The sequence below is a fragment of the Castanea sativa genome, chromosome 3, assembly GCF_040712315.1.
Source record: "Castanea sativa cultivar Marrone di Chiusa Pesio chromosome 3, ASM4071231v1".
NCBI classification, from domain to species: domain Eukaryota; kingdom Viridiplantae; phylum Streptophyta; class Magnoliopsida; order Fagales; family Fagaceae; genus Castanea; species Castanea sativa.
This window is the reverse complement of record NC_134015.1, coordinates 20,523,140-20,667,318: the sequence shown is the minus strand read 5'-3', so window position 1 is coordinate 20,667,318 and position 144,179 is coordinate 20,523,140. Positions and strand designations below refer to the sequence as shown.

Below are 144,179 nucleotides of genomic sequence, written 5' to 3'. Positions count from 1 at the left end.
TCGGAGTATATGAGTTCAATTAATGTGAACTATTGACAATATGTACTTTATTGAAAATTTTTATTTGCGCTATTGACAATATGTACTCTATTAAAAAAAAGGTTTTTATGAAATGCATGATTTGGAAAAGAAAACATATTATTCATGTCTTTTTTTTGGATTTAAAATCATTTTCTTATTCAAAAAGTAAGGCTTTTGGATTTTTGGAGGAATGCCAATTTGTCCATTAGTAGATAAAATGATTCTTTAACTTCTAAATCTCAAACAACTCATGTCAATACACAAAGATTTTAACTGAATAACTAAATAAAATAAATAGACATTCCTCTTAGTTACTCGTTGACGAATCTTTTCAATTGAAATATCATCTATATGGATAATGCACATTCTAGTTGATTGCAAGCCTAATTATAATTTCTAAATATTTTGTTTTGACGGTGGTTTGTCCTATTAAGATATTCACGATCAAGAAGTACTGAATTCTCTTTCGGACGGGCCCTAAAAGGAGAAAGAAGTTTGGAATGCCAACATGCCCCTAATGGTTCATTCAGATATAATGCCTTCAAAAATGAAGATTCCCTAGGAATTTTACAAAAGATTTTTTTTTTTTTTTCTAAAAAAGAAGATTCCCTAGATATTTTACATAAGATATTTTCCGAAGGCTATGCAAATCTCATGAGATTTTGGAAAGATATTTTCAAATAATTCAAATACTCCATGAATATGTGAAAAAGTAATTTTTCAAAGGCAACTTGAAATCCTAGGGAATATTCTAGAAAATTAAAGGAAAAAAAAAATCCAAGAGTTTTGAAAAACATTTTTCAAAAATGGAAAATTCCATGTGTTTTGGAAAATCATTTTCAAGAGTAGTATTTCACATCTCATTTTGAAAAACTATTTTCAAGGGAAAATATTGTGATTGTTTAAAAAACAAAATTTCGGTGAAAACCCCATGATTCCTTGGAAAGCAATTTTTAGATGTGAATTCCCTGGTTTCATCAAAAAGAAAAATTTTATATGCAAATCTCAAGGTTGTTTGAAAAACAATTTTCCATGGGCTTTAAGAAATGTGATTTTAAAAAACACATGCACATTCCGTGGTTTTTGAGCAAAGTATTTTCAAGGAAATGAAATCCCATGAATTTAGGAAACATCTTTCAAGAGGGAATACTACCGGCCGGTTTCTTGTAAAACATCTTTCAAGAGAAAATCTCATCGGTTTTCTTAGAAAATATTTTTTTAATTGGGAATTTCATGTTTTCGAAAGGAAGCATTTTCAATGGTGAGAAATCTCATGATTTTGGTGAGATATTTTCAAGGAATGTAAAATATGATGTTCTTTGAAAACTACTTAAGAAATACGATTTTAGAAAACACATGGATCATTTGGAAAACAACTTATAAAATAAATTGCAAACAACTTTGAACAATATTTTTTGGAAAATATTAAGAAAACTCTAGTTGAAAACTATTAAGTTATGGTTTTTCACATAACATTTGTGTTGGCTTTATTCCATGATAAAAAGTGTTGTAATTTCATTAATTAATTTTTTTTTTTTTTTGGTATTTTGTGGGATTTATTTGTAATGGATTTAGTATTAGGTTGGTGAAGATTGCTCAAGAAGTTGATCTCGTGACTTGTCTCGGGAGTGGTGTAACCTACGAAAGTCACATGAGAAGCATGTGCTGGAATCTGAAGAGTCAAGTGTCAGACTGTATTTCGCGAGTCACTTCGCAACTCTAGCTAAGTCGAGAGTGACTGGCGAAACTCACTGGCCTGGGTGTTTTTAAGTGTAATTTTCATACCCTTCTCTCATACTATATATACCCTCATTACCCACGAAAGTGTAAAGATGTTATTTAGTAAAAACCCTAGAGAGGTTCCTACAACACACACACCATTTTAGAGAAAGTTACGCATCCTTAAGTGAAAATTCTTTTGTAGTCTCTTTTCCTTTCCCTCTCCCATTGTAATACCTTGAGAGAAGAGTTCTTAGCCCAAACACTTACCTCACTCATTCTGAATGTTGAGAGAATTTTTGGTGCTTTTGAGAAGTATTGGAAGAAGTCATTAAGTGGTGGATGTAATTAGGCAGAATTGCGAGATCCGGAAAACTAGTGAAGACAAAACTCCGAGAAGTCCGTTAGTAGCAGGATCTTGGGGGGCTCAAGTACATTGGATATATTAGACTTGGAGGGTCTTTTTGATATTCGTGTACTTCAACTTATTTACTAATGGATCGATTTCGACTTAGAAGGTGGCGAACAGGTTTTTCGTCAAGTTCTTTGATTTCCTCTTCGATAACACATCTCAGTGTTATCTTGTGATTGCATCTCTCTTCCCTTACTTGTAAAATTCATTTGTGAATTTAAATCGAGCCATTTTGATGTTTGATAGTTGGTATTTATAATATTAACTTCAAAATTAGAATGCAAATACACACATCTTACCCTAATACATGAGAAATATCATAAGGAAAGTAAAAACAACTTAAAGTAATCATAGAAACAAGATAAAACTCCTCACCTATTCATTCATTTGTACGATTTATCTCGGACCCATTAATTTCTATGCATGCCAACACATAATTTCAAATATACTAAAACAATACATGCATAGATTCATAAACAAAGCAACTAAGCATACACTTGAATCAAATAGATTGTTCTAAATTCATCTATAATAACTTAATCTTGTTATTCATTGAAGAATGATAGGATTTACTATAAAAATAAGTATAGTCATGAAATCTCAAATGAATCAACATAATCGAAGTATGCAAGGAGTTAAGCATGTGAGGTAGATAATTAGCATGTTAATCATGGAATTAAATAATGGATCTAAAAAAAGCATGTTAATAATCTAATTACACTCATCCAAACATGTTAATCACATCACATCAATCAAGCAATTAGACATGTTACTTCTTTAACAAAGAAAGTGTTAGAACTAGTAAATCAAGAAGGGATTAATTAATAAGGAACTTACTTAAGAAAAATTAAGACATTAAATAGAGGGGTAAAACAATCTGGCTTAGCTTCATCATAAGCCAAGCACATATATAAGCTTAATTAGAAGTCTATATTGTGTTATTTATTTTAGTGCCTTAAACTCGGGAACAAGGGATATGTGAGTGAAGTCGAAATTTTTTGACATATCTCTTGACTCAAGCATGTATGTTCAGTATGCTTTTGTTACATATCAGACCCTTAATAAGCCAGTATTTTATATTCTTTATTTAAAAAATAAAAATAAAAAATAAAAAATAAAAAATAAAAGAAGAAGAAGAAGAGAGCTTGCATACCATCCTGCTCAAGAGACTTTGATAGTTGGATAGGAGCATCTAAAATAAGGATTTCTTCACTTGTTCAAGTTGGAACCCGTGCTTCAATATCTCATTCATGCTTATCCTTGGAGTTCATAAAGGAATGAAAAATGTCACCCTTATCTCCATTTTTTCTTTCACATATTGTACCCTAAATGCGTACGCTGTAGTATAGATGTTTTCAAATTACTTGGTAATAATAATTTCAATACCATGGGTTTCCTACTGCTCAATCCCACAAAGGAATCCTTCAGAACTTGGATTTGATTGTATTGCTTGCTTGTGGAAGTAGGTAGCGTTTTCACAGCTTGGGCTCTTCTCCTCCTACTCAATCAAGCAGCATTGTGTTTCCTAAATCTGCCCCTATGGTTTTTAGCATGCGACGCAGCTCCAATATTTTAACTACTACAAACGGTTGCTTTTTTTTTTTTTTTTTTTTGAAAAGGTATGTACATGCTATAGCTATACCCTGAGATATCATTTCGCCACGCATTTGCAATCATTATTCGCTACCTGACACTTTGGTTACTCGACCATAGCTTTTCAAAGTTCAAACATAAATTTCTTACTTTCTCTGGCATTCATACACACTGTAGTGTAGGCTATCTTTTATTTCCCTCATATTGGATGTCAAAATGATTTCTTGAAAATACTACCGGCTCCTTCTCCAAAACAAAATACTACCCTCTGTTTGGTTTGTGTCGAGGATGTATGCATTTTCTATTTTCATTTTTTATACTTATTTTCTATATTCAAATTTTGCACTCATTTTTTGTTTCCATCTATTTTTTTTGTTTGGTATCATTTTTTGCTTTGTCTTCCCTTTCACTTTTTTTTCGACAACTACCAACGAACAAAGAGAAAGAGTGTTCTTTAATGTAACAAGTTAATGATATTGAGACCCACATATTTGATTTTTTTTATTTATGAAAATGTCATTGTATTCATTTTCAAGAAAATGAAGATACCAAAAAATTGTATTCAGTTTTTGTATTTAAATCTATTTTTATATACTAAAAATGAAATTTGAATACAAATACAAAGTCAAACAAGGTTTTTAGTGAGAGATCTCACAAAAAATTTAAAATGAATACAAAATACAACTTTTTTGCTCAAATCAAACAGGCCCTACATTGCTACCCCTTCTACACCTTCGTCCCCTGCTCCCCATATGTTTTATTACAATAATGAAAAATATAATTAAGGAGATGATGTGGAATTCAGATTTATTAACTATTAAGTAGACAAAAATTGTAGGTCCACAACTTAAATCACAACTTCTATCATAACTATCCACATGAAAAATTATAAATGATGGAGAAAAAGTAGTGATTTCATGTGAAAGTGGTGATTTCATGTGAAAGTGGTGATTTCATGTGCAAGTGACATACAGACAATCACAATCTGTCACGTAGAATAATTGTAGTAAAAGTTATGACATTTTATGTAGTATTAGAATTACTATTAAGTAGCTTACTTAATATAATCTAAGTGTGAGTTTGGTTTCAGATTAAAAAGTCAGCTTATTTTACTATTTAACTTATTTTTGCTACTATACATGGGCCTTATTGCACTTTTTGGTACTATTCATGAATCTCATTGTACTTTTATTCTTATTTACAGTACTTTCAGTAAAAAAATTTCAATTTCAACAAAATAAACGAATGTCAAACATATCCTAAATTTCTTTTTATGAGCATTTTTTTTTTAACTTTTACCTTTTGTTTTCCCTAACCTTTTCTAGGTATAATTATATTTGAATACACTTTCAACGAAAATCAACCAGTATAAAGCTAAGTAAGCCATCACGTTAGTTGATAACGATATTGATTAAAAAAAATATCCTTTCCGCTGGCTAGAATTGTGTTCCTAACGTTCAAAATTTGTCTAGCTTTTCTCATTAAAAAAACAATTTTTTTGTCGTTACTTCATCAGCACTTTTTTATAAACTAGCATCGGTATCAAATTGCCAGTCACTAGATAAACCCGCCCACTTGAAATTTTAGTTTTTGGTGTAAACTCTTCATAGTTCAGCGTGCAAACTTCATACAGATACGTGTTGATAAGTGGAAGTATTTGTCATTCAGATACGTGTTAATGTTCTGAGTGTTCTGGTGGCCAATGTTAAATTTGTGGTAAACGTTTACCAAAAAATAAAAAATTTGTGGTAAACAAAAATTATTTAGTCACATTATAGATATACATGACATGACTTTTTTTTTTTTTTTTAAGAAATAGATATACAGGACACTTTAGAGACTTGAAACTAGAGGTGGCTCAAACAGTAGACATTTAGATAATAATCTAAGGCCCTCAAATGAAATAGGCCCCCTAAAATAAAATATTAACAAAAATTTAGGGTAGCAAAAAAAAAAACCTTTTCTGTTGGTCAATAGAATATCTTATCTATTACTATTAATAATGTAAAATTTTTAATTAAGGTCCAAAAATATCATGAATACAAACTATGTTTAAAAATATTATATTCTTTTTTAATGTTGTTCATTAATTATTAATACGTTTACTATGTTTTTGTAGTTTAAGAGAGTAAAAGGTTTCAATTTTTCAAAAAATTTACTCTTCATTTTTCTCTCTATCAAAATTAAAATTAGAATAGATAGTTTTCTAGAAAAATTCATTATTGAAATTCATTGTTCAATACCTTAAATCCCAATAGTGTCAACTATCAAATTTTAGAAATAAAATTTTTGAAATACATTTCATTAATAGATGAAAATAGTAATGCATGTATCACTTGTAATATATTAAGGCTAAAATTTAAAACTCACATTTTAATTTTTACCATTTTTCATTTTAGTCTTCTAAGTTTGAGTTTTGTTATTTCAGTCCTCTAATTTTTACTTTTTTCTCAATTAAGTTTTTGTTAACAATCCATTAACTGCTGCCATTAAAATTAAAATTAAAATTTATTATTTATTTATTAATTTTAAGAAAACGTTAATTTTGAAATTGAAAAAAAAAAAACAGAAATTAGATGAAGAAAAGGCGTCTTATTTTAGGCGCAACAAGAGATGTATCTACGGATTCTACTTGTTGAGAAAAATATTGTTGTTCCTTGCTCCACTTGATCAATGTAACCACCGAGAAGGGTAATGTAGAGCTGGTAGTAAATGTCCGGCCCCTTGAGGTTTTTGTGGCTGAATCATACTACTCAAAGCAGTATCTAGATGGTTCCAAGTGGCTTTCTCAGTACATTTTGGTGGTAGCAGTAGTGGCAGTGCCTTAGGCATCAGATTCATGGAGCAATTTTCTCACGGTGAGGTGGTATCTATGTATCTTTTACGCATTAGAAGTGAAGATTTGACATTTTATTTCAAGTGGAGCTGTTGGGCACATTGTCAATTTTATTGTTGATTTTCCTCCTCCAATGTCCTGGTTAATGACTTCTGCAATATGATAAGTGTGATTGTAATATAAATTTCTTATTTACTCTCAAGAAAGCTTGCATGTTTTGTGGTTGCCCAGATCTAACTCTTGTTGTGTTAGACTAGGCTATTCTCTCTCTCTTTCCCCTCTTTCTTCCTCTCAATCTCTCAATATCGCGCAAGGGATTCAATTTTTTTCTACAAGGACCAAATACGACGTCACTTAATCTAATCTCTGGTTTGTTTAAATTAATGTTTTCTTAAAATTAATAAATAAATAAGAAAATAAAAATTAAATAATTGTCAAAAACAGTGTTGTTTGGGTAGGATAACAGCAACAACTAATGGATTGTTAACGGATGACTCAATTGAGAAAAAATGAAACTTAGAAGACTGAAATGACAAAACCCAAACATAGAGGACTAAAATGAAAAGTGATAAAACTTAAAGAATGAGTTTTGCATTTTAACCAAATATTAACTAACAATACATCTTACATTTGCAAATGCAAAAAGAAGTTATCTAAAATTAAAATGGATAAAACCTTATTTAAGATAGCATATGTAACAAGAAAGATTAACTGAATTAGTGATATTACCAATTGAAAATGAAATCTTAATTGAAGTTAAACACAAAAACATAAGTAGTACTAACTTGCAACTCAAAAGGCAAGAAAAATAAATTTTTAATTGAAAAAAAATCAAAACACAAATATTATTCAATTAATATTTAAAATAAGATAAGTCCCCACTAAAAATTGTCGCATTATACTCCAAAATGTGTTGAGCTGGTCTGAAATGAAGCTATTTAAAGTTGAATTGAGGTATTTGATAGAAACAAAACCATTTAGAGTTACAAAATTTTAAAATATATATTTTATATATAAAATACTTTATGCATATAAAAATTCTCATAGTAATGTGGCCATATTATATATGAAACACATTTAACATGTTTCATGATTTTGGCATGATTATCATGGTATTAGTACCAAAAGAAAATTTGGTTGAGGTTAAATTTTTAAAAAACAGAAATATCAAATTAATGGCTTTGCAAAGAAGTGTTCAACAAGAACCACTATTGGGATATTGGAAGAAACTAATAATTCTTCACAGAAAAAAATGTATAAAAAAAATGCTCGCCTTAGACCCCAGGATGAGTTTAGCCGGCTTTGCTTGAAACCTTTTAAGCACTATGAGATTTTCTGAGATGCAAGAAAAAGCTAAAGAACTAGAAGAAAATCTCAGAAAAGAGAGAGTTTGAGAAAGAGAGAATTGAATAATATCTTGCATAAATCACGTGAACCTTTGGCTCTAAAAGATTCCAATTTATATGGGTAACAAACTTTGGAATTCTAATAGAATTCTAAACTAATCGTAATAGACTTTGACGTCATTACTCTCAAGAGACTAGTGAAAAAACGATATCACTTGGTTTTTATTTGTCAACAAGATTGTTTCAAAGTCTAATTTGTACCTCTCATGGGTCCATGTTCTATATGGCTATATGGCTTTTGTTAGGGGAGCGCAAATGCACCAATTAAGGAGAAATTTGATAGGCCAGGTAACAAAATAAATAAACAAACGTTTTTATTATTGGGTGCATTCACACATCCCTTAAAACTCCATTGTGGCAAGAAAAAAACAAATAAATCACTTTTTTAATTGACTTATGTGCAACTCTCTAATAAAATTATAATAAAAAACTCAATGTTAACCACAACCTCTAAATGTTCGTTAGCTGCATCCATAAAGAAGTACTTCTTTAAATAAATGTTGTGTGAGTCCCCAAATAACTAAATGTTGTGCAACTCTAAAAAAAGGTTGATCAATGATAATAAAAAACTCAACATTATTAACCAAAGCATTAAAATTTAAAACACCTGTTTACCTAACCCTTATCATTGTTGATAGGTTTTGATTAGTGTATGATAAAAGTTATGTCAATTGTAATCCTATGTGAAAGTGATATTCGTTTTAATTTTTTTTAATTTTGAAATTTATTGTATATATAGTGTTGTTGTTTTTAAATATGAGAAGAAAATTTCACACTTTTTTTTAATAATGACTGGCCTCATTTCCACTTGTTATTATTATTGAAATCACTTTTATCTTACACTATTCACAACCTATCCCAAATTTAAAAATAGATATAATTCTAAAATTTATTTTGTAGTTAGATTCAATCACTTACTTACTTATTAATATTCGGTGTCTATTTCCACATGACTCATGTTTATGTTTTCATTTTTAAACACAAAGATGAAAAAAATAAATAAATAAGAGCAAGATAAGGATCAAATTTTGAAGAAATTATTCAGTCTCCTGGTGGACCACGTCACTTGTCTACCATTCCACTAAAAGACTTTCACTTATTTAAAATTGCTGAGTTAGTAATCAGTTTATGTTTAAAAAGAATTTCTAACTCAGAAATTTTAAAACAGGTGTGAGTCTCTTAGTGGAATGGTAAACCACATCACTTATCTATCATGTGGACCTTATAATTTCTTCAAATATTGACATTTATTGTTCCACTTCTAGAATTAATTATCTTTAATTTGTTGCACAAATATTTCACGGTCAAAGGTCACTTAATTCTTTTTGAAATTTTGATTTTTATATTTAATAAATTTTATAACAAGTATGTAGAGGATATTCGAATTCTAGTTCTACCCATAAAAGAAACCAAGCAATGCTACTAAAGTACATGACTATTGGCAAAATTTGAATTATAGATGTATATAGTTTTTTTTTCATATATAATTCAATTGTTATAACAAGGAGAAGAGGATTTGAACCTTAATTCATCTCATGAAGGTTATCAAATGATGTCCTAGATACATGACTCTTTCTTCGGGGGTAAAAAAGAAAACTAAGCTACATAACTCTTGGAATTGATATATCTATACTACATCAATGAAATAACAATATTTGACTTCAGAAATAATAATATAAAGTTTGAAGGTGAGAAATTGAATTTCATCTAGACAACAATGGCAAAAGTAAATCCATCTCCTCCCTTTATATTTCAATGACATTGTTTGGTCTATCCTTGCAGAGAATCAATGTTTAAATCCATCTCTCCCATTTATTATAACAAATAAAACAAAGGGAAAAAAAGTCAAGTAGAATAACAATCCCAAGACCGCCAATATTCTGCTCCTACAAATATATACTTAGAGCATTCCCATCAACCTAGCTGAAACAACATTTAGTTAGAAAATAATAATAATAACCTAAACACACTCAAAATTTCCAAGGATCAAACTCAATATTTTGTCCAAAAAAACATAACAATGAACAGTGTGCTCAATACACTTATTGAGTACTGTTCACTCATACATCTCTCTCTCTCTCTCTCTCTCTCTCTCTCTCTCTCCAATCCACATATAGATTGTACACATGGTGGTATGGTGGTGGGAAAATTACACCCGTAATAGGGTGTACTTCTTCCTGGTGGTAGTGCAAGATGCTTCGATCTAGTTCTTAGATAAGTGTAGGAGTACAGTATGTATGACTGTTGTATAGGTATATGTGCAATACAAGTAGCGTATAAGTGATAGATAAGCTACCGTGGACCTATAGTCCAAGGGGCTTGTGTACTAACATTTATGACCCATATGAAGCCATCATTTTTATTTCACAGCTCACAACTCATCAAGGACCACAATTATTTGCAAAATTTTTTTCATAACTCACCATGTGGTGAGTTGAGAATGATGGTGGTGTGGACTCACATGAAGCCACCACTTTTTCTCTACTACTCACAACTTATCACTTGGCGAATTATAGCAAAAATTATGTAAATAGTTGTGATTCTAACATTATTCAATCTGAAACAGGAAGTGGGATGATGATTAATTGCCTTTCATATATAGTATAAGTTTAGTGCCTTATTATTATTATTATTATTTTTTTTTTTTTTTGAGAAAGAGTTTAGTGCCTTATTTGAAAAACAATAGTAAAATACATCATAGGAAGAATAAGAACACGCGACAAGTAGAAAGAAAACAATGAGACCGTCACTCCCCATTATGAGAGGCGACAGTTACATAGCGAGGATCATCAACATTATAGAAGTGGGAACAGTATTACCACCATTTATATATGGCCCATTACAACTCCAACAAATACCAATTATAAAAAGAAAAAAAAAAAATGCCTCTGCAAGAAAATATATGTAAATTAAAGAAGAATCATGACCAAGCACATTACTTTATTTTATAATTCGATATAATGGGTGATGAATTTTGATCTTGAATAAGTTTTAAAAATATCATAAGATGTGATGATGCCTAGGTTATCACCAGTAAGCTGCTAGTACTCCACCGATTTGAAGCAACACCTGCGAAGAAAAAAGTAGGTGATCGACAGAGAGCACCTGTGTGGCGCCGGCCAAAGACCCTCCGACGATCAAGTTAGAAAGAATCTCTACAACTCTAGAGTGCCAGAGTTGAGGTAATTGTGCGTACCTTTGGGTCATGAGGGTCTTGGGGTATATATAGTGGTGTGTGGCCGAAATTTGCGCCCTGGTGAAGAATTACTTTCCTTTTCAAAAGAGTAATTCGCGGATCTTTGCCTATTATTTTGAGCCATTTCCTTATAGGAATCTTCTTAACTAAGTCGAACGCGTAGCGCAAGGACTTTCCTTATATTCACATAAACAGAGGTCCAGATAGGCTAAAAATGAAAGTTGGATTATTCCTTCAGCCTTCACCTGCCAAGGTCGTCAGCCCACGTGTAACTCATATACTGTCGTCAGCTTACGTACGCCAACGTGGTCCGTCAGCTAAGGACATCAGCCAAAGACCTCACAGCCAAGGTCGTCACCCCTAACTCGTCCACGTGATCCGTCAGCTTAACGTTGCTGCGTAAGGGGCATGGCTATGAATGCTAAAGAGGCGTCAATGACGGTAGTTGACGGATAGCATATTGTCGTCAGCTTCTTAACGTGCATTCAGTATCAAGTGAACTTCCGTCAGCTTCTTAATGTGTCGTCACCTTGTAATAACGTCACTATCAGCTGCCCCCCACTCCATTATCTCGTCAGCTATGGGCGACGGGTCATGGAGTTGGTGTTACTGGGGAAATGGTGTTTGCATGGTGATTTGTGCCATGTTCATTAAATGGTGGGACACATGTCATAAGCAGATTGGCTCCGCGTCTGGACGAGTATGTCGCTTCGTCTTTCGCGCCTCCTCTCTCCTATATATATCTCACTATTTACCTTTTTTCCACTTTTTTCGCCTTGTTCATCTTGAGAGAAAAAATTCGTCACTGCCAGTTTTACCACACCGTCGATCGTACAACCGTCACCTTCTTAAGACCGTCCTCCTACACGTAAGTTTTCTTTACTTTACCTTTTTACCTTTTCTAGTGACGCCCTTTAGTGAAGTCGTCTGCCTAGGATCTTAGAAAAACCCGTCATTTGTAGGTAGTCAGATGTATAGGGAGACGTCGAGTGATCCATCGTCAATCCGCGACGGAGCGGGTTACGACGAAGTTTTTCCATCAGGTCGTGAGCCCGCGGAGGGCCTATCCTGGTCGTCAGAAAGAGACTCGTCAACTCCTTCTGACGGTGAAGTAGAGAGTTCTAGAGGAAGTGAGGTGTACGGTGATGAAGAAGGGGTAGCCGACGAAGCCCAAGGGGTTCGTGGAAGGGAAAGTTGCAGTGACGGGGGTGAGAGTGACGGTGACGAGGAAGCCTCAGTGAGCACCTCGGGATCCTCTGGTGATGACCGTCCCTTCATCTTACCCTCCGAGTGGTCCGTCAACAATTTTCTCCCGACGATGTCGGAGAATGTTTTCAAAACTTTGCGGTCCCGTTACCAAATACCCGACGACATTCTCATCCGTCTACCTGAGGAGGGTGAGAGGTGCTACTCAGGACGAACCGCGGACGTCGGCATGTATGATGCCATGTTCGCGGCAGGACTGAGGTTGCCGCTGACGGCATTACACCGTCAGCTGGCTAACTTTCTAGGAATTTCTGTCAGCCAGATTGCCCCCAATGCTTGGCGAACCTTTATTGGTGCCGAGATCTTGTGGGGTAGTCTAAGTGGTGGGAACCGTCAGCTGACCTTGGACGAGTTCTTTTGGTGTTATCGTCCTCAGCACATTTCCTCGTCAAAAGGAGTGTATCATTTTGCAGTGAGGGATAAGGAGTTGAAGTTAGTGTCAGATATGCCCGACTCCAATAGGAAGTGGAAGGGCAGATACTTCTTTGTAGAAGGGACAAATTGGGTATGTCGTCAAGAGGAGTGGGAGTCAATGCCCAATGGTTTTGATAACACATGGGCTTACGTTAGAGATTCAGGTTAATCCCGTCGACTCTTCTCGCCTCGTCTACTTTTTTGCTATCCTAACCCGTCACTTTTCATTGCAGCTAATAATCGTCCACGTATTACCGAGGAGCAGGAGGATTTCATTCGTCGAGTGACGGCCATTCCATTGGACGAGAGGAAGTGTCGGGATCTAATCACGTTAGATACTCTTCACTTATATTGTGGAGGTCCTGAACCGACGGAGGAAGCTTGCAAACTGAACGCTTATTCACGTCGTCGTAAGTGCCTTTTACCTTCTTGCCTTTATCCTGACGTTGTCTCTTTCTAACCCTTATTCTTCGCAGAAATGGAGTCAGCTAAACAACGGATTCGAGCTGCTGCTGCGGCCAAGAAGAGACAGCAGGAGAAGGTTGGGGACGAGTCAACCCCACCGTCAACCCACAGGCCCGTCGGGAAGGTCACGGCCAAGAGGAAACCTGACGGTAGGGAAGACCGTCAAGGGAAGAAAGCTGCCCCAACCCCTGGGGACAAGTCTTCACGAAGGCCGTTGCCTCCCAGGCCCGTTCATGGGGCAGGTAAGGGGCCCATGACCTCGTCAGGCCCTATCTCCCAGGGGTCTGCTCGTCGCCTTCTGACCCACAAAGATTACGCTGTAGAGGTGACGGAGTCCATTTTGAAGGATGAGGAAATGGACCTTTGTGCCGTGCAGACCATTGACGAGATAAAGGCGTCAGGCCTTTTTGACCTTACCAGGGTGAGTCTCGCTTTTTATTTTGATGCCCGTCCAACTTTTTATGCCCTGACGTTGTCCTGCCCCCTTTTTCTTTCAGGCTATGGTTCGCATGAAGGCACTGTCAAGCAGGTGCTCTGCCAAGGAAGGGGTGATCACCCGTCTGAACGAGCGCGTCAAGTACCTAGCTGACGGTCAGGCGCAATTCAAGGAGGCGAACAAAATCTTGGGCACGGAGCTGAGGGACTATAAGGAAAAGCTGACGGAGGAGACCCGCCGACGGGAGATGGAAACGGAGGCCAAGGTGACGGCGGAGAAGGAGTTGAGATCCATCCTAGTCCAAGTGGAGACGGCTAGGAACGACGCTGTGACGGAGTTCAAAGATTCGTCGGCCTTTATAGACGCTTGTGCTGCCTACTACGGTGACGGGTTTGAGGATTGCTTGAAGCAAGTAAAATCCGTCTATCCGGACTTGGATTTGTCAAGGATTTCAATGGATGAGTCCATCCCGTCAACCCCTGCAGGCGACGTCGTCCATGAAGATGCTGACGACAATAATCAGAGAGACAACAGCGTTGTCCTTGCCCAGCCAGCTGCGGATCACTCCGTCACTCTGACTCCGAATCCTCACAATGGCGAACCAAATGCCGTTAGCCCTTCTCTCTCTTGTGCCCAGCCTGTCACTGCTGAAGATGATGGACAACACTGACGCCCTCTCATGAGATTAAAACCCCTTTTTTTTCTTTTTTTCTTTTTCTTTTTTTTTTTTTTTTGAAGAACTGTAGACGAAATTGTAGTACTTGGCGCCCATTTTTCTGGGCTTTTGTAAAGACATTTCCTATTTTAATTTTAATGTCATTTTATGCTTCAAGCATGTGTTTTTTTTTTATTAAGTTAAAATTGTCCGTGATGAACTCGTCAGCTTAAGGGTGACGGTATTTTTCTTCAATCCAATTTTTTGAATTGATGACGGCGTCAGCTTCTTTTCCATAAAAACAGGGTCGTTTTTATCATTCCGTCACTTACATGGGCGACGCCGTTGGGCAGAATTGCATGCTTGAGTTTCCTAACGGCGTCAGCTTCTCTTTCCGCGAATCTAGCTCGATGTATTTATTTGGCAATACGCCCATTTTTCTACGAACGATGCCGTCAGCTAACTTTGAACATAACACCGTTATTATGAACATAACGCCGTCACTATGAACATAACGCCGTCACTTTGAACATAACGCCGTCACCTTGTTGCATCATGGCAAGGTGACGAGCTCAAGAGGGAACATATCAGCATTTTATTGCCCTTGTACATCTTATGCGCTTGGTGGTAAGGCCTTATAGCAATGAGGTCGTCCACCTTGTTGTCCTTAGATTGGGATCGTCCACTTTGTGGATTTTAGGTGTAAGATTGTCCACTTTGTGGACTTATTTATGACGCCGTCCACTTTGTGGACTTAGATGTAGATCGTCCACTTTGTGGACTTAGAGGCAGACCGTCCACTTTGTGGACTTAGAGGCAGACCGTCCACTTTGTGGACTTATAAGCAGGTCGTCCACTTTGTGGACTTGGATGTAGGTCGTCCACTTTGTGGACTTATAAGCATGTCGTCCACTTTGTGGACTTAGATGTAGGCCGCCCACTTTGTGGACTTAGATGTAGGCCGTCCACTTTGTGGACTTATAAGCATGTCGTCCACTTTGTGGACTTATAAACATGTCGTCCACTTTGTGGACTTAGATGTAGGCCGTCCACTTTGTGGACTTATAAGCAGGTCGTCCACTTTGTGGACTTAGATGTAGGCCGTCCACTTTGTGGACTTAGATGTAGGCCGTCCACTTTGTGGACTTGGATGTAGGTCGTCCACTTTGTGGACTTATATGTAGGCCGTCCACTTTGTGGACTTATAAGCAGGTCGTCCACTTTGTGGACTTGGATGTAGGTCGTCCACTTTGTGGACTTATAAGCATGTCGTCCACTTTGTGGACTTAGATGTAGGCCGTCCACTTTGTGGACTTAGATGTAGGCCGTCCACTTTGTGGACTTAGAAGCAGGTCGTCCACTTTGTGGACTTGGATGTAGAGGACCTGTTGTTTTCTTCAAGACATAAAAAAAATTCACTAGTCGTTTCTGAATGAACCTCCTCTTATTATGATGAATGCATAAGTAAAATTTTGTTCAAAAATAGGAAAGATAAGTTTTCAGCCCTTTGGGCTTAAAATATACTGTAGACAAGAATAAGCTAAGACAAATAATTAAGGATCGTAAACTGGTTAGGAGGAGTAACGTTCTGCTTGCTATCTTCTACTGGTAGTACTTTCTGAGGTGCTCGGCGTTCCATAGGTGTCGCAGTTTCTGCCCGTCAAGAGTCTCTAGGTGATAGGTGCCCTTTCTTCGCCATGATACGATCTTGTAGGGTCCTTCCCAGTTCGGGCCGAGCTTTCCTTGTGTGGGATCTCTGGCTGCGCCCATTACTTTCCTTAAAACAAGATCTCCGACTTTGAAGTCTCGGTGCTTGACTCGGGAGTTGTAGTGCTTGCTTACGAGGTCCTGGTATCGTGCGAGTCTCTGCTCAGCCACCGCCCTTACTTCGTCAATTAGATCCAGTTGTAAACGAAGCTCTTGATCATTTCTTCCCTCGTCGTGATTGGCCACCCTATAACTTGTGAGTCCTATCTCGGCTGGAATGACCGCTTCATTTTCGTATGTCACCGGAAAAGGGTTTCTCCCGTAGGGGTTCGCACCGTCGTTCGTATGCCCATAACACGCCGGGTAGCATCTCGTGCCATACGCCCTTTGCCCCCTCGAGCCGAGTCTTGATGATTCGAAGCAAGGATCGGTTGGTGACTTCTACTTGTCCGTTTGCCTGAGGATGGGCTGGGGAGGAATAATGGTTCTTGATTCCTAACTTTGAACAGAAGGCTCGGAAGGAGTCGTTGTCAAATTGTTTACCGTTGTCCGAGATTAAGACTCTTGGAATTCCATACCTGCAAACAATGTTTCTCCATACAAAACCCCTTATGTTCTTTTCAGTAATTGTGGCTAGGGCTTCAGCTTCAACCCATTTGGTGAAGTAATCGATGCCGACGACGAGGAACTTCACCGCCTTGCCGCCATCGGGAATGGTCCCATGATGTCCAACCCCCATTGGGCGAATGGCCATGGGGCAGTTATGGGGGTCAATTCTTCCGCCGGTTGCCGAATGATGTTGCTGAACCTTTGACACTTGTCGCAAGCTCTCACATAAACCTGGGCGTCATTTTGCATTGTTGGCCAATAGTATCCGGCCCGAATCAACTTTTGTACCAATGACCGTGACCCGGAATGGTTGCCGCATATCCCCTCGTGTACTTCTCTCATAATATAGCTTGCTTCTTCGGGGTCCACGCACCTTAGGTATGGTCGAGAAAAGCCCATTTTGTAGAGGACGTCCTTTATCAAGACAAACCGTGCAGACCAGACCTTCAGCTTCCTGGCAGCCTCCTTTTCATCAGGCAACGTGCCATCTTTTAGGTAGGAGATCAAGGGCGTGGTCCAATTGTTTTCGGAACCAATTTCCTGTATGCAGACAACGTCAATTAACGGTGAGGACTGAATGAAAGAAAGTACCTTGTCGATGGGGGTCACAGTTTCCGCAGATGCGGCTTTGGAAAGTCGGTCGGCATGTTCGTTTTCTCCTCTTGGAATTTGGACTATTTTGGCTTGCAGCCTATCCATCCTCTTTTTTGCTTGCTCCCAGTACCTCTTCATTCTTTCACCCTTGCACTCGTACTCGCCGTTTACCTGGCTTGTGACGACTTGGGAGTCGCAATGTACAACCACATTCGTGGCCCCTACAACTTAAGCAAGGTCTAAACCTGCTATCAGGGCTTCATACTCAGCTTCATTGTTAGTTGTAGGAAAGTCGAGGCGAATCATGCATTTTAGCTCGTCGCCTTCCGGAGAGTTAAGCACGACCCCTACCCCGCCAGCCTTCTTGTTGGATGACCCGTCAGTGAAAATGTCCCATTGGGGATTCTTCTCCTCTTCGCCTTCCGGGCTGGTGAACTCAGCGATGAAGTCGGCTACTGCTTGTCCCTTGATGGCGACGCGGGGGCGGTATTGTATATCAAATTCACTTAGTTCTACAGACCATAACGCCATTCGTCCGGCAGCCGACGGGCTGCCCATTGCGCGCCGCAAAGGTTTGTCGGTTAGAACGACTATTGTATGGGCTTGAAAATATGGCTTGAGCTTACGGGCCGCTGTAACCAAAGCGAAGGCAAGTTTCTCCATGGGGGGATATCTCTCTTCTGCACCGTGCAATGCCTTGCTCGCGTAGTACACGGGTCGTTGGACCTTATCGTCTTCTCTAATTAAGGGCGCGCTGACGGCTGCTGGGGAAACGGCCAGATAGAGGAACAGTTCTTCTCCTGGTTGCGAGGGGCTTAGCAATGGCGGGGAAGAGAGGTAGATCTTTAAATCTTCGAACGCTTGTTGACACTCGGCAGTCCATTCAAAGGATCTTTTCAATGTTCGGAAAAAAGGTAGACATCTATCTGCGGCCTTCGACACAAATCTGCTAAGCGCGGCGACCCTACCATTGAGGCTTTGTACTTCCTTAATATTTTTAGGAGGGGCCATCCCCATAATGGCCTGAATCTTGTCCAGGTTGGCCTCGATCCCTCTTTGGGATACCATGTACCCCAAGAACTTTCCTGTCGTCACTCCAAAGGCACACTTGCTTGGGTTGAGCTTCATGTTGTAGGAGCGAAGAGTATCGAATGTTTCCTTAAGATCCTCCAGATGAGCTTCTTCTTCTTGGCTTTTGACTAGCATGTCGTCGACATACACCTGGACGTTCCTTCCAATCTGCCGTGCAAACATCTTGTTCATGAGCCTTTGATAGGTAGCGCCAGCGTTTTTCAGGCCGAAGGGCATGACCTTGTAGCAAAAAAGGCCTTGGCTTGTTACGAATGAAGTCTTCTCTTGATCAGCCTCATCCATTCGGATCTGGTTATACCCGGAGAACGCATCCATGAAGCTTAGCAACTGATGTTTGGCTGTAGAATCCACCAAGACGTCGACCCGCGGGAGGGGGTAGCTATCTTTGGGGCATGCTTTGTTCAAGTCTGTGAAGTCAACGCACATCCTCCATTTCCCGTTGTTCTTTTTGACCATTACGACGTTCGCCAACCAATCGGGGTAATACACTTCCCTGATAAATCCGGCTTCTTGCAGTTTGCGGACTTCTTCCGCTATTGCTTGGTCTCTTTCTTGGGCAAAGGTTCTTTTCTTCTGTCGGATGGGCGGAAAAGATGGTGATACGTTCAACCTGTGCACCATGACCGACGGGTCGATTCCCGGCATGTCTTCGTGGCTCCATGCAAACACATCTTTGTTTTCTTTCAGGAAAGTTATGATCTTCTGGCGTACCGCCGGGTCGGCCAGGGTTCCGATTTTTGTTGTTCGCTCCGAGTGGGCTTCGTCGAGATGTACGTCTTCGAGCCTCTCGAAGGGCTCTGTCGCCACCCGACGTTCTTCTATGTTCATGGCTTGAATGTGATTGTCCATCTCCATCATGGCCACGTAACATTCTTATGCGGATTCCTGATCTCCTCTTAATTCTCCAATTCCATGATCAGTAGGGAATTTTATCATCAAATGGTATGTCGAGGTTACGGCTTTCCATGAGTTAAGGGTTGGACGTCCTATGATGGCATTGTAGGCCGATGAGCAATCGACTACCAGGAATGTTATGTTCCGGGTGACCTGCTGTGGGTAGTCTCCAACGGTTACCGCTAAAGTGACAGTGCCAAGTGGATGTACCCTCGCCCCTCCAAAGCCAATGAGTGGGGCATTAACCGGAATTAGTCGCTCCCTTTCAATTCGCATCTGTTGAAAAGCAGGATAGTAAAGGATGTCTGCTGAACTACCGTTGTCTACGAGAACTCGGTGTATGTTGTAGTCTCCTGCCCGTATGGTGACGACCAAAGCGTCGTCGTGGGGATGGTGAAGGCGCTGGGCGTCTACTTCCGAGAATTCAATGGGGGGATTTCCAATCCATGACCTTCCAAGCGCAGGACTTGCCGACTGGACGTTCTGGATCGTTCTGATGTATGCCTTTCGGGCTTTCTTGGAAGATCCGGCCCTCGCGGTGCCTCCTACAATCATCCTTATGTCTCTTACGGGTTGCCTGGGGCGATCATTATCTTGCCGAGGGGCTTGATTTTGTGGCGGGTTCACCCTCTCTTTGTTGACGAACCTTTGTAACCTCCCTCGCCTAATGAGGGCTTCTATTTGCTGTTTCAGGTCGTAGCAATCGGCGGTGTCATGGCCGTGGTCTTGATGAAATCGGCAGTATTTATCCCTTGGTCTCCCGTTGGGATCTCCCTTCGCCTTTTCCGGGAAGGCCAAGTTTTCCTCGTCTTTAATCCGCATCAACACCTGGTCGATGGGCGTATTCGGGGAGTGAAGTTCGTGTACCTTCCCGTAGGCGGCTTGGGTCGTCGATCATCTCGTCCCTCTCTCGGTTCTCCCCTCTTTCGTCCATTATCGGGTTTCGTATCTTCCCGTCTCTCCCTTTTTCTCGGGTTTGTAGTCGTCCCCGGCCAGCAAGGCATCCTCCGCGTTCATATACTTCGTCGCCCCGTAGTATACGTCGGACATAGTCTTTGGGTCGTTCTTGCATAGAGAGAACAAGAACTTACCCTCTTGTAACCCGTTCATGAATGCCGCCACAAGTGTCTTGTCGTCCGCCTCGTCTATCGAGAGGGATTCCTTGTTAAAGCGGGCTATATAAGACCTTAATGTCTCACCTTCTCGTTGTTTAATTCCCGCATACATGCAATAGACCTCTTGTGTCGATGACTTCCAATGAAGTGTGATACAAACCGTGCACCTAATTCCTTAAAAGTGCCGATGGAATTAGGCGTCAACCCGTCGTACCAATCCCTCACAGCCCTTTCAAGGTGGTGAGGAAAGCCCCGCACATGATTTCGTCCGGTACACCCCGAAGATGCATTAGTGTTCGAAAGACTCCGTGTGATCCAGCGGGTCCTTGGATCCGTCATAGTTTTCCACATGGGGCATTTTAAACTTTGAAGGGACGGGGCATGAGTTCACCAACGCCGTGAATGGTGAATCCGTTCTATGGACTAGGTCGTCCCGCATTGCCGGATACCCGTCCCTTAAGGGCGTTCATCATTGCATCCATGCGCTCCCTCATCTCCTGCATCTCGGCTGTGATATTAGGTGGCAGGGAGTCCGAGGCGGATGGCGGGTTTGTCTCCGGCCGCTCCAGCCTAGTCGGTGCGGTACTACCTTCAGGCCTGACGGCATTCCTCCCCTCCGGGCTCGCTACTTCCTGGTCCTCCCCTGGCGCACTTTGGTGCGCCGTCATCTGCCGTAGTTGCTCTTCTAAGTCGTGATTCTGTTTAGTAAGGCGCTCGACAGCGGCAGCCAGCGTCTGAACTTGCCTTTCTAGCGCTGTAGCATGCGGTTCGTCGCCTTGGTTGTTGACTGTTGCCATCGATCGAGTGAGTACCATACAACTTTTTGTCTCAGGAATAGAGCAAGGCTAAATGCTTGTCGATTCCCACAGACGGCGCCAACTGATGATGCCTAGGTTATCACCAGTAAGCTGCTAGTACTCCACCGATTTGAAGCAACACCTGCGAAGAAAAAAGTAGGTGATCGACAGAGAGCACCGGTGTGGCGCCGGCCAAAGACCCTCCGACGATCAAGTTAGAAAGAGAATCTCTACAACTCTAGAGTGCCAGAGTTGAGGTAATTGTGCGTACCTTTGGGTCATGAGGGTCTTGGGGTATATATAGTGGTGTGTGGCCGAAATTTGCGCCCTGGTGAAGAATTACTTTCCTTTTCAAAAGAGTAATTCGCGGATCTTTGCCTATTGTATTGAGCCCTTTCCTTATAGGAATCTTCTTAACTAAGTCGAACGCGTAGCGCAAGGACTTTCCTTATATTCACATAAGCAGAGGTCCAGATAAGCTAAAAATGAAAGTTGGATTATTCCTTCAGCCTTCACCTGCCAAGGTCGTCAGCCCACATGTAACTCCTATACTGTCGTCAGCTTACGTACGCCAACGTGGTCCGTCAGCCAAGGACATCAGCCAAAGACCTCACAGCCAAGGTCGTCACCCCTGACTCGTCCACGTGATCCGTCAACTTAACGTTGCTGCGTAAGGGGCATGGCTACGAATGCTAAAGAGGCGTCAATGACAGTAGTTGACGGATAGCGTATTGTCGTCAGCTTCTTAACGTGCATTCAGTATCAAGTGAACTTCCGTCAGCTTCTTAATGTGCCGTCACCTTGTAATAACGTCACTATCAAGATGTCAATTGAAGTACAGTGAGACTCTTGGTATATTTGATATTAGTTTATTACTTTGATTTTCCACTCCTAGGCTAGTCCGCTTATATCACACTGGTGCCATTTCGAATCACTATTTTTGACAAATGTACACTAATTAATCGGTTTACCATATAATCAACTGTGCTTCATCAACACTGAACTCCACTTGCTTGACTTGAAGGTGGAGTTGCATATATCGAAAACAACATTAGAAGACAATCAATGCAGTTGGAGTCCTCATTCGAGAAAAGATCAAACTACTGGAAGCTGCAATGACTTCTTCAAAAGTAATTATGTAGAGTTAAATGGAATTTACGATGGGTTGGAATTGGCTTGGAGTCCAACCAGCTGACTCCATTTTTTTTCTTTTTCTTTTCTTCTATGATGTCTCGTATGACTTGACCTGGAGTCCACTACAAATTAAAAATTTTGGAAGATAACTTTTCTTGATTTTTTTTACCATTTCTATAGTTTAATGTTTTTCATAAAAACGCTATTTAACTACAGGATATGTAGTATATTAAATAATGTGATTTGAACTTTTATTTTCATTTAATTACAATGAGTGATTTTATTAACAACAAAATATGAAAATTAAGAAACGGGCTCTGGTATTCTTTCTACATGATAATTATGATTATATCTAGTGGGTCTTAATAATTATGATTAAAAAAATGGAGGACATGATATACTTTGTAATTAAAAAAATGGGTCTTAATAATTATGATTATATCTAGTGGTTATCTTCTCTTTTTATAAGTAGTTACATTCACCCATAAATTAAAAAAAAAAAAAAATAGTTACACTCTCCTTGTGACAACAAGTCGCTACCCTTATTTATGGACTTCGATAAGTTATATAATTTTGTTATATTTTGTGATAATTTCAAATTAAAAAACTAAATATTAATCATTTTTAATTAAAAGAATAAAATTTTAAATCAGTTCAAACTCACACCCTTAACGAGTAATTATTAAATAAAAATACCAGAAATTCATATAATTTGTGACTAAAACCTAACCTTTTTTTTTTCTTTTTTCCTTTTATAATGGATATGTGAGATTTAAATCTTATATGTCTCCATTAGAATTAGGAGGTATCAATCAATTGAATTACAAAACTCTTGACAAAACCAAAACCTATCTAAATACAATAACAACAAAAATTAAAAATTATAACATTCAAATAAAATCATTACACTGATTAAAATTTAATTTTCAAAAGTTTCAAGAAATTCAAAGGCAATTATTATTTATTGTTTTAAATTATTTTATAATCTATTAGAAACTTTGGGTTTTTTTTTTCATTTTACATATATATAAACTAAGTCCCAATTGATGTGCATTCTTCATGTAAACTTAAACTTTGTTCCATTCAAAAAAATAACTTTTTTTTGTTTTATTTTTATCATCTATTTTTATTATTCAAATGTATTTATATATGCGTGTATGTGTTTCTAATGAAAAGAATAACCAATTATAAAAGGCATTAGCATGCTGCTTGATTGATGTAATAAAAATTAATTTCATATAACCTCTTATAGTTTTTTTCCTTTTTTACTGCTTGTTCACTCAGAAAACAAATGCTTTTTAACAATATAGTATCCATTGATATAAGTAGAAGACTAATAATTTAGCAAATAAAACAGAAAAACAAATTAATTTATATTTATTTCTTAAACAAAACTATTCTATAATAAACAATATCCTGCAAATTCTAAGTACCAATAATTCAAGTGAAAAAAGAAAATTTAATAGACAATATTCCGCATGCTTATAAATAAGCATCTATAACAACGATCCTGCTTGTAAAGAGACAAGGGAAAATGGCCAACATGAATACCACCTTAATTTGTACTTCTTCTTACGCTCTGTTTGTTTTAGTATTAATGTTTTCTGGAAAATAGTTTATTTTCTAAAGAGCATTTTTTAGAAAACTATCTCATTTTTCAGTATTTGGTAACAATCTTGAAATTGAGCTTGAGAATGTTTTTCTGGTGTTTGGTATGAAATATTTTATAAGTATTTCTTGTATAATTTAAAACATGTGTATTATGTAAATCGACCAATCTAATCATTATAAATAAAAAACCAAGAATGAATTTGGTTTTCATACTAAAATTTTGACAATAGAAACAATAAAAATTAATTAGATGCCAAATTTTCATGATCTCTACCACTCATCTTGCTCATATATATAAACAGTAACGTATGTACGTACACACAAACACACACATATATCAATCATTTGTGTGTGTATATATATATATATATATATATATATATATATGATAGGGGAATACATTTTCAGTAAGTATAAATAACAATAACTTTTAATTGTCTAATCTTTTTGTTGGTATACTAAATTGTCTATTATGGTAAACCAGGTACAAGTCTTCAATATTACTCTAAATTATATATTTACATAATGTATTTGCACAATATATCATCACTGCATAGTATTTGCATAAAGTATTTGCCAGCAAAAAAAGTATATGCCAACAAATGTAATTCCCCTAAACAATTATCATTTATTATATAACAATGTTATTAGTCCACGGTAAAGATTGTCCTATGTAAAAGCAATTTAGAGCAATAGAGGTAATATGTTTAAAATTTTCGTATTTTACTTCTTCCTTTATTTTTTTGTACTTTATGTACGAAAAAGAAGTAACTTCTGCATGGAATCCATCAAACCAAAAATTTATTAGAGAAAAAAGAAAATCATGCTTGAAATTCAAAGCAAAGAACTGGGATTTTGGTAGAGATGAATGAAATAATTATCGCTGCAAATTTGTTTTCCTTCACAAGTCAGAACTATTGACTGATCAATGAAGGAAAAAAATCTAATCAAAGAATTGTGTTACAGAGGGGAAGAGAAACATGGAGAAAAGAGAGAAAAGAGACAATTAGAAAGAGAGAAATTAGTGGGAAAATGAGAGACCAGAGTTAATGACAGTGAGGGTGTGGGGAGAGAAAAAGTAAAGGGAAGAGAGAAAAAGTGAGAAAGCTTACCAAGAGAGAGAGAATGCACCAAAAAATGATGTTTTCCATAGCTACAGACGAAGATAATATTTATAGGAGATGAAACGCATGAGAGAGAGATTGTTTTCCAAAAAAAAAATTTGGAAAACGACCTATAGAAAATAAGCCTTATTTTTATTAGGATTTTATGTTGACCAAAGATAGTTTTTCATTGACCAGTTTTTTTTTATGCTACCAAACACTGAAAAATGTGGAAAACTATCTTTACAGAAGGTTTTCCAGCAGAACAAACAGAGCGTTAATCTTCTTTACTTTCTTTTGATAACCGAATCTATTTCACTTGAAGCTGTACCATCCAATTCTATTACTGTAAATGCCAACGTGCGTTGCATTGAGATAGAGAGAGTAGCCCTTCAAAAATTCAGAAAAGGTCTTAAGGATCCATTCAACAGGCTTTCTTCTTGGGTGGGTCAAGATTGTTGCAATTGGGAGGGCATAGTTTGTAACAATCAAACGAGCAACGTTGTAAAGCTTGATCTTGGAAGCTCAAATCTATGTGGTTTTGAAGGAGGAAGCCAATATACTCCTGATCAGACTAATTGTTTGAGTGGTAAGTTAGATCCTTCTTTACATAATCTGAAATATATGTGTTACTTAAACCTAAGCAACATCAATTTCCAAGGAGTATTATTCCCATATTTCCTTGGCTCTCTCAAGAAGTTGACATACCTTGACCTTTCCTTTACAATGTTTTCTCGAGTAGTGTCTCCCAGTCTTGGAAATTTAACAAATTTGAGCTATCTAAATCTCATTCCCTCCCAATTTTCTGACAACACTCTTTCGGTTTCAAATATATATTGGCTCACCAATCTCTCTTCCTTACAATACTTGAATTTGCAAAACATAGACCTTAGCAAAGCAGAAACTCATTGGCTGCAAGTTGTTAATATGCTTCCTTCACTATCAGAGTTGTATTTGTCAAGTTATGGTCTTCATCATCTCCCTCAAACTCTTCCATTTGTGAATTTTACGTCCCTTTCGGTCCTTGATCTCTCAAATAATGGCTTCAACTCTTCTTCTATTCCCCCATGGTTGTTTAATCTTACTGCCCTCATTAATCTCAAGATCAATTATTGTGACCTAAAAGGCCCCATCCCTAACATAGCAAGGTCTAGCCTATGCAATTTGAAGAATATATATATATGTCGTTCAATTTTATTATCAGTGGCCCAATAATTGAATTTATCCAAGCATTATCCGGATGTGGCAACCATAGACTAGAACAATTAAATTTGGGATCAAACCAACTTAGTGGTGTTTTGCCTCATTCCTTGGGGTATTTTACACATTTAAGAGAGCTCCATCTCACCAGCAACTCATTCTCAGGCCCAATTCCATCGAGTATACAACATTTATCACGTTTGGAGATACTAGGTCTCTCTTACAACGTGATGAATCGAACCATCCTAGAATTTATTGGACAACTTATTGAGTTGAGCACTTTGGATCTCTTCAGTAATTCTTGGGAAAGTACCATGACCATGGGCGGAGCTGTTATTGGATTGCCCCCCCTAATTTTTTTAATAAAAATATTATTATATTAATAGGTACTAAGTTTAACAATTTTGTTCAATAAAATTACACTTTGCCCCCTTAATAATGCCATTAATTCTTTTGAGAGTAATCTTATAGCCAAAAACGTTTTTACAATGTTTATACAAACTATTAAGGTAGCAAATTCTTATTAGTTCGTACACTTGCATAACTTTTTATATATCAATAATCACTTATCATATTAGCAATTTGTAAAAATTTTGTAGTTTTAGCATTTTTCACCTTTTAAAGGACATAAAAAATTAATAGATTAAATCTAAAACAAAATATAAAAACTCAAAAAAATTAGCTTAACAACAAAAATTACCAATATAATAAAACTAAAAAAATTAAGTCCAATCAATATATTTTACCCAGAACAAACTACTTGGCCATTTAAAAAAATTTTAACAAAAATCCTTAGTAGTAAAAAAATAGACTCAAGGGTCGGAGCCACCGCACACAATTAGCAGCAAAGTCACCCCCCTAACTCCAAATCCTGGCTCCGTCCCTGACCATGACTGAAACTCATTTCCTAAATCTCAAAAAACTAACTGTTTTCCTTGTCATCAACTAGGAAATCCTTAGTTCTTAGTGTGACACATGACTGGACTCCCCCTTTAAGTCTCCAAAATGTCAAAATCAGAAACTGCCAAATGGGTCCTGCATTTCCGGCATGGCTCAGAAGGATCTTCTTGAGATCTCCCTTGTAAACTCTTCAATTTCAGCTAAAATACCAAATTGGTTGTGGAATTTGCCTTCATTGCTTTGGAATTTAGATCTTTCTCATAACCAATTGAGGGGAGACCTTTCTAAGTCATTATCTTTTGTGTGGGTAGATCTAAGTAACAATAATTTAACCGATTCACTCCCACTGTGGCCTAGTGTGTCATATCTCTCACTAAGGAAAAATTTTCTTTCTGGACCATTACCAATAAACATCTTCCAACGTATGAAAAAATTGGTCACCCTAGATCTTGGAGGAAACTTTCTAAATGGTAGTATCCCCTCACTGACCATTGGGCCAACGGATTTGTGGTTTGTTGATTTATTAGACAATCTTTTATCTGGAAACATCCCCAGGCATTGGAAGAGTATGAAAAATTTAGAGGCCATTGATCTGTCACAAAACAATCTGTTGGGTAACATCCCAACCTCATTGTGCTCACTACCTACTCTTAATTGGCTGCAACTAAGCTACAACAATTTTTCTGGAGATCTCTTTTCCACCTTTCGAAACTGCTTGAGCTTATATGCACTTGATGTTGGAGGTAACAGATTCTCAGGAACTTTGCCAAAATGGATTGGAAAAAGGCTGCCTTCAATATCAGAATTGCGCCAACAAGGAAACGTGCTCTCAGGACCCATTTTGGAACAATTGTGTTCTCTCACTCATCTACATGTTTTGGAACTTGCACATAATAACTTTTCAGGATCTATCCCTACTTGTTTGGACAATTTGGTTGGTTTGAAATCTTTGGTCGAATATCCTACATCACCAATCCGAAGTTTCCTTTTTCCACTATCCTACTTGGAGCATATGGATTTGACTGCAAAGGGTACCCAACTTGAATATTACAGCTAAATTTTCTTGATGAATAGTATAGATCTTTCAAGAAACAATCTAACCAGAGAGATTCCAGAAGCACTAACAAATCTCGCATTACTATCTACCTTAAATTTGTCATGGAATCAATTGATCGGAAAGATACCAGAGAATATAGGAGCGTTGCATGGTTTAGAAACTCTTGACCTCTCATGCAACCATCTTTCAGGTCCCATTCCACCAAGTATGTCTTCTTTGACCTTATTAAGTCATTTGAACTTGTCATATAACAACTTGTGTGGACCTATTCCATCAGCCAACCAATTTCAAACCTTCATAGATTCGTCCGTTTATGAGGGTAACCCAAAACTTTGCGGGCCTCCATTGATAACAAATTGCTCATTAATGCCAAGTGATGGGGATACAGAAGCTGTAGATGAAGGCAATGAGGAATTCAGGTCTGTAAAGTTATGGTTCTATGTAAGTGTTGTATTGGGATTCATTGTGGGATTTTGGTTTGTTTGCGGTACTTTGGTGATAAAGAAGTCTTGGAGACATGCTTACTTCCATTTTGTTGATGAAAAGAAAGGCTTTTTGTGGCTATCAAAGTTAATATGGCTCGTTTGCAAGGGAAGATTGAAGCATAGAGACGCAAAGATTGAAGGTAATTAAAAAAAGAAATCACTTTGTTGCTTCTTTTTTGAGACTTCATTTCTTCTTTTTAATTTCTCTTTATTATTTATCGGTGTAGTTGTGCTTCATTATCATGTGGAAGTCCCAGTATTGGTAGATCCAATGATTTACAGTACGTGTTTTTTCACTTCATGCACGTGGAGAAGTACTCTGTTAGAGAGTAAGTTATGTTAGTTTTTGTTTGTTGTAACATAGATAGTTGTGTAGTTGTATCAATGGAAAAGCTCAGGCGTGGTATTTTGATTAGCATAAATAGATAGCTCACTATAATTAATGAAGAGTAATTAGTTGTATAATTTTTCTCGGTTTGATCCAATATTTTGAGTTTCTTCTCTTCTCTCTCTCTCTCTCTCTCACATAGATAAACATGAAAAATAAATAAATCTTTCAAACACAAGATGAATCTTACATGTTTGATCGTACTTCTATAAAATTTTCTGAGCATTCACTTGCGGCTAGTTATATTGTAATGGAAAATACTAAAGTTATAAATTATTTTATAAATCTTTTTTATGAATTGCTAATGTAATAAATGATTATTACTATATAAAAAAATGGTGTTGATAGTGTACACAAATAAAAACTATAAATAATTTATTATATCAATAAATTACAAAAATATTATAAAATAATTTGTGACAATGGTAACATTATTCTTTTGTAATGGAGTACACTACACATTAGGTGAACAGAGACAAAGCTAGGGCAGTTTGTAGCAACTGTACATACTACACAGTGAACAGGGACGAAGCTAGGGTAGGGCCCTGGCCCTCATTGAGATTTGAGTTTAGTAAATAAAAAAAATAAATAATAAATAAAAAAATAAAAAGTTTGTACATATTTATCTAAATTAAACTCGGCCCCGTCTTGCATAATCTAGGTGGCCGTTAAAATCCAAAAATGACCTAAAGAATAACGCTACACAGCCCATACGACTATACAAGACAGCCTAAACATCAACGAAATTCGTCCAAATAAAACAAAAAAAGTTAACAAAATCAAAAAGCCCTATTTTTTAGCCTTGCAAAATATCAAATAAAAAATAAAAACTCAAGACCTAGGACATAGTTGAGAGGACCTAGATCTTTAATCTCAAATCGTCAGCCAAGAAACTGCTTAAAATTGTGGATGCTCTGTACATCATTTCATTTAATGATCACTAGTTAGGACAGTATGTGTAAGGCATGTATTTGCTATGGAACAAAAGTAGTAATTAAGGTCAATTCTAGATTTTATTTATGTTACAAAACAAAGATATAAATCATTTTATTTTTTAAGTACATAGAGATTTACATTATCAAATGAGACATTAATTTTAAGAATTTTAATACTTATTTCATAAAAAATTAATTTTATATTTATAAGAATTTTGATCACACACAAAGTTAGGGTAGCTATTTAATATATAAATATCTATTTTACTATAATAGTTTTTTAATACCTATTTACAAAAGGAAAAATATCCACTCATTAAAAACTTCTAAAAATGATAACGAATATCACCATCTTGCAACAAGAAGAAACTGAGTTTTACTAAGAAAAGAAAAAAAAATAACAAAAGGCATGTCATCGAATTTTCCCATTAAATATATTATAAGTTTTGAAAATTTAAACGTATAAAATCAATATTCTTTATATAACAAATAAAACACTTTATATATCATTGTAAACACAAATTTTTCAATAGTAGAAAATCAAACAAATTGAAAAATGAGTCACAAGTATATTTTTGTATTAATCAAGTAGTGATTACAATCTCTGTTTTTTTACTCTTTCACAAAAAATGCTCCTCTGATTCTATCTTCATTGTGGTCTTGACTCGAACGCGAAATTTTCTTCAATTTGGTTGGAAGATGGATCGAATGCTCTTCACAATGAATCTCTAGCAATGTTCTTCAAAGATTCTTGAAACAGAATTTTTCCAAAGCTTAGTCTTCTTGAAAACTTCCCCTTCAAAATAAGAGGGGATGTCCTCTATTTATAGTGGTTTTAGAGGATAAACTCCACTTTGAATTGATATGCTTGAAGATATGTAGTAGACTCTTGATTAGTACAAATTTTATTTAGAGATAATTATCTCAATTTATCTACTTTTGATAGAGATCATATTTTGATAAAGATAATAAATAATTATCTCTATTTTATTTATTTATTTTAGTAAAGATAATTATCCATGAATCTTAAATAGTAAATTTATCTTTATCTTGTGGCCAAATGACACGTGGCAAATTTTAATATTCCAATGTGAGATGTCAATTTGGATGACATATGTCGTATTTTGAATAGAAAAATTTATCTTTATTTTATTTATTTATTTTAATAAAGATAATTATCCATGAATCTTAAATAGGAAATTTATCTTTATCTTGTGGCCAAATGACACGTGGCAAATTTTAATATTCCAATGTGAGATGTCAATTTGGATGACACATGTCATCATTTGATTTAATTAATTTAATGAAATATTAATTTAGAATTTGTCACATAATTTTGTTGTGAGATTTTATAATTGGCTTAAAAATTTGCCTCCTACAATCATCATTCCAACTTTCCAAGCATTACTACCATCTTAAACTCAAAATACGTGGGATGTTAAAATTTAATGGGAGTATTTTAGACATTACACAATAAAATATTTTAAGAAACATAAGCTTTTATTGAGGTTTAACTAAGAGAATAACATATGATATATCTGCTCTTTTCCAAATATTAAGGGAAAATTGCTTAAATTTAAAGTTTAAGGATAAATTGTAAACTAACCCAAACATAAAGGATGAAAAATGTTATTATCCTAAGTTTTTGTTTTTGTGTGTAAAACTATGTGGTTTTACTTAAAATGGTGCGTAAAGGGAAAAAAAAATCAATTCAAGAAAACTTTATGTGAAATAGTGAATTTTAACACAACAAAGTTGACTAAATGAAAAAAAATAATTATAAAAACACAACAGAATGGCATAACATTTTTATAATACAATTTGTGGGGAGTAAAGATACCTTGATGGGAATATGGGCCGTTGGGTCATGCTAAGGAAGGCCGACCTGCTCTTGGGCTTAGGGCTTGTTAGTACTACGGGTCGGCCCATAAGCCGAGGATCCGAAGATCCAGCCGAGGATGTTTTTCCCCTCGGATTGACACCAGAGAACCCAGGACTTCATGGTAAAGGTTAGGGAATGACACGGTCAAGACCAATGGTTAAAGGGGGTGAACCCTTGAATGTCCTAGAAGCACTGATGTTGGAAAAATGTCAAAGGTAAAGGCTACTACCTCCACATTAAAGACCCTGCACCTACCACCCTGGCCGCATTAATGGGGAAGTGACACTTGAACAGTGGAAGGGAAACTTCTAGTTACTGTTCAAAGGCATTAAGAAAATAAATATCTAGGCTAAGGGAGGAATTGGGGCAACACGTGTATAAAGTATTAAAAAGAGGAGTATTTAAGGAGGGACCTAGAACAGAAACGGGACGGACTTTTTGTAACCTAAAAAAGAAAAAAGACAAAGAGAAAGATATAATATAAGAACAGCTCTCGGCTTACGTCCGAGGAGGCCTATTTACAATATTCCTTGTTGTTTCCAAGTACTGGCAATCTTTGGTTTGTCATTTAATTCCCACACACTTCTAACCTAGGTTTCAAGCCCACACTTGTTTAAGGCTCATTGGGCCTGAGCCCATAACTGTTCTTGGGTCCAGGTGCAATTGTGCACTTACACAATTATAAATTTGTTATATTTTACTTTGACTTGTAAATAATTGACAGCTCAAGCAGTTTTGAAAATATTGTGACGACAAGATACCTTAACATTTTCACAACAAATTATAAGTAGAAGGTTGTTACAAGTTATTGTTGGTAGGCAAAGAAATAATTTTATTGGTAAGTTTAAATTAGAATCAATAACAATTTACCATCTATAATTTGTTATAAAAATGTTGTGAAAAATATTGTTGATATAGCATTTCTTTTTTCATAATACCTTTATGTTTAGTTGTGTTTAGTTCTAGGATGATATTTTATTATTTTATTTTGACCTAGAAGGACACCTAAACAATAGTGAAAATATTGTGCTAATTTGATGTGTTAATATATTTTATTATACTGTATAGTACGAAAATTGAACAAATCATAGCAAAGCTACTGTAACTTTACGCATTCACACAAAAATAAAATAAAATAAGTAAGAAGATGCTAGGGAAAAGAAGAAGCTGTCAACGAAACAGTGCAGATTGAACAAACCAAATACACTGTTAACTTTTTACTATTTCCTTGTGAGAGTAGCCTAAAGGATGAGAGAATCTTGGAGGGAGTTGCATGTAGCCTTCCTCTAAGAGTTATCAACTAAGGAAGGTGTTCTTCACTTCCACTTCCATATGAAATAGCAATAAGCAAGAGGAAGAAACTGCAATGAGTGTTCTGACAGAGGAAAGATGAGTAGCCGAGACAGAGGAGATTAACCAAATCTCAAGTCTTTATCTTATTGCTTTGCATCCAACTCTTCTTTCATACCTTGCTGTCATAATGGGTTAGATTCATGAAGATACGTAAGGGCAGAAAAGCAATGAAAGTCACAACGATGAAATGAAAGAGTACTTATCCAATAAGAGCAATGAGCTCACTAACATGATTGCGAGAAGGATATGTAGCCAAGGTAGAGGTAAAGAACTAAGAGACAAATCAGGAATTGGACCAACTTGAGGAGTGGTGGAAGTCTAATCCGTGAAATTAGGTAAGGAATGAAACATCTTGTGTTCCAAGAACACCATGACGATAGATCCTAAGGCTTTTTTGGCAATGGGATCATAACACCCTTTTGTTCAACATCGTACCCAAAAAGATACATAACTAGAAATTAATAATTCTATATTAATTGAAATTCTATATGTCTTATTAATTGTTAGTATAGTTTAATTTAGATAAAAGTTTATCGTCTCTCTACAACAAATGGCTACAATCTCAAACTAAACTCTAACACAGAGGCCAAAATGGGCAAATGCTCATTTTACACAAAAAATTCAGCATTTTGCCCCATTTTTGAAACTAATTAGGAAAATACCCCTGTTTTGAAATTCGATTTTCTAGAAATCGAGTTCCAAATGTAAAATTCAATTTTTGGAATATCGAGTTATAGCGAACGTGGATTTAGGAAAAAAAATTTTGAAACTCGAGTTCCATTTGAATTTTTTCAAGGAACTCGAGTACTTCACATGGTACTCGAGTTCATGGAACTTGAGTACTTTGCATGGAACTCAAGTTCTAAAAAATAAAAAATTAATTTTTTAGTTTGCTATAACTCGATTGTCCAATAATCGAGTTTTATATTAAAACTCGATTTTTAGAAAATCGAGTTTCGAAACAGGGACATTTCCCTAATTAGTTTGGAAAATGGGTCAAAATGCTGGATTTTTTGTGTGAAATGGGCATTTGCCCATTTTGGCCCTAATACGAAAGTCAAAAAATTAATTTGTTTTTTTCATGTTTGCACGTGCTATGCATAAGACTAGTTTCAAATAAAATTTAACATTTAGTTGCGACAAATGACTATAGTGAATATGGTGTGGCGAAATTTGAAATTCAGATCTCTTATTCGGTGCAATTTGTGCACAAAGTTTGGCAATACTCACTCGAAACATATGTCATGTAAGTATCTAATGTGGGTTGAAGCCAAAACCTAAGAAGCACAGACACAGACGACATGAACAATTTTTGAAAAATTATAAAATTTATAAACTTTAACAAATTAATAGTTTTAAATTTACTAAAACTTTAACAATAGAATTTATGTGTTTACTATGTTTCTAGTAGTTTAAGAGAGTAAAAGATTTCAAGTTTTCCAAAAAATTTACTCTTCATTTCTCTCTCTCTATACAAATTAAATAAAGAATTAATTCCCATTGAAAAAAATAGAATTGATAGTCTTTCAAATAAATTCATTATTGAAATTCATTACTCAATACCTAAAATCCAATAGTGTCAATTGTCAAGAGACACAATAGCTATCTCAACTTGATATTAATTATGATATGGATTATTAAGATTTATTTTTAAAATTAAAACTTTTAAAATATATTTTATTAGTAGATGAAAATAGTAATGCATGTATCACTCAAAACTTATTAACTAACAATACATCTTACATTTGCATAAGCAAAAAGAAGTTATCAAAAATTGAAAAGGATAAAATCCTATTTAAGATAGACTATGTATCAAAAAATATTAAGTGAATTAGCGATATTATCAATTGAAAATAAAATCTTAACCGAAGTTAAACACAAAAACATAGTACTAATTTTGCATCTCAAAAAGAAAGAAAATAGATTTTTAAATGAAAAATATCAAAACATAACTATTATTCAATAATATTTAAAATAAGAGAAGTTCATGTGAATTTGAAATATTTGAAATGAAGCTATTTGAAGTTGAATTGAGATATTTGATAGAAACAAAACCATTTAGAATTTACAAGTTTTAAAAAATTATATATTTTATATTTAAAATACTTTATGCACAATAGTAATGTGGCCATATTTTGTATGATATAGATTTTAACATGTTTCATGATTTTGGTATGATCATCATGGTATTAGTACCAAAAAAAAAAATCAATTCAATTGAGACTTGAGACTAAATTTGTTAAAATAACACAAATATCACATTAATGGTTTAGCAAATAAGAGTTCAACGCAAAATTCTATTGGGATATTGGGAGAAATTAATAATTCTTCACATAAAATAAAGTATAAAAAATGTCTCGCCTTAGGCCCTAGAATATCTTTAGCCGGCTTTACTTGAAACATAATAGTTAATGAGATTGTGTCAACCTCTCAATCATATTAAATACATCAAATATATGTTCGAACTTGATGCTGATCAAGTGCCCAAAGGTATGTTAACTTACATTGTGGGATTTTTTGGAGGTTTTTTTTTTTTTTTTTTCTTTTCTAAGATCTTTACAGATGACAAAGAATTTCAATATATGACATTGGTTCCAAGATAATGCCTCTTCATCGCCAGAACACCAAATTGATTTTTGGTGTGGGTGGAATTGGAATTTTAGATCTCTTATTTGATAATTTGTGTACAAAGTTTGGCAATACTCACTATATCATATGAAATAGAAAGCACAAACATAGACATCAGTAGAGGTAACAATACAGCACACAGCACCCGTGCTTCCTAGCCTAAAACTCCCAAAAAAAGAAAAGAAGAAGAAGAAGAAGCTGCCAGCGAAACAGTGCAAATTGAACAAACCAAAAATACTATTTCTTTGTGAGAGAAGCCTAAAGGATGAGAGAATCTTGGAGGGAGTTGCATGTAGCCTTCCTCTAAGAGTTATCAATTAAGGAAGGTGTTCTTCACTTCCACTTCGACATGAAATAGCAATAAGCAAGAGGAAGAAACCGTAATGAGTGTTCTGACAGAGGAAAGATGAGTAACCGAGACAAATGTCTCCTCGTAGTCAATCTCATACTCCTAAGCGAATCCTTTTTCCACCAGGAGAGTCTTGTAGTGATCTATAGTACCATCTGAGTGATTGTTGATCTTGTACACATATTTGCAACTTATGGTAGATTTTCCAGTTAAGAGATTAACCAAATCTCAAGTCTCTATTTTATTGCTTTGCATCCAACTCTTCTTTCATAGCTTGCTGCCATAATGGGTTAGATTCATAAAGATACTTAAGGGCAGAAAAGCAATGAAAGTCACAAAGATGAAATGAAAGAGTACTTACCCAATAAGAGCTATGACCTCACTAACAGGATTGCGAGAAGGATATGTAACCTGGGTAGAGGTAAAGAACTAAGAGACAAATCAGGAATTGGATCAACTTGAGGAGTGGTGGAAGTCTAATCCGTGAAATTAGATAAGGAATGAAACATCTTGTGTTCCAAGAACACCATGGCGATAGATCCTAAGGCTTTTGGCAATGGGATCATAACACCCTTTTGTTCAACATCGTACCCAAAAAGAAACATAACTAGAAATTAATAATTCTATATTAACTGAAATTCTATATATCTTATTAATTGTTAGTATAGTTTAATTTAGATAAAATTTTATCTTCTCTCTACAACAAATGGCTACAATCTCAAACTAAACTCTAATATGGAGGCCAAAATGGGCAAATGCTCATTTTACACACAAAAAATTCAGCATTTTGTCCCATTTCTGAAACTAATTAGGGAAATGCCCCTGTTTTGAAATTCAATTTTCTAAAAATCGAGTTCCAAATGTAAAACTCAATTTTTGGAACATCGAGTTATAGCGAACGTGGACTTGGAAAAAACAAAATTGGAACTCGAGTTCCATTTGAATTTTTTTAAGGAACTCAAGTTCCATGAACTCGAGTACTTCACATGGTACTTAAGTTCATGGAACTCGAGTACTAAAAAAAAAAATTCTTTAATTTTTCAATTTGCTATAACTCGATTGTCCAAAAATCAAGTTTTGAATTGAAACTCGAGATTTAGAAAATCAAGTTTCAAAACAGGGGCATTTCCCTAATTAGTATAGGAAAGTGGTCAAAATGCTGGATTTTTTGTGTGAAAGGGGCATTTGCCCATTTTGGCCCTAATACGGAAGTCAAAAAATTAATGTGTTTTTTTCATGTTTGCACGTGCTATGCATAAGAGTAGTTTCAAATAAAATTTAACATTTAGTTGCGACAAATGACTATAGTTAAAATGGTGTGGCAAAATTTGAAATTCAGATCTCTTATTTGGTGCAATTTGTGCACAAAGTTTGGCAATACTCACTATGACCATATGTCATGTAACTATCTAATGTGGGTTGAAGCCAAAACCTAAGCAGCATAGACACAGATGACATGAATAATTTTTGAAAAATTATAAAATTTATAAACTTTAACAAATTAATAGTTTTAAATTTACTAAAACTTTAACAATAGAATTTATGTGTTTACTATGTTTCTAGTAGTTTAAGAGAGTAAAAGATTTCAAGTTTTCCAAAAAAATTTACTCTTCATTTCTCTCTCTCTATACAAATTAAATAAAGAATTAATTCCCATTGAAAAAAAAAATAGAATTGATAGTTTTTCAAATAAATTCATTATTGAAATTCATTGCTACCTAAAATCCAATAGTGTCAACTGTCAAGAGACACAATAGCTATCTCAACATGATATTAATTATGATATTGATTATTTAGATTTATTTTTAAAATTAAAACTTTTAAAATATATTTTATTAGTAGATGAAAATAGTAATGCATGTATCACTCAAAACATATTAACTAACAATACATCTTACATTTGCATATGCTAAAAGAAGTTATCCAAAATTGAAAAGGATAAAATCCTATTTAAGATAGAATACGCATCAAAAAATATTAAGTGAATTAGCGATATTATCAATTGAAAATGAAATCTTAACCGAAGTTAAACACAAAAACATAATTAGTACTAATTTAAATTTTGCATCTCAAAAAGAAAGAAAAATAGATTTTTAAATGAAAAATATCAAAACATAACTATTATTCAATAATATTTAAAATAAGAGAAGTTCATGTGAATTTGAAATATTTGAAATGAAGCTTTATGAAGTTGAATTGAGACATTTGATAGAAACAAAACCATTTAGAATTTACAAGTTTTAAAAAAATATATATTTTATATTTAAAATACTTTATGCTTAATAGTAATGTGGCCATATTTTGTATGAAATAAATTTTAACATGTTTCATGATTTTGGTATGATCATCATGGTATTAGTACCCAAAAAAAAATGAATTCAATTGAGACTAAATTTGTTAAAATAACACAAATATCACATTGGTTTAGCAAATAAGAGTTCAACGAGAAATAATATTGAGATATTGAAAGAAATTAATAATTCTTCACATAAAATAAAGTATAAAAAATGTCTCCCCTTAAGTCCTAGAATATCTTTAGCCGGCTTTGTTTGAAACATAATAGTTAATGAGATTGTGTCAACCTAGAGTCCAATTCGTACACTTGTTATAGAGACTTGAAACATACTCATGAGTGAATCCCTTTTCCACCAGGCGAGTCTTGTAGCGATCTATAGTACCATCTGAATGATTGTTGATCTTGTACACATATTTGCAACTTATGGTAGATTTTCCAGTTAGGAGATTAACCAAAATGGTGAGTTGTAATTGGTAAGAATATGTCAGTAGGCTATGTGGCGAGTTGTAGCACAAAGTTATGTCAAAAGTTATGTCCCTAGCATAATTCAAAAACCAAAGCAGTTTAACTTTTAGTTGATCTTATAATATTATGTCATATAAGATTTTGAGGAAGTGTGCCTATATTTTTCTTTTTTCTTTTTTCTTTTGAATTTTAGAATATATAATTCCATATACAAACATACTCATAATAAATGCCTATTATCAATATACTTACCATAATTATAAAATTTTATATTTAGAGAAAAAAAATATATATATGTTATATTAAACTTTTATTTACATTGCCTAGAAAGTTATACATGGAGGAAATTACACTTTACTATCTTAAACTATACCTTAGATTACACTTTGCACCCTAAACTATTCGAATGCACAGTTTGCACCCTAAACTATAATGTTTATTACACTTTGCACCCCACGGTTAGTTTTACTGTTATCTTTGACGGAACTTTAAAGCACATGACACGCACATGTGTTTTGCTTAGGTGGATCAAAGTTAAACTACAAAAATACCCCTCTTCACAGTCAATTAAAACAAACTTTGTTTTAATAATCAACATAAAAACACAAAAACTTGTAAAAAGAACAAATAAGATATGATTTACAGATAAAGCTAGCATTCAATGACAAGAAAAAAGAAAACCCAGATACAATTATCCAAAAAGAAAGTGAGTTTGTGGGTAGATTTAGATTACCTTGATCCTTGACATACTCAGCGAGAGTGTTGCAATCAGAGCAGAGAGCGAATCCCGTGAAACCCAGATTCTCACATTCCCTAGAGCTCGATCAGTTGCTCTTTTGCAATACCCAAAGGCACTACAGCATACAGCAATACTATAGTATAGATATAGATCAACGAACCCATCTCTCTCTCTCTCTCTCTCTCTCTCTGTGTTTCTGCGTCGAAGACTCTCAGTTTTGTTTCCAGTTTACGATGTTATTGACTTGGTAGAACGGTGAAGAGGTAAACGGTAATGTTTTGAGAGCCCACAAGGTGTCGTTTTGAAGCCCAAGAGTTTGAAACGGCATTCGTTTGGTTTGTCATATGATAAGGCCGAATAAGTTTTAATTGAGAGAGCTGGAAAAAAATATAAGGAAAAAAATTTTGTTTTAATTGATTGTGAAGAGGGGTGTTTTTGTCGTTTAACTTTTTTCCACCTAAGCAAAACACATGTGCATGTCATGTGCATCAAAGTTCCGTCAAAGATAACAGTAAAACTAACAGTGGGGTGCAAAGCATAATAAGCATCATAATAAGCATCATAGTTTATGGTGTAAATTGTGCATTCGAATAGTTTAGAGTGCAAAGTGTAATCTGAGGTATGATTTAGGGTGGTAAAGTATAATTTCTCCTTATACATGCACTTCCTGTTCTGAATAAAAGTAGGCTTATTCAAATGAATACCACAATAAAATTCTAGAAGTAGGAAAACAAAAATGTCACTTTTTTATTATTATATTATTTACTAGTTGCAAACTTATATAATTCACGAGAAAGCTACTGAAAACAGTAGGATCCAAAGTAAGTTACAAACTGTGAAGATTTACAATTAGAATTATTTGCAAGTTAGACTACAAAACTGGGTAAAAAGAATTAAATGCATTTTACAAACTGTCTAGCCTTTTATTAGTAGCAGAATCACTTGCATGTTCGAATTTGATCTCAATGGATCAAGGGTAAATCCTTCATTTAGATACTCTAGAAATTTAATAAGTAAGAATTAAAGATAAAATACCAAAACAATCATTCTTGAAAGCTAACATACCTGTAATGATTTTGTTTAATACAGTGCACTTTGTTTTGCGGTTTCATAAACACAATTTTACACCCATCTCTCAAAACTGAATAATACCAAAAATTGGAACACATAGCACATTAAAAGACGCATACACAGAACCAAAAAAAAAACCATATATTGTTTACTTAAAGTACCTCAAAAATGTAAAATTTCCAAAAGAAACAGCACATATTAATGCATGCACATGTCTACATAACTTTTGATTAATCCAAATGCAGCACCATTGGAAGCAACTTTTAGGCTTCTTCCCCACTCTCAATGGCTCGGCTCCTAAATAGTGTCTTTTTTCCTTCTCAGTTCTATTCATCACAATCAACATGTATACATCTCATAAAATCCATAAGAAATTTTTTTGTTTTTTTCCTTTCACCCATCTCAGTTTGACTGTATAAGAAAAACCAAAGTGAATAAAAAAAACTTTTTAAAAAAAAATTTAAAACTTAAAACTGAAATCTCAAAGTTTACTTAGAGTAGAATCAAAAGATGCAAAACCATGTTTTTATGTCCAGTTTCAGATTCTTCGAGGAACCATATTACCAATATGAAGCAGCAAGTAGCAGTGAATAAGGGAGAAAGCTAGTTAATACCTGGTAGTCTGGCACTACTACACTTGAACTAATGAATATAAGCGTCAACCTGTTTAAAAAATCCACAATTTTCTGTTCACTACTCAAGTGAAAAAGAAATTAGTTAACATTTAACCTATTAGTGAAGTATTTCCTTCTATCCACAAACAAAAAATTAATCAATAAGCCCGTGTAATTTTGTAGAAGTTGGCAAAGGTGGACTGGTAAAACTGTAAGCTTAGCAAAGGTGGCAGATTGAGTGGTATCATTAGAAACTCAGAATCGGCAGAAATTTATTGGAAAATTAGAACTTAATTTAGAAAAATCACCTGAGAAGGAACCTGAAAAAAAAAATTCAAAACAAAACGAAACAACACAAAAAAAAAAAATTGACATCTCAGATTTAAAAAATTTCACACTAAACCCGTGTAATTTTGCACCAGCCAATTTTTGCAGAAGTTGCTATCAAATTCAATCTTCCATGGTGGAGTGAAAAGCAGAAGATCTTAACCAATCCACCCACAACACCCATAAGCTAATTGGGACTTTGGGACTGAAGAGGAATAGGGACTGTCTGGGTCTGAAGTGGAATTGTGAGAGAGAGAGAGAGAGAGAGAGAGAGTTATTTTATTTTATAATAATTTAGTATATTTTTAAATTAATGCTAAATAATATTCTAGAGGCCGCAGTAGGAAACAAACCGTCACTAATTTTATATATTATCTATAGAGAAATGATATGTCCACAATATTTTTACAATATTTTTACAACAAATCTTAAGTGGCAGGATGTTACTGGTTGTTATTGTTAGGGCAAAAAAGTAATCTTAGTGTTAGGTTCAAATTTGAACCAATAACAACTAACCACATATGATTTGCTGTAAAAATGTTGTGGACGTAGCACCTCTCTTATCTATACTACTATTTAAGGAGCTTCTCCTGTTTGGATTTCACATTTTAGATGCCTAAAATACCCTCATCATATCCACTTACAAGTTTTCAACTAACGAGGATAAATATGTAAATTAAAACTTCTACACTTTAAAACTCACAAACTCACGTACGTTTTGCAGTTTCTATCTCACTTTCTATCTCTCATTCTTCTTCAAATTGAAGATATTTAATTTAGCTCTACATCCTACTTTCTTTTTCTTCAGATTAAAGACATTTATTGTCAAAGACTCCAACAAATTTTCAGATTTTATCTTTTGCAAATTTCTCTTTGTTTTCTTTTCTTTGGTTTATGGTTGACTTTCTTTGAGCTCTACTTTATATATATATATATATATATATATATATATATATATGTATGTATGTATGTATGTATGTATGTATGTATGTATGTATGTATGTATGTATGTATGTATGTATGTATGTATGTATGTATGTATGTATCACGTTAACTCTTTTTTTTTTAAATGTAATTTTGAAATGAATGGTTCTTTCATATACTCTACCACTGTACTTCTTAATGAATTGTCATTTCATATTGTAGGTACGTATTATAATCCAAAGACATGGCTGTCTTATGCTACAAAAGAAGCATTCAACCAACAAATTTTCAGGTTCTATCTTTTGCAAGTTCCTCTTTGTTTTCTTTTCTTTGATTTATGAATGACTTTCTTTGAGTTCTACTTTTTATATATATATATATATATATATATATATATATATATATATATATATATATGTATCACGTTAACTCTTTTTTTTTTTCAATGTAATTTTGAAATTTTGATTAATGATCAATTACTATTTCCTTTTATTTCCTCACTTCTTCTTTTTTTTTCCTTCTTCGTATTTTTTTTGTTTTTAATAATTTTTTTTATTCTTAAAAAAACCTCACGTTGAGTAAAAAGAAAAACACAACTAAATAGTAAAGTTTCTAATATTTTATTCTTAGAAAAAACCTCACGTTCAGTAAATAAAAAATAAATAAATAACTAATGAAATACTCTTATTTTAATAAACTTATCTTTATCTCTAAATCAAAAGAAATTGTTTAAAATCTTAAATTGATAAAAATTGAAACAAAAAACCTAATAAAAAAAAGCCACGTTGTATAAAAAAAATTATTTATCACGTTTCTATTTTTTTTTTTAAATCCTACGTTTTGTAAAAAAAAAAAAAACCCGGCTGCTACTTTTTTTTTAATTCCAAAAAAAAAAAAAAAAGCCTTAACACGTTTCAATTCCACTTCCACATTTTACTCCTAACAAATTGCTTGAATGCCACGCTTCCATGTTTTACTCCTAAGAAACTGCTTTACTAACAAATTTAAAAATTTGAACTTCCCTTTAACTTCTTTTGCTTATTCAGTTTTTTTCTATCTATCTCCTCCCTCTCCTCCACGTATTGTAACATTCCCACCATTGAAAAAAAAAAAAAAAAACACTTGCCTCAAATCCACCACGTTCATTCGCATAACAACTTCTAAAAAAACTAAAGCAGTTATAAAAATTCATGTGGTCATTTTAATTTTTAACGCAAGGGGTGAAGGTCTTGCCACTATTTGTCATCAAATATGATGACTACCCATTAACCACATGTAGTGGATGGCATGTGTAGGTGAATCTCTTTTATAAACAAGATGATGGTGGCCCTTCATATCAAAGGTTAGAATTTTTATTTATTTATTTATTTTTCAAAAAAAAAATTCGTTAAATTATGTTTCTCTTTTTGATCTGTCTTTTACTAACACACCAAATTCTTATCCTCTTAACCTTTTTGTTTTTGACAGACTTATCCTTTGAACCTTAAAGGCTACAATTCCAATGAAAACTTTTCATGCAAATTTTAACATACCAGAAGGGAGGCAAACATGGCTCTGCACATTCTCTGGCACGTCCCAACCTCAAAGCCCAGTTTTTAGAAGCTCCTATGTATATGGCTTCAGGATATACCAACCTCCATTGCAAATGTTATTTTATTTTTTGATTGAGTCATTGTTATGTTGGTTTTTGATGCAGCAATTATTAGAAAAGTAGGCAAAAGAATAGAAATGAAGTTCCAAGAAGTGAAGAACATAGAAAAAAGGGAGGAATTTGTCTCTCTTTCAGAACCCACGCATCGTGTGGGATACTGAATATGTTATCAAAGACAATATTAGCCTAAATATTTAGGACTTTTTTAGATCTCCTTTAGGTTTTTTTTTTAATTTTATTTTAAATCTTTGTTGTATACCAGAGTTTGACTTACTTTCACTACTTTTTCAAATAGACATGTCCTTTTATTTTAAATATACAACAATAATGTGATACTCAGAGGCTCTTTAATTTTTTGGTAAAGGTTAATAATTTGCATCTATTATAAATTGAGATTACTACATTTTTCAATCATAAAAATACTTAGGAGTGTGATGAGTGTTATGCATGAAGAAATGTTAATAATTTTAATATTTGGTACAAATGCATAACACTCATCACACTCCTAAATATTTTTTTATTGAAAAATGTAATAATCTCAATTTATAATAAATGCAAATTATTAACCTTTACTAAAAAATTAAAGAGCACCTGAGCACGTGCGTGAACGCGTGCTTTGAGGCTAGTTTTATTTTAAATCTTTGTTGTATACCAGAGTTTGACTTACTTTCAGTACTTTTTCAAATAGACATGTCCTTTTATTTTAAACATACAACAATAATGTGATGCTCAGAGGCTCTTTAATTTTTATTTGCATCTATTATAAATTGAGATTACTACATTTTTCAATCATAAAAATACTTAGGAGTGTGATGAGTGTTATGCATGAAGAAATGTTAATAATTTTAATATTTGGTACAAATGCATAACACTCATCACACTCCTAAATATTTTTGTGATTGAAAAATGTAATAATCTCAATTTATAATAAATGCAAATTATTAACCTTTACTAAAAAATTAAAGAGCACCTGAGCACGCGCGTGAATGCGTGCTTTAAGGCTACTTATTTATTATGAGTGAGAAAGTCAAACTTTGTTTTCCGAGCATGAAAAGGAATAAAAACTTATCGTTCAAATTGTGAAGGAAATTGAGTCCGAATAGGAAAACCCCTATTTTTACTGAATTGTAGTCCTATATATATTCTCTGACCCTGGAATGAATATAAAGAACTTGTAACAACCTCTCTAAAAAAAGGTCTTAAACCGCCCTCAAAACACTGAGGCAGTAAGCAGTGCAGTCATTAGAGAGTTAAGTATTCTAGTTTGTGTTCTGTTCTTCATGGCATTGTTGAACAACATGAAGGACTCTTCTTCTTCTTCCTCCAACCCAGAACCAGATTTTTTGCCAATTGGGTGTAGGTTCAGTCCCTCTCCATCCCAATTTGTTAAATTGTTCTTGTGTAATTGGATACGGAGCCGTCAACTCCCTCTCAATCATATTAAGTACATCAATTATTTGTTCGAACTTGATGCTGATCAAGTGCCCAAAGGTATGTTAACTTACATTGTGAGATTTATAAAATTTTAACAAATTAATAATAGTTTTAAATTTGCGAAAACTTTAGCAATAGTATTTATTTAGAGCAAATTATATTAATAATTTTTAATATATTTATAGTTTTTTGCATAGGAAAAAAAATTAAAATTTAAAAGTATAAAAAGAAAAAAACGAAATACACATTGCAATACGTAGGATATAATTTTTATTATATAATATATGTTGTGAAAGAATTTTATTGTATTGTTATATTCAAAAAATTAAGTTTTTTTTATTATTTGGTTACTTTTGACCTACTTTTTTAAGGTTTTACATACTTCACTCTAAGGTATTGAAATTGACCAAAACAAGCTTGGGATGTGTTTGATAGAATTACTTATTGAAGTGTTATTACTTATTAGTTCGAACTTCGAATACAAATGTCTCTTCATATTTCATGTACATCTTCGTTGCTCCTCTGTCCAATTTTTTTTTTTTTTTTTTAATTTTAGAAACTTATAACAATTTAGAGCATTACTACTTTGAATAGGGTCGATTGAATTTGTCTTGAACAAAGAGAAATTTCAAAACCCATTCAATATTTTTCATATATGCTCATACTAATTATCTTGGAAATACTATCATTTTGTAATTGGAAGATTAATTTATTGCGATTGTATTGCTCTTTTATATATATATTGAATAAGCCTATTCTAAATTCAAATTACCATTTGTTTGTGAGACTGAAAGGTCAATCCAAGTATTTATGCGAAGATGAAGCATTTTATTTCACTGAGATCAATCCAAATGAAAAGCTATCAATTCGAACCACTAAGAATGGTTATTGGAAGACAAATGGTGAAGAGGAAGAAGTTATTCATGGCAATAACATTGTTGGGTTCAAGACAATTTGGAATTTCTTTTGGGGACGAGCACCAAATGGGGAAATTAGCCATTGGAGAATTGAAGAATACAGGCTCCATCCAAGTGTAATTCCAGCTGATGAACTTAGTAATAGCATGATGGAAAAGGCAAGAACCATATTTCTTTATTTTAGACCTACTTTTTACTTCTTTTTTATAAATATAAGTTTTAAATTACTACTTTAGAACTCACCATGGTTGTGCATTTTTTTTTTTTTTGGTCAGATTGGGAGATGTGTAGCATGCAAAATTAAAAATGTAGAGAAAGAAGAGGAAGCCTACAGGTTTTCAATGATGGAAACCCAAACAGAGTCAGATGAGATGCTAGAGTCATCGGAGTCAGACTATGATGAGAATATTGGAGGAAATTAAAAGACAGCATACTAGTGATCTTGGTTCTAGCCATTATCACGTTTATTGATTGATTGTTTTTCAAATATTATTTTTTTCAATAAGTAAACTTTTGTTGACAACGTTACAATTGTTATGGCATACGTATGAGAAGAATTTTATTTGAAATAATAATAATAATTAGTTTATTTGCATTCTTTGTTTTCCTCTCAGTTGACCTCTTTCTCCCTTTTATCTACTTGCTAATCAAGCTTTACATCACCTTCAAACTTGTTTTGTACCCTACGTATCATTTTATTCACTACTTTGAAATCTTGGATGGGATGGCACTTTTTTCATAAAGAAAATGGGATGGTTTTGGAATGAACTAAAAGCTCACTGTTTCAAACTCGATAGAGATAGGTATTTTTCTTTTTTAATAATTCGATATTTACAATTGAGGGATTTGAATCCTGGCATTTTTTGTTGAAAATATTAGGATATGTCAATTGAACTATAAGGCTATTGAGGCTATTGGCAAGGAATGATGTAAAACTCATAGTGGTTAAATTCTAAAAGAAATCTAAAACATGAAGATGAGTAATGTCCACCCCATTGGGGTATCAAGATAAGCTAGGGGATCTATGAGTTTATTGTGACAATAAAAACATCAAGATGGTTTGTAGTTCAACTAATTAATTAACATCACCTAGTGTTTGTGTGACTGGTCATTTTCGCGACAAATTTTATGGTTCGACAAAATAGTTAAAAGCTCAATTGATTAGCGGATCCGATCAATGTATTTTATCAGTTGTATTTTGTTTTGTTGCATGGCCCAAGCCCATGCAAACAACCAAAAAAATGAGTAAGAATGGTTCGATGGGTTTGGGTTAGTTCCTATCGAACCCTTTACATGAGCCTAGTCCATACATGCCATAAAGTAGGCTAGAGATGTTTAGGGCACTTAGGGCCCATAAAGGAGGTCCAATACCCGAAATTTCCACCCCAAAATTGGCTCCATGCTCTGGCTGACTATGCCCCTAATTTTTGGCCCAGCTCCATTTTCCACACCAAAGCATAACTCTAAAAAGTTGAATAGCCTAGCCCACTCAGCCACCCAAATGTAGTTTTTCAAGGCCTGCAAAGACTAGAAATAGTAGCCACGTAGAGGAAGCAACTTTGTTTCCAAAATCAAGTAAAAAGCAACCAAACCCTCCCTCAAGCATAAAACAGAATACATCAAATCATAGAAATAGCACCTGAAAGGTCCAAAGCCTTCCTCCCATCTAAAAACTAGTCACAAGCATCCCCCAAAACTTGTTATAAATATTCATCACCAGCCCACAAGATAAGTAGAACGTTTCCCTACAAACCCAAAAACTTTGATATAAAAGCCTGATCAGCTTGGGACAATTCGGAAGCTTAGGGGTGGAAATACTGGTACAAAAGAACTCTCCCTTTCTTACTCGAGACCTTTCTTAATTTCCCCCTCTTGCCGACTACGGGTTGCAATTTCAGACTCATATATATTTCTGCACTTTCTTCTATTTGTTTTGGTTTCTCTTTCCACAAAGCACCATTAGCCTTTATGTATTACGCATTGCAAATTTTGGGCTTGACTTTCCAATAATAGACAAATTTAACAGACCCAAAGGGGGTTTTGGGTTCATTCTACAATCTTGGCCCTTGTCACAAAACCTACCCCAACATTTTGGCGACTTCACTAGGGAGTCAAGCAGCTAAGGAAGGAGAAATCATGCCTCCCAAGTCAAAAACCAACGTACTCCTACACTACCACTCCACCTCAAGGAGCAGTTACAGATGCTTTTTCTTTGAGGGAATTACGACTAGATGAGGAGGTTGAACAAGCCTCTCTATGAATGAAGGAATTATTTGAAATGAAGCGAAGTATGCAGCAGAACTAGACCAAACCTCTCTCAAGCTATTCAGTGCATTGAAGAATCCAACAAGGCTCGCTATAAGGAGAATCCACGACAAGGGGAGCTCGCACCTGAAAAGGATCAAAATGAAAAAGGTGGTTGATAATGGCGAAAAGACTCAACAAGACAAAGCCAACGGGGTTCTTAATGCTAATAATGATCCAAAATATGTCACACTTGATGACGTGGCAAAGTTCATTGAAAGGGAACAAGTGAAAATCTCCAAGGTGCCAAGACAATTCGTTCGTCAACCTCCTTATCTGTCTGAGCTGTTGCACAAACCATACTCTCGAAATTATGAAGTTCTCACATTCTCACTCTATGATAGATGACAAGGAAATGCTCTTGAGCATGTAAGCAAGTTCGTAGATACTATAGGCCCACACACTAGTGATCAGGAGTTATGCCTTTGTGACTTTTCCAAGTCACTTTCTGACAAGGCTTATTCATAGTACATCACAATTCCAGCTAGATCAATCAAGTCATGGGAGGACATGGTGGAGTTCTTCTGTGGAAAGTACTACCAAGAGCAAGAAGATGTTACTTTGATTGGGCTACACAATATTAAGCAAAGGACCGACGAAGATTTACTTGATTACACACGATGATTTCGAGATACAGCCCTTGAATTCCATGTGAAGTATGAGGAGCATGAGTTGGTTGAAATTTGCATTGAAAAAATGTTTTCTGAGTACAAAATTCACCTTAAGAATTTAGAGATTAAGCAATTTGCTCCACTCCTCAAAAAGGCCTGCAAAATCGCAGCATCTTGGAAGATGAACGAGAGATCTTGGAAGACAAGTGAGCGGCCAAAGACTGACAAGAGGAATGAGGAATGCTCCCCAAGCACTCTTGGTGGCTGCCAATGAGCCCACTAGCAAGAAGAAGCGCGAGAAAGGCAAGGCAATCGAAGAATATCCACCCATATCTTGCACGTCAGAGGAGTTGAGTGTCATCCTTGATCGATGGATCACAAACAGAGTGATAAAACTCTACAAGATTGATAGAAAGCCAACTGAGGAAGACAAGAAACATTCGCGCTTCTGTTGCTACCACAGATATGTTCATTACCCAACTGCAGAATGTTGCTACATACGAAGGATGTTTAATGAGAAATTGGCATATGACACTCTCGAAGTAGGCCGTGGCACTCAAGGTGTACAAAGAAATCCTCTACCTCATCATGACAGGGAAAAAGGGATAGTCATCGCGGTCATACATGCTGGCAATGAGGAGGAAGATCCCATGATGTTCACTACGCTAACTCCAACAATTAAATAAATAAACAATTGAATTGGATTTGATTGGATGCTACCAACGAAATCTAGTGCATACCATTAAGACGTTGCAAAGGAGTCCCACGCTTCATTCACTATTCAACCAATTGGGACTAACTCCTGAGGCTAGAATAGCAGCAACAAAAGCCATGTTGGCATTGCGTCCTCATCCGGATCCCATTGTACCATTAAGTACTATTGTCACAGCAGGTATTTCCCAAAGAAAAATACAAGGATTGCCAATGGAGATTACTGGATTTAGGGGAGGATGTGAACATACCATTGGACACATTCAGCTAGTAATAAAAGTTGGACCACTCATTGGGCTCACTAGGTTCCACATCCTCAATTCTTCTGTGTCTTACCATGTGTTATTAAGAAGGCTATGACTATACAAGCACAAGCTTCAATCGTCTACCTACCATCAATGTGTGAAGGGACGCTTACACGGAAAATCAATTCGTATTCTAGCCAATCGCACTCCCTTCGACCAATCGAAGGCTCATTATCTAGAAGCGGCCTTCTATGATCAATTGACTATAAGTGGGGAGGACCCGATTGCAAAGCCCATAGGCACCGTTTTGCCTAGTTGGGAGGATATTAAAGGAGGGTCTGAAGTTGACTTGCGAGATCTCCTTGAAAAGAGGAAGAAACGCAAAGAGCGAAAGGAGACAATCCATAACGTTCCAAGGTGTGAGAAGGTTTAGCTACCTAATGGTCACACCAGTTATCACTTATGAAAGCACACTGGACCTGAATGTGCTAAGCAAGAGGGTCGTACACCAACATAAAGGGGTTGTTTGTCCTCTTGTTGGATGTTAGAAGAAACATTTGATCCAACTCAAAAAGAAGCGGTAACGCAGGAAGTGTTAACCACACCTAAGCTGTCAGTAGCCAATAATGAACTTGAAACTATCAATTTGAGTGATGATCATAATATATAGCTTCCTATCTCCATCAATCTCTTGCTCACACCATTAGAGAAAAAGGAATTAGTTTTTTTGCTAAAAGAGTATCGCGATGTGTTCGCATGGTAGTACAAAGAAAAACCGAGTCTAGATCCTAGAATGGTGGCTCATGCTCTTAACATTGAACTGGGGGTTAATCTAGTGGTGCAGCTAAGAAGGATTTTTCATCCCAACGTCGAAGTTCAAATAGTTCAAGAGGTTAAGAAATTGTTACCAGAAGGATTTATCAAGCCTATTGAACACCCGCAGTGGCTCTCAAACATAGTTCCCGGAAAGAAAAGGAATATAAAAATAAGATGTTGGGTCGACTTTCGAGACTTGAACAAGATTTGCCCAAAAGACGAGTTTCATCTCCCTAATATGGACTTGCTTATTGACTCAGTCGTGGGTCATGAGATGTTCTCCTTCATGGATAGTTTTAGCGCCTACTATCAAATCAAAATGGCACCAAGAGACATAGCAAAGACCACGTTCCGTACTCCTATCGGGAATTTCTATTATACCGTGATGCCATTTGGGCTTAAGAATGTGGGTGCCATGTATCAAAGAGCTATGGCCGCTATCTTCTACGACATGATGCTTTGGAAACTTGAGGACTATGTTGATGATGAAGTCGTAAAGTATAAAACTAGAAAGAGTCATGTGGAAACCCTTCAGAAAGTTTTTAAGAGGTGTTATCGTTATAAGCTGCACGTGAATCCCTTGAAGTGCGCATTTGGAGTGACAGCTGAAAAATTCCTAGGATTCCCTTTTTATCAAAGAGGAATTAATGTGGACCCATTAAAAGCAAAAGCCATAGTCACGATGAAACCCTCGACATCGATCAAAGAATTGAAGTCTTTCAATGGGTAGCTCTCTTACATTCGAAGGTTCATACTAGGGCTAGCAACAACAATTGCTTAATTAACTCCATTATTGAAGAAAGGCATGAAATTTTGATGGACCAATGAGCACCAGCTAGCTTTTCACAAATTACAAGAGATAATGACTAGCCTACCCACTGTTAAGGCGCCAACACCGAGCATACCACAGCGACTATATCTTGCCTCAAATGACAAGGCTGTTGGAGCTCTAATCTTATAGGAAGGTAAAGATGGTACCGAACAGCCCATATACTACATGAGTAGAGCCCTTAGAGATGTAGAAACTTATTATCCAAGAGCTAAACACACTTGTCTATCTTTGATATATGCAACGCAAAAATTGCGACATTATCTCTTAGCCCACATGGTGCACCTAATGACAAAGTCCAACCCAATAAAGACGCTCTTGCAAAGGCCCGTTCTATTGGGTAGGCTAGCTCAATGGTTACTCCAACTCTTCGAATATCATGTCCATCATACCAAGGGCAGTTAAGGGTCAAGCAATAATGAAACTTTTAGCCCAATTCTCCGGATAAGACATCTCAAAAATCATGAATGAAGTGCTTGGAGAAGTCGCAGAGGTGGCATGCCTAGAAGTGAATAAATGTCTATGAGAGAGGACATTTGACGGATCTTCCATTTCCACCAGTGGAGGGACTGGTATTATCTTAGCTAATAAGGAAAATGAAACCCTATCCATGTCTTTCAAGTTGGATTTCCTTTGTTCTAATAATGTAGTAGAATATGAAGCATATCTTATTGGCCTAGCAATAGCATGAGAAATGGGTATTAAGAGGCATAAGGTGCAGGGAGACTTGAATCTTGTAGTGAGTCAAGCGAGGGGTGATTTCTCTCTCAAAGAACCCTCCTTTTCCTCGTATCGAGCAATGGCTCAAAGATTGGAGGACCACTTCAACTAGCTAACCAAAGAACACACACAAAGATTGGACAACTGCCATGTCAATTCCTTAGCCGCGCTCGGGTCCAAGATCATGTTTGAAAGGGAAAGTACCAAAGTCACCATTCTCAAAAGAAGCATCCCCATTACGTAACTCTTGCAAGAGGAGTTTAAAAACATGACCACATGAGCTGAAGATTGGCGAGCACCTTTGAGAAATGCCTTATTGGAACCGGGGCTAGAAATTAATGCTAAACAGCTCTGAGACTATATGCTTATTGCTAGTGAGCTTTATCAGAGGCTACCTGGAAGAGTGTTAGCAAGGTGTGTAAACTTGGAAAAAGCAACGAAGAGGTTGAGTGACGTCCATGAGAGGACCTGCTAAGCCGAGAATGAAATCCCCCTTATTAACGCCTCCAATGCTTGGGTTATTTTTGGCCAAATATGAAATCCCAAGCAAGCGAAATGCAAAGTTATTGTCCAAAATGCCAACTTGTGTTCAATAAGGTAGAGCCATATGCTATGTTTTAAATAGCTGATTGAAGAACTCCATTTTTGGAATTCATCTTGGAAGGAATCCTACCTATTGACAGGAAACAAGTTTTTTATCTTAAGAAGTTGGCCGAGCGCTACTTTGTTGAATGAGGGATCTTGTTTCTTAAAGGATACAATGGTGAGCCACTAAGATATTTGGGCCTCGCAGAATCGCAAGCTATAATGAGAGAAGTACATGGTGGTAAGTATGGAGAGCATCAAGGAGGAAAGAAACTCCGCAAACGACTTTTATTAGTAGGGTATTATTGGCCTTCAATGAAGAAGGACACGACTGAGTTTGTTAAATGTTGCCACACCTGTCAAATGCATGTAGACCTTATACATACCCACCCCATGAGCTTACAAAACATAAGCACACTATGGCCTTTCCACACCTAGGGTCTTGATCTTATTGGCCCCGTCCATCTGCCATAAAATAGTTACATTTGGATCCTTGTTGCCATTGAATATTTTACAAAGTGGGTGGAAACTATTCCACTCAAGAGAGCAATAGGAGCGGCTAAGGCCAATTTTATCAAAGAACATATCCTCTACCATTTTGGAATTCCATACAAAATTATGAGCAAAAATGGTACTCCGTTTATAAACAAAGAAGTTCGAACAATCACTAAGTATTACAAAATCAAGCATCGAAGGTCTACCCCTTACAACCCTCAAGGGAACGGACAAGCAAAAGCAACCAATAAGGTCTTGTTGGGAATTCTTAGTAAAATGGTGTTTGACTACGTTGGAGGTTGGAATATGCATCTTCTTGATACACTTTGGGCTTATAGAAGCTCCACCAAAACGGCCACTGGCTTTTTGCCATTTTCTTCGGTATATGGAACTAAGATCATCTCACCAGTGGAATTAATGGTGCCAACAAGCCGCACATTGCAGGGCCAAGAACTTGAAATGGATGCATATATGTGCAATGAGGCACATAGGGTGGACTTAGAAACTATGGATGGAACACGTGACATCGCACATAAGAGGGTGCTATGATACTAACAGCGAATGAGCAACATGTATGAGTAGAATGTGCATGAAAGAATCTTTGTGGAAGGCCAACTCGTTCTTAGAGCAACCGATTATGTGAGAAGGAATATAGCAGCCCCTTCCAAGTTTGCACCATATTGGGAAAGCCCATACATTGTGAAAGAAGCTCATGGAAATGGGTATTATCTCCTTTACAGCATAGACGAGTCCGCCATGACAAATCCCATCAATGGCAGGTGGCTTAAGCTTTATCACTCTTAGTGAAGTCAAGAAGTTCCAATTTATTTTGGAAACGTAGGTATCACACGGCGTGTGTCTTTTTCTATTTCCTTTAAGGCAAGGAACACCATCTCACTTTTGTGGTTGGGCGTCATTCGCCATGTGATTTGCATTTTAGTTTGTTATCTTGCACTTTCTTTTGGGGGACATGATGTATGAGCATAACGAATTAATGAGAATGCCCACTTTTGCAGAAAAAAGAAGAAGGCATTATTACATTCTTGTTTTGCTTTCATCATTTTTCTAAAAGAAATTATATGTGTGTGTGTATGTGTGTGTGTGTGTGTGTGTGTGTGTGTGTGTGTGTGTGTGTGTGTGTAGACACATGCACATGCCTCTAGAGTGCATGAATCATTTTTGTTCAAACGAAAAACCTTACGAGACCATAAGGGAGCCCATGAAACACCATCAAGGTAAGACCCCTACATGTTAGACCACTATGCTCTCAAGAAGGTACGGAAAGTTAGATAGGTACCCCTTCAATGACAAGCCTTACAAAGCGATAAGAAAGTCAATGAAGTAATGCTAAGACAAAACCCTCATTTGCAAGAGGGAACCTGATATTTGCTCAAAGGTATGCCTTACAAAGTAGTAAGGGAACCAACCAAGAAAAAAAGAGTATGATGACGCACGTTAATACCTAAAGCCTAGCAAAATAGCAAGTGGGATTATGAGTGAAAAGCTCATGTCACGCACTTAGACACTACAAACTAACACACAACACATTTATTAAGTGATGGCTAGTTGATACTCCAATAAAGCTGTTATGTGTGAGGATATAGGTTATGCCACAGCCCACCACAAGTAAGGATGGTAGGTGTACTATCTAACTACAAATATAGGCAAAACAAAGTCATCCTCTTAGAAAATGGCAAACTGGCATGATCTGTGATGCACAAAAATACGATCCACACATCTAGGATATCAGAAAACGGTAGCGTGGTGGCCTTGCACACTGTATAAGGGAGCCAACTACCAAATGGCAAGCCAAACGTCACGATATATGAGCCACTATCTGTGGACGCAAATTATACTGCAAATTATACTCACAAATAGGATGCGAAAATAATGCACACAGATAATAAGGGTACGAGTCAAGCACCATGCTTATGGGCATTTCCTTGAAGGGTGGAACGAGGATAAGCCAACTACCCAACCAATCATGACTTACTTCTAAATAGCAATACATAACCTACCAACATACATGATCTCACAATCTAAGCACGCACGTGACTTAAAGGAAGGTACAAAACCTTTTTAAATTGGGTGTTAAAATAGATTTATACACACCCATCAAGCATGAACAACCTTTCAAAGCTAAGCGCGAAAATGCGTTTGATAATATGTTTTGCATATAATACGTTTAGATACAAAATTTGGATCTCATTAAACATGATAGGTCAATTTGGGTGAAATTCCAAATCCAAAACCAAAAAGGGTTGTCTAGTACATGTACACAACCTAAAACAAAAGAGGACATAGGGACATAAGAGCCAAACAATGTCCAGGCATTTTCCCTACAAGATACATCTACGCCATTAAAAATAAAATACATATAATAAGGGAACAAAGGAAGCTCATAGCAGGCCGTGAATGGCATTGTTACCCAAGATGATGACATCTAAAACACCTCTTTGCAACTAGATCATCTTTGACTTCAATATTGCAAGCTTCGCTTCCAATTCGGATATCCGACGTAAAACAGATGCTAATCGAGTCTTTATGTCTCTACGAAACCACAATGTGGCAACATCTTGAAGATAACGGAGAATAAAGGAAACTTCTAAACCAATCTTATGTAAGTCTCTCACAGCATCCCTCCACTCAAACAATCACTCTTCAATCAAGGCAGTCATCTGAGTTTCTTGTATATCCATAAGCACTGCAACCAAGATCCTTAATAAAGGGTTCCCGACAACTGAACCAACTGTCAACTGCACGATGAAATCATTGTGCCTGGTTCATAGATGTTCCAACAATGGAATGCTCTCTGAAGGGACTGAGAACCAATGGATGGGAGTGCTTCGGCCTACGAAGTTGTAAAAATGGGAAGCCTGACGCTTATTATTTCTGTCTTGTTCGAATCTGTCCAAGAAAGCTTCAATATTTTCCCTAATAGAATTGAGAATTAAGGAGTCAAGACATGTGGGCATGGGCTCAACTTGGGATTCTAGTACGATGGTCGATGGTGACATCAACTAGTGTCTCAATGTCCATTCCAAGGGTAACCTGAATCTGTAGGTAAACAGCAGAAAGATCGGTTAAAATGTATGTATGAGCTAAAAGAAATCCATACATACATACATACATACATACATATATATATATATATATATATATATATATATAGGAATGTTCACACCTCTTGAGGCATTAAAGCACTCACTGAGGTTTCCGCGATCACAAGTTCTGTATTAGTCATGGCCCAACAACGTCGACGCCTTCGCTCACATCCAAATTCCCCAACACGCAGAAGTCACATGGTACATTCTATAAGGTAGAAACATAAAGCTATAATTTTAAAGACATGAAAGAGAGGGAAGGGACGTTTTATTTTGAAGCTCACTATGGTTCCAGCTAAACTTTCACTTGTGCCATTGCAGCTTTCCTTAGTAGGTAGAGTGTCCTAAAATATGAGAGTGGTGATCCCTTTTCAAAAAAGAAAAGAAAAAGGGGTGGAATGGAAACAAGCGAAGGAAATAACTGATCGAGGGCATCTCACTGCCGATGTCAACTGAAGACCTTTGCTCTATGGTAATGAAGGGAGAGGCAGCAGTAATAGGTACCGCAACATTCTCACAATCATCGGACAAGTCATCTTCAAACGCATCTAGGATGTTCACTCTTCCTTTAGAGACCACAGGAGAATAAGGAACCTAAAAAAGAAAAAAGGGGGAAGCAAGGGAGGTAATGTTAGTGCAATTGAGTGACAGTTAAAAATAATAATAATAATAATAATAATAATAATAATAATGAAAAAGAAAAGACAAGGGGCGAACCTGGTTGTCAGAAACCTCAGGTCCAGGCATGGTGTGTGTTGTGAGAACAAAATTTAGGGGAGCAAGAGCATCATCCTTCATGGCATAAAAGGCCAACACTGTGCGTGGTAAAACCCTTGAGCCTATAGCTACTAAGGAGCGAAATTTTTAGGTAAGGGGGGGGGGGAAGGACAAAGGTGATGACAAGAGTTTCTGGTTTTTTCTTTTTGACTGGGGGCTTAGCATTCAAGGTCTCACCATGCACTGATGGGACAAGGACGTGAGCTTTAGCCATGGGGTCATCTTTTTTCCAAGATTCAAGAACTTCACCTGCGTATGCCATCTAAGGTCCTACCTCAGCATGCCAAGCCATAAAACTTGTTTTCTCTTTTGTAAAATAGGCAATCAAGCCACGGCTAAATTTCGAATGGCATGACCTATTAATTGGTACCAAAGGAGGGAGAGGAAAAATGCATTCATTCCCACCAACACTGCGTAATCATTGAACCTAACGGCTATTTCTTTCTAATATTGACAAGCCCTTTGTGTAAGAACCTCAACTCTCGGGTTGTCAAGAACCATTGCTAGTGGAGGTGTCTTGTTCAAACGAAAATACCCGGTTTGCAGAACGAATGGAGTCACAGAATGGTCATGATCAAGGACCACTGGGTTCTCGCTCTGCACACCCTAGTCATACCCAAACTGGCTTCTAACTTTGTGTGGGTTGTATTGTGCCAAAGAACTTGAAGGACCACAAGGAAATAACCAAAGTGTAGTACGAGCCAACAAAGAACTAAATGCACTCATATCACATTCAACATCTTCATCCAATGGCGCTAATGAAAAACCATCGGCAATGTTAACATATGGATGCCAGATAAAGTCAGCCTCCCTATCCATTAACTTAGCCCAAGATAATGAGGGAGATTTAACTCTTATTCACTTAAGAATGATGGGAGGAGCTTCATGGAATTTTTGTAAAAACTCAAGCTAGTTGTTCTTAGGACTTGGTGGATAGCACTTGCGAACAACTGTGATGGAATGAGCATATGCTACAAGAGGGAGGGCACATTCCCACACCCAAACTTGCAGTAATGCTGAGTTCAAATGGGTTACCACGGTGTAATAAGATGATCCCTTCATTTTGGAAGTATGAAGAGCATCCAAATGGCTATACAAGTTACTTAAACACATGGCACCCACAACGAAATACTCGCCACAAGCTAGTAGTACAGCCAAAGGAAACAAGTATGCTTTTACGTTATCAAGGGGTGACTTAGTTAACACATAATGACTTAACCAATAAACCAAAAAAGTAGCGCGGCGAACAAGGGTTCCCTCAAAATTTTCAAAATATCGTATCCATGCAGCAAATCGAGAATGTTTATTACATGGAGGAGCATCGCGGCCACCATAACCCTTGTACAGTTGTTCAATGATATCCTCACTTCCTTCAACTAACACAATTGGTCATGGCCGATTGCAAACCACCAATGGCAACAACAAAATTTCTCTACATCCTCTAAAGTGACAATAGCCTTACCACAAGCGAAAAAGAATGTGTGGGTTGCTGGGTTTCACCTACGAACTAAACGTTGCAACCCAGCAATATCTTTTTCATGTTCAGACCACGGGACACCAACACACTGCTGTAAATTTGAGACTGCATCAATAAATTCAAAAATTCGACATCTTGCAATTCCTTATCAATCCAATGGTCCCAATCAATAGAGTGACCACATGCCATACTAAAAATGATAGGAATTGGAAGTACCTCTTGGCGGCGAAGTCAGAGCTCTATCACACCATCCAGTGGCAGAAGATTAAACTCATCTAAATCCACAATGTCAGACTTAATTTCCATTTTTTCCTCATTTGGAGTCATGGGATCAAGTGGCAACAGGAATGGGAAGGGCGAAGTTGTCGTGACCCGTGGATTGTAAAGCGGTCTCAGCGACAAATCGTCAATCGCTGACCCATCAGACGACGGGGAAGAACCACCATTATCCTTGGTCCTTGATCATTTCAAACTCTTACTGCTGCCCTTGGAGTGTGACTGTTTTGAACCCATTTGGCTTTGATCGTATGGTAGAAGGAGAAGAGAATACTAGAAAAAAAAAATCAAATCATGGTGATGGAAAAATTGAATGGAAGTGTCCAAAACAGCGAAGTGGAGACACAGTTCAGTGGAAAAGAGAAATGAGTAAAGACAAGGAAGTGAGAAGTTTGTGTTTCTCTTTCTAATATGAGCCTAACCTTGGTAGGTACAAACAAGTGGTGTGGAAGACCCCTCTTTTATAAGGGTCTGACTTTGACACGTTCTTTATTTAAAGAAAATAAGTAAAGTGAAGACAAAAGGAAAAGGCGTGGACCAAAATTTAAAAGAAAGAGAGAGAGAGAGAGAGAGAGAGAGAGAGAGAGAGAGTGTGTGTGTGAGAGAAATGTATGTGTATAAGACAATAATAATGATGGTAGTAACAACAAAAGATGAAAAAGAAGAGTATAAGAAAAACACATAGTCAATGTACTAGTCCATGCAATATATGAAGATTTAATGGATCATGTTGTCAGCAAATGTGGGCCCATACTATGATCTAACAATTATTTAGAGCTTGCAAAAATTCTGTAAAGCTCACACACATGTGCAAGCGCTACTCGTGCGAGGGGGGCTAATGTTAATAGTTATTTTCGCACAAATTTTATGGTTCAACAAAACAGCTAAGCTCAATTGCTTAGCGGATCTAATCAATGTATCTTATCAGTTATATTTTGCTTTTTTGCATGGCCCAAGCCCATGCAAACAGCTAGGAAATTGAGTAAGAATGGTTCAGTAGGTTTGGGTTAGTTCCTATTGGACCCTTTACATGAGCCTTGTCCATACGTGCCATAAAGCGGGCTAGGGACGTTGGGGGCACTTAGGGCCCATGAAGGAGGTCTAGTACCCAAAATTTCCACCTTAGAATTAGTTCCATGCTCTGGTTGACTATGCCCCAAATTTTTTGTCCAACTCCATTTTCCACACCAAAGCATGACTGACTCTAAAAACCTAAATAGACTAGCCCACTCAGCCACCCAAATGTAGTTTTCCAAAGGCTTGCAAAGATCATAAATAATAGCCACGTAGAGGAAGCAACTTTTTTTCCAAAATCATGTAAAAAGCAACCAAACCCTCTCCTAAGCGTAAAACATAATACACCAAATCATAGATTTTGGGCTTGACTTTCCACAAAGCACCATTAGCATTTATGTATTACACATTGCAAATTTTGGGCTTGACTTTCCAATAAGAGATGAATTTAATGAACCCAAGGGGGGATTTGGGCTCATTCTACAATCTTGGCTTTTGTTGCAAAACCTAACCCGACAACTTGTAAGGCATGTAAGGTTCAAATCGCCCCTCCTTTTTAACCCCATTGGAACTAACAAATTATCACAAAATAAATATATATATATATATATATCATAAACGTTACTATCATAAACCTAATATAAGGAGTAAACTAATTTATATGAAACATGACACAAAATATATATGCTTTTTTATAAAAAAAAAAAATTCTTTTATTGCTACAAATAACCATTGAGACAAGATTCTAATTAACTTCCAACATAACCAAAAAAAATATATGGATATTTTTTTATGAGAACTTTAGGGGTTCTTTTAGTTTGAGTGGTGGAAAAGTGAAAAAATAGAAAATTGGGAGAGGATTGTGGACACAACGGAAAGTGTCGGAGTTGCCACCTAGTTATATGGTCTAAGAACCATGAATATAGCGCCCTTTCAAGGAAGGATCATTGATCTTACTACCAGAGTATGGGTTTGGAGTTTAAGCACGGTTTTGTGAAGGTGTTAGGCACCCAAAGTTGCATAACCCTAATGTTGGCCTCCTCTCATTGTGTCTTATATCTTAACCTTATTAAAAGCATGTTCAATTCTTATATTCTAACTCACACACATACTAGCATACATCTAAGCATACAACATGACATCATTCATCCCAAACCCTAACCATACATCTAATCATGCTCATCAAGCAAACCTAACATACATTTATCATGACAATCATCTCATCACAAACCCTAGCATACATCTATCATGACATCTTATCACAAACCCTAGCATACATCTATCATGACATCTCATCAACTTAGCATTCATCATGTCATTATATCACATCCAAGGCTTGTAAGCATTTATACATCATTTTAAGGCAGCAACATAAACATGGCAACATTAAAAGATTATATTGGAGCATCAAGAACATCAAGAACATATTATCCAACCAAACATATTCATACTCATCATCAAACCATGTTATCAAACAATGTGCATGTATATATGAATGCATGACTTACCTTCACTTACCTTACCGCATCAATGTATGAACAAGTGAATGCGTGCTCATGGTACTTAGACAAGAAAGAAAGAAAGAGAAAACCTTAATCTAACATGTTAGAACACCCCCCCTAACATTCATCTAGCATCATATCATATATCTTATCCAAGGCAGCAACATGTAAACATTAAATGATCACATTAGGAACAAGAAAATCATCAAACACATTCATGCTCATCATCAAAACATGTTATCAAACAAATATGCGTGCGCATATGAATGCATAAGTTACCTTTACTTACCTCCTTGCATCACAACACCTATGACATCAATGAATGGGCATGCGAATGAATGTACACGGCATTAAGACAAGAAAGGTAGAGAAAAACCTAATTTAAACATGTAAACAAACAATAAACATGTGAAACAGAGACTCAAGACTATAAACATGTGAAAAAGAATTTAAAACAAAAGCACATTTTATAAGATAAAGAACAAAACAGAAGAGCTAGGGTTTCTAGGCAGGATCATGCGTACGCATGAACAAGCCTATATACGCATAATCAAGCCTGAGTATGCAGAAAGGATTATGCGTACGTGGAAACCAGCCCAGAAACTTTAACAACATAGAAAAACAGAACAAATCACCAAACGATAAATCTAACATCCTAACATGCTAAAGAACATAAAGAAAGCCTAAAACTAACCTAAACAAACATATATAAACATAAACTAAACAAAAAAATCATATTAAAAATAGATAAAAGGCAGAAATGGAAAAATAAAATTTTAAAAGAATACCTCAAAAAAAGAAATTTTCAAGCTTGATTTTGACCGTTCCCCTCAGTCAATCTATTCAAAAATCAATAGATACATGATTAGTAATCTTAATCTCAAAAGATCAAGGCTAGAAAATGCCCCAATCAAATAAAATTGACTTTATGATGTTTTGTGAAGAACTCCCTCTTTGATTCACTATTTCTAGTAAATCTTATGTTTTCCCTTAGGACTTTCTGTGCCCTGAAAAGGTACCATGTAAGGCTTTATATAGTTGAAAAATAGGGGTTTGGAATGACTCTCAAATGATGTGGTATTCATTCCAAACCTCAGTTTTTAATGCAAAAAACTTGCATTTTTTATATCTATGAAACCCTAGCTGTGTACGCAGACTTGTGCTTGTGTGCAGTGTGTGGCCTGTGTACTCAGGTTTGTGCCTGCGTATGCAAATTGTGGGTTTTCTTTGGCTTTCATTTTCCAAAAATAGATTTTTGTTCATTAAAAGTTATATTTTCCATTTCAACACCTCCCAAGTCAATTTAACATCTGATTGGGCTCTAAACCAACCTTGGGCCTTGGAATTTGGACATCATTGGGGAACGGAGGCCCGAGTCGTAAGGGGTATAAATTGCGGTGTTTATAGGGATGTAAAAGTGGGGGATAGAAGATATTTTAATTTTCTCTTAGTGTGTTTGGTTGGAAGGGTAAAAAAGAGAAGAAAATACTCAAAATAGTAGAAGTGTGTTGTACTTGGTTAGTTGAAAGTGATAAAGAATTGGTTGGATGTGGTAGGCGAAAGTTATTAATTGAGGCTTAATTTCGTAAAAGCAATCGACTAAACCCAACAACCAAGTTTTCAATAGTTTTTTCTCTCAAATTTGGAGAGATTTGTTTTTGGTGGGCTTGGGGAGAAAATACATAGGCTCCATCAAAATCGCTCCTATTATCGACCCTTATCAAACAACTCCAAAAGTTATTTTCTCTTCTCTAGTTTCTATCCCTTCTATTTTTCCTCTAACCAAATAAGTCCTAAGGGTTAGTTTGATCGGAGGATAGAAAATATAAAGGTTATTAAAAAGTGGAGGGATATAAGAAATTTTAGTTTTGCTTTAGAGCCTGTCTATTTGGGGAGATGGAAAAGTAAGAGAATAGAAAATATGGGAGGGAATGGAAAAGTGGGAGGATAAAAGAGATTTTAGTTTTCCTCATTTGTGTTTGGTTGGAGAGTGAAAAAGTAGAGAGGTTAAAAATAGAGGTTGTATAAATTTACTCACTTACACTTATTACATAACTTTTTTTATTATAAATATTTTATTAAGGAAATAAAGTATTGTTGGAATAAATATAGAAAGTAACTCAAATGTTCAAAATGAAGGAGAAAAAAAAAAGCTTAAAAAAAAATCACATTAGTTTTATAAAGAAAGTAACCCAAAAACATCTAGCTTTATCAATTTTATCTTGAAGTTAATTTTTTTTAAAGATAACTAACCAGATGTTTTTGATTTTTAAAATTTCTAGGTTTGTGTTCTTGTCTGTTCTTCTTCAAGATAAAGCTAGATCTCAATTTATATGATTTTTGGTTTTTATTTTAGTTTTTGGTTAAAATTGATAAATTATTTTTTTTATATTTAAAAGATGACCTGGCATCTTTAAAATGATAAATAAAAAAATTTATTAGTATTACAATAGTCATGTTAACATTGTGTGCCAACAGTGTACTCCGTTTGTCACATAGACTATTTCCGTTAGTGAGATGATGACAGGGACCAAAACAAGTTTGCTTTTTTATTTTAGGGACTAAATATGATAAAATCAAAAAGTAGGGATTAAAATGGGAATAGGGTCAAAATGTAGCGATCAAAAAGGTATTTCCGCCTATAATATATATACCACATAACTTGTCAAATTATCGATTATCCAAAAAAATCAAGCTATTAGAAGATTGTGAATTTTTATTTTTTCTTCATGTGTGGATCACCTAAGTTGCCATTGAATGAAGGCCTAACACGTGAAAATTTAAACATGAGGTGAGGTAGTGACAAATGATTGAACCCATGACCTTTTGTTCAAAATCCCATGTAAAATTACTGATTCTTTCAAAATTTTAAATTATTAGGATATTATGAATTTATTCATTTAATCTAACACTAATGAAAAAAATTATAACATCAAAATTATGTCAAAATAGGATTTCTATTTGATAATTACAACAATAAGGTATAAGATATTTGAACTCTAGTTTCCCTAATAGATAAGAGTAGGCTATATCACTGAGTTATATGTCTCTTGGTATAAAAATAGGATTCTCAATACATTATATAACACTAAAATTTATAGACATGCATCAACATGATAACCTACAAATTAGATGGCAATGTGTTTGGTTGAGGTGGAAACATGGAAGATAGAAAATGAAGTAGAGAAAAGAGTTTGGTTGAGGTGGAAAATTGGAGAGATTTTGGTGACGTTTAGGTATTTTCTCCATAAGCTCGCTAGAATGCAACCTCTCCAATCAGAAAAATCCTTTTTGCACCTGGCGAATGAGACATTTGTCTCATTGATAAGCAGGACCCACAGGGCACATGAGATACCACCTCCTCCAAATCAAAGAGAAAACTCAGTGCATTTTTGGATAAAAATACCCTCTTGCAACGCTCTTTTCTTTCTTTTTTGCTTTTGCCATCTTCTTTCATTTTGTCTTTTTCTCTCGTCTCTTCTTATTTTTCATGTTCTTCAAATCCTTGTATTTTTTGTTATCTGTTTTGGTTTGTTGTTCTTTTTTTTTTCCTCATCAATTTTTTTGTCAAGCATTTCTTTATATATTTTATTTTTTTGTCAAGCATTTCTTTATATATTTTGGGCTTTTGTACCTTTTTTTTAATGAAGTTTCTATCCATACACAATTTTTAATAAAAATATAACATGATACTTTTTTTTAATCTAATAAGGGTGTGAGATTAAGTGTTCGTTTGGAATGTATTATTTTTGCCAACTTATTTTATTATTCAGCTTATTTTTACTACTATTTATGGTTCTTATTGCATTTTTTGATACTATTCATGGGCCCCATTGTACTATTTTAGCTAACTTTTACCTTTATCTACATACTTTCAACAAAAAATTTTCAGTTTTAACAAAATAAACGGATCCCAATCAGACCCTAAATTATATATAAAATACATTTTCCTTCATCTCATTTTTCTTCTTAACTAAATAATTTTTTTTGTCTCTCCACTTTTTTACCTCCAACCAAATATTATGAGAGAAAACTAAAATCTTTTCTGTTATTCTATTCTTTTTTTCTCATTTTTCACTCCCAATCAAACTGACCCTTAAAGAGAGACCTGCAAGGAGTTAAGCGGTCATGTAGATAGCTTTGGACGGCAAAAAAGAAAAGGAGAATGTATTTATTTTGAAATTGGCTAGAGCAACATATTGATAATGCATTGTGAAATATAATGCAGTGTGAAATATAAATAACTGTCTAAATTGAAAGTGAGATGACAAAATATAAGGAATTCTAACAATCATTAATAATTCAATATAAATTAGCAAAATCAAGCTTCGGGGCTAGCTCAAAAAATTGCGGGGACTACGGAAAAAAATGAAATATTTTTTTAATATTTAAATATTAATTAAATTATCTTTACTTAATTTTTTTTATTTAAAATACATTTTTACTTACTTGATTAGTACAAAATTATTAATTAATTTTTTCACACAGATATTTAGATTTGATTAAGATATTTATCATTAGACAAAAAACTTATGAGAACATAGGCAAAAAAATATACAAATTAAATAGCTTAGAGCATCCACACCAGCTCATGTAAAAACTTGTAAAACAGAAAAAACTATCAATTTTACACATTTTGAGCAAAAAAACACCCACATCAGTGGGTGTAAAAATGTTTAAAAATTTGGAAATCCATCCATGAGCTACAGTAACCGTGTAAATAAACACGGTTATTGTAGCTCGTTTATCCAATTTTTAAATAATTTTCAGTTCGCTCGTTTTTTTCTCTCTCTTCTCCCAGTTAACTGCTCATCTTCTTCTTTTTCCTCATATGCATAAAAACACACCCACGCACAAACACATCCACACAGATACACTTGCTCAAAAAAAAAAAAAAGACAGAGATACATAAACACGGAGCTCGTGGATCGTGGATGGTGGATCGGAGCTCGGATCGGAGTGTTGATGGTGGATTGGAGTGTGGATCGTGGGTTGGAGCTGTGGATGGTGGATCGGAGCTCGGATCAGAGTGTGGATGGTGGATCGGAGCTCGTGGCTCGGAGCTGTGGTGGATCGTCGGATCGGAGCTCGTGGCTCGGAGCTGTGCTGTGGTGGATCGTTGGTCGGAGCTCGGGTCGGAGAGGTGATCTGGAAAATATGTACAGAGGGAGAGAGAGAGACAAAGAGACAGCAATTTCAGAATGGGTGGAGAGAGAATGAGGGCGCGTATGTATAGTGGTAGTTAAAAGAGAAATAATAAAAAATTTGATAAAGTTGATTATTTAATTAAAAGATAGGTTAGAATAGATGAACTGATGTGGGTGTTTTGTAAAAATGAATGTGTAAAATAGAAAAAGTAAGTTTTTAGTATAAAAATAGATATGTAAAATAAATGAGCTGGTGTGGATGCTCTTACTTAGAATAAAAAAGATCAATTGTATCTTATTATTAAAAAAAAAGAAAAAAGGACCGGTACAAATGGGAAAAGTCAAAAGTAATTTAATATATTATCTAAAAATTGTAACAAAAATGGCAAGGCTAGCTCATACACGATCCACCTACACTGAATCATCCATTGAGGAGCAGCTACTACAAAGATAACTTAAAGAAAAGGATCAAGATAAAGAACAGTAAGGTGAGCAGTGAGCAAAAACAAAATTGGGATTTAATTTCTCCAGGAATTAAGATGGAGAGATAGAGAGAATGTTTTTGTTTTTTTGTCTTGTTATTAGAGATATATAGTCTCTTTTTTGGCCGATTTCAAGAGATGAACGTTATATTTTATTTATGGATTTGTTTGCAATTAATTCATATTTTAATTTTGTTATGAGTGTTTTGTCTTATTTTAATTTTCTTTCTTCACCTTCTATGTTTTTGGATACAATGAAGGCCTTTTTAATAGACATTTAATTCTATTGTCTAATAGAGAGCAAAACTTCCACCAATAATTGGTGAGAAGTGCTACTTTTACACTTTCACAATAAATCATAGGTGGTAAATTATTATTGGTTCTAATTTAAATATACCACTTAACTTAATTTTTTTTTTTTTGGTCTACTAACAACAATCTATAACAATTTGCCATTTAGGATTTATCAGTAAAAATGTTATGGATATAATATTTCTCATAATTGGTTCAAGTAAGAATGGGGGTATTGGTCCAGGTAGGAGTGTGCATAAAATACCAAAAGGGGTTATTCATGTTCAAGCAAGTTTCAACTATACCATTATGACTGTTATAGATGTACAAGGTTGAGTAATTTCTTGGTTCTGAGCTAGAACTCGTGGACTCAAGGGTACAAGAAAGGGGACATCATTTGTAGCCCAAATTGTAGCAAGAAATGCTATCTGGATGGTAGTGGATCAAGGTATGCAAAAATTAAGGCCTTAAGGGCCTTAGTTTTTTATGGGGTGAAACAACCTTAATTAAAATGTTAAGATAAATAAATATAATATATTATATTAGTTAACAGGAAATGTTGTCTTTTATTTGTGGCCTTTAGGCCATTGCCTAAGTTGTCTATATGGTTGAGTTGGTCTTACAAATTGATGAGTGAATTTATAAGAGAGTATAATTTGTCATTAATATGGATGATAAAAATTCTCATTCCACTTGAATAGCATGTCTCACTCTCACTCTACCCGCATGCTTTTTTCTTGTTTTGGAAAGGTGATAGTTTTAGAAATTAGAATAGGTTTTTGCTCGTGACGTCGTGTCTTAAGCCACTCCACCTTGAGCGATATATATAAAACATACTGTTAAAGACTTATCATAGCATGTTTATATATAATTTAATAGTATTTCTAAAAGATATGCTATTTACAACAAAATACTTTGGATAATATATTTATATATAAACAAAATATATAATTTAATAGTATTTCTTAAAAATATGCTACTTAACGCAAAAGACTTGGATATTATATTTATATACACTTTAATAGTATCTCTTAAAGATATGCTACTTATAGCGAAAAACTTGGATTAAGTTTAGCGTTCAATTGTACTAAATTCATTCAAATGGAAACTTGACACATATCATCCAAATGGGTTTAATACAACTTATAGCAAAACACATGTGCTATTTCTCTTTCTTAACACTCTCACCATTGTCCCTTCCATTTCTTTTATCATTTTTACCTTGTTATCAAAGCCCCCTCATTACAAAGCAAGACGGGCTGGACCTTGACTCACGTGGGCTGCGAATATACAAAACCATGAGAGAGCCCATAGCCATAGCCGGACAGGCGTCCACTACACTTCCTCTTCCATTTGCATTTGCATTTCAATTTCCACAGTATATAAATCATTTTCCATACGTGTCTTCTCTTTGTCAGAGTGAGTCTCAGCACAGCAGCACCTCCTCCCCTAAAACCCTAACCAAAAAAAAAAAAAAACCAAAACCAAAACCAACCCTCACCGCCACTGAACTCAACCCCAACCTCTCTTTCGCGCCCTCTCACTCGGATCCTCAATTCGGATCCCCAATGGCGGAGAATTCTTTGGATTCTCTCGTTTCCATTGCCGGGTTAGTATCCACCCAGTCCACCAAGACCCGGGTCCGGATCTTCCGCCATGAACTCCCACCGGTTCTTGACAATTCAGGTTCGTCACTTGACTCCAAAAAACCTTGTTGCCGAATTCAAATTCTATGAAATGCTAAAAGTGGAATCCATGGGTAATACATCTGAGACTTCCCGATTGACATGGGGTCATGTTGCACAAAAGCCATGGATTCCCGATTCTTTATATCTGACGCAACTTTGCCTAAATACCCATTTCAAATATTGCTCACAGGGCTAATGGGTCTAAAGATATTTCACTTGCAAGTGCACTATTTTTGTGGGTATCAGTGATATAGAAAGATAGTATTCCAACTTTTTTTTTTTTCTAAACATAACTCCATCATGGAACTTAGTGAAGAAAGAAACGCACTGTGTCTGTTCGAACCACGCTTTGTCCTCAAAATGGTGTTCTGGATAGGCCTTCGATTCTTCTACGTGCATTATTTATTTGTGTGATATTATTTGTTTTTTTATTGAATTGGTCAGTGTTATGTATTAAATTCTTAGTTATTTCAATTTAAATTAGATAATATTATGACAAGAAAGTGAGAGAGAGTGAGAGAGAGAGGAGAATAATTTGCTTAGCTATTAAACCGAAAAAGTTTTTATTAATTAGTGAATAACCCGATGATTAGGTTATGCCTTTACCTTTTTCGAGGCTTAAGTGTCAAATAATACGTTATGGATTGTATGAAGTAGTTAGCGACGAGAGAATACATTCGCAACTTAATGTTTTACCATCTGTGGTTTTCGTGCATAGAAATAGATGATCAAACTTAGGAAAGCCTAACCGTATAGGTTTAAAATTACAGCATAAAAAACAGATGTTTATGTCCATTTCAAGTGTCTGGACATTTGGGAGTTTGTGTAAAATACCCTGTATTCATGTTAGTAAAGTGTTAGTTCTGTCCATGGCAGAATTTGATGTGAAGTTTTTCTAAAGTATTGACAAGGAGGGAGTGTGAATGATTTGCATTTCCTTTTTTAGCATTCTCAGGATGATTCCTAATTGTGATTTTATCCCAGCAAGAAAGAGGAAAATTCAGTTCTCCGTTACTATTTTATAAGAATATTTTTTCCTGTAAACACCATGATGACTTACAAGCGAAAGCAATGGTGTGACTATGTTGAGCTTTTCTTTGGGTGTGTGTGTGTTTCGTTTTTGCTCTGTAAGAAGTCATTCCTTTTTTTTTTTTTTGTCTATTTGTTTATGATAGGTGCAAAAAATAAAGTCATTCATACATATTTTATCTGTGTGTATGTGTGTGTATGGTTAGTTTTTATGAATGCAGTCATTCATTTTTTTTCCTTTTGGTGTCTGTTTTGCTATGAACAAAGTCATTCAATTTTCCTTTTGATAGGTGCTTTGCTGCTACTAAAATCATTCATACATATTCTTGCATGTTCTATTTTTGCTATGAATGAAGTCATTCATTTTTTCCCCTTTTGATACGTATGAAGTCCTTCATACATATTCTTGTCCTAACCTGTTGTAATTCTGAAATTGCAGCAATGTGTACAGAGCTTGCATCACTTTTGGTAGATATAATATTTAGAACCTTGTCAATTTATGATGATCGTGGATCAAGGAATGCTGTTGATGATCTGATTGCAAAAGCTTTGGGTGATGTATTGTTCATGAAGAATTTTGCGGCAGCACTTGTCCAAGTAATGGAGAGGCAATTGAAGGTCCAATCCCATGTAGGTTGCTACAGACTTCTCAGATGGTCATGCCTTCTCTTAAGCAGGAGTCAGTTTGCCACAGTTTCAAAGAATGCATTGTGTAGAGTAGCTGCAACGCAAGCATCTTTACTTCATATTGTTGTACAAAGATCTTTCCGTGAGCGAAGGGCTTGCAAGCAAACTTTTTTTAATTTGTTTTCTCAGGTTTTGCTCGTGTAACCTTCACTGATTGTAGAGAAGATTGTCCTGCTGGTACCTTCAAAATTTAATACCATTTTATAAATTTATTTTTTCAGTCTCCAAACATTTATAAAATATACGTTGAAGAATTAAAGGATGGGCGTATTCCGTACAAAGATTGTCCTGAGTTAATACAGTTGTTACTGGAGTTCTCAAGTACATCACCGTCTTTGTTTGAACAATGCAAGGTGAAGAATTTATTTTTTACCTTGTGTATCTTCTTATTTCATGGAGATGCTTAAGTGCTCTTTCTCCCTGAATTCTGATGTTATTTCTTGTTTGTACAGCCTACATATCTTGATATGTATGTTAAAACAGTGCTAAATGCCAGAGAAAAGCCAGCACAGGTTCTATGTGAAGCTTTTTATTCACTTTTTACATGTATGTCACATGAAGATTTTCAAGGTATTGTGGTTCCGTCTTCTGTTAAAATGCTGAAACGCAACCCTGAGATTGTGTTGGAGTCGGTTGGAATTCTTTTGAAATCGGTGAACCTTGATTTGAGTAAGTATGCCACCGAAATACTCTTGGTAGTACTACCACAGGCTCGGCATGCAGATGAAGGAAGAAGGGTTGGGGCATTAGCAATAGTCAGAAGTTTGAGCCAAAAGTCTAGTAATCCAGATGTTTTAGAAGCGATGTTCAATGCTGTCAAAGCTGTAATTGGAGGTCTGTGTGTATTCTTTTGTTTATGCTTTCCTATGTTTTCTTTTAGGTGTTTTAAATGCTTTGTAATGTTTTCTATAAATCTCTGGTATTTAAGAAGTTTAATAACTGAATTTGTAAATCTATGCTGACCTTTTGTGTTTTTGGGGCAAACATTCATGTTGTTGATTTGATCAGGCTCAGAAGGAAGACTTGCATTTCCATACCAGAGAATTGGTATGGTCAATGCGCTCCAGGAATTGTCTAATGCTCCTGAGGGAAAATATGTCAATGGCCTATCACGTGCCATATGTGTCTTCCTTTTGACTTATTACAAGGATGATGGTAATCTATTTGTTCTCATCATTTTTTTTTATTCATAAATTTAATTTAGTTTATGTTTTCAATTTTATTAACTGATGGGAATTATAAACTTCTCTGAAAATTTTTCTTGCTTTGAATCTTCATTTTCTTCTCATCTTTTAATGCTTTCAAGTTTTATTTTTCATGCACACTTCTGATTAGATGTCCAATGTTCTAATTTCTAGGGAATGAAGAGGTAAAGCTTGCAATTTTGTCAGCTGTAGCTTCTTGGGCGGCACGATCTGCTGATGCCATTCAACCAGATTTAGTTTCCTTTATTGCTTCTGGACTCAAGGAAAAGGAAGCCTTAAGGAGGGGTCATCTTCGTTGTCTACGAGGCATATGCAAAAATGCTGATGCTGTTTTACAGGTAAGCTGTCTGATTAAAGTATATCTGCTTTTGTTGTTTGGTTCTGGTTGAGGCCGTTGCTTTGATGCTTCTATGTTAAAACACCTCAGGTATCACCTTTGTTGGGTCCTCTTGTCCAACTTGTAAAAACTGGTTTTACTAAGGCAGTGCAGCGTTTGGATGGCATATATGCTTTGCTATTAGTTGGGAAGATTGCGGCTCTTGATATAAAAGCAGGTGTTTAGTTTTTACTACTATTATCCTTGTTGCTTTTGAACTATAGACTTATACTTGGAATGATCCTGCATTTATGTTACTGGTTTTTCATGTGTAGAACTTCAAATTGATTTATTTATTCTTCCTTACTCTTTTCAGAGGAGACCGTTGCAAAGGAAAAGATCTGGTCTTTGATATCCCAAAATGAACCCTCCCTTGTACCAATCTCATTGGTAGCTATTCATAGACTCTTTGATGTAAGAGATATCCAATCTAAGTATTTTTGGGGGTATTTAACACTGAAAATTTGTCACACAGGCCTCAAAGTTATCGACTGAGGATTGCATGGCATGTGTTGATCTTCTGGAAGTGCTGTTGGTGGAACATTTGCGCAGGTTTGCTTTATGAATGTTGCAAACTATTAACATTATTCAAGTCCTTGTAGTCTCTTAAGAAATTTATAGTGGCCTATTCGTTGTTCATTCTGCAGAGTATTGGACACATTTTCAGTCAGATTACTATTACAGGTAAACCAGTGTCTAGTACTACATGGATGTATTTCTTTGCTAGGAATTTTATCACTTATAGTTTGTTGATATGGTGCAGTTAATGATATTTTTGATATGTCATCCAAGTTGGGATATAAGGAGAATGGCTTATAATGCTACCAGAAAGATAATTACTGCAGCACCACAGTTATCTGAAGATCTTTTACTCGAATTTACTAATTTTCTTTCTGTAGTTGGAGAAAAAATTTACCTTTCCAAGACAAGGTACAATTGGCATACAATGACTTGCTGAGAATTTTTTGTTGCTGGTAGTTTAAAACCTTTTCTCCGCTCCTCCCCTCACTCTCTTCATTGAATTATAATTTATGCATGTAGTTACCAAAAAAGAGTGAAATGCACACGTGCATATGTATGCATATAGTTACTGAAAAAGGTTGAACTGCATATTTTTTTTGAAGACAAGGTATAATTTATATTTGATGAATCTTTTATCTCCTGTTATTAATTATAATTATGATCATAATACACATGCGCTATTAATTATTATGATCATTATACACATGGATGTTTTCCTACTCATATTAATAAATGTTTTAGTAATAAAAAACAAAATGATCACAATATACATTTGCTTGCATGTACACACACAACATATATTTATACATTTATTTTTATATTAGTAAAATGATTTTATTCTAAAAAAAAGAGATCAATCAATACACAAGTTGAAAGAATTACAATCTCAAGTTCAGAAGATCTAAAATCCTAAAAAGACAAAAGTACTAAGGGGTGCTGCCTGAAATAGTCATGAACTCATGTAGGGCTTGCAACATCACTTGCTTTATTACCTGAATAGGCCATCACAAGTTCCACTTTGCTTCTGTTGCCAAATGGTCCACAACTCACACAAGGAAGTAGCCTTTTAAATCTTCAAGTTTCTTCGAGTAAATTTTCCTTGCCAACAATTTAACATCTCAATCACCGTCTTTTATATAACCTAGAGTAAACATTAACAACCACAAGTCACTTACCATTGAGAAATGCAGAAGAAGGCCGTTGCTCTTACACCTGCAACACCAATCAATAATCATAAGCGATCATTTCTGAATATTATACATTGTGAAAATTATCCAAGCAAAAAAGCTCTCTTGCAAGGTATCTTTACGCTGCAAATTTTCCTCTAAGGGAAGTGAGCCCTTCTAGATCTAGGACTCATAGAAAGAGCGGACCTTAGAATTTTCACTCTTAGTCAATCCCCATGATGTCTGGTCTTTAACTTGGCCTTTAGGAAAATGGGAGCACAACAAATTACAGAAACTATCCCCAGCTTCTGGGCTCCCAATCTTGAAAAGATTGACAAAAACAAAGGTCATGTCAAAACCTGGTTGGCTAATTCTCTTGCTCCAGCTCCAACTCTCAATCTTGAGAATTACTGCAACAAAGGTCATGCTAAAACCTGGTTGGCTGACCCTAGTGCCATCCCCAATGGTATTGTTAAATTAGAGGAATATGCGAAAAACACCCTTTCCTCCTTAGATGCACCTCCATAACCTTACCCCATTCCCAGGCACCTTTGCTGTTGCGCCCTTGGTTCTCTATACTTCGTACTTTTTTTTTTTTTTTTTTGGATAGGTAATAGAACTTTTATTGAAAAAATAAACATCGTGTTCATGATGATGAACACTTTGAACATGGAGAAAATACATAAAGCTTAAGAGCTAAAGCAAACAGCTAACAAATTATAGAAAGCAGGAATTGAAATACATTGGGTAAGGCCCCAATTACGAGCCCACTGAAATAAAGTACCAAAAAGAAGATGTTTTAAAAGATCTGAAGATTGCTCATTATCTTCAAAGATTTGTATTAAGCATGGTTCTCCATACTTAATACAAATAACACGTCTCTATAAATGCTCCCTTTAAGTTGCAAATCTACAACTTTCCTAGCTAAGCTTGGTTATAACTACTCAGCTTTTGAATCCCCTTTGATGGCAAACTACCCTCCAGTCTACTGAATGAAATATTTTTGCATCCCTCATTCCATCTCACATAAAATATCTTGTAATTCTCTAACCTATTGGCAATGTGAATGGGCATGTTAAAGAGTTACATAAAGTATGTAGGAAGAGAAGATAAAGTATTCTTGATAAGAGTGATCCTCCCCCTGTTGTAGGTTAAAGTCTGTTCCATCCTGCAAGTCTTCTCTATTTTTTTTTTAAATTATAAAATTCATATTCCGGACTGCTTGAGCCTTATAATACAATCCCGAAGGCAAGCCTAAAATATGTCATGGGAAGATGACCGAATCTGCAGCCCATAAAGGCAGCTAGTTCTCTAGCTCTGCTCACATACATTCATATTTATGTATCTAGTTTAGGAAAAACCGTGTGCAAACCCATAATTCTCAATTGGATGACTGAAAATTATGATAAATTTTTGTGTTGGCTTTAAATAATACTATTTTGTGTATGTATTTGATCTGTTGTTTAGTCTAGCTTGATAAATTCTTAATCTGTTAGGCCATTTGACTTAATTTGAATTTGTAGTTTTATTAAGGCATGTTTTCTGGCCAAAAAACTCTTGCTCAAGGAAAGTTATTAGGTACTCTCGGAGGACCATAAATGCGTAGTCCCCTTTTTGACATGAATGGTGGGTCCCACCATGAATTTAATTAGTGGGATCCACCATAAATGTGAGAGAAGGGGGTACGCATTTATGGTACTCTGGGAGTACATAATAATTTCCCTTTGCTCAAATAGCATTTCTCACTCCATAAAGATTGGGGTGGAGGGAGAGGTATTTGGTTCATGAACTTGCAAAAAAACAGAGGAGAGATTTTAGATACAGTTTTTCCTGGTCATAAATTTTCCATTTGCCCCTTCCTATGATTATCAGGCATCTGACCTTTTATGCCTGTAGTGATACAGAGATTTCAGTGGACCCTCAAGTTCCTTTCCTTCCATCTGTTGAGGTTTTGGTGAAGGCTTTAGTTCTGATATCTTCAGCAGCTGTAGCTGCTGATCCAAGTTCATCCGTGCGAGTTTTATTCTGCTCACATCATCCATGTGTAGTTGGAACTGCAAAACGAGATGCAGTTTGGAGGGTAAATGTTTTATTCTTCAATTTTTTTTTTGTTCATCATTTAAAATAGTTGACCCCAAAATGTAGGGTTAGGGCTTTGTTTGTTGTTGTTGCTGGATGAAATGCCTTGTACTTTCTGTTTGGTTTTGTTCTTTGGCATATTTTTTTACTTGAAACCAGTGAAGCCCAAGATTGCTGTTTTTGTGAAAATGAGGGATAAGGCACGATCAATATTTTCTTTTCCTGTTCTGTTGATTTTTTTTATATAAAAAATAATTATTGAAATAATGAGTTCAAGAAACAATGTTCAATACTATTAGACACTATCAAATATCAAACATGACATAATCACCTTGCAAATTTTGAGGTTTGGGGGTGGGGTTTCTATATAATAGGTTTTGTTAAGGTGTATCCTTATGCTCTTTCTTTGTTCTTAAAGGCTTTACATCCATGTTCAAGCCTTCCAGCTACTTTAATGGTAGATTCATGCTAAATTTCAAACTTTATTATACACTGCTAAAAGTTTATTAACAATTTTAATTCTGTTTCAGAGACTTTACAAATGTTTGCAAACACTTGGTTTTGATGTGATTGGCATTTTTTCTGCGGATGTGGGGAATTTTTAGATATATATAGTGAAATAATGAGTTCAAGAAACGATGTTCAATAGTATTAGACACCATCAAATAGCAAACATGACATTATCACCTTGCAAATTTTGGGGTTTGGGGGTGGGGTTTCTATATAATAGGTTTTGTTAAGGTGTATCCTTAATACTCTTTCTTTGTTCTTAAGGGCTTTACATCCATGTTCAAGCCTTCAAGGCTGCTTTGATGGTAGATTCATGCTAAATTTCAAACATTATGATACACTGCTAAAAGTTTATTAACAATTTTAATTCTGTTTCAGAGACTTTACAAATGTTTGCAAACACTTGGTTTTGATGTAATTGGCATTTTTTCTGCTGATGTGGGGAATTTGAGCAAGGTAAGTTTTAGATTCTTAATTTTTTTTGGAGGTTTTTATGGTTTTTTATTGGACTCCATAATAAACCTTCCAGCTATACATGTTTTTATCCATTACTTTCTGCCAGAAAAAAAAAATATTTAGCCTAATTACATTATTCTGCATGGGCATTTTCTGATTGATTGGTTTTCTAGGATAAGCATTATTATGCATCTGTGAACGAGTGAAGAATAGAACGTATGTTGGCATATTATGATGGTTTAAAAAAATGCAGCTATGGTAATTGGAGCCTAGAATAGCTAATGTGTGCTTGTTGCCACTGTTCTTGGGAATATCTTGTCCTTGGCTGAAATTATCATAAATAGTTTTGGTTGACAAATGCAAAAAAAACAGAGAAATAGACATTGTGGAAAATGTGGACAAACAAAAAAAATAATGATATAGAAAATGTCAAGAAGATTTTTGGTAATCTCTGGATATCCATGAATAGTTGATATCAATTTATTTGGAAAGAACTGGTAGGTTTTGATGTGATGTATTTGAAAGGAAAAGTGGAGTGTCTTAATGTGTTTCATTGTTTATTGTTTTCTTGGCCTTTCATTCTTTTTTGACTTTTCTGTCTCTGTTGGATTTCTTAGATGCTCTTTTTCTTAACGGTTTTGAGTTATTTTGCGGCTTCGTTTGTTTACATCCTATATACTTGGAGTGTTTATTTATTTATTATCTTTTGTTTTTATATAAAGATTTTTGCTACTAATGCATAATTTGTGAGTGAAGTATAAACTTGTTGTTGATAAAGGTTATACATTTTGGATGTTCAATATTATAATCTAGATATTCTCAACCAACTCAAACTTGTCATTACGTCTTTACTTGAATGAGAACTATTATGCATTTCATTTTCTTTGTCAGTTTATTATTTGCAACTAGATTTTTTTTTTCCATATATATGCATTGATTATTCATTCCTAAGTATTTATATCAGACCCGTTGAAGTGTCTACACACTTATGTGTGACCAATGGGCTCTGGCTTAATAATGAATGGGACCTTTTTCCCTTGTTAGGGCTAGATTCAATGTGTTCTTATATTTGTTTGAGTATGCTTTTTGTCTGCTTCTTCCTTGAAAATTTCTTGCAAATTTTAGTTGGTATGAGCATCATAATTTCTTCTATGAACTGCATCTTCCATTATGTGGTTGTGTTTACGATGTTGTTAAAGGCTAACTGGTGACCTCTTGCTGGTTGAGTTTTGCAGGGACTACTTGGACCAATGGGGTTGATGAGTGCTAATCCACTTGAACAACAAGCAGCAATATCATCATTATCCACTTTGATGTCTATAACACCCAGAGATACCTATATAGAGTTTGAAAAGGTTTGCTTCTTACATCAATTATATTTAAAAATTTTTTTGTTTAAGTGGGGCCAATGATGTTTTATAGCAGAGGTTCTCTCCTGACTGCTGACTGAAACTTGTTTTTCATGCCAGCATTTGCAAAATCTTCCAGACCGTTATTCACACGACATGCTTTCAGAGAATGATGTTCTGGTAAATTCTTCTGCTTTTCTACTTGAATCGAATTGGATTTGTGATAAATAAAAACAAAATCAGTGTAAAGGGTAATACTATATTTTTATGATACAATATTGGTTCTCTCAACATACTGGATTTGATATGTTAGGTTGATCATTAAATTAAGATGTGGAATTATACACCCTTAATTTGGAAATGATTGTTCTTTGTTGGGTATTTTGCAGTATTGTACTCAGGAAACAATAGATATGTGGAGTATATAATTTGTTATCATGAATGTTTTCTTTGGCAAGCTTCCTCATTTCTTTTATTGAGTGCAATCAAGTTACTTAGGTGGTGTTTGGACACCCCTATTTTCATCACTCATATCTCAGTTTTGATAACTCATAACTCAAAATTGGTGGGCCCCACACAAGCAAACTCTGTTTGGCAACATTTCCTTAACTCATTTCTCAGTTTTTTGAGTTATGAATTAGAAAACTGAGTGAAGCCAAAAACTTGTTTTCAAAACACCAAAACTGAGTTTCAGTGGCAAAGTTGTAAATAGCTGAACCACAGTGGGCCCCACGGCAGTGTATTGTCCCATCACTAGCTCAGTTCCCACACTCCTCCCAATGGTCACATGCCAAACAGAGACAACCAACCCTCTTCACTCTCTCATCAGAGCACTAAAGGAAGCACACCTCTCAACCAAAGCTTCTCTTCTCCTCTCCCAAACCCACGGCACGTCCTGATGGCAGACGAAGCTCCAAAGTCCTTCCCGACCTTTGAAGCTCCAGCGCCAGCCTCTAAACATCATCAGCTCCGCCGCGCCAGTCCGCTTCAACACCGATCTAGAACCTCAAGACCGACCCTTGTCTGTCAACAGGCACCCAGAACATATGTTCTTACACATGTTAAACAACATGTGAAAGAGAGAAATATTCATATGTACCTGAGAGAGAGGCGGTCTTTGAAAGTGTAACGATATATGGGGTTCAATCGGACAACCATAGTGAAAAACCAATAAAAACAAAACCAAAGCTCTAAGAGAAACAATCCCATCCAAGCCCATCTTCCAGCTTCTTTTTCTTCTGATATGTGGGTCAGTCTATATACAGAGATCAAGCATATTCTCACGAAAATTGAAAGTGCAGAGAATTGGAAAAGGATGGGTCCCTTTGCTGACTTTGTTACAAAAAGAGGAAGATTGTCATTGTTTCCTATCTCTCTCTCTCTCTCTCTCTAGTGTACTGCCAAAAAGATTTTAACAAAAAGAATGAGGTAGGAGATGAGTTTTGTGGTTGAGACTTGAGAGAGGAAAGTGCAAAGCCAAAACCAATTTGGGTTCAATCCGCGGGTAACCTAATTGTGTGCACTGCACAGTGCTCAGCCTGTGGGTCCCACAAAAAGGTGAGTTTTAAGCCAAAAAAGACAGAAGTGGGTTTAGTTGCCAAACAAGGGTGGGAGTGTTTTGGGGATTTTTAAGTTATGAGAAATGAGTGATGAGATTTGAGTGATGAGTGATGAGTGATGAGTTAACTATCACTCAGCAACCAAACAAGGCCTTATTCTTTCACTTGAGGAAGGGATATCTAGGGCTTGATATAGGTTTTTCTTTTAAAGTCTGGTAAACAAATTTTTCTTTGGTACTGTGCATTTATATGCTAGAATCTCTTTACCATTAATTGATAAAATATCTTTTGTTGGCTTAGTGCTAAATGAAGGGTGATGTCATGGGTTCAAGAACCATTGGGTGCGTGTGCAACATACCATTAAATAAATGATCTCTTTTGATGTCTAAGATGGTCATTTGGTTTAATTTATTTGGAATGGGAGCTTTCTACATTGGATTTGGTATTTTGAATGCCAAATATTCCCAAACTTTAGGGTGTAAAAACTCAAATTCTGAAACTTTAGGGTATAAAATTCAAACACTCCCAAATTTCAGGAGTAAAATCTATTTTATGAAATTTCAGGGTGTAAAATCCAAGCACCCCCAAACTTTAGGGGTATAGTTTGCAATATAGCTTGATATGGGGAATATTCATCTTAATTGCCAACATCTTGGTCAACTTCTTGTCAATGTCATAATTCTATTCAAGGTTAACTATTGTGTCTGAAATTTTTAGAGAAGATCTTTATTTGAGTTTAGATGAGGGGTGTTTATGCAAGTGAATAAGTTTGAGAAGTCATTAAAAATGTAGTAAGAATAAATTTTCCCTGTAATTGGGTTGAGGAATATTTTTGGTGAAATCATATAGAAAATTGTAAGAAGTATATATTACTAAATCATGAAAGAGACATATAAATCAAAGAAATTACTCAGAAATAGCCAAGAAACCCAACACAAAATTAAGCAATAATCTCATCTCTAGAAGGTGAGATTTGTGTTAGTGAGGAATGTCAAGAGATTTGTGTTAGTGAGGAATGTCAAGATCTATGCAGGTGAAGGAGAGGCAAAAAGTAATGGCCGAGATTAAAGGCTTGTGTCTGAGAGATCAAGGATTGGGGTCTTGTTGACATTATAAGTGGCTTCTGTTCAAATATCACCAACTTGCTTGAGGTGGCCTAGTGTCGGACGAGGCTAATAAAAAGTTGAGAGAGAGAGAGAGAGAGAGAGAGAGAGATAACCTTATCACATGGAAACCAATAGTAATCAGCCATGCATGAGATAGGCACATTCAACAAATGAAATCTTGTCATGTGCAAAGCAAGTGTGTGTGTGTGTGTGTATATATATATATTTTGAAGTTTTTTGGGCAGGCTGGGGGAAATTTGATCAAACCTGCAACCCGCTTGGCGGCTTGGCCACCCAAAAATTCTAAAACCGATGATTGTCGGGTCAGTCGGGTGGGTCAGTTATACCTGGTGCATCAAATATTGGAAACACAGTTGCTTTTACGTTCTCCATGGTTATTGTATTGATGAGATTGGGGGATTCTTCTTGATAGCAATTTGTATGGTCAACAAAGACAGTTGTTGAAGACCAATGTAGATTGTGTGTAGAAATTGTAGACAGAATGTTCTTTCCCTGTATTTTGTAAGTGAAGATGTGCCTGCATAATAGTTTGGCCTCATATAGTATTTTTTTGATAGGTAATAAGACTCTTATTGAAAAAGAACATCATGTTCATGATGGTGAACACTCTGAACAAGAAACATATACAATCTAATCAAGAACTAAAGGAAATAGAGCCTAAGAATTCAGATAAAGAAATACAATTTGTACTTCAGCTGAAAAAAATGATATTTATTTATCAGAAAGTTTTGATCTGGTAGCTTCTTGGAGCTGTTTATTCAATTCCTTGCTAAATTTTATGTCTTCAGTTCATATAATATAGAGTAAGAAAATGATATTTTTTTTATCAGAAGTTTTGATCTGGTAGCTTCTTGGAGCTGTTTATTCAATTCCTGGCTAAATTGTGTGTCTTCGGTTCATATAATATCGAGTAAAAAATGATATTTATTCATCAGAAAGTTCTGATCTGGTAGCTTCATGGAACTGTTTATTCAATTCATGGTACAAAAGATTTGGTTGATGAGTTATATCATTTTGGATCTCATCCTCTGGAAGGCTTCAGTTTCCCAGTCTATGAATTCTGCAGTACCTCTTGCTATTTTCTCTAAATTTTTCTTTGGGTTTTTTGTATGAGCTTATTCTATACTTCTCTCCACTATAAAATTAACTTTTAATTTTAAAAGGAAACATCCCATAACACTAAGATGCTCTTGTATAAAATTATTCTTGGTTTGCACTTCTCTCTTCTTCTTCTTCTTCTTTTTTTTCTCACTAAATAGTGTATCTTCTCCATTTTTATGTAGATGGTTTGAGATTTTTGTTACATGTGCTTCTGTTTTTCTCTTTTTGTTCAGGTTTTTCATACACCTGAGGGAGTGCTTTCCAATGAGCAAGGTGTTTATGTTGCAGAGTCCATTACTGCCAAGAACACAAAACAAGCAAAGGGTCGTTTTCGGATGTATGAAGACCAAAATGACATGGTACTTCTACATGTTTCTTCTTTGTAGGTTCTTTTTCCCCCCTTTTTTAAATAATAGTTATATATGATGTGTATGTATTTGTTCCAGGATCTTATCGGTTCTAATCATTCTGTAAAGAGAGAACCAGCCAGTAGAGAAGTTGCTGGTGTGGGGAAAAAGGATACTGGGAAGTCAACTAAGAAAGCTGGCAAGTTACTGTTGCACCTGTGTTCTGTTAATACTCTAATTTGTTTTCGTTGTTATTAGTTATTTCTAACATTTTTTTATATATTATTTTGATCCATCTAGATAAGGGAAAGACAGCAAAAGAAGAGGCACGTGAATTGCTTCTTAAAGAGGAGGCATCCATACGTGAGAAGGTTCAAGAAATACAGAAGAATTTGTCTTTGATGCTGACAGCTCTTGGGGAGATGGCTGTAGCTAATCCTGTATTTGCACACAGTCAATTACCTTCCCTGGTTTGTGTCCCCACAGCCTGCCTTTCTTGATCTTTTCTTTTATTGATAAATTATTTCTCTGATTTCTAATTTATCAGTCTCATTTATAATTACTTCATTTTTGTGTCCTAATGAAAGATTTGTTCGGTTTGCTAAATCTTCTTCATTGGTAAGGTCTAAAGCCAAAGATTCATTAATCCCATCTCCTCCCCATTACCACTTTAGTTGCGTTAGAGAAATAGGAGGATAATACTATGTGTTGTACCCATGTGTTGTATGGGTGGTACCTCTTCTAGAAAGGGTCAGGAAGTTTCTATGAGGTGAGTTGTCCCTACCTGCTGTCCCATTCAAGAATATTTGTTTTCCTATTGTAATTACCCTTTCTATATATATTTATCAAAAAAAAAAAAAATTACCCTTTCTATATAAGGAATGAATGGTAAGAGGGCTGAAATAAAAAATGGGTCCCATATTTTCAGTGCAACATCATCTCTCATTCTTCTTCTTCTTCTTCTTCATGGTATCAAAGCATTAAAAGTCCTTGCCCTCAGCGTTCTTTCCTTTGTTTTCTTCTTTCCCCTACTACTTTCTTTTCCTATTTGCCTTTATCCGCTTCTAGTGTTTGCCGACTGATACACTTCTGGCGTTTTCGGCAGGTACTGTTCTTCTTTAGGCTGGTTCATTCATTTTTGCCCTTATTTAGCTTGGCTAGAGACTTTTTTTTAAATTCTATTTTCTTGTTGCATATCTGCATTTGCTGCTTGTTTACTTTTACAATGACTATTAGACCTGAGATTATGTATTCCTTGACCACTTTGAGGGCTCCCATGACAACTCTATATTTCATTGGCAAGAATTATATATTTTGCGCTCGCCTAGTCTAGATATTCTTACAAGGAAAAGCCTTATTTGGTCATCTCTTATCTGACAAGCCATCATCGTCAGCTTTTATGAGTGATGCGATTAGCTCCGATGAATCGACTACCATTACCACCGTTGCCTTACCAAGCCTTTAGGACCAAGAGGACCATCTGATCATGGCTTTCATGCTCTCTAATATCGAGCCCAATATCAAGGTCACTCTGATGATCTGCGAAGGACATTTGGGAGTGTTTTCAACACGTCATTTCTTGGTCTTAGAATGTCACTCAGTTGTATGATGTCTGTAAGAACTACTTTAATCTTGAGCAAGATGATTAGGGGGCGTTTGGTTTAGCCATTTTCATCACTCAATTCTCTATTTTCATCACTCAAAACCCAAATGTTGTGGGCCCCACCTCATGTTCTCCTTTTTGGTTTAGTTTTTATTCTCAGTTCTCATTTCTGATTACTCAAAAAAATGAGTTATAGTAATGAAAATTGAAAACACATTTTAGATGTTTTCAAGTGATAAAAACTGAGTTTAAGTCTAGAAGCTTTGAGGGTCGCGATCGGTCCATTCTTGAGTTTTAGTCTTTTTTCTTTTTTACTCTTCTGGAATGGTGTTTAGTTTTACCATCTTTTTCTTGTCTTTCCCTTCCTGTTTTGTTTGATCATTGTAATTTGGTTTCTTGATTTTTTGCCTCTATAGTACATTTCCTATGTACGGGGCTGTGTTCTTCTCTAATATATATTTTTCGTTACTTATCAAAAAAAAAAAAAAAGTGATAAAAACTGAGTTCAATGGCAAACTTGTAAAAAAATAAAGGTGTTGGGACCCACATTTATGACTAATCTTTATCAAGTCAGGCTTCACTTTATTATATCTCTCTCTTGCTCTGGTCTCTCACACAAACCAGAAATGCTGGTCTCTTTCTTCTTCTTTAACACCCACAAGCCTTCCCATCCCAGAATTTTTTCTTTCTTTCTTCCTTGTTCTAATTTCTTTCTTCTTTTTTTTTTTTTTTTCTTCTTTCCTCTTTGCCTTTCTCATACCAGAATTTTTTTTCTTCTTTCTTCTTTTCCTTTCTCATCCCAAATTAAAGATCTGTTTGTTGAGTTCTCAAACAAAAAAAAAAAAAAAAAAAAAAAAGAAAAAAAAGAAAAAAAGATCCGTTTCTCGGTGGGTTTATGTGTTGTTTATGGTGGCATTGGGTTTGTGGGTTGAGATTGGTGTGGTTGTGGGTTGTTTATGGTGGCGTACTCCTGGGTGGTTGTTGGGTTTTTGTGGTGGTAGTTGTTGGTTTCTGTATTTAACGGTGGTGAGTTTGTGTAGCAGCTGGGTTGAATGGTGGTGGTAGGAGGCCGGGTGGCTGGGTTGATTGGAGAGAGAGGGTGGTGGTTGGAGAGAGGAAGAAAATTGTGAAGAGAAAGAGTGAGATTTTTAGAGGAAAGTGAAGAAGCAAGAGAGAAAAATGAAAGGAGATAAGAGGGGAGAAAACATACGCGGGGAAGAAGAATACTGTTCTGACGAGGACAGTGTGTGGGCTCCACCAGGTCATAAATAATTTGACTTTAAAAAGTGAGATATCACCCCTGATTTTGAGATTCATTCTGACTTCAGCACTCCACTCTCTGATTTTGACACTTTTTTGGTGACTGTTTTGCATTTGTCGTCTCTCATGATAGTTATGGTCACGAGGGTTATGACTCACAATTGATCTACTCTGTATAGAGAAACACTATTAGGATATGGATGTTTGATTTACTAGTGGTTTGGAATTTTAATATTGGCCACTTTGCGCATAGATTTTATGCTAAGAAGCACAGACACAGGTATGAGTGCAACACGGTGACATTTTTATTTTTGAAAAAATAGGATGCGAGTGATAATGGATAATAAAATAAATCCATGACTATTAAAGGATGTTTAGAAATTAGAATACAAACCAAGAATAAAAATATTTATTAATTTCCAAATGCACTATTATTAGTCAGAGCATGAATGCTTTCTTTGTTTTGTGAAAGGGTATTTGATTCCTTTTATTCTCACGTCCAAGCCGTGTTGGGCATTTTAAAATTTTTTTTAAAAAGGACTTGACTAGGACATGCATGTCAAGTGCACTACATGGGTACGGCACCTGAATGAAGTATTTGTGTTTTCTAGATTTTATTTATCTTCGACCTCCCCTCTTTAAATGAGTGTTATTCCCTACTTTAGTGCTCCTTTCCCTCTGATTCTAACACTATTTTTGGTGAGCTTTATGCACTTGTTGCCTTTCGTGAAACTTATGGTGGTTCACGAGGGGGCCGTAGTAGTTGGGGTGGTTGCAGTGTGCTCAAGGGGTGTTGGACACTAGCATTTGGGAACTGAACAAGTGCATGCATTGTGGGTACTACAACCACACTGGGAACTGAACAAGTGCACATATTGTGGGCACTAAAACCACACTGTTGATTACTGTTGAGACCTCCATAGCTAACCCTTTTGGTCTGCCAATCCAACTTTCACATAGCATGAGCCCACTCCGGCATCTGGAGCATCCACTGATGTCCCGGTCACTAGATTAATCTCTATATCCAGAGACGTGAATGCTCAATTGGTTGCCCATCAGTTGCGAGTTTCTTTAACCTTCACAACTGCCTAATCCAACCGTCATCAGCTTTCAATCATCAATTATTGGGTAAAATCCTAACTATTGATCACTTTTGAAAGTGTATATTAGTTGTGATAGAGTGGTGTAGCTGGTTTCCATGTGTTAGAGGAAAGGAACTATTGATCATCTACCTCTATTGCACAATTGCTAGAGAGGTTTGGACCATGTTATGCTCTTTGTTTGGGGTATTTTGGGTTATGCCAAAAGGTCCTGTGGAGCTCTTAGCCAATTGGCAAGGCGGTAAGTTGAGCAGGTGTAATAATGCTGAGATTTGATGCATGATCCCTTATTGTATCATGTGGGGTATTTGTCGGGAGAGGAATGCCCTGATCAGTTCATGAAAGATCAGTTCTGAAAGATCAGTTCATGACCTGAAGCCTTTATTCCTCAAGACTTTATTTTTGTGGATAAATTCTTTGGGTTTGTTCTGTTTTGCTGCTTTTCATGACTTGATTGATCGATATACTTTTAATGTTTAATTTTGGTGTTCCTATTGTATACATCCATTGTAAATGTATGAGAAGTTGAGAGTGGTGAGAAGCAGCAAACAAGATTGGCAACAAGTGTGAAAATCAGAGGCAGAAAAAAGAAGCAAAGAAATGAATTAAGAAGAGAACAAGCAATAGATGAGAGACAGTGAGGGAAATTTGGGATCTATAGGCACCTGAGGCAGGAAAAAAAAAATTTAGTGGCAAACACTGTTTGCCCTAAGATGAAGAGATGAGTGTGAGTGTAAGTCCAGTTGATAGAAGTCCTCCATTGTCTTTAATATTTTTCTTCTTATTTTTGATGTTATCATGTTGTGACCGCATTCAGAACTTCTCACCGCTGTTTCAGGAATAAAAAAATAAATTTTTTCACGTACGCCCTGTAGATACACAGGCAACTGTGTCCCAGATATGTTTGTGTGTGACATGTGTTTGACATGGAACACTGAGATTTTAGGCATAGTCTTGCTTCTTAGCTTTCAGGTGTTTATGTTTTGACAATTCATTGGGTTGCATTATCTGATTCAGGCTGGTAACAAGCCATGGAATTGGAAATTGCTGCTTTACATTAAAATTGGACATGGGATCTGTTCCTCTTCCAACTGGCAAATGTACTATTGGTTATAAATGGTTATAGACGGTTAAGTTTCACCTTGATGGATCTGCTGATTGCCTTAAAGCTTGTTTAGCTGTCAAGGGCTATACGCAGACCTATGGTATTGATTAGGATGAGACACTCTCATCTGGTCTTGATCTCTTCTATTTGAGTTTTTTTTTTTTTTTTTGATAAGTAATAAAAATGTATATTCAAAAAACTGCCTCATGCATAAAGGCATAAGGCATAACAAAGATTACAAAAGAGAGAACAAAAAACAAAGAGAAAACTAATTACAAAAGAGAGAACTTAGAAACATGGGGAGGGAATCACTAGAGGTGAGTCCCCAAGCCCTAGACTAGTCGAAAAGGGAGCCACTGAAAGAGGCGAGCAGCTGGTCATCAGTGCTTTCCATGTCCTCAAACGTCCGCCAATTTCGCGCCCTCCAAATACACCACATTAAGCACAACGGAGCTAAATTCCAAATGCTAGACGAATGCTTACCCAACCAATTCCACCAACCAAAAAGAGTATCTGCAACCGATCTTGGCAAAACTCATGACATCCCAAAAGATCTAAAAACTAAGCTTTACAGCCGATAAGCCTTTCCACAATGAAGTAACAAATGATCCACCGTCTCCCCATTACAACGACACATAATGCACCAATCAACAAAATCAAATCCTCTACCTCGCAGATTGTCACCTGTAAGAATCTTGTCCCATACGGCAGTCCAAACAAAGAAAGAAACACGCCGAGGAGCTTTGACCTTCCAGATACCTTTCCAAGGAAAGATAATAGGCAAGGGACCTCGAAGTTTATTATAAAACGAGCGGATATCAAAATCCCCATTCCTCGTTAACTTCCATCTCATACGATCTCCATTCTCAGTTGGAGGTAAATTAGAGCCCAAAGTACGAAGAAAATCATCCACAACACCCATGTCCCAATCATTCGGTCTCCGTATGAAGCAGACATCCCAGCTTCTCCGTTCCTCTTTCCCCAACCGCTCCAGACAAGAGGCCACAGAGGCTGCTTTATTGGAAGCAATCCCAAATACAGCCGGAAAGGTTAGTTGGAATGGTGAATCCCCACACCACCTATCTGTCCAAAACTTCACTCTATCCCCCACCCCTACCTTAAACTGAATATTTTTGCTGAAAACCTCCCAAGTCATCCGGATACTTCTCCACAAACCACACCCATGTACACCTCTACCTAACTTGGATGTCCATCCCCCCCACTCTTCCCCAAACTTCAAAGCTATAACCCTTCTCCAAAGCCTTGTCTCCTCAACCCCAAACCGCCATAACCATTTCCCTAGTAAGGTTTTATTAAAAGTAGTTAATTTCCTTACTCTTAGCCCACCATTTTCCACAGGAGCACACCCCTTATCCCACCCCACCAAATGTGTCTTGGAATCCCCCCACAAAAAAATCCTTTTCCTTCTTTTCAATTTTATTGGCCACGTGTAGGGATAGTAAAAAGAGATAAAAAGTAAGTTGGAAGGCTAGATAACATACCCTTGAGCAACATCAGTCGTCCACCTTTTGACAGATAAAGCTTCTTCCACCCAGCCAACTTACGCTCTATTTTCTCTAAGATAGGATTCCAAATTGAAGGAGACTTGTAGGAAGCCCCCAAAGGCATACCAAGATAGGTCATAGGCAAAGACCCAATCCTACAACCCAAAATCTCTGCCAAGACATGGACATTATGAACCTCCCCAATGGGGACCATCTCACTTTTCAAACCATTTACCTTTAATCCTGACACAACTTGGAAACAAAGTAGTAGCATCTGAACATGTAGAATTTGCTCCACATCTACATCACAAAACAGAATCATATCGTCTGCAAACAAAAGATGTGATACACATTCCCTTCCACCCTGTCTACCATCAACCCTAAAACCATGAAGTAAACCAGCACCTTCAACTCTTTTCATCATCCTACTGAAAACCTCCATTATAACCAAAAACAACATAGTAGATAGCGGGTCCCTTGTCTCAATCCCCTTGAACTTCCAAAAAAGTCAACTGGAGACCCATTAACCAAGACAGAGAATTGAACTGTAGATATACTAGTACGGATTCACCTACACCACTTCACCCCAAATCCCATTCTCTTTAACAAATCTAGAAGAGCCTCCCAATTCACATGATCATAGGCTTTTTCAAGATCCAGCTTACAAATAACTCCCGAAATCTTACTCTTCACCTGGCTATCAACACACTCATTAGCGATAAGAACTGAGTCAAGTATCTGTCTACCGCCCACAAAACTATTCTGAGACTCAGATATTAGCTGATCCAAAATCTCTTTCAAGTGATTTGCCAAAACCTTATATACACTACCCACCAAGCTAATAGGTCTGAAGTCGTGGATATTGGAGGCACCATTCTTCTTAGGGATTAAAGCTTTGAAAGTTGCATTAAGAGATTTTTCAAACTTACTATGTTGATAAAACTCTTCAAACACAGCTAAAACATTGCTTTCCACAACTCTCAAACAATGGTGGTAGAAGGCCATAGAGAAACCATCCGGACCTGGGGCTTTATCTCCTTCTAGCTCTTTGACAACTCGAAGAATCTCCTTTTCAAACCTCCGTTAAAGCCATTCCCTCTCCAACCCCTCAATCTGATCAAACTCCATGCCTTCCGCAAAAGGCCTCCACTCCTTTGTCGCCGTATACAATTTTTTATAAAACTGTACTACTTGGTCTGCCACCTCTGAATCTTCCTCATAAATAACTCCATCCACCTCCAACGTACTAAGATGATTATACCTTCTTTGAGAATTAGCTACCTTGTGGAAGAACTTAGTATTGTTGTCTCCTTCCTTGATGCAAAGCATCCTCAACTTCTGTCTCCATGAGATTTCTTCCAAAGAATGAAGGTTCTCTATTTGAGATCTCACCACAACCCTCTCACTCATCTCCCCTTCAGAAAGGCCAAACTCTCCATCCTTAGCATCTAATAATTTCAAGGCCTCCAATAATTCTTTCTTTTGACGACCTACATTTCCGAACTCACTACGGTTCCATTGAATAATGTCTCCTTTTCAGAGCCTTCAACTTTTTGGCAAGCACATAACTAGGAGTACTTGAGAAAGAATATCGACTCCACCAAGAATGAACCCTATCTGTAAATCCAGCCGTTTTAACCAAATATTCTCAAACCTAAAAGGACTCTTCCCCTTCGTTATCCCCCCTGCCTCCACTAGAATAGGAAAGTGATCTGAAACCAGGCGAGGTAAAACCCGCTGGATCACATCCGGGTAGTGGTCTTCCCAATCATGAGATACCAGAGCTCTATCTATCCTAGGCATCGAAGGCTCATCTGACCCACTATACCAAGTATAACTCCCTCCCTCCAACGGTAAGTCTATCAAATTAAGCTCCTCAATAAACTCAGAAAAAGTCTCCATAGCCGGAGTAAGACACGATCCACCCAATCGTTCACTTGGGAAGCGAACGATATTGAAATCCCCTATGTAACACCATGGAACATCCCAACATTGCTGAATTCCCATCAGCTCATTCCACATCTGCCCCCTCAAACTATTATGATTTGATATCTGTTTTGACCACCTCGACTAGACTTTGTATCAATTGTTGTAAAAAATGGCTTTCTTCATGGTGATCTCCATGAGAGAGGAATTCCTTAGTAGACTTACCTCTAGAGGGTGCTTCCTTCACTTGGTTCAGAGATTCTGGCCTTCCCTCTATGTTTAGAATTGATAGGGTTTTGGTTTCCCTAGACTGGGTGGATCACTTCGAGAATGTTTCTCAAAGGGTGCTCCCTCGGGTTATTTCTGACCATTGCCCTCTTTTGTTGGAAGCTGGTGTTGTTCGAAGGGGTCGTAGTGCTTTTAAATTTGAAAACATGTGGTTGAAAGTTGAGGGTTTTGTTGATAGAGTTCAGCAATGGTGGAACGGGTATAGTTTTGTGGGTCTACCAAGTTTTATCTTGGCTCAAAAATTGAAGGCTTTGAAAGCAGATTTAAAAAAGTGGAACAGGGAGGAGTTTGGTGACTTGGCACTCAAAAAAAAAAAATTGCTGACTGAATTGAGGGGTCTTGATGTGAGAGAGGAGCTGCAAGATCTCTCGAATGAGGATCAACTTCATCGTATTCAACTCAAAGCTGACATAGAATAGTTGGCTTCTCTTGAGGAAATTTCCTGGAGACAAAAATCTCGTGCTTTGTATGTGAATGAGGGAGATAAGAATACTCACTTCTTTCATAGATTAGCAAACACATAGAAATGCTAATCATATTAAGAGGATTGAGGTGGATGGTGTTCTTTATGAGGATGAGTCAGATGTGCGTTCTCAGTTAGTCCGCTTCTATTAGGGGTTGTATGAGGAATCTGAATTGGGTCGCCCTACTATGGATGGATTAGAATTTGCTTGCATTGAAGAGGAGGAGAGGCTGACCCTAGAGAAGGCGTTCACAAAGGAGGAAGTATTACACGTCTTAAGGGAGTTGGGAGGGAGATAAAGCCCCTGGTCCTGACAGGTTCACGATGGCTTTCTTTCAAAATTGTTGGAGTGTGGTGGAAAAGGATGTCATGGATTTCTTTGATTTCTTTCATCGTCACTCTGTGTTTGAATGGTCTTTGAATGCTTCTTTTCTCACTTTAATTCCTAAAAAGAGTAATGCTGTTAACATTAAAGATTTTCGCCCTATCAGCCTAGTGGGCAGTGTGTACAAGTTGTTGTCCAAGGTTTTGGCTAATAGGTTAAGGGTGGTTTTGGATAAACTCATCTCTGAGTCTCAGAATTCGTTTGTTGGTGGTAGGCAGATTTTGGATTCAGTGCTCATTGCAAATGAGTGTCTGGATAGTAGGTTGAAGAGTCGGTTACCGGGTGTGGTTTGCAAGCTTGATATTGAAAAAGCATATGACCATGTAAACTGGGAGGCCTTGTTTTATCTGTTGGACCGGATGGGGTTTGGGTCGAAATGGAGGGGGTGGATTAAGGCTTGGGTTACTTCTGTCCGCTTCTCTGTCCTGGTAAATGGTTCCCCTGGAGGTTTTTTTGAAAGCTCTCGTGGGTTGAGACAAGGAGACCCTTTATCCTAGCTACTGTTTCTCTTGATTATGGAGGTTTTAAGTAGAATTTTGAAGAAGACAGAGGAGAATAATCTTATTCGGGGGTTTCATGTGGGAGCAGTGAATTTTGTTGGTGTTCAGATCTCCCATTTGTTGTTTGCGGACGATACTATCTTATTTTGTGATGCCTCTAGGGATCAGTTGCTATCCATAAGGTTGGCGATGTCTTGTTTTCAAGCTTTTACGGGTTTGAAGGTCAATGTTGGGAAAAGTGAGATTGTTCCTGTTGGGGAGGTGAATAATATAGATGCATTGGCTAGCATTCTTCAGTGTAGAGTGGGGAGCTTGCCTATGAAATACCTGGGGATGCCTTTGGGAACTTCTTTTACTGGCCTTCGACTTGGAATCCTATTTTGGAAAAGATGGAGAAGAGACTCTCAGGGTGGAAACGTCTCTACTTATCTAAGGGTGGTAGGCTCACTTTACTAAAAAGTACTCTATCGAGTCTTCCTACGTACTTTTTATCTCCTTTCACTATTCCTAAAGCTGTGGCTGCTAGAATGGAAAGGATTCAGAGGAATTTTCTTTGGGGGTCTGTTGAGGGGAGTTTCAAATATCCTTTGGTGGCTTGGGATAAGGTGTGTTCACCTGTTAAATTGGGGGGGCTGGGGATAAGGAGTGTGGCGTCGTTTAATCAAGCTCTTTTAGGGAAATGGTTGTGGCGCTTTGGGCAAGAAGTTACCCATCTCTGGCGGAGAGTTATCTCCACAAAATATGGTGAGGGTCAAGGGGGGTGGTGTACTAAAGTGTGCAGGAGGACCCATGGTTGTGGCCTTTGGAGAAGCATTCATGAAGGGTGGGAGAGATTTTCTAATCACCTATCTTTTGTAGTGGGTGAAGGCACTCGCATCCTCTTCTGGCACGATAGGTGGATTGGGGATTATATCCTAAAAGATCTCTACCCTGAGCTCTATGTGTGTTCAGTTGCCAAGGATGCTTGCATTTTCTGAAGTTTTGTGGCTTCCGAAAGGAGGTTCTACTAGAGTGTGGAATTTAAGGTTTTTTAGAGCCTTTGAAGATTGGGAACTTGCTGCTTCTTTTTCTCTTCTTCATTTTATCCAACCTCATATTCCTCGGGGGGATAGGAGGGATATTCTTTGTTGGCGGCTCAAAGGCAATGGTAAGTTTGACACCCGCTTCTATTACCAAGCAATTTGGGGTTCCTCAAATTTTGTGTTTCCTTGGAAGGGTGTCTGGAAACCAAAGGTTCCTAAGCGAGTAGCTTTCTTCTTGTGGACAGCTGCTCACGGTCAGATTCTCACATTGGATAATCTCATGATTAGGGGTCATCGCCCTTTGGCAAATCGGTGTTGTATGTGTTGTTGTGATGGGGAGTCGGTTGACCACCTTCTTCTTCATTGTACTGTTTCTCATACCTTATGGTCTCTTATGCTTCAGGCTTTTGGTATCCACTGGGTTATGCCAAGATCAGTGACGGGGTTGGTATCTTGTTGGCATCAGTGGTTAGGGAAGCATAACTCGAATATTTGGAATTTGATTCCAGGGTGTTTAATGTGGATTGTTTGGTTGGAACGGAATCGTCGCTCTTTTGAGAACATGGAGAAGACATTGGATGAGTTAAAGGTGTTATGTCAGCGTAGCCTTTTTGAGTGGTCTCGTTGTTGGGGTTTTACTGATTCTTTGTCTCTTTCAGAGTTTATGTTTTCCCTTAGATTTTCCTTCCCTTAGTTTTTCTTTCTTTGTATCTTTCTGTTCATCATCATGAACATCCTGTACTATTTTTCATTATTAATATTACTTCTTTGATTACCTATAAAAAAAAAAAACAACCTCAAGGGTTTCAGGGGGAGGATTGAGACTGTGTTTGCAAATTTTTCCACTTAGTAGCATAGGAAGTCTGTGTAGTTTGCAAACATTGGAGAACATCTTTATGCAACACCAACAAGCAACTAGAAGCCCGTAGTGCCTAGGGCTTTATAACTCAGTGGCATTGATTGGTCTCCTTTGTGAGGAGAATTATGATTCAAATCTCTCTTTCCCACTGGTTGTAAAATTAAATTATAAAAAATAAAATAAAAACCCATACCATTTAGATCATAATTTGTCTCCATTGGCTGTTTGATAGTTTCTGCTAAATTCTCAACAGCGAGTGGATTCTTATGGTGAATTTAACTTGAATATTCTAATTGGCTTACTAACGTTCCAAGGCTTGCAAGGGTATATGATTGTTCTGATGATTCTTGTCTCTCTGGATAGTCCATGAACCCTGAAAATTTGCTAAGTAATGTAGTATGTATGTATGTCTATTTAAATTGTTCTCCATTTTAGCTTATATAAGCTCTCACTTTTTCGTGTTATATCAGGTCCGGTTTGTTGATCCTTTACTACGATCACCAATAGTATGTGAAGTGGCATTTGAAACTATGGTGAAGCTGGCTAGATGTACCGCACCACCTCTCTGTAATTGGGCCCTCGACATTGCTACTGCTTTACGCTTAATTGTGACTGAGGAAGATCGTCTTGTGTTCGATCTGATTCCATCAGGTGGTGATGAAGAAGCCAATGAAAGACCATCCTTGGGGCTTTTTGAGCGAATAATTAATGGCTTGTCTGTATCTTGTAAATCTGGACCCCTTCCTGTAGATTCCTTTACTTTTGTCTTCCCGGTAAGTTTTCCTACTTGTCCTGTATGATTGAATCAGTTCAGTGTTGCTTCTTTTACTAATTCTTAAATTTCTCACAGATAATTGAGCGAATTCTGTTATCCTCCAAGAAGACGAGACTCCATGATGACGTGCTGCGGATTGTTTATTTGCACATGGATCCTCTATTACCCCTTCCAAGGCTTCGGATGTTATCAGTTACTTATCTATATTCATTTTTAACATGCCCAAAAACACGCATACACATAGATACATATAATATAGAAATTTTGTTTTCTTCAATATGTTTGGTTCTGTTGTTTCTTAGTGCTCACTGTAGTGTTAACTTGCTGATTTGCAGGTTCTCTATCATGTTCTGGGTGTTGTACCAGCCTATCAAGCATCTATTGCTCCTGCATTAAATGAGTTGAGTCTTGGTCTGCAACCCAATGAAGTGGCACCTGTACGTGCTTTAAAAACCCTTTCAAATTGTTCATATAATGTGTTTAGGTACATTGCTTATGCTATCTATTTAAATGTGGGTTTACAGGCTCTATATGGGGTATATGCAAAAGATGTTCATGTTAGAATGGCCTGCTTAAATGCTGTTAAATGCATTCCTGCTATTTCTAGCCGTTCTCTTCCTAAGAATGTTGAGGTCGCAACAAGTATTTGGATTGCTTTACATGATCCGGAAAAGGTTAGTGTTGCTAATTGTTTTTCCTACAATCATAAATTAAATTTAAAATTAACCCCCTCTGTGAGGTTTATTTAGATTCTAACTAGAAAATTAGCAATCATTTAATTTTATTACAATTCACATATTTCTGTGGGAAATTATTTTGTACTCTCGGAATATCATAAATGCGTACTCCCTCCTCTCATATGAATGATAGGTCTTACTAATTAAATTCATGGTGGGACCTACAATTAATGTGAGAGGGGGGAGTATGCATTTATGGTACTCTGGGAGTACCTAATAATTTTCCTATTTTTGGTGTTCTTCCAACAATTGGGCAGAGATATCATTAGATTAATTGATTATAGCTTTCTATAATCATTTTCTTTCCATGGATCCTCAATCATGTTTTATGTATATCTCTATCATTTCCTCAGTTATGTTGTTTAGCGGTTATCATCATATTGCTCTTCTGCCGAGATGCTCTTCTACTTTGTAGTTTCGTTGTTTCTATGGGTGATGCAGGAGGCAATGAGAAGACAGACTTATTATATTTTATTTGATTTTAAGTATCAAGGTCAATTTTGTAATTTCATAATATTCTGGAATGGGCTATGCTAACAGTCCATTAGATCTTCCTTTGGGTTTTATTTAAGTTGGGCTTAGCAGTAAAAGCCTAAGGAGTCCAAGTCCAAGTCCAAGTCTTATTAGGGTTTTAAGAAATCCTACTTCTACTGATGTTATTTTTGGTCTTCTTCTACCCTTTTTCATTCCCTCAACTTGGACTAACTCACTCTTTCTTACTGGTGCATTAGTTGAACATGGCCAAACCATCTTGAGTGACCCTCCTTCATCTTTTCATTAACAGGGGTTACCCCTATCGTTATGCAAATGTTCTCATTTTGAATCTTATCTTTCTGTGTATTTATACTCATCCATATTAACATTCTCATTTAAGCTACACTCATTTTATGAATATGTTTCTTTTTAAAGCCCCAACATTTGGTACCATAGAGCATAGCTAGTCGTATAGCAGTCTTATGATGACCAGGAAATTCTTATACTTCTCTTTTTCTGCTCCCATTTTAAAATATAAGGTGCTTGTCTGCAACCACGCAATTAAGACTTTGTATTGGCATACTTCTTTGTTTACTCAATGTGCCCTCCAGAATAAATGTAAATAAGCGCTGATTTTTTTCACGATACATCTTTCTTCCAACAGTTGTATGAGCTATTGAATTCTGATTTCATTATATATGTGCTCTATGAGAAGTTCTGATGCCGATCTATTTATATTTTGTATTTTAGTTGTTGCATCTTTGTTGAATTTGTGCATCAAAATATTTCTCTTCGGGTTTTAGAAATTTTGTTTTTCTGTTTATTTAATTTATTTTCTTCTCTAACCGACCTCTTTGCACTTTGTTATCCTGATGTTCATTATGTTTCAGTCAATTGCAGAAGCGGCAGAGGACATATGGGATCGCTATGGGCATGAATTTGGGACTGACTACTCGGGACTTTTCAAAGCACTTTCACATTCAAATTATAATGTCCGCTTGGCTGCTGCAGAGGCATTAGCTACTGCATTGGATGAAAACCCGGATTCTATACAGGTTAGTTTTGTTTCAAACGTCCACCATAATTTATCGATGTATTTTTCTTATATTTTTATGTTATTTTCAGGAATCTCTTTCCACCTTGTTTTCTTTGTATATCCGTGATGCTGGTTTTGGAGACGAAAGTGTTGATTCTGATTGGCTGGGCAGACAAGGAATAGCATTGGCATTACATTCTGCAGCTGATGTTCTGAGAACCAAAGACCTTCCTGTTGTTATGACATTTCTCATATCACGGGCACTGGTAAGATCTGTGTTATTCATCTCAAATTATGAAACTTGTTTTTATTCTTGATGCATGTATTTTTTGTTAATTTGTTTTTATCATGTGTTGACAAAAAAGAGATGTTTTTACTTTTTGGCTTAACAGTCTTGTTGAGCTGTTTATAGTCTATTTATTTCTTTTTTTTTTTTTGGTTTTGGATAATCTTTAAAGCTAAGCCAAATGTATATCATAAGGATTTTTTTGATTCTGCAGGCTGATCCTAATGCAGATGTTAGAGGAAGAATGATCAATGCCGGTATCCTGATTATTGACAAGCACGGGAGAGAGAACGTGTCATTGTTATTTCCAATTTTTGAGAACTACTTAAACAAAACGGTTAGCTCTTGTTGTGATTGATTTAAAAAAAAAAAAAAATTCTTATTAATTTTTAAATTCATTTTTGCAGTGTGGTGTAATTAGAATTACTTTGCCCTATAAACAATTGGGTCTTTTGCTTTGTTCCCATGTCTTAAATACTGAACTACTGATTGTATGTTAATTTGTAGGAATATCACTAATATATTTCTATCTCTTCTGTTAGGCATCAGATGAAGAAAAGTATGATTTGGTCCGTGAGGGTGTGGTTATCTTCACAGGAGCTCTGGCCAAACATTTGGCAAAGGTGTGAGTTTTACTATTTTGGGAAAGTAACTGTGCTGCTTTACTTTTCCAGTTTGATTTTATTAAATTGCTTGTTGAAACTCTTACCCAAAACCCAAAAACAAAATGGCATTTTGAACAGGATGATCCTAAAGTTCATGCTGTTGTTGAGAAATTGTTGGATGTGTTAAACACGCCATCGGAAGCTGTTCAACGGGCTGTCTCGATGTGCCTATCTCCACTAATGCAATCAAAGCAAGTATGTGAAAGGGTGATTGTATATAGTATTTGACTTTTTAGCTTTCTTTGTAGACACTTATGCAGTTAAGCTTGATAAATTTGATGTTCTTAAATTTCTTTTGTGTATACACTTCTCATGTACTAGGGCACTTATTTTTTTTTTTTTTAAATATATATATATATATATATATATATATATATATATATATATATATATAATTTTATTAACCATCAAACAAAAGATTTTAGATGTTCTTAAAAATGATGGTATACCCCCGAACATTTGTTTCTTAGTAATGGAGGAAAAGGTTCCAGTGTTACAGGTAGGTTTCAATAAATGGCATTATTAGAATAACAAAAAAGGTACATTGCTAGCTGTTACTGTCTGTGCTTAATTGTTAGGCTTTCCTGGTCTGTAGGCTATGCAATAAGCTGTGACATGGTTATTTATGTCCAAAGAGAAGTCTCTGGAAAAAAAAAAGAAAAAAAAAGAAACACTGTAGCACAACATTTCCAAATCAGTCACTTAATATAATAGGTCTTGGTGTTTGAACAAGGCAATAAATTCCACAAAGGGTGATACTGTTACATTTCTGTCCGTGATTCTTTTTATCTTCAAAATCTGTTCAGTCATGCTGGCTTCAATTATCGTGTTTAAGATGCTTACTTCGAAGCATAAACTTGTCTATTATAATGATTTGAACCTTTGTATTGGACTGGAGTTTTTTTTTTATTTTTTATTTTGCTTTACATTCTTTTTTTGGTGCTTTAGGATGATGCACCTGCTTTAGTTACTAGGCTGTTGGATCAATTGATGAAGAGTGACAAGTATGGGGAACGGCGTGGAGCGGCTTTTGGACTTGCTGGAGTGGTTAAGGGATTTGGAATTTCTTGCTTGAAGAAGTATGGTATTGTGGCTGTATTACGGGAAGGTCTTGTGGACAGGTTATTGGCAATTGATTCTTCTAAGTGGCTAATACTACATATTTTATAAAAATGAGATAGTGCTGTTTTTGCATGTGAATACTTGATTAAATGGAGGTAATATTTGTGGGTAATTAAATCAATGGAGATAGGCTTTTATATGTTAGTCTATCTTTAGTAATTTGAATAAGTTATATATTTTGGGAGAGAAACATTATGATGAGCAAAGGCCATGTAATTTTGTCACTAACGTGGTTTCTTGTTAAAATTCTTGAGTGCATTTATGCATTTAAAAAAAAAAATAAAAAACCAGGAAGTTATCGTCTTGAATTTTTGATATAATACACAAAGCTAGATTTTGTTATATTTATGTTGTCAAATGTTATGGTCATTGTCTCTGGAGTAGTGACTTCCTCCCTGAACACACACATGCATAGATACCTACATATATATATATATATATATATATATATATATGCTATCTGTCAAAATATATGTTATCATTGTCTCTAGGATTACTTGCTCTGCAAAGTAAGAAATTTAATCAATGTAATTGTTAGTGACCTTCCTGGGGGGTTAGAACTTCTTGCAAAGTTTAAAGCCTTGCCTGGTATTGTGGTTTATCCAGGATATAGATATATATATATATATATATATATATGTATGTATGTATGTATGTATGTATTAATGTTCTTGTTTTACAAGTTCTTGGACATGTTTTTGATATAACAGATTCTCACATCTCAATTACTCATGCGGAGGCATGTTTGCAGTGTGGGGGAGCTGGCCTTGCCAAGGGCTTGCAATATAATGAACAATGTGTTTTTCTTTATGAACTATTGTGTGGGAAGGTGGCTGGGATAATAATTGATAAAATCATAAAAGGTTTATTGCTTGTGTTGATCAAAATTTAATTTCCATTTGGGATGTAATTTTGGCATCCTGAGTGCAATTAAGTTGTTTTTATTTATCTTTAAGGAAGGACCATGTAGTATGCTATTTACAATAATGAATTTTTATGTGAAGATCTTTCTAAATCTTGTTATCAATTGCTCAAAGTAAAATCTTTTCCCTCTCTGATGGTTGCATTTGTGGTGTGGAATCAAGTTATTATATTTCTGATAGCATTAGTTTTACTATAATCTTTGTCCTACCCGATGGGGAAACATTTAGAATGTTTGAATTTTGAGGGATTAAGATTAACTTGATGTGATGATTAATAGAAAAGAAAGTGAAATAGGAGGGAGGGAGGGAGTTTGATGGAATAAAAAAATCCAAGCTGACTGGATTCTGTGGATGTGGATGGAGGAAGCAAGGGAGATTATAAGTTGAAGAAGAGAACAGAAAGATGTAGGGGGAAGTGTATGTTGCTGGCTGCACAGCCTAGCGGTTGGAGGCTTGGGATGAGCTGTAGACACAGGGTCCCCTGGATTATCTGAGACATGGTTCTGGTGGATGGGGTCCTGTATCTATGGTTTACTCACTAGGAGTGGGTCCAAGGGGTCCAACCTTGGTGAGGTTCCGCATCATAAAAAAAAAAAAAAAATTTAAAACAGACTTGCCAAACTTAGCTTTTGCTTGGACAATCAGAGAAAAAGTGGGGGAAAGTGGCTCCTTAGGTTTATTTGTCAATAACATATTCAAAGAAAACTCTACTTTTGTTCATTTATAGCCTATCAAAATGAGAACAAGGGAAGTGAGGGGGTCAGGTTGGATAGACCAGTATGATCTAATGGGTCTCAGGCAGTTTCAGCCAGGTGGGAACTCAAGTGGCGGGTGGAGCTTGAAAGGAAAAATAGTCAGTTGTCTGTCAGATAGTGGTTTCTCAAACCTCTACATGAGCAATCTGATCGGACCAAAATGTAACTACATATGTAGATGTAGATATATATTGAATGCCCAACTGTCACCATTGCTGCCGACTACCCCATAATGGCTGCCTCTCATCGCTCTGTTGACTCAATCTGGCAAGACATTTTAGTTTTTGTGTTGCTGCCTCTTGTCAGGTCGAGTGATGGGTTGACCTCAAACCCAATCCGACTCGGCCTATGCTCTGTCTTTAGGTGCAGCTCAGGTCCGATTGCTATGAATAAGTCTGACTCAACCCAGCTGGGCTATCCTAGGGGAATTTATGTGTAGTATTGTTTTAAAAAAAAAAAAAAAAAATTTCTAAATCAGTAGATTTGTGTGTAGCATGGTGGATTAACTTTTTATGACTATGCAATTGTGAAAGTTGGTACGCTTTTGTAATCTTTGACTTTGGACCTTTTTATATTTACTGAGGTTTTTTCACCATATAATGGGAGAATGAAGTTGTAGTGCATTAAAAAAATTTAAATCAATAGTATTTGAATGTAACAAGTTACCGCTTACTGATTATGTTAAGTACAGGAATTCTGCAAAATGTCGTGAAGGAGCTTTACTAGGATTTGAATGCCTTTGTGAAACACTTGGAAGATTGTTTGAACCGTAAGCACGCACATTTTTATGGCCAAAAAACTGACTTGTTCTGTAATCTCGGTTTGTCTAACTGTTTGCTTGTTACCCCATGTTGGTACAGCTATGTGATTCAAATGTTGCCATTACTTTTGGTTTCTTTCTCCGATCAAGTTGTTGCTGTTCGAGATGCTTCTGAATGTGCTGCTCGTGCAATGATGTCTCAACTTAGTGCTCAGGGGGTGAAGCTTGTACTTCCGTCTCTTCTAAAGGTGTTTATTTCACAATTTATTTATTATCTATGGTTGTTTTAGGGATATATACAATTTAACTGGTGGTTTTGTCTTATTAACTATTTTCTCCTATCCCAAACTATTTTTTCTTTAAAAATTTGTTAGATTGGATGTCAGTTGTTCATCGTTTTTCTCTATCTTTGGTCAGTGATTTGATAGATATTTGTGTTTTTTGTGCTTGATTGTTGGTATACTTGGGTGACTCTTTCTTTTGATCTTAATAAAATTCATTATTTATCCCAAAAAAAAAAAAAAAAAAAAATAGTACACAAATCTTCCATTGTTACATCTGATCCCCTAAAGTTTGGATTAAAAGAAAATAGTTAGGGTTCCGTCCAAATTTATAGATTTTGCATTTTTTGGACAAACATTGAATTACAATTTACCCCTCACAATTTAGTCCCTTAAAACTTTTCAATTGCTACATTTTAACCCTTTAAGATTTCAATTAAAATGAGTCTTTTGACGGAGCCACAGAGATTTCCTTTTAGTTTAAATCTTAGGGGCTTAAATATAATAATTGGAAGTTTGTGGACTAAATTGTGATAGAGACAAACCACTGGTGTGGGGGGGGGGGGAGGGATTTCAATTTCTTCTTGTTTCTTTTGTACCTATACTGTTTTTCTTCGTAATTGAAAATGAATCTCTCCATTTGCTATGATTTTAATATAAATAAGTATGCAAGTGAACATTCAAGTAGCGCTTATCTTTCTTGTGCTTCCTGAACCAGTTTATTGTGGCTAGAAGTTTAGAATAGTAGTCTGGTTAGATGCAAGGACATACCATATGGTATAGGGTTTACGCTATCTTGAGTTCTGTTTGGATCTGTCAAATAGTTTCCGTTAGGGTCCTGTTTGTTTGACCTAGGACTGGCAAGCAAATAATCATCCATAATTTGAATGTCACCTTTATGTGAAAATTTATCTGTTTACATTAGGATTTCCTTTTAAAAATTTGAGAAGCTAAAGTTCCTTGCAAGTGCATTTTGGATGTAAACAAATAGCTTTAAGTGTGTGAATTTGTGGATTGTTTTACAATTATCAAGGTTTGATTTTTGAAGGCAAGTGTTACTAAAATTTTTTGGCATTGGCTAATTGATTGTTTTAAATGTGAGTTTGAAAGGGTTGGATTGGTGGAAAAAGGCTATGAAATATGAGGCTTCATATTTTTGAAAAGGTGTAAAGAACTGATTGAGGTTTGGGGTTGGGATATAGCAAAGAAAGTTGAAATTTGGTTGCTGTTAGTTGGTCTGCGGACCATGACTTGAAAACTAAGATTTCAGTATTTGTGATTTTGATTTGGCAAACGGTGGTGGGATGGTTGTGTTAAGATTTTAAAAGCTTATGGTAAGAGGACTTGATGGTGGTTGAGCTTTCGGCTTGTTGGCAAGGAAAGTTTGGGTGGCATTGGAATGGTGCTATTTGGATGGTTGTCCCACATTGTTTTCTATGGTGCATTTCCAGATCTTATACTCTTCTTCTTTAAGACTCTCTTGGAATGGGTTGCGGTTTTAGGGATCCAATCTTTTTTTTTTTCTTCAGTTCATGTTTTAATGGACTATTGTAAGTTTTGCACTTGATTGTACTTTGTTCCCGATGTATACTTCCTGTATACATAGGTGACACTCTCTTCTCATTTTTAATATATCTTTTCATTACTTACCAAAAAATATATCTTTTCGTTACTAATCAAAAAAAAAAGAAAAAGAAGCAAAACAAGGAGATGACAGTGAAGGGGAAAAATTGGTCTCCTATTCCTACTTTATGTTTGATGTGGACACTTTGGAGAAATAGCCGCACCTTCATTTGGGTGGAGGTTTCAGTTGTTGAGCAAAAGTCTGATTTTGGGATCAATGTTTGAGTGGTTTTATAGTCTATGGATCTCATGATGCATAGTCAATTGTAGACTTTGTAAAGCTTCACTTTCTTTTCAATTGTAGTTCTACCAGGCTTTAAGCCAGAGCTGTTGCTCTGAACTAGATACTACTTACTCATTTTTTAGGAGGGTGTTGTGTTCACACCTTGTATGTTCAAAGTCTTTCTTCTATATCAATAAAGTTATCTAATTCTTCATCTTTACAACCCTAAATCAAGCCCTTTCTTTTACCTTTCAAAACCTAAATCCTCACATACTTCTACCAAGTTACTATCACATAACTCATCAAACTTCCTTTAAATTCTTAACACAACCCCATGATCCTTTCTTCAACAACTCTAAATAAATAAATAAAATTCACAAATCCTCCTAGACCTTAATCCACCACAACCACACGTTGACGAATTCTCTAATTTGTCATACGTCAGGGTGTTATTTGCTAGCTCTGTTATAATTGGGATGGTTATTTCATCTTTTCATAATTTAGGGTGCTAAGGGCAAGTATCTCGATAGTTTGGGGTGGGTTATTTTTTATTTTTTATTATTTATTTTAATTGATAAAACAATGCACACTTGCACTGTCCTAAGAGGCAACAAAGAAAAAGAAACTAAACAACAACGAAAGTACAAAAATCAAGCATATATTTGTGGAATCTGTGGATCATCTACTACTTCACTGCATGCCTTATGGTGTGAAGCTCTCTTCTCTTTGCTTGGAGAAACTGGATTGGAAAGCACCTATCAACCATATGGAATATGGTCCTGGCATGTTTAATGTGGATAGTTTGGCATTAACGTAATACTCGCATTATTGAAGACAATGAGAGACCCCTAGACCTCTTAAAATCTCCTCCTCCGTACTTTGTTTCAGTGGGCTCGTATATGGGGTTGTGTGAATTGTATATCAATTTCTGAATTCTTACTTTCTCTTCCTTTTAGTTCTTGATTTGGTTGTTTTTGTTCCTTGTTCAGAGTGTTCACCATCGTGAACATGATATTCAGTTTTTTTCAATAAAAGTATTATTACCTATCAAAAAAAAAAAAAAAAAAATCAAACATATCAAGAAGAGAAATGAAAGTAACAACACCCGAAGCATTTGCCTTTTCAAACTAAGTTTGAAAGAAGAAGAGCTTAAACTCATGATTCAACCTTTCATCCCCTTAAAAAGTATGTGTATTCCTTTCCCTCCATGTGAAACACATAAGACAGTGGGGGACCATACTCCAAAGCAACTTGCCTGACCAACTTGCTAAACTTGCCTGACCAACTTGCTATAAGTTCCACATCTCCGTGTTCCTCTTACACATTCAACACCAATCTCACCCCCTCCCCCCCACCAGTTTAGGATAGTTTGCTACAATTAACCTAAGTCTATATGAATAAAAAATGTCAAATCTATTTCTAGATTCATGTGTGTTTGAGAGAGAGAGAGAGGTACCCACTAACTTGAATTAAAGTAAAGAGCTACCCTTTTATGGCCAAATTACAAGACTGCCTTTTGTTTTCTCCCTCAAACTGAATTTCGTTGAAGCTGTCACCTGAATCGCTTTTAACTTTGTTTGAGGTGTTTGCCTCATTAAAGGTGCCTCACCTCAGCACTTTGACTAAATGAACTTAAAATGGAAACCAAATCTAAACTAAAATAATCGAAATGAAATTATAGTGAGCAACATCTTCGTAAATTTGGAGGCACTTTTGCCACATTGTTGGTATATAGCTATCTTTAGTTGTGGCCCCTGTACTGTGCCCTGAGAATGTGTATATTTGCTTTGTACCTCTTGGAACCAAGATTTGTTGCATTGGTTTAGTCTTTTCTTTGCTCTTAATGATAGTTTTATCATATATATTTTTTGTTTTCTCAGGGTCTTGAAGATAAAGCATGGAGAACAAAGCAAAGTAGTGTACAACTACTTGGTGCTATGGCTTACTGTGCTCCTCAGCAGCTATCTCAGTGCCTCCCCAAGATTGTGCCCAAACTTACAGAGGTCTGTCTTAATCTCAACTTGAGTTTGTTATCTATAATTTAAATTTTTATTTTTTCTCTTCTTTGAAGAAAACGAGTAGTCTTACACTCCGTTTGTTTCGATAGAAAACGTTACGTAAAGATAGTTTTCCAGTGTTTGGTAGTATTAGAAAAAATTAGTCAATGGAAATCTATCTTTTGTCAATAAAAAATGTATGACTTATTTTTAAAGATTGTTTTCCACTAAATTTTTTGGAAAACAACTCTATCTCACAACAAGCTTAATAAGAGAAGTTAAAAGATTATTTTTCATTTAAAGTTGTTACCAAACATAGGGAAATGAGATAGTTTTATAGAAAATACTTTTTGAAAAACGACTCATTTTCTAGAAAACAGTATCCCCAAAACAAACAGAGCGTTAATTAACCTTCATTCTTGCGTCTGATTTCAGGTTTTGACTGATACCCATCCCAAAGTCCAGTCGGCAGGGCAAATGGCCCTTCAACAGGTTATGATTGGTGTTATGAATTATTAGTGCTGTTAGTTTTTTTTTTTTTTTTTGTGTGTAATTTCTGAATTTAACTCTGTTTATTTATATACATTTTTGCATAATATTTTCTTGTGCTTCTTAGGTTGGGAGTGTTATAAAGAATCCAGAAATAGCTTCACTTGTCCCTACTCTTCTAATGGGTCTAACGGATCCCAATGACTATACGAAATATTCACTAGATATTCTTCTCCAAGTATGCTCTATAGTCTTAAATCGGTACTGTCAGTTGCCTTGGTTTGTTGTACGGTACTCTAAATTCTCATTGATTCTTTGCAGACAACTTTTATTAATTCAATTGATGCTCCTTCACTTGCCCTTTTGGTACCAATAGTACATAGAGGGCTAAGGGAGAGAAGTGCTGAGACTAAAAAGAAGGCTGCGCAAATTGTTGGAAATATGTGCTCATTAGTTACAGAACCAAAGGATATGATTCCATACATAGGATTGCTCCTTCCTGAAGTGAAAAAGGTATTTTCTTCGCGAGAATTGTTCAATTTGACATTTCTTGTATGCCTCTACTCATTTTTTGTGTTCAATGCAACAGGTTCTTGTGGATCCTATTCCAGAAGTCAGATCAGTTGCAGCTAGGGCCCTGGGATCCCTTATAAGAGGGATGGGTGAAGAAAACTTCCAAGATCTTGTTCCATGGTTATTTGATACGCTTAAATCTGATAATAGTAATGTTGAGCGCTCTGGTGCTGCTCAAGGGTTGAGTGAGGTCAGTCCAAATTTATTTCTCAGTTTGAGCTTTTTAAATTTGATATGTTCGGTATTATCCTGTTTTCTTTCTGGGGTTTTCCATGTACTTTTTTATTTTTTTTTGATAAGTAAGAATGATATATATACGAAAGGTTACTCTATGCCTGAAAAACACAGAGCAACCCAAAAATTACAAGAAGAAGAAAACAAAGAGAAACAAGAGAGAAAACCAAACAACAAAGAAATTACAATAGGAAAAGGGAGCAAAGAAAAGAAGGGAGGGAATCACTAGACGTGAGTCCCCACGCCCGAGACCAATCAAAGAGAGTTCCACTAAAAGAAGCAAGCAACTGATCACTAGAGCTATCCAAATCCTCAAAAGTCCTCTGGTTCCGCTCCTTCCAAATACACCATAGGATGCACAACGGGACTAAATTCCAGATCTGAGACGAATGCTTCCCCAGCCAATTCCACCATCCAAAAAGTAAGTTTGGAATCGAACTAGGCATAACCCAAGCCAAGCCAAAAGTTATAAAAACAAAGCTCCATAACCGATAGGCCACTTCACAATGAAGAAGTAGGTGATCTACCGTCTCTCCACAATGACGGCACATAATGCACCAATCCATAAAATCCAATCTCCTCAATCTCAGATTGTCTCCCGTTAGGATCTTATTCCAAGCTACACACCAAACAAAAAAAGAAACTCGCCTAGGGGCCTTTACTCTCCAAATAGCTTTCCAAGGAAAGATAGTTGAAGGAGAATTTCTTAATTTGTTATAGTACGATCGGATGTCAAAAGCCCCATTAGGCTTCAATTTCCATCTTATCCGGTCTCCAACATCCATAGGAGGGGTTATAGCACCCAACATACGAAGAAACCGCAGCCCTTCATCCATCTCCCAATCATTAAAAAATCTACTAAAACGAACATTCCAAAATCTTCTATTCTCCGCCCCCTGCCTATGCAAAGAAGCTTCAACAGAAGCCTCCTTATCAATGGCAATGCCATACAGCCTTGGAAAAGCCAATTGAAAAGGTTGATCCCCATACCACCCATCTTGCGAAAACCTCACCCTATTCCCCAACCCAACCACAAACTGACAATTTTTGCTGAAATCCTCCCAACCCATGCGGATACTTCTCCACAAACTACACCCATGAGCTCCCCTACCCAGCTTTGAGGTCCATCCCCCCCAATCTTCCCCATATTTTGAAGCGACTACCCGCCTCCATAACCGACCCTCTTCCTTTCCAAACCGCCCCTCTTCCTTTCCAAACCGCCACAACCATTTCCCCAATAAAGCCTTATTAAAGGTAGTGAGTTTCCTTATCCCTAAGCCACCATTGGCTATAGGCGCACAAACTTTGTCCCATCCTACCAAATGAATCTTGCTATCTCCCCATAGGAAATCCCTTTGCAACTTTTCAATTTTAATAGCCACATGAGTAGGAATTGTGAATAACGATAGAAAGTAAGTCGGAAGAGTAGAAAGCGTACTCTTGAGTAACATCAAACGACCCCCCTTAGACAAGTACAACTTCTTTCACCCAGATAATTTCCGCTTAATATTTTCCAAAATTGTATTCCAAATTGAAGGGGAATTGTGAGGAGCCCCCAGCGGCATGCCAAGATACAACATAGGTAAAGATCCAACTCTCATGTACCCCAAGATATCAGCCAGAGCATGCACATCACCAACCTCCCCTACAGGAACCATTTCGCTCTTATGCACATTGACCTTCAAACCTGTTACCGCCTGAAAACTAAGGAGCAACAACCGAATATGAAGAATTTGCTCCACATCTGCATCACAAAAGAGGATAGTATCATCTGCAAATAATAGATGTGAAACGTGTTCCCCACCATCCCTCCTACCCTCAAGATTAAAACTACGAATCAAGCCAGCTCCCTCCATTCTTCTCAACATCCTACTAAACACCTCCAATAAGATCAAAAACAGCATAGGAGATAGCGGATCTCTTTGTCTTAAACTCCTTGAGCTACCAAAGAAATCAGCTGGGGACCCATTAATCAAAACAGAGAACTGAATTATGGATATACAAGAACGTATCCACTTACACCACTTCATTCCAAAACCCATCCTATTTAGCAGATACAACAAAGCCTCCCAATTCACATGATTGTAGGCTTTCTCCATATCGAGCTTACAAATGACTCCAGGAACCCTACTCTTCCCACGACTATCCACACACTCATTCGCAATGAGAACCGAGTCAAGGATTTGTCTCCCACCCACAAAGCTATTCTCATTCTCAGAAATCAACTGATCTAAAACTACTCTCAAGCGATTCGCCAAGACCTTAGCCAAGATTTTATACACACTCCCCACCAAACTAATAGGACGAAAATCTCTAATATTGGAGGCATCATTCTTTTTAGGAATTAAAGCAATGAAGGTCGCATTAAGGGATTTTTCAAACTTGCAATGATGGAAAAACTCTTCAAAGACCGCTAGGACATCTTTCTCCACTACCTTCCAGCACTGATGATAGAACGCCATAGTAAACCCATCCGGACTTGGAGCTTTGTCCCCTTCCAAATCCCTAACAACTTGAAGAATCTCCTCTCTCAAACTTCCTTTCAAGCCAAACCCTCTCCCTATACTCGATACGATCAAATTCCAAACCCTCCACAAAAGGCCTTCACTCCTCAGTTTCCTTGTACAAATTTTTATAAAATTGTACAACTTGATAGGTTACCTCGGAGGCCTCTTCAAAAACCACCCCATCCACCTCCAAGGTCCTTAGATGATTAGACCGTCTATGGGAGTTAGCCATTTTGTGAAAAAACTTGGTGTTATTATCCCCTTCCTTGATACATAACATCCTAGATTTTTGTCTCCAGGAAATTTCTTCTAAGGAAAGAAGATGCTCCACCTGGGACCTCAAACCAGACCTATGAACTTTCTCCCCATCAGAGAGACCAAAATCCCCCTTCTTAGCGTCTAATGTTATCAACTCCTCCAGTAATTGCTTCTTTTGACGCGCTACATTACCAAACTCTCGGCGATTCTATTGCACAATGTCCTCTTTTAGAGCCTTTAATTTTTTCGCAAGCACAAAACTAGGAGTACCTACAAAGGAATGTCGATTCCACCAGGTTTGAACTCTATCCACAAATCCCTCCGACTTCAACCACATATTTTCAAATCTGAATGGACTTTTCCCCCTTGCCATTCCCCTGCCTCCAAGAGAATTGGACTGTGGTCTGAGACAGTACGGGGTAAAATACTTTGAGTAACATCTGGGAAATGATCCTCCTAATCAGGAGTGACCAAAGCTCTGTCAATCCTAGACATCATTGGTTGATCAAAACCACTGGACCAAGTAAAGCTACCTCCTTCCAAAGGCAAATCAACCAAGTTAAGATCCTCAACAAATTTAGTAAATTTTTCCATAGCCGTGGGCAAACGGGTCTCGCCCCTACGCTCGCTAGGAAAGCGAACTATATTAAAGTCCCCAAAGCAGCACCACGGAATCCTCCAACACTGCTGAACTCCCACTAACTCATCCCACATGAGACCCCTCTCAACATTCTCATTTGGGCCATAAATGCCTGAGCAAGCCCAAATAAACCCATCCCCCACCCCTTTCCACTTTACCGACACTGAGAATATACCAACCATAATCTCCACCTTATCCAAAACCCTTTTGTCCCATATAAGCAAAATACCACCAGCAGTCCGATCAGCCTCCAAGACAGCCCAGTCCACGTATGGGCAGCCCCACAGACTACAAACCAGTTGTCTATTCATGCTAGCAATTTTTGTCTCTTGTAAACAAACAACATCACACTTCCACTCCCGCAACAAGTTCTTCACCACAAGACATTTCCGAGGATCATTTAAACCTCTAACATTCCATGAAATCATTTTTATCTTCATAAACACTAAAATAACCCCAACTAGAAACACCATCACAAGACCACCCTTTATCTTCTGTCATAATTCACCGAAGAAATCAAGTTTTGCAGCTCTCTGCATCCCTTATTTTTGGACTTAGCCACCTTTTTGCTGCCCATTACTTTCCTGTGTAACACATTGGCTGCCTCCATCTCTGATTCAAGCCTTTGTAAGAGACCAATGCACAATTTCTCATGTCGAGTCATAGATTACCCAACCAATTTACTAAAACCAGGAATTCTATGTTTCACCCACCCAGAAATATCTATGTTAGTCTCAATACTAAAAACCTCATCAACCTCCTCCAACTTTGCCAAGGTTGTCGGCGCACTCGGATCAAAGATTTGCAGAGGAAAGGCAACTGACAAGTTTGTATCACCAACACCCGCAGAAAAAACAGCTGCTTCCTCCACAAGCATAGCTTCCCCAGGAAGACAGAGTTCCTTACTATAAGAAGAATTAACCTCCTGACCCACTACCCCCAAGCCCCTTGGTCCAGCTCGCACCAACTCCAGAAAGAGGTTAGGGAGAAAAGGTCCTAACGACCGACCGTGGCACTAAATTGAGAGTCACTGTCCTCTTACCTTCAGAAAACAACCCACTCGACAGCGAAATGGAACCGAAAATGTTATTCTGGTCAGAGCTCAGCCTGAAAACCATCGCCGGAGGGGACTCGACACACCCCGCCACTCCTACCGGTGGCGCGCAACGCCGATGAGGCGAACCCACTAGATCCCCGGTGCGACGCGTCACCTGTAACGGCAAAACAGGGCTCGTCGGAGGCTCCGGAGACACCGAAAGGCACAAGCCCACCCTTATCGGCCTAAACCTGTACCTTCGGTGACCACACAAGACCTCCGGCCACCTGCGACGACGTCACAAAGCTTGTCGGACTTGCCCATGGACACTCCCCAGTCTTCTCGTGATTATCGGCTCAGGGTAAGGGCTCAAGACACTTAACGGAACATTCTCCAGGCTCGAAGGATATTGGGCTTGTGAGCTGTGGGCCTAAACAAGACTCACTAACAGTCATTTGGGCTACCAACTTGTTAGGGCCCAAACCCAGACCCAACTTACCTTGATGCATTTCCTTACCAGCCCATGAAACCCATTTATGCTTCTGATCTCTCCCTTTCTTCCTATCCCAGGAAACCCGCCTCCTCCCCATCACGTCAACCTCCACGATAAGACCTCTCCCGGTCCAGCATGGTCTCCTTACATCACTCCTTTTCCTATTGTCATAGGCTTTTGCATTCAAACTGAAACTTGGGAAACGTATCCTACTTTTTGCCACTGACTCCTCATTAATGCACTTCTCCCTCCTATCACCTCCTCCCACCACCATCTTATCAGGCTTGCCTACCGGAAAAACTCCCACCTTAGCACCTGTGAGACTCCGATTCCCCTCCATCTTCTCCCCTCCTAAATGTGTCTTCTTTCCCTTGACAATGGAACCTACCTGCTTTGGCTGCTTTCTATCCTCTACTCTTCCATGAATGCCTTGCACAGCTTCAACAAAAGTTCTAGAGTGTTGAGTCTCCAAATATTGCCTATGCACCTGAGGAATAAAAGTTGGACGACCACCCACCCAATCGCATATTGGGAGGGATACAACATCTTTCTTAGTTCAAGGCCAAAAGCCCTCCAACCATATCTCTCTTTGCCTTCAGGGATAATGATCGACCTCCTACACCCGCCAGCTTTTAGTTCAGTCAGAAGTAAAAACTGACCAAAAGAGTTGGTGCTGCGCTGGAGAGTATAAGCAGTGTCACCGTCCCTGAATGTAAAGAACTGTTTGGAGCTTGCCCCAACAACAGTGTGTTCAATATTCTTCATCAGCCATTGTGCTGCATTCTTACCCATGAAGACTGATCTCATAGAATATTTGCCCCTCTCATAAATCTGTAACAAGAAATAACGTCCCCCTTCCTCTACAACTAATTGAAAAAACTTGGATTCAATGACGAAACTGTGAAAACCCCCCATACCCCCCAATTGAGACTACTTTGACTTATCCTCGAGTGGGAAATGTTTAGAGATTAGGCATAGTGGGAAATGGTTTTTTGAATTCTCAATGGTTTGCTAGAAACTGCATTGGGTAAATAATGTCCTTTGTTCTTCATTGTTTTTTATTCAATGTCGACTTTATGGAAATACAGATTAGAAGTTCATGGTACAGCACAGATATGTTTATATGGCAGGGACCAGGGAGTCACTGAGAAACAGATATAGTTACCTTTTTACATATCAATTTTTTGTTACGTTAAAATATTCTAGTTATACATTAGCCAAACTGATGCGAGACAACCAAAAATGATGGAACAAAAATTGAAGAACTTAAAAAATAGACAGTAAATTAACCCAGGAGTCGGCACTAAGCCAGATAAAACAAACCTTGGAATGAATATCTAGGGTTGAATGAGATCAGATCCAGGCTACTTAGAAAATTTAAACGGAAATGTTATTAATTAAGCAAATTCTAAAATTTAAACTTCTCCATATGAAAACAATAGTGTGCTTATATAGACTACTAGGATTAAATCCTAATTCTAATTGACTTGGGAAGCCAATTATTGAATTACAAAAATACCCATGACTCTAGGAAATTTAATAAAACACTAATAACCTAATTAACGAATAAGTCCTAAAATTAAATCCAACAAACTAATAGTAAAAAATTCAACTGACTTCTAAAAAAAACCAAATCAAAATTTCTTTTTGCTTCTAGCATCACAGGGATTCTGATTTTATATGGTAGTCAATATACATGTCAGATATTTCCATTTACAACTAGCCTATAGATTATAAGATGCACGGTAGTTTGAATTCAGTTTACAACTTGGAACATTCTCTGTCTCTGGGTCTTTGTGTGTGGATATACCGTTTTCTTCACCGTTAAAACACACCGTATAAACCTTTGTGTTATAACAATATTATCATTGAATTCACATACTTTGTGGTGAAAAATAACATAATATCAACTCTGGATCATGAAATACGTAAATTTTGAATGGATGCCTTTGCAAATTGAGCTTTTCTGTGTATCTATTTTTTCTTTTTCTTTTCTTTTTCTTTTTAATTAACAAAGAAGAGAAGACATTATTTGATTTAGGGGTGGTAAGTGGAAAGTCTAAAAGTGATATTGCTAGAGTTAAAGAGTCTTGGTAAATGCTACTTATAAGAGATTTAATGAGGAAAGAGATTTGGAAGCCGTAATTGAACGAAAAGAAAGGGGCACTGGTGGGTGATGCAAGTGAGGGTTGTTGTCTTGTTGAATTGCTTGCTTCTTGGAAAGGATAGATTGGTTGCCCAAGGGGTGGTGAAATTTGCAATGCCATTGCACATTGTCTTATGTGGTTTTTTTTGGAGAGAATAGGCATTCAACATTTTCTCATATCCCTTAATTCTTCTATTTTTTGAAATTATTGTTCAACTGGATGTTAGCTTTAGGCAGTATACTCATCTGCCTATTTTCTGCGTTTTTTAGATTGTTTAAACTTCAAATTTCAATTCTTTAGGCACTTACCTGTTGACTTGATTGTTTCTCTATCTAATGAAGTAAAATTACTTATAAACAATAGAAAAGGCAATACATCTAAAAAATGACATTTTTAACAGAAGTCCTTTTGTCACATATTTTGTGTGATTATGCACTATTACATGTTAGAATTGATGCATCTTTTGGTTCAAGGTGTATTTGATATGTGTCAGAAGGTATCTGAGTGGTGAGAACTGAGAAGTATCTTTGTAGAAGTATTTGTATCAGCATGTGTATCCAATTCAGATGCAGCTCCCATCTGGAAGTGGTACACAGTTGATCCATTTCTTCTGTCATATTAATAAGAGATCTATATCTGTATATTACAGGTTTTAGCTGCACTTGGAACTGTGTACTTTGAGCATGTACTTCCTGATATTATTCGAAACTGTTCTCATCAAAGAGCATCTGTACGTGATGGATATCTGACACTTTTCAAGGTAAACACATCTTTGTAGGACTCTTTGCTGATATCAGAGGTGTTTGCTTATAGGCTCTCTGTAATTGTTGCCTTCTTATGGGAATTTATTGCAGTATTTGCCAAGGTCATTGGGCATCCAATTTCAGAACTATTTGCAACAGGCTCTTCCTGCTATATTAGATGGTACATGTGCTATCATTTGGGAATTTTTCTTATGCTTTGTATACTAAGTTGGCACTCTTTCCTTAGAGGTTTTTTGATGCCATTTTTCTAATATAATATCGGCTTGTACTCTTACAGGTCTTGCTGATGAGAACGAATCAGTACGTGATGCAGCACTAGGTGCTGGACATGTCCTGGTTGAGCATTACGCAACAACGTATGCACTCTTTAGATTTCTTGTGCTGCTCATTATAGGTTTCTCGATGCCAGTGAGCTCTAGCTCAACTAGCATCTCCCCCCCTTGTAAGTGCTAGGTGGAGGGTGAGGCTGTGGGTTTGAGATCCACAGGGTGTGTGCTTAATATGTCAAAAAAAGTATTTGTTTCTCTATTCCCTCTCTCTTTCCATCCTCCCTAAAATGTAGCCAAGAAGTCACAATTAAGATTTAAGAAAATATTCTAGGTGTTTCTCAAATTTTGCATTTAATCTGAAAAATACCTTGAATAAGCTGGTTGGTGACTAAGCTTTGAAGAATAATAGCATTTTGAAGTCTTTTTTGTAAAATTTATGCAATTTTTTAAGATTTTGGAATCTTTTGCAATTCCTTAATATTAAAACTTTTCATAAATTGTTCGGTCACGGTTACTCAAATTCTTTTAAAAGTCTGCCGTAACTTGGGACATCAACTGAATATCTGTGAATGTTATATTGATTGATGGTTCTATTTTCATTTGACAAGTTCTTTCTATTCTCATGTTTGTTATTTTCATCCCAGGTCTTTACCTCTGCTCCTGCCAGCTGTTGAAGATGGTATTTTCAATGATAATTGGCGTATTCGACAGAGCTCTGTGGAGCTGTTGGGTGATCTCTTGTTTAAAGTATTTACTCCTCACCTACTTCCAGTATTTCCTTTTAGGAATTCCTACAAATTGCTCTTTTAGATGATCTGTATTTCTTCCAGGTTGCTGGAACTTCTGGAAAAGCTTTGCTTGAGGGTGGCAGTGATGATGAAGGTGCTAGTACTGAAGCTCAAGGGCGTGCTATCATTGAGGTTTTGGGAAGGGATAAGCGTAATGAAGTTCTTGCAGCATTATATATGGTTCGAACAGATGTCAGCTTATCTGTGCGTCAGGTAAGAAGGCGAAGTACTTATTATTTGTTTTCCTGACTTGGATAAATTATTTCATTTTTGGCTACATATGTTCTATGTTAACTGAATTCCCCCATTTTCCAGGCTGCTTTACATGTGTGGAAAACCATAGTGGCAAATACTCCAAAGACTCTCAAGGAAATTATGCCAGTTCTAATGAATACTCTAATTACTTCTCTTGCATCATCATCATCCGAAAGGCGGCAGGTCTGCACTTATATATTGGTGATCCATTTTTGTTGAGCAACAACCTACAAAATTCATAAAATACTATTGCTCTGTTTTAGGTTGCTGGACGATCACTGGGTGAGCTTGTTAGGAAGCTTGGTGAAAGAGTACTTCCTTTGATCATTCCAATTTTATCCAAAGGGCTGAAGGACCCTAATACTGGCAGAAGACAGGTAGAATGTTATCCTATTGTTATTCTGCGTTCTATCTCATTAGCCTTTTCGGAATTGCAACTGTACTTTTTTAGTAAGAAATTCCTTATAATCGTGAAATCTCCCAGCTGGTAAACTCATATTGAATTTATACTATGTTTGACTGCATTTAGAATATGCTCAGAGGTCATTAAAAAATGCTGTAAGTACTTTGAAATGCTGCAAGTAATTTTAAATTTAACATTCTATATAAAGTAAAATGAGAAAGTAAAAGGCAAACTGGAAATATATTCCAAATTGAATTTGAATGATCAGGGATGTCTTTGAGATGCTGAGAGTGGTATTATTTTCAGCTTATTGAATTTGGATGATCAGGGAAGTCTTTCAGAGGTGTGTTTTCTGTGTGGCTATGACTGGTCCAGGGGTCAAATTTGGCAGAGTAATTTATTACCAATTGCTGGAGTGGGTGGGGTAAATGACTTGGCTACAATATTGTGTTTTAAAGTAGGTTCGTTACCTATGACTTTTGTGGGTTTCCCAGTGGGTTAAACTTTAGGGCTTGAGAAATCTGGAACATCATTAGAAAGAAATGGAAGGTGTCTGGCTAGTTGGGAAAAATTATATTTGTTGAAAGGCGAGAGTTAACTCTTACCCTAATCTTTTTCCTGGTCACATGGTGGAATTGTGCATTTGCAAGAGCCTTTTAGGATTGCAAGTTCATATCTGTTGAAGCTTTTCTTTATGTTTTGCACCCCAATTTTCCTTTGGGAGTAGAGGATGGCAAAATTTATTGGTGATTATTGCATTTAGATAAATATATTGTTTTCTCTTCTTGTGTTGCTTTGAAAGGAGATGGTAGAGTAGGTTCTACTTAGCTCAATTGGTTAAGTCTCTTGTCATGGAATAAGGACTCACCTTGAATCCTGCCTACACCAAAAGAAACCTATAGGTGTCTTGGCCTTATGGTTAAGAGTAATCATTATGGAGTAGATGCTGTCATTTTAAATCTTGTTGTATCTATCAGAAAAAAAGAAAGGACACGGTAGAAGTTCCAATGAGCTCAAATGGCAGTTCCTCTCCGCGTAAGAGTAAGGTGTAGGGTGATGTCATGGATTCAAGACTCACCAAGTGTGTGCATAGTTACCAATTTTTAAACAGAGCAGAAATTTTCTTTCGAAGTGTTGATTTGGGTGTAAAATTCCTCATTTTTGTTTGGATAGTTGCGTGGGGGAATCTTTTGATGGTGTCATATTTGTTTGGACAGTTGTGTGGAGAAATTTTTTATGGACATCATTTTACTCCTCTGTTCGCTGGCAGGAGAATTGTGGTCTTTTTTATTTTCACTCCTTGTAGTTAAAAGGGTGATGCCAAGGACAATTGGCAAATTGGTTGGATGCTGGTAAGAAAAGTTTGGTTGGTCTGAGAGTAGTAAAATTTTGAGGGCTGTTACATTGTGCCTTATGTGGAAAATTTGGAATGGTATAATTGCTGGACTTTTAAAGTTGGACTTTCTCCCGTTGTGATTAAATTTCTGTCGTTCATGTCTCTATTTAACTGGACTAATTCTTTAGCCAGTTTACTGTGACCATTCTCTTCCTTTTAATAAAGTGAAAAACTTGGTGAGATGTAAAGGAAATTAGAAGTTATGTGATTTTTTTTTAAACTAGATGTTATGTGACTTTGTGAAGAAAAAAGTGGAGAGTTTACAGTGTACATGGGCCATGCATTTTTATTTTGTTAAGAGTGTCTTATTCATTTCTAATATTTACATGACTGACAGGGTGTATGCATTGGCCTAAGTGAAGTGATGGCCAGTGCTGGTAAGAGTCAGTTATTGAGTTTCATGGATGAGCTGATCCCTACTATTCGAACTGCCCTTTGTGATAAGTATGTTTCACCTCTTTGTGATCTTCTAAATGATAAAGTTGAATATATAGTAGTATATGAACTTTATAATTATTTGTACCTTTGAACAGCATGCCTGAGGTTCGTGAGTCTGCAGGCTTAGCATTTAGTACTCTCTACAAGGTGATTGATCTATTTTCTGTTCTCATTTCAAATTATATTTTCAAACTATATTTTTGCATATTATAGAATGATAAATTGTCATGATATAGAGTGCTGGATTGCAAGCAATTGATGAAATTGTTCCAACTCTTCTGCACGCTCTGGAGGATGATCAAACTTCTGAAACTGCCCTTGATGGGCTCAAGCAAATCTTAAGGTGTGATATGATCTGTGCAACTTACATGTGATCACTTGCTGACTTAATCTCAAGATCTATATTTTATAACAGCTGTGCTAAATTACTGCCTTTGTCTATTAGTGTCAGGACTACTGCTGTTTTGCCTCATATTTTGCCCAAGCTGGTCCATCTTCCTCTTTCGTATGTGTCTCCTCCTCAAATTTAGAAAATGTGTTTCTATATGATTCTTTTAGTCACTTCTATCTCTGAACCTTCTTTGTATGTATTCAGTGCCTTTAATGCACATGCTCTTGGAGCTTTAGCCGAAGTTGCTGGACCTGGTCTCAACTTTCACCTTGGCACTATTCTCCCAGCTTTACTATCTGCAATGGGCAGTGAGGAAAAGGTATGCTGTTTGGATGAGCATTCATATTTCTATGGCAGTTATTCCTTTTAACCTTTGATGAAAGATGAATTCTGGTTTCCGACGACCCCCCACCCCCCCAATACTCTCTTTCCCTCTTTAGTTTCATTTGTCTGGCAGTTTGTCTGTTTGATCATGGAACATCTTTAAATTGTAGGATGTTCAAAATTTGGCAAAGGAGGCTGCGGAAACAGTGGCCTTAGTAATTGACGAGGAAGGTGTTGAGTCTCTGATATCGGAGCTTCTTAAAGGTGTCGGTGATAGTCAGGTAGCTATTGTTAAGGCTCTCCTTTTGTGTCCTGCTTTCTCTCTCTCACTGTCTCTCACTTTGTTTCTCTGGTCTCTTATGGTTTCAGGCTTCAATTAGAAGAAGTTCTTCTTATCTGATAGGGTATTTCTTCAAGAACAGCAAGCTATATTTGGTTGATGAAGCTCCAAACATTATATCAACCCTGATTATCTTGCTTAGTGATTCGGATCCATCTACTGTTGTGGTACATGTTACTAGTAATTAATGTTGTGCTGTTGATCTATATATTTTGGATTGTATCTTACATTCTTTTCAACAGGTTGCTTGGGAAGCTTTGTCAAGGGTTATCGGTTCAGTTCCGAAGGAGGTACTTCCTTCATATGTAAAATTAGTACGTGATGCTGTATCTACATCGAGAGACAGAGAGCGTAGGAAAAAGAAGGTGAGAAGTAGTTTAGATGATCACTTACAGTTGATTCTTTGGTTTGATAAATTTCAATTTTGTGTATGTTTAGATGTTGTTCCATGGAAGGTCAATTAATATAAATGTTTTATTTGATGCAGGGAGGACCAATTTTAATACCTGGATTCTGCCTCCCGAAAGCACTTCAGCCATTACTTCCAATCTTCCTCCAAGTATTCTTGCTATTCTCTTTTGGAATCTCTGCATATTTAGTTGCAATTTGTGTCTCTTCAATTTTTAATATTATTTATCCCTTTTTTGTTGTTGTGAGAATATGAAGCTTACTGAAAAGTAAATTATCTTTGTCAGCTTCCTTGACTGGGAGCTATGACTATACTGTCATATGCTTTTGTATTGTGCCTTCTAACAAACTTCTGGTGGTTGTATCTAGCATACTGTCATGCAGGTTCCTCCCCTGGGAACTATATTGTTTTTCTCTGGTGTCTGTAAACAAACTTCTGGTAGTTGCATCTATTATACTGTCATTCTGGCTCAATGATGGAGCAAAAAGAGATGAGAACAGTAGCCCTGAGTTTATTACTGCCACATACCTGAAAGATAAACTTACTGTTTGTTTCTGTTGCTTTTTTATTTCTTTCCTGAATTGTCCTGTTAACGTATGAAGGATTTTCATTTTGAAATTTTCTTGAACTCTGATATCTAAGTCAATGGGATCTGTTGCTTCATGCTTTATTAACCCATTACATCTAAATCATGTGAATCGTTTAATTAAGTATGTTGCACCTGGCATTATGTCACTTTCAAAAAGTCACAGGAGCTCTCAACCTTGTTTGTTTCTAGCCATTTCCTTTTCTGTCTGTATATAAATCAAATTAAAGAAGACCCACATGGATTATTCTTTGACAAAAAATTTATATCTACAACTCCGCGTATTCAAATCTGGCTAAATGGCAACCATTTCTTTAGCGCTCCTTGCCATGCTTAAGATTCTAATTCCTATTATTCTGTGGCTCCCGAAAAATTTTCCTTAGCTGTCCCCTTATCTAGTTTTTGTAGTGAAAGTGAGACAGTTAAAACCTATCTGGGTTCTTTTCAGATTTCCAATCCTGAAGGTGGGTGGTTTTGTTGGAAGGGAAGGGAGTTAGGGGCTTGGATGAATATGAAATATGGAATTGGGGCCACATTTAATGTACAAATAATCTTGGGGGACCCACAGGACAGTTTTTATGATTTGACCTTTTATGGGGTAGGGAGGTTTCATATGGCCCCCCTAGGCTCAACATGGGTCAGCCCCTGGTGGTTTATAACCACTGTTTTCGTTGTCATTAAGTCTTAAAGTTTTCGGTCTCTCCCGAACGATTAGTTTCCTTTTAATTTAACAATGACTGAGATTTTGTTTATATTTATTTTTATTACATTTTTTTTTTTATAGTTTAGATACACAAGACATGCACCTTTTAGATGTTTTATTTATTTAAAAAAAGCTAAAGTTTTTTAATCAGAGTAAGGATGATGCTTTATTAAATAACTAAGTAACCTTGGGAGCTTGAAGTGGACTTGGGATTTTGTTTAATGGGCTTCAGCGAATCCTCTTCTTTGAACGTGGCAGACAAAAAAGAAAAAAAGAAGAAACCTTCTGGTCCTATGGGCACTGTCCCACATTGCTAAAGGGGGAGTAAATGCTTTATTGTAGCCCTTAATATAACTTCTTGTTTATTGGAACCATTGAATTTTGAATATGGTAAAGTTGCACTCCAGGTTGGGGAATTAATCCTTTGATACCCATCACAATGGCTCTATTGGCAATATTCCTATATTTTTTTTATGGATATTTATAATGTAACTCGAGTGGTGAAATAGTATCTCCCTCCAATATTATAATAATATTTATTTTTATTATTATTATTTATACATTTTCACTAGTACTTTCAGCCACTAATATTGTACTGCACCTTCAGGGTCTAATAAGCGGGTCTGCTGAATTAAGAGAGCAGGCAGCATTGGGTCTTGGGGAGCTGATTGAAGTAACTAGCGAGCAAGCTTTGAAGGAATTTGTCATCCCAATAACGGGGTATGTACCATGGAATGTTGAGGATATAGATTGTATCCTAAATCTTGTTTATATTGTTTGATCAACTCCGTTTCTCATCTTAAGCTATGAGGTCATTTGCCATGTCCCCTGAAAATTTGAGCAATTAATTCACTAAACTATTGTGTTATTTGCAATGTCCCACTATGGAGTTTCTCCTTTTCTATTATGTTTAACCTTAATATTCATTGATTACAATTCATTCCATGTGTATATTTTTTGGTGTTTTTTTCCGCGATCATGTGATAAACGTGTGGATATTGAGGTTAAGTATGATGGGAATTGGAGGAATTTAAACAGTGGGGGATGTTGCAACTAATCGGACTTTAAGGGGCTGGTAGTTCAATTTTAAATTTTAGGGAGAACATTGCAAATTACTTTAATTTTTGGTAGGAAACTGCAGTTATACCTATGTTGTATAAAGCATTATCCTCTGTGGATGAACGTGCTTATGTTATATACTCATTGTTTCTCCCTGTGTGGCTTGTTATTTATTTATTTTTTTTTGAGGTAAAAGATAGAAAGGCTTGTTATGTTTGACTTAAAATAAACGGTGCACACTAGCTGTTCTAAATGTTACATGTTTTCCATGGTTGTGCTAAGACATTATTCTTGTGGAAACTGATTGTGGCTGTTGAATGTTTACTTCTACAGGCCTCTTATCCGGATCATTGGTGATCGGTTCCCTTGGCAGGTGAAGAGTGCCATTTTGTCTACTTTATGCATCATGATAAGAAAAGGTGGGATGGCCTTGAAACCTTTTCTTCCTCAGCTTCAAACAACATTTGTCAAATGTCTACAGGATAGTACAAGGTTCGCTGGATGTACTCAACTAGTATTTTTTTTTTAATACATTTTCGCTACTCTTGGTTCTTCTGTCTGTAATATGACTATTATATCCTAGGCACAGGTGACATGCTCTGTTGTAGATTTTGTTGATTCCCTCTCTTTTTTAATGTAATTCTACAGGAGATACTACTCTATTCCAAAACTATCTTATTACTTATAAAACAAATGAGTATTAGATCCGCTTATCCAAAAAGAAAGAGTATTATATCCTCTGTTTCTGGGTGCTGTACACATTCATAGATGCTTCCATTGTGACATTGACAATGTTTTTTGATTTTATTTTTTTATGAACGTGATATTGACAATGTTGTTATATAACATGAAGTAAATATTATTTACCTTGATTGCTTATTGAGTTTGATTTAGTTTGCCCTAATAACAGTAGAATGTAATCACTTGCGTGCATTATTTACCTAATTTACATGCTTTATTCTTTGGTTACTTATTAGATTGTATTTGGGTGCAGAACTGTTCATTCAAGCGCTGCCCTAGCTCTTGGAAAGCTCAGTGCACTCAGTACCAGGGTTGACCCTTTAGTTGGTGACCTCCTGTCCAGTTTGCAGGTGAGGATTGTCATTTTTTAATCACACTGCATGTTGAATTCAAAGCTGGATTATGTAATGCTGCTGGTTTTTGACTTTTAGGCATCAGAAGGTGGTGTTCGGGAGGCCATTCTAACTGCTTTAAAAGGTGTCATAAAGCATGCTGGGAAGAGTGTGGGCAGTGCTGTTAGAAGCCGTGTCTTCATTCTCCTAAGGGATTTGATTCACAATGATGATGACCAAGTTCGAATATCTGCTGCAAGCATATTGGGCATCATATCACAGGTATTTTTTGGACAATATAAGGAATTTTTAAAACTAATTCTGTTGAGTCTAAATTTTTGTTAACGTTTCTCTGAAAATGAGAAAGAAATTAAATATTTTTAGGATTTTTTACTGGGTTTTATCCTTACTAATCTTTAATGGTAATTCAATACTGCTACCACCAATATGGTGCCTGTATTGTTCTTTTTTATTCCTGTAACTTGATTGCTAGTTGCTGCTTCTTTATACAGGCCATTTCCATTTAACATTCTAGTGATCTGATATTGATTTGTCATATAACCTTTCTTTACTGATATCACAGTATATGGAAGATGCTCAGCTGACTGACCTGCTCCAGGAACTGTCGAGTTTGCTTTCATCTCCTAGTTGGTCTGCAAGGCATGGTTCGGTACTCACAATCAAATCCATGCTCAGACACAATCCCACTGCAATTTGTATGTCTCCATTCTTCCAGTCTATAGTAGACGACCTTAAGGAAACCTTGAAGGATGAGAAGGTATATATTCCTATGCTGTTACATTTAATGATTTTACTTTTGCCTAATGTTAACACTTTCTGTCAAACAGTTCCCTCTTCGTGAAACATCAACGAAGGCTTTAGGAAGGCTTGTACTCCATCAAATTCAACACGAACCATCAAGCAGTACTGCACATCTGGATATTCTTTCATCCGTGGTATCTGCTTTGCATGATGACTCCAGTGAAGTGAGAAGAAGGGCATTATCTGCTCTAAAAGCAGTTGCAAAAGTATGTGGTTAAGATTTTGTAATCCTGCATTGAAATTATGTACTGTATCGTGTGGATTTCATTGGAATATTTACACTTGATATGTGGCAAATTGCATTGCAGGCAAATCCATCAACCATTTTAGCCCATATTTCTGTTATAGGCCCCTCCCTTGCTGAGTGTTTGAAGGACGGAAGTACTCCAGTGAGACTTGCTGCAGAAAGATGTGCTCTGCATGTCTTCCAATTGACAAAGGGTATTTTCTTCTGTTCTTTATCTTTTTATCTCACATTTCTGCTGCACACTTTTTCCTTGGATGACCCATCAACAATAAATTGAGCGAGTTCTTCACTGTTGTTTTGATCATTCAAAAGGGAAAGTGTTATTAATCGTCTAATTAGTTTCTTTCCATGACGCTAATTGGTGGAACAAAGAAGTGCTATTCATCAATTTGGTTGTTTATGTTTCCAGGTACAGAACATGTTCAAGGTGCACAGAAATTTATAACAGGCTTGGATGCGAGACGACTATCAAAGTATCCTGAACAGAGGTATATAGCTTCAAATACCTATTGCAGCTATATTCATTTGTTCTAATGTACAAAGTGAATGGAATGAATGTTTTTTTTTTCCTTTTCTGGTGGGCACAGTTAATTGTTAGGAATTTGTTTTTGCTCTCAAATATATAATTCCTATGTTTGTGGAATATTTTCCCTATCAAAAGAAGTTTTTGAAATATTTCTTTAATGCTATTGCTCATTTTTGTATTCTTCATAATATTTTTTGGGGTCTGGTTTTCATTATTTTCCGATGATATTATCTCAAAATGTGCTAAATCTTTAAATAATCTTCTCATGTGAGTTAATAACTTAATATAGAAATGAAAGAAGATTAGGGGTCACATGAAATGAAAACAGAAAAATGGGTTTATAGCAGATACAAAGTGCTAGGAAGCACGGACACGGGCGTTGGTATGGGTATGACATGGCAATATAAGCAATTTCTGAAAAATAATAACATGACACAGCTGTTAAAAAGCTGATATGACATGGGTATGGAACCCCAAATGAAGTGTCCGTGTTTCCTAGACAAGTGTAATAATGAAATCTGGTGTTGAATTGAGAGGTGTAGTTTTGCGGGAGTCTCAGAAGAATGGTTTGCTGTAATTGGATGCTAGACAGTGATTGGGAAAAAAAGTAAAAAGAAAGTGGATATTGTCTCCCTTGCCTTTGGAGGAAACCCTGATGCAGATACCTTGGCTATAGTGAGATGCATCAGACTAATAATTGGAAACCTCTGTAGAAAACAAGAATTTGGACCAAATGGCATAACTTTCCCATGAAAAAGGTGAGGAGGCCCTGGAGGACAAGGTCATGGGTTCAATCTTGTATGGCTGTATGGCATGTACCTATAATCAAAGAGAGAATAAAATGCGGATCAGTTTTTTCAAATGAAACAAGAGACTGGATTGAATCCAGATATCTGGATAAAAAATGTGGGATTGGCTTTTTTATTTATTTATAAATATCTTATAGAGAGTATGTAACATATTATGAACAGGGAATTCCCATTACTAATGAGCATGTGGAGGGGTGTATTCTGTAGGCACAGGACTATTGTGCATAAAGAACACTGCCAACCTTTAAATAGCTATGTTTAACATGGGAAAGGTATGCTAGATTGCTGTAGTTTTGCAAAGAAAAATGGCATATGGATTACCAAGGCATTGCAACCATTGCGTCAAACATGTTTTAACTTGTATGCTAACCCTTTAGGTTGATTGATTAATCAAAGGTTACCTGGTATTAGCCTTATGTAACTTGTGCCAAATTCACTGTCATGGCCCTTAACATGGGTACCCTATATAGCGCTAGAAGTACATACATGGTATATATGCCATAGATGTGCCAGTTGACATGCATACTTGTGCTATGGTACTGTTATTGTGTCTATTGCAAGGGGATTCAGCGAATCATAGATGTGCCAGTGGACGTGTGCTTGCTTAGTTATGCCCATTTTTCTGTGTTTTACCAATTTCATTTTGCCTTTTTATTTTTTAATATGCTTTAAAATTTGTGGTTTACATTCGCTGATTGGTGGAATATTAAATGCAGTGATGACAGTGAAGACAGTGAAGATGACTCGGCAAGTGGCTGATAATCAATTCTTTGCTGAGCCTACTTAAATTTTAATTCTTCACGAGTGGAGGTATGGGGAATTTTAACTAATTGAGAAGTCAGTTGCCAGAGTTTGATAAGGATCTTCTGTTTAATATAGATACACAGATACACAGTTAGAGGTGTGATACCCAATTTTTGCTAACCTGGGTGTTACGATGTCAATTTCTTGTGACTCGGATTTTGACAATCATATGTACAAAAATGAGGCAAACAGTGGCTTGATTTTTGTTTGGCAGTTGTATTTGTTATGTTAGTTTTGAGTTTATATTTAAAGAATGTCTTCTTGTAATTGTATCCACTCCATAATTTCAAATAGTGAAATATTTATTTTAAATAGAAGCATGTTAACTTACAGGTTAGTACTTAGTATACAACATGATATAAGTTTTGTTGGGCCAAATTGTTCCAATGAAAATAATAAACATGCAACCATTCAGGAATTAGAATCATTGAATAATATTATTATACAACTCAAAACAACAGAAAGGAGACCATTGAAAAGTCTCATGTAACAAGTCTTGTTATTGCACCAATGCAAACATTACTCCAATTGATTCTGAAATAGCACAGAAAGAGACTAGTAACTAAGTGTATAAAGAATAATGTTGAATAAGATTCTCTCAAATAAAATAAGTAGGTGATTTGAAGCTGAAAAACTAATATTTAACAATAATAACAATAATAATAATAATAATAATAATAAAAACCCTTGTTATGTTTGTAGTACAAACTATGAATGCCTATCGATAAGCCATAATCATAGATTAATTATGTGTATCTTAAAACTGATAAAACTGTCGTTTATATATATTATGCATTTAACAAGGTGGATAAATTTGCCCACTATAATGGCAATTTACTGCTTTACTAATTATTTAGAAAATTTGCAATTACATGTATCAGTGCATGTAATTTATGTCCACTATAATGCCTAATAGTTTTGTTTATTTATTTTTTATTCATTTATCAACAAGGCACAATATTTGTAACTTATTAGTTTAGATTTAGTAAAATAGTACATTCATACTTTTCACGCGTATCATGTTTAAGGACTCGTATCATGTTTAAAGAGAGTGAGAGTGTCACTAACCAAATGTTTTTACCGGTTTTTGGCTTGTAAAGTTTTCTTACGCAAATTGATTATTGGTAGGGGTGTCCTTTTAATTTTTCGCAGTTATCTAGGCATGATTTAACAAGATGATATATTGGTTCATTTACATACACTGGTTTGTTGATGCAGTTTTCAAAAGATTTTCTTACCAAAAAAAAAAGTTTTCAAAAGATTTCCCAATACACCGTAAAAGACTTCGACCGCTTAATTTTTTAAAATAATTTCGATTTTCGATGACAATGCAACTAGGGCTGTCCAGAGTACCCGACGACTCGTCGGACTCGATCAGCCCGACCGAAATCGACCCGTCACGGTCGGACCGACACCTCCGACGGGTCGGTGATGGGTCTCAGTCTTCAGAACCTGACCCCGGCGGGTCGAGTGACAGGTTTTGTCCTCAAAAACCCGATCTACCCGACCCGCCTAACAAAACCTCAAAAAGAAGCTAAAATCCGGCGACGTTTAGGTTTCTCAGCTTCGATCCGGCGACGTTTGACCTTTCTTTACTTAAATCCGCTCAGATTCTCACTCAAATATGCTTAAATCTGGCCAACTCTAGCAAGATGAAGCTTAGATTCGAGGAGATCTAAAGAGAACTCGATTGTATTTGGTAAGATCGAGCTTAGATTCGAGGAGATCTGGCGATAACAAGCTTCGAATCTAGAAGATCCGACGAGATCAAGTTTCGATTCGAGGAAATCCGGCCAAATCCCAGTGATTTTCAGCAAAAACATGTACAATCCGGCAAGAAAATGTAGAATCCGACTAGTTTTTCTAGAATCCAGTGAGTTTTTTCAGATTCCAACAACGCTTTTTTTTTTTTTCTCCAGATTTCAATGCTTTCTTTATTCCGGCGACCCGCCTGGCCTGACTGACGTTCACCCGCACCCGAAACCGACTCGACCGATTTTTCCGGCGGTCAGTTATGGGTTCCTCTGCCCCTCCACCCGACGCCGGCGGGTCAAGTCTGGGTTGGGTCCAAAACCGACCCAACCCGACCCGTGGACAGTCCTAAATGCAACCATGAAGTAGAAAAGGAAGGTTTTCTCATTTAGTGAGATGAACAAGTACTGGCAAACGGTTAAGGATACAAGAATTTGTCTGTGCTTCAACAAGAATTGGAATAATTAACACAATCACCCTTAGCAAAAGTCGTTTTGTGAAATTCTTATCCATTGATTCTATCTCACTATGATTGAAACTGCAAATTTTGTACTATATAAATAATTGAACGATTATAAAAGTATGAAGTTAATATATATATATATATATATATATATATATATATATATATATATATATATATATATATATATATATATATATATATAAACTATTGATTCTTAATCGTGACTTTTGGAAATATGAAAAATTCTAAAATAAGTGCCATGTAATTCTTTAAGTTGTCTTTTCCCTAGGGTCATAAGATTTCAATATAAGTTTTAGGTTAACATGTAATTTTTTGCAAAAGTAATGTATTCCTATAACAATGCAATACGTAGGTGTGACTAGGGCAAACCAATAATCACAATATATTATATCAAATACTGTCTTTTTATAATTTTTGACAGCTAAAATATTAAAATACTGTCTTTTTATAAGTTTTGAAAGCTAATATATTCAAATATTGTCTTTTTTATAAGTTTTGAAAGATTTCGATTCACAAAGTTTAAGAAACAAATCATATTAGAGTATGTAGTGTTCAAATTGCCTTACCTTGAGTTTATTGAGAACTTATTTTGTTGAGAACTTATAGACAATTAAAATTCTATCAAATTATAATGAGATATAAAATTTGAAATCAATAGAATAAACTGAAATCCATCATGTTGAAATTTATTTAAAGTGAATGTATTACTCAAATCTTAAATAAGGTAAAATGTTATATGGTAAAACATTTGTCTAATCAAAATTATATCTAATTGGATTGTTCTTTAAAATGTTTATGTCTAACAAAATAGGAAGGTTTGAAAATTAAGTGGATTAAAAAAAAAAATTTGAATGATTGCCTTTGGAGTGTGCTTTTTTTAGGAAACCCATTTGAGAATAATAAAGACAAACATTATTGTAAATAATTGGTTTTGGGAAATCCATTTGAGAACATAAATAGAGAATTTTTTGGCAAAATTACATTGTTGGTCCTAGAAGTTTATCTTATGAGTGCAATTGGTCCCTCAAGTTTCAAGTGTGCGTTATTAGTCCCTTAAGTTTTAAAAATGAGTAGTATTAGTCTTTCTGTTAGATGCCGTTTGTAATATTGATTAGGTGGCTAACGGAATAGTGATTAGTCATGTTTTTAATGATGTGGCATTTTCTTAATGAAAAAATTAACAAAAATGATCTTACACGTAAGAAACATACTGACCCTTATTCCAAAATTAATACAGGTTCCAAATCAAAACCCCATTTAGCCATTCCCCCATCTGATTCTGAGATGCACGAGAGAGAGAAGGTGGCCTAGCCCTAGATGCCCCTGTGATCCTGCCTCCCTCCACTGAAAATGGTGACCTATTGCCTCACGCTTCCTCCAAGTAATAGCCACGGCCACGGTGGCCTCCTCCTTCACGCTGCTTGCACAGCCTTGCTGGTCCTTCCTCCTCATATCTCCGGCCAACCCATCTTAGTTATTACGCTTTTTCCTCTTTGCAACCCAGTTAAGCGCAATATGTATGGCCATCTATGAATTTTTTGATTCATAAATAAAAATGTTTGAATTTTTTGTGTTTGCGTTCGTGTCAGGTTGGACACTTTTGTGGCTAAGTGCGTACAAGTTAATACAAGTTGGTCATTGCTTTAGCTTATGTGAGTATTAATTAGCTTAAAGTGAGTAGTAGTATTAAAACAATGATGGTTTAAGATTAAATAGAATAATGTGAATGTTAGCAGATGGACAGAACATCTATTCTCGGAGACACCATTGATTACATGAAAGAGCTCCTAGAAATAATTAATAAATTGCAAGAACAAGAAACGGAAGAGGCTAAAAATTAACTTAACCTAATGGGCATCTACAAGGAGCTAAAGCCAAATGAAGTTTGGTGAGAAATTCCCCCAAGGTAATATGTCTTGTGACTCTTGTCTTACTTTGTTAACCTTTAAGACCAATATATTACTCAGTTCTTGAATTGAATTTTAATTATGCTTCCATGACTTTACAGCTTGATGTGGAGAGGAAGGACATGGATACTCGGATTGGTATATGTTGTGCAGCTAAGCCAGAATTGTTGCTATCAGGCTATGGAGGAAGAAGTCTGTAGAAGAAGAAGACACAAAAATTATTCTGGAGTAGTTTACAAGGCTTGAAGATATGGATTTTTAAAGTTGTTCTTAGGAATTTCTGTCGTCCATGTCTTTATTTAACTGGACTATTTCTTTAGCCAGTTTACTGTGACCATTCTCTTCCTTTTAATAAAATGAAAAAACTTGGTGAGATGTAAAGGAAATTAGAAGTTATGTGATTTTTTTTATAAACTAGATGTTATGTGACTTTGTGAAGAAAAAACTGGAGAGTTTACAGTGTACATGGCCATGCATTTTTTTTTTGTTAAAAGTGTCTTATTCATTTCTAATATTTACATGACTGGCAGGGTGTATGCATTGGCCTAAGTGAAGTGATGGCCAGTGCTGGTAAAAGACAGTTATTGACATTCATGGATGGGCTGGTCCCTACTATTCGGACTGCCCTTTGTGATAGGTATGTTTCACCTCTTTGTGATCTTCTAAGTGATAAAGTTGAATATATATATAGTTGTATATGAACTTTGTAATTATTTGTACCTTTGAACAGCATGCCTGAGGTTCGTGAGTCTGCAGGCTTAGCATTTAGTACTCTCTACAAGGTGATTGATCTATTTTCTGTTCTCATTGTTTACCCATTTCTCATTGTTTTGGATGTTTGTGTCCTATTACTGATTGATATTATCCACAGTAATGCGACACCATCTTATAACTAATATCTTATTAGGAAATCCAATCTGCAGGATCGCATAAGCATGCAAGTTTACCTTGCTTTGGTTATAACAAGTGTGGTTCACTTTTGAGTTTGTGCAAATAGGCAAAACCATTTTAATAAGTTTTATTGCTCTTTTAAAATCTTTTATTACTGAATTTGATCTAACATGGGTTTTTGTAGGGCTAATAGTTTGTAAAAAAGGTTGTGATGCCAGATAGAGAGACGTGAAGAATGCAAGTTTCACATTCGTTATTTATGCTTCAATTTTCTCAAACTGATTAGCATAATAGAGCTAGAGTATGAGATGAAAATCTGCTGAATATCCAATCTGCACGAATAGTGCCAATCTATTTTTTATTAAAAGAAATTAGGCGTGTTAGTGACAAAAATTTGCTAAATATCTAATCTACACAAATCTGAAACAGTTGAGATATGTTTTTCGACCGGTTGAGCTAAGTGAATTTCGACTGCCCACTCTATTGATACTAACCTTATGGTAGTCCTTTCACTTTTTTTTTTTTTATTGCTACACTTACCTATTAGTTATTTAATGATTTAGTAATTCATTTTAATTTAGCCTCTAGGTCGCCTCTTTCGAGACTTGATAACAAAGTCCCAACTCATTTGATCTTATACTCAATGAGTTATGTTTAATTACTCAACATGGTGGTTAACTCTGATACCAAATGTTAGGAACTCATGAATAGAACTCACCCTTGAAAGTCGGCTTGTAAGAGGAGGATACCCAAGAGCTTATAAATACATAGTTAAACTTCTAATTAATTTATATGGAACACTAGGATCATAACATTATTATTATTATTAATGAACCGTTCACCTAAAATTATCAATTGATTTGAGGAACAACTTTTTTAATAATATTAATTCAAATAAATCTTAAAAAAAATAATTCCAATTTCTCTTTCACCTAAAGTTAAATAGTTCATCAAATATGGAAGTTATCAGTGAATATAAATATCAAAATTATCAATCATATTTGGAAATTATGAGATTTGAATTAATGAAAAATGTTTATCAATCAGTAAAAAAAATGTTTATTCAACATTACGATCAATAACCTGGGAAAAAACGAAAAAGAAAGAGATTTTACTATCTTGATAATACTATTGCTTAATTTATAGATAATATCATCATTGTTTATGCTCTGCTAAGTTTTCACCTTAAAATTTTATTTTTATATATTGTTAGATTCCACGAGTTTCAGTTTGGAAATTGATGTGATATACGATGTAGATTTTGTGTTTCCACTACAGCACCTAAGTGCAATGCCTTCCTTGGCTCTATGTTTTGCCATTGAAAGTCATCGATGGCAACAAAGGCGTCAATATTTGCAGTTTATAACCTATGGATTCCAAACACTTTTATTGATGATTCAATCCAAGAAATTTTAGGAAGCTACAACGATTTATGCCGCACCACAAAAACTCTTTTTAATTGCGTTTCTATCGACCTCAAATTTGTACTTTGTTTTTTTCAATTGCTGTACAATTTTATTATGTGTTTTTTTTAATCTATATTTTTAGTCTGCTAATTCGTTCAAGTTCAATCTTAATTTGGTGTCTATGTATTAAGATGGAACGTGTAAAAACACCTTTTGTAATTTACGTAAGTGAACTTTTGTAATTGATATAGACATAAAATCAAGAAGAAAGACAAATAGAGGAGCCTTTTTAAGTTGTTTGGGAAATTCATAGTCTGTCAACTTAAGTCCAGTATTGATGCTTTGTTTTCATTATGATTTTATAGTTTTCTTTTTAAAATAAATATTTATTTTGCGACATTCTTTCTTTACATCCAAGTCCTTATGATATTTATGTAAAATATTCAAATACATGTGAATGGTGATTCCATAGACAAATGCGATTGGTGATACAATACTAGAATTAGTAGGGAAATTATGAAAAATGGTATTTTAGAAAATTTTCTTTTTAAAAAAAATAATACTTACACATAAATGGTTTGGTAATTAATTGAAGTATCAAGACATTAAAAAAAATCATAGAGATTATCATAAAATATATAATTTTAACCTAAAAAAAATTTAACCCTAGGGATTAAAATGTTCCCATAGTATTTCTTCCCAATTTGTATATTGCAAATTTTCTTAATCACGTTATATATTATAGTAACCGATCTAATTTTTGGAAGAACAACTACTAAAAAAAAAATTTTGAGTGAGATTTTATAGAGCAAAAGCAAAGGAAAAATGGAATAGATCACCTACGACATTTTCTCTTTATAATTGTGTAACACCAAGATTTAGACCATTCATACCAGAGAAACACAATATCTTATAATAGAAATTACTATCAATTTATTGTATAATTTTTATGGTGCAATAAATCTTTTAAGCCCATGTTATTTAGGCTGCGACTTTTTTTCTGGTTCTTCTAAAGGACAATGGAAATTTTTTTCATCAATGATAGAGCATGAAAAATCTTGCACATTTATTTAAAATTTTATCATGCATGGCGTGAGCTAACAACTAGTTACAATAATGACATATTTCAACAAACCCTCACAAATCAAATATTAGTGAGGTATTTACCTATTGCAATTAATTTATTTTCCAGGAAATTTGATTGTAACAAATAAGTAATTTTTATGGTCTTTACTTAGAACAGATTTGTAAATCCATTAATCAATTGTCGAATCGGTCTAAATTATAGTAAAGAGACGTGGAGGAACATCTTCCATTCACACTGTAAAACCCATGGTATGATTAGCATGTTTAGTGAGACTATGAACTACAGAGTTACTTTGTACTTTGTCTACGAATATGTGAAAATCTAATAGATTAAAAAGATCCTGCAAAAATCTTCTTATCATAAATCAAATGACCATAAGGAGTTAGAGATTCTTCCTCATTCTTCAAAGAGTTAATGATCAACTCCGGATTACCCTATAGAACAACCTTCATAACTTCGACATTTAAAGAGAACACAGAAAATTGTACTTCTTCCTCTCACATTCATGGTGTGGCCCACTCATTAAATTCATAATAGAGTCCACTATGAATGTGAGAGAAGAAAGTATCATTTCTTTGTACTCCAGGAATACCTAAGAGCTTTAGCAGTAGTTAAGGCTCTGTAACAAATAAACTATTTGTGAGAGTCTTTACTTATGTATATTAGATTTTTTTCAAGTGAATTCAATCATAACAAATAGAATCTTTACTTATTGAACTATCGATTGTCTCTGATGTTTTGCCAAGTTGAAAGCAATTTTTGGTGAGGGCATATGTTGTTGCCAATTGTAGTTCATAATAATTCATAGGGGTGTGCAGCCAACCCGCTGACCCGTCAAAATTGACCCGACCCAACCCAACTTGCCAGATTGGGTCAGTTTTTAAGGCTTGGTGAGTTGGGTTGGGTTACAAAATTTTTTTTGATAGTGGGTTAGGTTGGGTTCGCGTCATAAAATTCCAAACCCGACCCAACCCACGCATATATTTAATATATATATATAAAATATATTATATAATTAACAATGTTTTTTTTTTAAATAACCAACTCTTCCTTCTATCCTTTATAAAAACCAATATTAATATATATTATTTCATATATTAATGTATAGCTGAGTTAGAATATTAGTTCATATATTAATATATATTTTGTTTATCAACTCAGGTGGCAGGTGTGATATATTTTTTTTCTATTCAATTTAATAATAATTGTAATAAAAAAAATCCAACCCATAGGTTCAACCCAACCCATGTGGGTTGGGTTGGGTTGGGTTAGACTTATATGATGGGCTGAGTTGGGTTGAATTTTTTTTAAGCTACTATGGTGGGTTGGGTCAAAAAATCTCCTTAATCTGACCCAACCCGACTCATGCACGCACACTCCTAAATTAATTCAATTGGACATTGGTTTTTCTCTGTATTTAATTTCTTTTGTAAGACATTGTATAAACCTTTATAGACAATGCATTTATTAAGAACAATCCATCAATTGAAATATGAAATGACATAAAATTTGATGATGATTGGAATCTCAGTGGACTACTTGATCATGATTCGCACTTACAAGAGCCAAAAAGACATACAGGGAATAGAGCAAGCTCTTACTTAGTGGAAAAATTGTAGTGCTCACCAAAACTTCTTCTATGATTAAGTTAAAAGTTACAAATCGTAAACTAAAATATTTGTTTAATTGTTTCAATAGTGTGGAAACCTTTTAGGTTTCTGTTTTTTCATTACAACTGAAAACAAAAAGAGTATAACATTTACTTTTTTGAATTAGAAAAAAAGAAGTAAAGTTGTATGGAACACCTTTTATAAAGGGTTTAATTTTTTTTTTTTCTTTTTATAAGCCACAGAGTGACATCATATAATTACAAATATTTAAGAGTGTATATTTTAGAATATAATTATATCGCCCCCAAAATTTTAGAGTCAAAATATCAAAATGTATATTTTAGAATAAGCTTTCCATATTTTCCTTATCTATATCCAACAATATTGATAGAAAAACAAAATTAGTAATTGCCCAAAACATATATAGTTTACAATAATAATTTTTTAAATAAAAACTATCAATAAATTAAATTGGAGAGTGATAGACCACCAAAAAAAAACCCAACTATTTATTTTCTCCTAAAAAATAATCATAATACTTTTTTTAACACATGATCATGTGTCTTCTCTACCATTCAACTCTTGCATCATCTATTGTCTTCTTAGTCTAATATTGCAAAGCCCAACAAAATAGACATTTTCAATAGTTGTACTCTTTTCTCGAGTTAATTTTCAAACTAATAGACTAAAGTAGTCAAGTATTAGGTTGCAGATAATAAAATTAAAAAATATATATATACATAAGACATGCACAAAATAAGAAGAATACTCTAAATGCAAATCATTTAAAAAAATAAATGACATGGTAAAATTAAACATGAGCATTACTTTTTTTCTCAAAGGCGGGGGAGGGCGGAATGAGAATTTTATGTTCTTCTGCAACTAATTGATTTTTTTTTAGGATAGTTGACAATGACAGGTTAGGCTTATTAACTTCTATGTAATTTGTAGTTTTTTTGGTTGATAATTCGATTGTTACCACGGCTGGAAGATTTAAATCATGAATGTCATTATAAATACTAAAAGTACCAGTTGAGCTATAAAGTTCTTAAAGTATATAATCTTCGTTTTAAAAAATTCCATTTAACTCAAGTTTACCTCTTTCTGCATTTGTCTTGGCTGGTAGGTCCACCTTGGCCTTTCTATCTCTTTAAATCTTAGCTCCGGTTTGGTTTATGTTTCAATTTTATGTTTTCGAGATTTGGTTTTTTAGGTATTTTGAGATATTTTTCTCAAAAATAGTTTTAAGTGTTTATCACTCAAAAAACTTATTTGGCACTTGTTTTCTATTTCTATTTCTTGTAAACAAAAATAAAAAATAAAAATAAATGCACAACACAAGTTCATAATTATACAAACCATCACCACTTCAAGACCCAGACAATCCTCCTATCGGCATAACCCTTTACCACACCCAAACAACCAATTGCAGAACACAAATTTACAATTACCATTTACCCAAAGAAAAAAAAAAATGCCAAATTTGAATTTTTCTGGATTTCCTATTGTATCGATTTGCCAAATTCAAATCCGAATCCAGATCGAATTTATAGATAGGGTTTTGAGGTGGTTCAACATGGTGGACGAGACCTCTATGTGTGCGAAGATCATGAAAACAAATGGTAGAGGCTTATCACACTACTGTTCTGGATTGGCAATAATCTTGGCCCGCAGAGGAGGGCGAGAGCATCGATCTTAAAAATAAAATAAAAAAAAGTTCAAGTTGTTTTTAAAATGTCACTGATAACATAAAATGAAAAACAAAAAACACCTCAAAGATGTTTTATGTTTTCAATTGTGCACATTGTTTTGGGGAACAAAAAACTTAACATTGAGATGGATTTCCCAAATAAGTGCACAATTAATGGAACCCACAATTTCATGAATTTCTGGTCGGTACCTATAATGGGTGTTGCTTAGGTAAAAAGGCTTAAACTCATGGTTACCTTTCATTGGCCGTTACAGTACATGAGTAAGGAATAACAAGACAGGGATCATTTGTTTTTTTGTTTTTAATTTTTAATTTTTTTTTATTTCGTTGGAGAGAGAGAGAGAGTCATATTGTTTTATATTGACGTATTAATTTTTTTTATTATTTTTTTACATTATCATATTCAAGTTTTGCCCAAGAGTGAGCTGTATTGTTTGGTGATATCATAATTACTATTGCGGACAAAAGTCAAGTTTCATGCCAACTAGATTCTTGCCTTCAAAGCGAGCATTGTCTATAGCGAATAGAATGCCCATTGTTGATTGTTGAGTGTTGAGTGTTGAGGGTTGACCCTTTAGGCCTTATCTTCTGCTTTGATTCAAAAAAGGCTGCAGTGAGGGTTTGGATTTTAGTACTAAACCCCTTATTATGGCGATTTCTTACCATGAGTCATGACCATCTCATAAAGAAAGAAGGACCCACAAAATAATGAAAGGCCACAGCCCCATTTGTACCCTTGATGTGATATTTGGTCATTTGATCGAAGGGTAGGAGAGCCTATTTGGTTTTCTGTATTTGAAAAAAAAAAAAAAAATTTGTGGGACGCACCAAAACTAATTTGTTTGGCATCTATTTTTGAAAGTTCAAACTAAATTAACTAGTTGTTAATTGAGATCCCTAAATTTTAATTAGGGCTGAGTTAATTAAGGCTAACTAAAAATTAATGTGAAATTTGCGTAATTAACCAATTAATTAGGGTATGGCTTATCTTCTGTAGTTTTTTAATTAGACATTTCCTTTTATTTAAATGAACCATATTGTTTACTAACTAAACTTTTGGTAGAGATTAAAACCAACTACCACATCATTTTATTTCAAGGAAAAACTAATGAAATATACCGTAAAAAAATCTATTGGAGGTAAGTCAAACCCAATTAACCAAGCATGAAAATCAACAATTGCATGGATAAACAAAATTGAGCAAAGCAATTAATGTAAAAGGTTAGTAGGTAAAGAGAGAACAAACCAAAGATAACACCTAATGTGTTATCGAAGAGTAACACTAGAGAATTTGGTGGAAAAACCTCTCCACGGCCTAAAAACACAAAAACCCTCCAAGCATAGGCTACCAAATGTATTAAAGCTCTCTAAGTTTCAGTTATCAACAGACTTCTTGGAGTCTTGGTCTTCACTAATTTTCGGATCCCGCAATGCCTCCCGATTACACCATTAAGCATGCATGTTGAAACTGGAATAACATACAAATCAAATTATAAGGAATAACACAAACAGTTGTGATAGGAAAAAATAATAAATGCATATCGTATATATAAGAAGAAATTATCAAAATAACTATCTCATAGGCCAAATGTGTAAAGGATGATTGATACTGATCAAATCTTATGTTTGACACAATCTCTTTAGAGCAAATTTTGCTCTTTACATAATTTGTGGTGTTTAGGAACTCATATGTGTCTGCCTCCCAAAATAAAATGATATACACAGCATAGAGGAAAAGCAATGCAAGGTCCATGCTCTGCCAACTGAACTACTTCTCTTGCATGCAGGCCACTTGCTCTACTTGCAGGTTGCTTGGTCTCCTAGTTCACTCTTGAGTTCCACTGGTAGCAACTTCTTCAGTTGATAATAACCCAACCCAAATACGTAGAAAAAAGGGGAAAAAAAAAAGAAAACATGGGGAAGATGTAAAAAAATTGGCATGGAAAACAACAAAAAAAAAAAAAATTACAACTTATCATTTTTGAAAAAACAAAGTTTTCATAATTGTTCTATTTTTACTGAGAAGAGTATTTTTTTGAGAGCAAATCAGAATTGGTTTCCCAACTTGTTTTTGGTTTTGGATTGCAATTTTGTAAATAAGTTGATGGCATTTTAGTAATATTTCAGTACTGTTATCAATTTATTAACATTTTCTCTCTCTATCTAATCTCTATCATCACTCATGATCCTAAAGCCACACCATTTCCATTTTTGACCTCTCTCTCTCTCTCTCTCTCTCTAAGCGAAGATGACGGGCTGGGAGTGGGACAAGTTTTATGATAGCAGCGCACTAGTTGTTGGGTATGGTTTGGTGGTTGTGTTTATTAAGCTGGTATTCGTCTAAAGGTGGGTTTGGGGTTGCATGATGTGGTAGCGATGTCATCGATGGTGGTGTTGGGTTTTTGGGGGTGATGTTGGACTATTGTGGGTGGTGATAAATTTTTTTTTTTCTTATTGGAAAAGAAAATGAGAATTGGGAGAAAAAATAGAGAGAAAAGGGAAAATATTGCGGTGAGAAAACTACGGCAAACATATGGATTTTTTTTTTTTTTTGGGTGAGAAAAATAAAAACTTTTGGGAACATTTATATGAATGAGTTAATCTTTGTTACACATTTTTATACACACCCCAAAAGTAACTCAAATCATGACTTGAAGTCATGATTATTAAGCTCAACTTCAATTGTTTTTGGGGAGTGGATAAAATTGTGTAAAATTATTTGTACGTAATAAAAACTACTAATTACAAAATGACTAAAAAACAAAAACTGAAAATACAAAACTATCTTACTTGCCAAAATATATTTTTGTTTTCTTAGCACAATAATCTGATTGTTTTCCTTGAAATTAGTTTGTGTTAGTAGTTTATAAAATTGGCACTATGGAAAATTATTTTCAATGAACATGCACAATCAGCTAGCCATGGCTCTTGTGGTAAAAATATAAATTTTGTATCCAAATTTAGTTGGTACCATCATCAGTTACATGGGGTGAGATATTTTTGTGTCCCTATTTTCAAAATAGCATTGAATGTCATCGATCGGTTTTTGTTGATAATATGTTGATGCTTGTTGCTGTAATTGTCACTAGCTGGATTTTTATGAAATGCTCTCATGGTACGCACAATGGATTACGTACATGAATTAATATGGACAAAATTTAGATACAGTACTTTAAGTGTTGTTTCTTAAATTCTCATCTTTAAATTCAGCCATGTGGCTACTTAATTAAAAAATACACTTCCTTCCTATGAGAAAAAAATTCACATTGTAGAATCCTAAAATAGAAACCTAAAGAACAGTACCTAAATCTTGCTCAATTAATATTATTTTGAAAAGGGCATCATCATATAGAATCTGTTGAGCATGCCATTTTTAAACGTGAGATAGCTAGTTGTGTGTGGAAGATGTGGGAGGACTGTCCCATTTGTATGATGGATATCAATAGGGATGTTTCAGACCTGGCCATTGAAATTCTCCACCAGGGAACCCAAAGGGATCTAGAGAAGTTTTTTGGTGTGGCTTGGAGGATTTGGTTAAATAGGAACCAGGTAATTTATGAGGAAAATGGAGAACCAGCAGCTCATATTTGGAGGTCTGCAATTCGGATGACTGAAGACTACAAAGATGTAAATGGTTTGAAGGCAAAGCATAAAGAGAACAAGAAGCGACAATGGGAACCTCCATAAGAGGGTTTCTACACTATAAATGTGGATGGTGCCATTCCTTTGACCAATGGTCAATTCGGGGTGGGAATGTTAATTCGAGGTTGGAATAGAAGAGTGATAGCTGCTATGTCTATGCCACTTCTAGGAAGATACTCTGTTGAGGAAACTGAAGCAATCACAGTTGAACAAGGCTTAGTTTTGGCTAAAGAATTGGGCTTGGAGAAAATCATAGTTGAGGGTGACTCCCTCTTGACTATCCAAGCTATTGAAACCATAGATGTTAGGGGGGTTGCGGGTCATATTATAAAAGGTATTGGGCAAGTTTGTAGCAACTTTCAAGAGGCAAAAGTCAAACACATTGACAAGAACAGCAACAAAAAAGCCCATGAACTTGCCCAATATGCCAAAAAATCTAAAGAAAAATATGTTTGGAGGAGTGAGATCCAAGGTTTTTTGTTTGATCTTCTTAAATTAGAGGGATCTATCTAGGTAGGGTTCTTTGTTTTTGGTCTATGTTAGGGTGTCCAGGCAAACCAGCGACCCTCCTAACCCGTCCAACTAGCCGCCACTCAATCCGACTACTTCGGCGGTCGGATGCGGTTTCCGACTTTGCTAACTCGACACCCAGCGGGTCGGTTATCGATTTTTTCAATTCAAAACCCATGAAACTTGACCCAAACTGAAGTCCATGCAAAATCCGACCATTTTTTCCAGATTCTGGTCATTTTTTTTTCCAGATTCTAGCCACTTTTTTCCAGATTCCAACCCCTTTTTCCAGATTCCGACCACTTTTTCACTTAAATCCGTCAATTTCTAACACAATAAACACTGGATCTGGCCGAACTAGTGATTTTTCATCACGATTTGGCAGAAATCCCGTCGGACCCGATGGGATCTCACCGGATCTTGGATGGATCTGGCAAGATCTCGCCGTGTTTTGAAGGATTCTGGTGAAATCAGGTTCACCCGAAATTGACCACCACCCGCTGACAACTTGAATCGATGAATCCGTTACTGTTACGAGTCGGTTGCAGGTTGAAATATCACCCACCTGAACTTTTACTGGTCGATTGCAGGTTGGGCAAAAACCCGACCCGCCCGACCAATGGACAGCCCTAGTCTATGTTGTTACTGTTCTATTAGCTGTTGGTGTGTTTTGTATTGCTCTTTGTATTTGGTTTTTGCCGTTTATGAGAATTCAGTCTCTTTAAAAAAAAAAGGAGGAAAACCCTTATCAATATTCTTGTGTTTCCAGTTTAGTTTTTTTCCACGTGAGTGGTGAAGTTAAAAATTTTATCTTGATATCATAAAAACCTAACAAAAGGCATAAAATAATATATTTTTTTAATAATTTTTTACTACAGTGAACTGCTAGTGTACTAAGTTGCCAAAAAGTAAAAGACTTTGGCGCCATTGATATTGGGCTCTTTTTGTGCTTGAGGTGGTAATTTCCTAAACAAAAAAAAGGGCTTCCGATCCTCTACGGAAAACAAAAATAAATTCAGAACAACGTGGAACATATAACCATTATTTGGTTTAACATATGCTGCAAACAACCGTTGGGTTTCTTTTTTTATTTTTTTATTTTTAACACACATGCGGGGTTCCACCAATTAATTTTACACTATACAGAAGAGAGTGTAATGTACATGTGATAATATTAATATCTCATTATTTTTAAATTGAGGAAAAGGAAATATATAAATTAATAATATTAATATGGGGTCATGGGTAACTATATTTGAATTTTGAAAAACTAAGGGCATGTTTGATAAGTGATTCCAAACAATAGTTTTCAGTATTTAAATACTGAAAATTGTGAGCAAAAAATAATAATAATAATAACGTGTTTGGTAGGAGTGCTTGAGTCACAATTTTCAATTTAGAGTATTTAAACACTATATTTAGAGAACTTTCTATACCAGTTTT

General features: G+C 36.0%; 3 protein-coding genes and 1 pseudogene across 3 annotated transcripts; all 4 read left to right on the top strand.

Moving 5' to 3' along the window:
* The first annotated feature begins 25,282 nt into the window (after window positions 1–25,282).
* Window positions 25,283–28,840, top strand: LOC142628649 (receptor-like protein EIX2; annotated as a pseudogene).
* A 16,797-nt stretch (window positions 28,841–45,637) lies between these two features.
* LOC142628647 (NAC domain-containing protein 17-like) lies at window positions 45,638–47,112 on the top strand. Its single transcript, XM_075802699.1, has 3 exons — window positions 45,638–45,830; window positions 46,568–46,848; window positions 46,966–47,112. Exons 1-3 carry the CDS (start codon window positions 45,638–45,640, stop codon window positions 47,110–47,112), a joined length of 621 nt encoding a protein of 206 aa, XP_075658814.1.
* A 7,170-nt stretch (window positions 47,113–54,282) lies between these two features.
* On the top strand, window positions 54,283–54,810 carry LOC142628646 (uncharacterized). The gene is made up of 2 exons (XM_075802698.1): window positions 54,283–54,546; window positions 54,589–54,810. Exons 1-2 carry the CDS (start codon window positions 54,283–54,285, stop codon window positions 54,808–54,810), a joined length of 486 nt encoding a protein of 161 aa, XP_075658813.1.
* Window positions 54,811–69,495: 14,685 nt separating this feature from the next.
* On the top strand, window positions 69,496–128,045 carry LOC142627727 (protein ILITYHIA). Its single transcript, XM_075801592.1, has 60 exons — window positions 69,496–69,762; window positions 71,233–71,609; window positions 71,702–71,833; window positions 71,933–72,314; window positions 72,489–72,635; window positions 72,839–73,023; window positions 73,113–73,239; window positions 73,378–73,451; window positions 73,537–73,613; window positions 73,709–73,745; window positions 73,825–73,991; window positions 76,646–76,829; window positions 77,717–77,794; window positions 79,030–79,149; window positions 79,264–79,323; window positions 83,164–83,289; window positions 83,377–83,476; window positions 83,578–83,747; window positions 95,764–96,066; window positions 96,144–96,260; window positions 96,404–96,505; window positions 96,593–96,742; window positions 98,170–98,334; window positions 98,405–98,581; window positions 98,816–98,938; window positions 99,144–99,224; window positions 99,345–99,461; window positions 100,215–100,387; window positions 102,758–102,835; window positions 102,927–103,074; window positions 106,834–106,956; window positions 107,386–107,442; window positions 107,567–107,677; window positions 107,761–107,952; window positions 108,029–108,202; window positions 115,977–116,087; window positions 116,182–116,251; window positions 116,369–116,447; window positions 117,005–117,107; window positions 117,191–117,361; window positions 117,464–117,586; window positions 117,667–117,780; window positions 119,540–119,646; window positions 119,736–119,787; window positions 119,877–119,983; window positions 120,086–120,145; window positions 120,236–120,350; window positions 120,526–120,636; window positions 120,725–120,862; window positions 120,938–121,060; window positions 121,183–121,254; window positions 123,001–123,113; window positions 123,786–123,944; window positions 124,447–124,543; window positions 124,625–124,807; window positions 125,109–125,303; window positions 125,374–125,553; window positions 125,656–125,788; window positions 126,004–126,082; window positions 127,646–128,045. Exons 1-60 carry the CDS (start codon window positions 69,645–69,647, stop codon window positions 127,686–127,688), a joined length of 7,890 nt encoding a protein of 2,629 aa, XP_075657707.1. The 5' UTR covers window positions 69,496–69,644; the 3' UTR covers window positions 127,689–128,045.
* Window positions 128,046–144,179: the final 16,134 nt, after the last annotated feature.

What these genes read in the sequence shown, in the direction of transcription:
- LOC142628647 (XM_075802699.1), top strand. Translation starts at nt 45,638, where the DNA reads ATGAAGGACTCTTCTTCTTCTTCCTCCAACCCAGAACCAGATTTTTTG. An exon ending in TGCTGATCAAGTGCCCAAAG is followed by an intron (nt 45,831 to 46,567) that starts GTATGTTAACTT and finishes TGAGACTGAAAG; the next exon opens with GTCAATCCAAGTATTTATGC. An exon ending in GTAATAGCATGATGGAAAAG is followed by an intron (nt 46,849 to 46,965) that starts GCAAGAACCATA and finishes TTTTTTGGTCAG; the next exon opens with ATTGGGAGATGTGTAGCATG.
- LOC142628646 (XM_075802698.1), top strand. Translation starts at nt 54,283, where the DNA reads ATGGTGTTTGACTACGTTGGAGGTTGGAATATGCATCTTCTTGATACA. An exon ending in GTGACATCGCACATAAGAGG is followed by an intron (nt 54,547 to 54,588) that starts GTGCTATGATAC and finishes ATGTATGAGTAG; the next exon opens with AATGTGCATGAAAGAATCTT.
- LOC142627727 (XM_075801592.1), top strand. Translation starts at nt 69,645, where the DNA reads ATGGCGGAGAATTCTTTGGATTCTCTCGTTTCCATTGCCGGGTTAGTA. An exon ending in CTTTGTTTGAACAATGCAAG is followed by an intron (nt 71,834 to 71,932) that starts GTGAAGAATTTA and finishes TTGTTTGTACAG; the next exon opens with CCTACATATCTTGATATGTA. An exon ending in TGTCTTCCAATTGACAAAGG is followed by an intron (nt 125,789 to 126,003) that starts GTATTTTCTTCT and finishes TTATGTTTCCAG; the next exon opens with GTACAGAACATGTTCAAGGT.